Source organism: Aquarana catesbeiana, linkage group LG10 (assembly GCF_042186555.1).
Source record: "Aquarana catesbeiana isolate 2022-GZ linkage group LG10, ASM4218655v1, whole genome shotgun sequence".
Classification (NCBI taxonomy): Eukaryota; Metazoa; Chordata; class Amphibia; order Anura; family Ranidae; genus Aquarana; species Aquarana catesbeiana.
The window spans coordinates 234,983,086-235,117,024 of record NC_133333.1 but is presented as its reverse complement, the minus strand read 5'-3'; the positions used below and the strand labels follow the sequence as shown (position 1 = coordinate 235,117,024).

General features: G+C 43.4%; 2 protein-coding genes and 1 pseudogene across 2 annotated transcripts; 1 reads left to right on the top strand and 2 right to left on the bottom strand.

The window, feature by feature from the left end:
- Positions 1-13,706: 13,706 nt before the first annotated feature.
- Positions 13,707-57,018, bottom strand: LOC141111283 (exosome complex component 10-like). The gene is made up of 23 exons (XM_073603440.1): positions 56,850-57,018; positions 51,260-51,396; positions 46,779-46,902; positions 44,135-44,239; positions 43,874-44,039; positions 39,708-39,810; positions 38,696-38,771; positions 35,603-35,713; positions 34,992-35,135; positions 32,410-32,600; positions 32,178-32,334; positions 27,984-28,132; positions 27,843-27,893; positions 26,114-26,225; positions 23,797-23,844; positions 23,643-23,718; positions 23,422-23,528; positions 19,860-19,952; positions 18,692-18,766; positions 18,191-18,284; positions 17,999-18,072; positions 14,009-14,183; positions 13,707-13,903 (listed from the first exon to the last, which is right to left on the bottom strand). Exons 1-23 carry the CDS (start codon positions 56,937-56,939, stop codon positions 13,743-13,745), a joined length of 2,619 nt encoding a protein of 872 aa, XP_073459541.1. The 5' UTR covers positions 56,940-57,018; the 3' UTR covers positions 13,707-13,742.
- A 368-nt stretch (positions 57,019-57,386) lies between these two features.
- On the top strand, positions 57,387-67,649 carry LOC141111284 (uncharacterized). Its single transcript, XM_073603441.1, has 3 exons — positions 57,387-57,518; positions 64,956-65,126; positions 66,196-67,649. The coding sequence occupies exons 2-3, from the start codon at positions 65,115-65,117 to the stop codon at positions 67,624-67,626; spliced, it is 1,443 nt and encodes a 480-aa protein (XP_073459542.1). The 5' UTR covers positions 57,387-57,518; positions 64,956-65,114; the 3' UTR covers positions 67,627-67,649.
- Positions 67,650-106,285: 38,636 nt separating this feature from the next.
- Positions 106,286-133,939, bottom strand: part of LOC141109901 (exosome complex component 10-like) — a 38,948-nt pseudogene continuing 11,294 nt past the window's right edge.

Genomic DNA, 133,939 nt, shown 5'->3' with positions numbered 1-133,939 from the left:
ATCTATTTTGGGGTGTCATTTTTGGTACGTACATGCTATGTGTTAGAAATATTGTATAAATGGACAACTTTGTGTTAAAAAAAAAAAAAATACGTTTTAACCACTTCCCGCCCGCCGACTGTCATACAACGTCCTTGACTTTGTGCGGGGATATCTGAATAAAGCCTGCAGCCACAGGCATCATTCAGATATCAGCTTTTTCAGCCGGCGATTCCCTACACCATAAGAACGATCATAGCGGCTGTTCCACTGCTTGATCGTTCTTACGGGAGGCGAGAGGGGATGTCCCCCCTCCCGCCGCACTCCGCTGCTTCTACCGACTCACCGCTACGATCGAAGCCAGGATCGTTTTTTTTTTTTTTTTTTTTTTTTATTTCAGGCTTCCCAGCCTAGAGGTGAGATGTGGGGTCTTATTGACCCCATATCTCATTGTAAAGAGGACCTGTCATGCCATATTCCAATTACAAGGGATATTTACATTCCTTGTAATAGGAATAAAAGTGGTCAAAATTTTTTTTTTTGTAAAAAAGCATCAAACAAAAATAAATAAAGTAAAATGAACAATAAAAAAAAAAAAAAAAAAATTTAAAGCACCCCTGTCCCTGTGTGCTTGCATGCAGAAGCGAACGCATATATAAGTCCCGCCCACATATGAAAACGGTGTTCAAACCACACATGTGAGGTATCACTGCGATCGGTAGAGCGAGCGCAAAAATTTTGGCCCTAGACCTCCTCTGTAACTCAAAACATGTAACCAGTAAAAAAATTTTAAAGCGTCGCCTATGGGGATTTTTGAGTAGCAAAGTTTGGCGCCATTCCACAAGCGCGTGCAATTTTGAAAGGTGACATGTTGGGTATCTATTTACTCAGCGTAACTTCATCTTTCACATTATGCAAAAACATTGGGCTAAATTTACTGTTTTGGTTTTTGTAAAGCGCAAAAGTTTTTTTTTCCAAAAAAAAGCGTTAAAAAAATTGCTGCGCAAATACCGTGTGAGATAAAAAGTTGCAACGACCGCCATTGTATTCTCTAGGGTCTTTGCTAAAAAAAAACATATATAATGTTTTGGGGTTCTATGTAATTTTCTAGCTAATAAATGATGATTTTTACATGTAGGAGAGAAATGTCAGAATTGGCCTGGGCACTCCAGAACGCCTGAAGGTGCTCCCCTGCATGTTGGGCCTCTGTATGTGGCCATGCTGTGTAAAAGTCTCACACATGTGGTATCGTCGTACTCGGGAGTAATAGCAGAATGTGTTTTGGGGTGTAATTTGTGGTATGCATATGTGGAGTGTAAGAAATAACCTGCTAATATGACAATTTTGTGAAAAAAAAAAAAAGTAAAAAAAAAAAAAAACTTGATTTGCAAAGAATTGTGGGAAAAAATGACAACTTCAAAAAAACTCACCATGCATCTTTCTAAATACCTTGAAATGTCTTCTTTCCAAAAAGGGGTCATTTGGGGGGTATTTGTACTTTTCTGGAATGTTAGGGTCTCAAGAAATTAGATAGACCGTCAGTACTTCAGGTGTGATCAATTTTCAGATATTGGCACCATAGCTTGTGGACGCTATAACTTTCACAAAGACCAAATAATATCCACCGATTTGGGTTATTTTTACCAAAGATATGTAGCGGTATAAATTTTGGCCAAAATATATGAAGAAAAATTACTAATTTGCAAAATTTTATAACAGAAATGAAGAAAAATTTATTTTTTTACAGAATTTTCGGTCTTTTTTCTTTTATAGCGCAAAAAATAAAGAACCCAGTGGTGATTAAATACCACCAAAATAAAGCTCTATTTGTGTGAAAAAAAGGACAAAAATTTCATATGGGTACAGTGTTGCATGACTGAGTTATTGTCATTCAAAATGTGAGAGCACCAAAAGCTGAAAATTGGTCTGGTTAGGAAGGGGGTTTAAAGGAGTTGTAAAGGTAAAAATTTTTTCACCTTAATGCATTCTATGCATTAAGGTGAAAAAACTTTTGACAGTACCGCCGCCCCAGCCCCCCCCGTTTTACTTACCTGACGCCTCGAATCTTCGCTCCTCGTCCTCGTCAGCTTCATTGCAGCTCAGCCTGGTCGCTGATTGGCTGCAGTGGATGGATTGAAAGCAGCGCAGCCATTGGCTCGCGCTGCTGTCAATCACATCCGATGACGCGGCGCGCCGGGGGGCGGGGCCGAGTGATACAGCGAGCGGCTATAGCCGCCGGCTGTATCACGGGAGCGCGCCCGCAAGCACTCACCACCGTGCGAGGGAGCTCGCATGAAGGTGGTAAATGCTTGCGGGGAGGAGCTGAAACAGCCGCCGAGGGACCCCAGAAGACCAGGTTCGGGGCCACTCTGTGCAGAACGAGCTGCACAGTGAAGGTAAGTATAACATGTTTGTTATTTTAAAAAAAAAAAAAAAACATCTTTACAACCCCTTTAAGTGCCCAGTGGTCAAGTGGTTAAACACCACGGCCTACCTGAGCATTGTTGCTGATCATGTCTATTCCTTTATGACTACAGTGTACCCATCTTCTGATGGCTCCTTCCAGCAGGGATAATGCACCATGTCACAAAGCTCAGATCAACTCACCACTAGTTTCTTGAACATGACAATGAGGTCACTGTACTCCAATGGCCTCCACAGTCACCAGATCCCAATCCAATAGAGCACCTTTGGGATGTGGTGGGAGAGGAGATTTGCATCATATATGTACAGCTGACAAATCTGCAGCAACTGTGTGATGCCATCATGTCACTATGGACCAAAATCTCTGAGGAATGTTTCCAACACCTTGTTGAATCTATGCTACGAAGCGTTAAGGCAGTTTTGAAGGTAAAAGGAGGTCCAACCCAGTACTAGCAAGGTGTATCTAAGTGGCCAGGGAGTGTATGTCCACGCTGTGTGTTAAAAATAGGTTATTAAATTGACGGCAACCGTGATAACATTACAGGTCAGACCCCTTTCCAACATGTTTTTGCGTAAATAATCATCAGCAGGGGAATAGAAGCATCATACTTCTGTTCCCCTGATGACGTGCAACACATCAGGAGGGGCTTGACTTGTAACACCATCAGGCCCGCCGAAGCAGCATTTGTATTGTGTGTTGACTTGATATTAAAAATTGTAAGTATCTGTCTCTATTTTAAAGAAATGCTGTAGTACCAGTTTTACACTGAGCGACCTCTATTCCTTTCCCCAATATGTTTTTTTAATGATCTCTGGTCTGGCATAACTATGTGAGATTCACGGTTTCATAATGTTTAATTTGTGTTCTTCTACATTTGTTTTTGGACACATTTAGACCCGGTTCACACTACCGCGACTAGGGCTCAGACTTGTCAGACCTCAAGCCGCTTGACATCAGAAATTCCATTATAGTTAATGAGAGCTGTCTTAATGTACACTACTGAAGTCGCTCCGACTTCAGAAAAGGTTCCTGCACTACTTCAAAGTGACTTGTACCCATAGATTTCAATGGAAGTCGCCTCCAAGTCGGATCTCCCACCTATATTGAAGCGACTTTACAGGAAAAGAAAATAGTTTAGCCAGGCAAACCCTGCCCTCCCAGAGAGCTGATTATTCTGTGATTGGCCAAAGTCGCTTGTCCTGGAGGCAACTTTAAGTCACGTTGTAAGTTGTTCAAAGTCGCCTTGCAAAGTTGCGCTGTAAGTCATGTTGCCCCTGTGTGAACCAAGCCTTATACATTTGTTTGGATGTGCACTTATTTTGTGTATACAATTTGTATATCATCATTTATTCAGGGGAGTGCAGCTCTTGACACAATCTTTACAAGAAAACACACATTTTTATTTTTATTTTATTACATAATTTTCCCAAAAATTGTGACAAATTACAACTTAAAAAAAACTCACCCTGCCTCCTATTAAATACCGTGGACTGTCTACTTAGCTTTCACAGACTAAATATACACTGATTTGGGTTATTTTTAACCAAAGAAATGGAGCAGATCAAATTTTGGCCTAAATTTAAAAGAAAGATTACTTATTTGCAAAATCTTATAACAAAGAAAAAAAATTTTTAACCAAATTTTATTTTTTTTCATTCATATAGCAAAAAAACACAAACAAAAAAACCCCATTGGTCATAAAATGACACCAAAAGAAAGCTGTTAAAAGAAAAAAGTTTAATTTGGGTACAGCATTGCATTACTGAGTAATTGTCATGCAAGGTGTGACAGCAGTGAAATCTTAAAATTGGCCTTGGCAGGAAGCGGGTGAATGTGTCCAGTATTCAAGTGGTTACACACACGAGCATCATCCACCAATAAGGTGACCACTTTCTTAAAGCGTAGCTCCACCCAATTGGTGATGGTCCACTTTAAGGTCTCCTTCCCCCTCCTCTTTACATAATGGAACTTTTATTTAGCGGGGCAGGTACCTGGTTTTGACAGGGACCCCCCTCCCACCGCCTAGGTGTTCCAAGCAGAAGCTCTCCTACCCCCTCCCTCCTCGCTGTCTCCTTGGGACAAGTCACAAGTTCCAGAGGACTGCAGGACCATTCACAAAGTGCAGCACAGCAGGCACCTGGCTGTGAAGGCACAAGCGGTCACAGCCAGGTGCCCAGTTTAGGCCCCGGTACCAGAACACTGATGGAAAGAACAGCTCAGGTAAGCACATTACTGGGAGAGGTGAGTGTGTTTATTAAAAGTCAGCAGCTACAAGTTTTGTAGCTGCTGACTTTTAATAAACACAAATTTGACTGGAGCTCCTCTTTAAAGTGTAAGTTCACCTTACAGTTTTCTGTAAAAGGTGAATTTACCCTTTAAACTGGGGCACTGCCAGATCCACAGTGGAATCAAACCACTTTATAACAAAGTCCTCTTCAGATACAATGCTAATAACCTATCAGGGTGTTCATTTCTGTAAAGGAAGACTTTGAACAACAGGTACACCAGAAAGGGCCATCATGCCTCAACTTTTGCTTGTAACCGTCAGCCTTGCAATGTCTCATGGGACTTTTAGTTCTGCAACAGCTGGAGGGCCACAGGTTGAGAACCTATGGTCTAAATGAAACAAACAATCTGGCAACAGCATTGGTAGAAGCAACAGGCTGATCATCTCGTTCCAGAGTGGTGATCAATAAAAGCCAAAATGGTCTCCTTTTGTTCGGGAGGAATGGCAGAAGATGGAGACTCCTAAAAGGCAAGGTCAGCCAATGACTGGAGCGTCTCACCAGCTGCCAAGGCCACAGCCAGATCAGATATAAAAATCTACGAAGGTATGGGAGTGAGCTTGTGACCTCTGGTCAAGTTCAGCAAATACCTGATTGTGCCATAAAGTCTTGTAGTAAAAAAGCCTCAGCTGAGTGGGCAGAAGCTCTGGCCACACCCAACAGAGCAAATGAAGACTCCAAAGATGGGATAGATGGGCAACATGATTCCAGGCTGCACTGGTAGGCATGCTGCATACAGCATGAGAACTGTTAGGAATTATAGGCAAGATGGTCTGGGTTCAGTCTACTATGTCTAAAATCAGACATACAGAGGTTGATTTACTAAAAATGGAGTACAAAATCTGGTGCAGCTGTGCATGGTAGCCAATCCACTTCTAACTTCAGCTTTTGCAATTAAGCTTTGTCCAAAAAAACAACAACATTTGTTTCACAGCTGCACAAGATTTTGCACTCTCCAGTTTTAGTAAAACAACCCGTAGCGGTAAAGGAATCTAAGGCACATGGTACGAGGCAAGACTCCAGATATTGTTAAGACCCAGATAGCTGGTAGCAGCAGGTGAGGGCCAGATATCTGGAGGTGACAAGTCACTGCAGGTGGGCAGTAAAGGTTTTCTTGACAACATATGACAGAAAAGAGTTTGAGCGACACGCCATCCAGAGCATGACATCAGCGCTCAGCCCCAGAGTGTTAATTCCTTCCACAGCGTAAGCCATTGGGAATGCTGGAATTGAAAGGCACCCAGCATGACCAGCCCACCAGCAAAATGAGTGTTTTCAGACATGTCAAGGCTAGCGGTTCGGGACCTGGAGAACTAACTTTTACCAGAGTGGTGTATGGAAAACGCCGTACTTGGAGCTCGGTGCCTGAAGGTCACTTCCAGGTTAGTCCTGCAAAGTTCAGTCCAGCATGACCTAAATGTAGGACTACAAAACCAAAAAGACAGGAGGAGGACATCTGTGCCAGACAGCTGCTTTTAAGCGACCAGCTCTAGCAGGATGTAAAGCAGAGTCTTGATTAAAGAAGAAAAAAAAAAAAAAAAAAAAAAAAAAAAAAGCGTGCTAGCAAAAATAGATTGGTCTTTTAGAAAGCAAAGCTAAAGAAATATCCTTTCTCCATGGACAGTAGCAAAAAACTGAGCCATGTTGGTAGGAGGAGGGGGATACTGGGCTGGCTTACAGTTTTTGTTTGCCAGTAATTCAAGCCTTATGCAGACGGCAGTATAACCCGTAGTTAAATTCCTGTGCCCCTCAATGACAAAAAATAAATGAATGTTTTTCACCCTTTTGGATTCTGTTCCTAAAAAAAAAAAAAAAAAAAAAAAAAAAAAAAACCCAGAACAGCATGACGGATTATCGCAGTACCACAGAGGAACACAAACATATATTATTAGAAATTTATTACAAAAATTCATAAATATATGCACTATAAAAACATTAGAATGCGGTCTAAAGGTTCAACGGCATAGGATACAGTATATATAACAACAAGATGGCTGTAACCTATGCCGCTGAACCTTTAGACCGCATTCTAATGTTTTTATAGTGCATATATTTATGAATTTTTGTAATAAATTTCTAATATATGTTTGTGTTCCTCTGTGGTACTGCGATAATCCGTCATGCTGTTCTGGTTTTTTTTTATACTTTATCTAGGATTTAGCTTTTGGTTACAATTTTACTTTGAATTCTTTGTTCCATATTGGTGCTGCTGATTTCCTGCAGCATCTTTCAATCACTTCCCGACTACATTTACTCCAGCGGTGACTGCATGGCATTTTTCAGTAGTGCATTTCTGATGGTGATAACAGTGGATCATGCAGACAGGGTTAAGATGATGGGGTACAAAGAGTTCTGTAATTGGACAAGGTGAAGACTGATGTCACCGCCCCTAGACCTTGTCTAATCAGAGAATGCTTTGTATTCATTAGGATGATAAAACATGCTCTCTGAATGGCGCCTGTGGTGGGAGGACTCCTGCATTTCCTAAGCAGCTGCTCGGCACAGGATCCGGGAAGCTAGCGGCAGTCAGTGAAGTCGCAATGTCTACTGCAGCGATTTCCACCTTACCATAGGAATTGGCCAGGTATGAAACATATATTTACATTGATACAAGCAGGTCCAATGTAACTGAAAAAATAAAGATACCTGAAACTCCGCTTTAATAAGGAGCTGCATTAATTTGTGTCTTATGTCTGCCTGGAGTTCAGACTTAAAGGATAAGGTCACCTTCTGGAACATGCAACATGTTCCCAACCTGCAGCCGCATAGCAATCCCAGCACTATGTGATAGCTAGTACAGGGAACTCCTCCCCGTACTGCTGTCACTTTTTGAAATGAGAGAGAAAGTGAGGGGCTCCGCCCACAGCATTCATTCACAGAGATTTGTGAATGGATGAACTACCAACAGCCATAAGTGCTGTGGTAGTTCATTGCGTCTGTCAGTGTGAAAAGCTGCTTGTCCCTACGATGTACAGTCAGAAAGCTCACACTGACAGTCTGCAGGAGACCTGCATGGCTCCAGCAATCTGCTGATCGCTTGTGCAATGCTTTGCAGGCTCAAAAAAAAAAAAAAAAAAAAAAAAAAAAAAAAAAAAAGAATAGTAAAAAAATAAAATTAGTAAAAAAAGAATGCATTTCTTTTTTTTTTTTAAATTGAACGTAAGCCTTTGACTCTGCTCTCTCACATCAGTCCCTGTGCGCTCTCTACCTGTATGCCTAGTTTGTTACAGGTAGAGTGGATAAAACACAGCACCAGCTCTCACAAAATACGTGCCCAAATACTTAGAATGCAGATGATTTACAGGGCAGCTAATGTAGGAGGAGGGCAGGGAAAAGCTTCATGTTTTGAGCCATAACTTCCTTGCTGCACGCAGGGGAAGAGCGGCCACAGGACAATATCTTCAAATGAATGCACACCTGCCAGGTACTTTGGTGAACATACTACTACACAGAGCAAAACAGGGAAAAGGTTTCAACAATTGTATAGAACATAAAAGGCAAGGGGTAAAATCAACTGCTAATGACTGGTTAGGGACACCATTCTAAAATGTTTTGGACCTTGTCCAGAAAAATAATCACATGGCTCCTGAGAAATGTTATTGCAACAAACTGTTAAAGCAGAACTAAAGCTTCTTATCCTTTACAGACAAGGAAGCTGCCCTCAGTCTCAGTTTATTCTGCAGTTGTCATGCTCCTGCACATATGATCAGTTGTGACACCAGCCGTTTGATGGTTTGACAGTTCGGCTGAGTGCATATGCTACTGTGACCATTCTCGTTTCTGGTATGCCTTGAAGGTACAGTGCCTTGAAAAAGTATTCATACCCGTTGAAAGTTTCCACATTTTGTCATGTTACAACCAAAAGTGTACAGTGCCTTGCAAAAGTGTTCACCCCCCTTGGCATTTTACCTATTTTGTTACATTACAGCCTTTAGTTCAATGTTTTAATCTGAATTATATGTGATGATCAGAACACAATAGTCTAAGTTGAAGTAAAATTAGAAAAATATATACATAAAAGATTGTAAGCACTAACGAGCAGGGCCCTCTGATTCCTCCTGTATTGATTTGTATTGTAAGTGTACTGTCTGCCCTAATGTTGTAAAGTGCTGTGCAAACTGTTGGCGCTATATAAATCCTGTTTAATAAAACAATTTTTCAGAAATAAAAAACTGATCATTGTCATGTGCGTATGTATTCACCCCCTTTGTTATGAAACCCATAAAAAGCTCTGGTGCAACCAATTACCTTCAGAAGTCACATAATTGGTGAAATGATGTCCACCTGTGTGCAATCTAAGTGTCACATGATCTGTCATTACATATACACACCTTTTTGAAAGGCCCCAGAGGCTGCAACACCTAAGCAAGAGGCACCACTAACCAAACACTGCCATGAAGACCAAGGAACTCTTCAAACAAGGGACAATGTTGTTGAGAAGTACATGTCAGGGTTAGGTTATAAAAAGAATATCCAAATCTTTGATGATCCCTAGGAGCACCATCAAATCTATCATAACCAAATGGAAAGAACATGGCACAACAGCCAACCTGCCAAGAGACAGCCGCACACCAAAACTCATGGACCGGGCAAGGAGGGCATTAATCAGAGAGGCGGCACAGAGACCTAAGGTAACCTTGGAGGAGCTGCAGAGTTCCACAGCAGAGACTGGAGTATCTGTACATAGGATGACAATAAGCCGTACGCTCCATAGAGTTGGGCTTTATGGCAGAGTGGCCAGAAGAAAGCAATTACTTTCAGCAAAAAACAAAATGGCACGCAAAAAGGCATGTGGGAGACTCCCAAAATGTATGGAGGAAGGTGCTCTGGTCTGATGAGACTAAAAATTGACAGTTACTTACCGATAACTGTTTTTCTAGGATATCTTCCAGGACGGCACACCTGAGAGATGAGAGGCTCCTCCCTACAGGAAACACAATCAATCGACAGCTGTTTTAAGTCCCCACCCTTCCCCTTGATCCTCAGTTTGTAGAGAAGTAACTCCTGAACCTGGTTCACAAGGGAAATCATTCCTCATAGGTACTCACCTTCTAGTGTTCTACCATTTTTCCCTCCTCCAACGGGCGGGAAGTAGGCCTGCCGTCCTGGAAGATATCCTAGAAAAACAGTTATCGGTAAGTAACTGTCAATTTTCTCTAGTCATCTTCCAGGACGGCACACCTGAGAGGATAATCAAGTACCTCAGGCCTACCTTAGGGTGGGACCACTGCAAGACCCTCTTGGCGAACCTTGGTTCTGCAGTGAGTTTTACCTCCACTCCATATGTTTGATGAAGGTATTATAGCTGGATCATGCAGCTGGTCTGCATGTCTACTCCACCGATGTCCCTGCCTTCTCTGCTTCGGATGCAGGACCTAGGTGGAGTGGGCTCTTAAAGATGGAATCAGAAAACATGTTAAACTTGTAGGTTATCAATGTTGCCTGTCTCACACATCTAACAACCCTTGCCTATTGTGCCTGTAGGTGCTACTTAAAACCCTTAAAGGTTAATCAGAGACCTGTGTTGTAAGACAAGGACACTAATTGATCACTAAGAGGGCCTGTCTAACACTACCCTGATCAGGGAATTAAAACTGCAAAAAAAGGTGGGCCCCTAACAGACAACCTTTTTTGTTCATTTTTATCTTTACATCAGCCAAGACTAAAGGGAAGCCTACTTAAGGGTAATAGATTAACCGAGGCTTGATCCCTGGGTTTAAAGGCATGCCCACTCTGTGGCTTTACTTACGCCAAAGTGCCTACTTCAGGAGAATAAAGTTCATAGCAGGAGTATAACACTTATACTGCTACATCTAGTTCTGCTAGAAGGGCGAGATGAAGGCCATGCACCGAGCCGTAACCTATTCGGTCGGGTGGACATCTTTATACTTCATCTTCAGGTCATAATACTCCTCTGAACAGAACTTCCCAAGTTCTTACTAAGCAGGGTGATTCTTTATCGCCTTCCTCCAGTGTCCTATAACCCTACTGGGCTTCAACCCTAGGAAATGGTTCCAGCATTCCTGAATGTATGGGGCTGAGGCTTTCTGACATGTGACGTCTGCCGCCAGAACTCCAGGCCCCTCCACGGAAAAGAGGGCTGAAATACAAAAGGTGATACATGCATTATTAATATCACAAATTAAAAAAGATCATAGATTGTGGACCCAGCACAATAGATTTAGACAAAAAGGACACAAGCATAGACAATAATGTGTATCTGAGTGTGGCTAGCTAAACCAACATATCAAATATGGGAGAGACCCAAATCTGAACTTCAATGTAGACAAACAGTCCTCACAGTCTGGTTTTCTGATGTGCAGCCAATCTGTAAAAACATTAAGACACACGCAAACCCTCAGTCTTGGTTCACACTGGGACGACTTGTCAGGCGACCTAGTCACCTGACAAGTAGCGTCCTGTTCTGTGCAATGGAGCCGTTCTAAATCGGCGCGATGCAAGTCGCTCCGGCTTAGAAAAAAGGTTCCTGTACGACTTTGGGGGCAACTTGCATTGACTTCCATACAGAAGTAGTTTCGCAAGTCGCCGCTGAGTCGTGTCCTGGGTCGCCTGAGGCAGTCGCGCTGTAAGTCGTGCTGCCTTAGTGTGAACCGACCCTAAATAATGCTGCGTGTTTCTGAAGTGCAGCTAGCTAGGTCATAACTGATAGAGATATATATATATATATATATATATATATATATATATATATATATATATATATATATATATATATATATATATATATATACACACACATATACATATATATATATATATATATATATATATATATATATATATATATATATATATATATATATATATATATATATATATATATATATATACACACACACACACATATATATATATATATATATATATATACACACACACACACACACACACACACACACACACACACACAGTGGTGGTATTTTTTTTTGGGGGGGGGGGTAAACAATCCACCCACCGCCATTAGTGTCAATGGTCACATATCTAAAGAGGCAGAAAATGCTCATTTGTCAAGGAACCCCTAGCAACGTCTGGAAGAACCCTAGGGGGTTCCATGGAGCCGTGGTAGGGAAGGGCTGGTCTACACCAGAGGTGTTTCTGCCCCAGTACATCTTGATCCATTTGAGTGGTTTTAAAGTTTCATTCCCAAAGTATACAGAGCAGGAGTTCTGACTTCACTTGCTACACACTTGTAGTGGTACAGTGACTGGAAAGCCAGAAGCAGCCAGTAAATTAGCATTTTCAGCAGCAGCTCAGGCATGGAAGACCCTCTATAGTCTCAGTAGACGATTACCTGGTTTATGAAACAAGGGATGGCTGTGTGCCAGGGGCTACAATGTCTCCTTTAGTCATTGCATCGCTTTAACTTTTCTAATCAGACATGATTCACTAAATATGAGTAAAAATCACCCCATACACTCCAAGGACCCCCATCGAGCCCCCAGATAAGAAGGAAATACAACTACGCCCCAGCAATTTATTGCCATAGTGTATACAGCAGAAGATAAGACATCATAGAGAGATCTCTGCATACATCTGCATCAGCAAAACATCGGACTGCACAACACCAAGCTTATCGATCACATCACACAGACAGCGATCACACACTGCGAGGACAGACCCCTCGAACAGCCAGGGGATGTGCTGCTCCAATAGGTAATTCTTCACGTGCAATGTGTTCATCCTGCAGCTCCTCTATGATCTTCAAACCTGGATCACCATGATCTCTGTATGCCTCCCCCCTCACTGCTGCCCAGTGTCTCCTCCTGCCTGAGCCGCAATCTCTGGAGCAATCCCGATCCTCGGCTACACCTCCAACCCCACCAATGAGCGACCTCCTCCTCCTCTGCGGCCAATAGGATTGCTTCTCCTCTCAGCCAATCGGGCGACGGGTCTCAGGGCCCACTTCCTGACTGGCTGGGAGGAGAATCAGGAAGAAAATATTGAATATTAATTTGCTATTGTCACACAACTGGGTGGGCTCGGGGCGCACCCTTTATTGAAGACAATTAGAGCCTTAGGCTCAAATCAAGTGCAAAAAACCCCCCCAAAAAAACCCACCCCATTGGAATCTATGCGCCCGACACCCTGCATGTAGATTAGGGGCCGGACCCCCTGCGCCCCATATGGACGGGCCGCCACTGTATACACATATTATAGATATTCAGTGTCTGGATGTTTATCAGCATCCAGTAGTGTATTTAGGTTTTGTGCTGCCCTAGGCCTGACTAAACTCGTGCACCCTCTAATTTAAATATGACCCACCCCTTGCTGTTAAAGACCCGACCTGAAATTTTTGAGTTGGGACACTAGTTCTGAGGGCAATGGATTCCCTTAATTTGCATAGATTTCCTCTCACTTCCTGTTTGGCTATGGGGCAGGAAGTGAAGGGAAATCTCTGCAATAGGACAGGGATGGTTTAAAAAAAAAAAAAAAAAAAAAAAAAAAAAAAAAAACACTGACAGAGGCTATAACCCTCCCTTATTCTTTCCAAAATGAAGGAGGAGGGAGGAGGAGGAGAGTTGCCTATAGTTCTACTTTAAGCACAAATTTCTGATAATTTTATGGAGAGGACTAAGAAGATAGAACCATGCCAATGGTGCAGCAGAAAACATATAGCACAGTGAGGAAGGTTTGTGGTCCAGGATGATAGGACAGTCAAAATTAGAAGCAGCAACCCCCCCTCCCCCCAGTTGTTGAATGCTGGCCGCCTGCATATCGGAAGCAGTGCGGCCGCTTTATGGGGGCGCTAGACTAATTTGCCTCTCAGCCCAGTCCACCCCATAAGACTGCCGCTAAACAGTAAGCCAGACTTTCCGTGCTGCCCCCCTGCAAAGTGCTGCCCTAGGCCTGGGCTTTGTCGGCCTAGGCCAGAATACAGCATTGTCAGCATCAGCAGGCCCGTCCTCCAAATACTTCTTTCTGGGCCCCCAAATCTTAGGAAAACAGCACCAACTCAGAATAGTGAAGCCCCAAAATATAAGAAAATCCCCCACACGAAGGGTAAAGTGGCACCTTGACCTGTCTGTCACCTCTTAATATGGCCCTGTCACTTTAACATGTATACAAAACATAAAGCAAAGCCCAATGCTGGCATACAGAAAACATTTAAGATCATCATTTATAGTTCTTACTTTTCCTGACTGTGCTTGTTTATTTGGGTCAAACTCAGACCGACCTTCCACACGGCTGCTACCTGTATGGGAAATAAAAGATTTCAAGGGCGAAGCTTGGAAAAGAAGAGAGATGTATCACAGGAGTAATGCCTGCCCATAAATGACCCAAACAGAGTGCCACTCACCTGCAAACACCTTGAAATCCGACTTGCTGTAGTCGAAGGGAATGAAGGGAACCTTGTCCACAGCCGCTTCCTCCCCTGTCTTCTCCACGTGTTTTAACCTCTTCTTGTCTGATTTCTTGGTTTCAGCTCCTGGCTCGCTGGCTATTCTCTCACGCTTCCTGCTTGCATCCTCCTGCTGTGGAAAAGAGGCATGTAAATCCAAGAACAAAAAAAAAAACATATTACATCTTACCAGGCTGTATAAGTGGTGGGTGCTCTAGTTTATTTTTCAAGCTGTGAAATTAATTTGCCCCTGGCTAAAAACACACATCTAGCCTAGACCGACAATGTTGTGATCATCTGCACTGCACATTGCTCATAACATGATTCTGTGCTTGTATATATATATCTATATATATCTCTACACACACACACACACACACACATTAAAATTTATATACCGGGATGATGCCTGCAGCTGCAGGCATCATCCCGGTACCGTTGTTTACAGCGGGCGATCGGCTACCCCAGTATAACAACCGATGCGGCTAAAGGCCGCTCGGTTGTTATACCGGAGGAGCGGGAGGGGACATCTCCCCCCCTCCCGCCGCCGTTACCGGGCCTCCCGTGCGATCAGGAGGCCCGGTGTCTAATCGTGTGCCTTCGGCGGCTGGGGGCGGGCTGGAACGAAGCTGTGGGCGGCTTCGTTCCAGCCTTCTCATTGTAAATGCGGAAGCGACGTCATGACGTCACTTCCCGTTTACTCGGCTGCCAATGGCGCCGAATTTAAAAAAGTACACAGTATTCAGAATCGCCGTTTTCGGCGATCTGAATACTTTGAGGTGCAGAGGAGGGATCGAGGGTCTTTTAGACCCCCGATCCCTCCATAAAGAGTACCTGTCACCACCTATTACTGTCACAAGGGATGTATACATTCCTTGTGACAGCAATAAAAATTTTTTTTTTTTTTTTTTAAAAACACAAATTTATAAAGTTAAAAAATAAATAAAATAAATAAAAAAAAAAATTTTTTTAAAGTGCCCCTGTCCCCGCGAAGCGAAGAAAACTCATATGGAAGTCGCGCCCGCATATGTAAACGGTGTTCAAATCACACATGTGAGGTATCGCCGCGATCGTCAGAGCGAGAGCAATAATTCTAGCCCTAGACCTCCTCTGTAACTCAAACCTGGTAACCGTAAAAATTTTTTTAAAGTGTTCCCTATGGAAATTCATAGGTACCGTAGTTTGTCGCCATTCCATGAGTGCGTGCAATTATAAAGGGTGACATGTTTGGTATCTATTTACTCGGCGTAACATCATCTTTCACATTATACAAAAAAATTGGGGTAACTTTACTGTTTGGATTTTTTAAAATTCATGAAAGTGTCCCTTTTCCAAAAATTTGCGTTTAAAACACCGCTGCACAAATACCGTGTGATAAAAAATATTGCAACAATCGCCATTTTATTCTCTAGATTCTCTGCTAAAAAAAAAAAAAATATATATAATATATATATATATATATATATATATATATATATATATATATATATATATATATATATATATATATATATATATATATATATATATATATATATATATAATGTTTGGGAACTCTACGTAATTTTCTAGCAAAAAATACGGATTTTAACTTGTAAACACCAAATTTCAAAAATAGGCTTAGTCATGAAAGGGTTATTAAAAATAAAAAAAAACCCATGTACATAAGTGTATGATGCTACAAGCTTGGCACACCTATTTTTGGGCAGTTTCTCCCATTCTACTTTGCAGGACCTCTCGAGCTCCAACAGGTTGGATCGGGAGCGTCGGTCCACAGCCATTTTCAGACCTTTTCAGAGATGTTCAATCAGGTTCAAGTCTGGGCCACAAAAGGAAATTCATAGAGTTGTCCCGTAGCCACTCCTATGTTATCTTGGCTGTGTGCTTAGGGTCAGACCTTTGCCCCAGTCTGGAGCAGGTTTTCATCAAGGATGTCACTGTACATAGCTGCATTCATCTTTCCCTCGATTCTGACTAGTCTCCCATTTCCTACCACTGAAAAATATCCCCACAGCATGATGCTACCACCATGCTTCACTGTAGGGATGGTATTGGCCACGTGATGAGTGGTGCCTGGTTTCCTCCAGACATGACGCTTGCCATTCAGGCCAAAGAATTAAATCTTTGTTTCATCAGACCAGAGAATTTTGTTTCTCATGGTCTGAGAGTCCTTCAGGTGCCATTTGGCAAATGCCAGGTGGGGTCATGTAAGCCAATCCTCAGTAAAAGGCACATCTGGCCACTCTACCATACAGGCCCAATTGGTGGAGTGCTGCAGAGATGGTTGTTCTTCTTTAAGGTTCTCCTCTCTCCACAGAAAAAAGCTGGAGCTGTTAGAGTGACCATCGGGTTCTTGGTCACCTCCCTGACTAAGGCCCTTCTCCCTCCGATCACTCAGTTTGGTCAGGTGGCCCACTCTAGGAAGAGTCCTGATGGTTCCAAACTTCTTCCATTTATGAATGAGTGAATGGAGTCCACTGTGCTAATTGGGACCTTCAATGTTGCAGAAAGTTTTCTGTACCCTTCCCCAGATCGGTGCCTCCATGCAATCCTGTGAGGTCTACAGACAACTCCTTGTACTTCATGACTTGGTTTATGCTCTGACATGCACTGGTAACTGTGGGACCTTATATAGACAGGTGTGTGTCCTTCCAAATCATATCCAATCAACTTAATTTACCACAGGTGGACTCCAATCAATTTGTAGAAACATCTCAAAGATGATTAGTGAAAACAGGATGAACCTGAGCTCAATTTTGAGTATCATGGCAAAGGCTGTGAATACTTATGTACATGGGAATTTTTGTTTTTTTTTGTTTTTTTTTTTTTTAATAAATTTGCAAAGATTTCATACAAATTTCTTCCACGTTGTCCTTATGGGGTATTGTTTGTAGAATTGTGAGGAAATTATGAATTTAATCCATTTTGGAATAAGGCTGAAACACAGAAGAGTGGCAACCACTGTAGACCAGTCATCTAGAGCTGTATAAGATTTCTTGTGTATTATAAACCGGTGTACTCCTTTTAACCACTTCAGCTCCTGAAGGTTTTACCACCTTAATGACCAGGCCATTTTTTGCCATTTAGTGCTGCACTACTTTAACTGGTAACTGTGAGGTCACACAATGCTGTACTCAAACTAAAAACTCATATAATTTTTTTCACACAAATAGAGCTTTCTTTTGGTGGTATCTGATCATCACCACAGGTTTTTTTTTTTTTTTATTTATATCATAAAAAATAAAAAGTTTTATTTTCTGCTATAAAACATATCCAAAAATAAATACATTTTGCCCAAAATGTATTCTGCTACATGTCTTTGGTAAACAAAAAAGTTATAGCATCTACAAACTATGGTATACACTGGAATTTGTTTTTTTTAAATATATACTACCTACGGCAGTTATCAGAGACTTAAAGTGGACTGTGATAGTGCCGTGGGCAATCTGACACTCTCATGGGGGGGAACTGACTAACTGCCATTACCAGTGACATCGCGAGAATACTATACACTGTCACTGTACTGACACTGGCTGGGAAGGCGTCAACATCTAGGGGTTAAACGTGTGGCCAACAATGTGTAATGTGTGTACTATGTATTGCTTTTTACTAAATATCTTCTATGCAGGGAAAAGAAACAGCAATCGTTCCGCTCTGTACAGAGCCCTGTGTTGATTGTCAACACAGGGCTCTGGGCTGTGATTGGACACAGCAGGTCAGTAAGTCCCGACTATGAATCATTGGCTGGGACTTACTGACAGACTCCCATGGTGTGCAATCACAGCAGGTGTCAGTACTTCGCTTTGCCTGCATGGACCATCTGTCCATAGTACATTGCAGGCGGAGGGGGTCCGAAAGTGGTTAATCACTCACAAAGTACCAATATTTATATAGGAGGTATCCATTATTAGGTAAATAATTTGTAAATGTACCTTTATATTCACTTACCAATGTCTGCTCACGCACAGATGTCTGATTGGCAGCACTGCTCTTAAACTCTCGTTCAGCTTGCTTCCTGGCAGCTGTAAACAGATATCACCAAGATAAAGGAAACTGCAAATCCTTCATTAATAATGATCCCCCTGAATACTGCAAACCATTGCACCCGCTTCAACCCCCCCCCCCCCCCAGAGGTCCTACCTTTTTCTGCAATCCTCTTCTGTTTGGCCTCTTCCTTGGCCTTTGCTTCCCGTTCTTGTTGCGCTATACTCACAAGCTTCCAGCGGTTGCTGATCTAAGGTAGGAAGGGGAATTAAAGTCAGATCTGGACCATTCGGCAGTGTTGGGAAATATGTTGTCACAATGTACTGAGTGGTCCCATGCTCACTTTAGAATACCTGTACATATGTTTTTATAGATTATTTCAAGTTGTACCCCAAATGTATGTTACGACATGCATAATACACTGCATGCCATTTTCTAGTTTAATTCTATGCTAGCCATACACCTCACATATCTTTGTATTAGCCCTCTTACACCCCCCCCCCCCCTACAGTACTTTAGTACTTTAACTTTATGACAGATGAATGGACACAACATATCAGAACCATGACCCAAGTTACATATTTATTTTGGGCCTTAATTTGTTCCACAGATATTTGGGGGTTTTCTGAGCAAACATAACTTGTTAAACGTGTTCACCTCAAACATTTTTGTGTTAGGATCCAGCTTAGCGGCCTGAGAAGCATGGGCACCTCGGATGTCAGATGGCAGGAACTGAAAAATAAAAGAATTGCTTTGAAATACATTTCAGTCAAGATAAAAAAACATTTACCTAAAAGTAGGGCTTATTTTAATATTTAAAAAAAAAAACAAAACAAACAGGTTGATACTTGCCTACTCTCTGCAATGGTATTGCACAGAGTGGCCCCTTACCTCCTCCTCTCCTGGGGGCCCCTGCCCCGATGCTCTCTGCTCCTCCGCTTTTCTGTGTGCCCCCATAGCAAGTCACTTGCTATGGGGGCACAGGCGTTTGCTCGCTCTAGAGCTGAGCTGTGTGTCCATTGACACACACAGTGTGGTTTGGCCCCACCCACCCTCACTGGATTTGATTGCTAGCAGCAGAAGCCAATGACTCCCACTGCTATCAGCAAAGCCTGTGAGACCAGGAAGAGGGGGAGAGAAGACTTGCAACCGGGCACAGCACTGGATTGATAAAAGGACAGGTCAGCATAGGCGGGGAGGGCAAACATGCAGTGCAAAGATTTTTACCCTAATGCAGAGAATGCAAAGGATAAGTTCACCTGTCATAATATGTTAGAGGTTACACCCATATTCAGGGTGTAACATAACATGTTACGAACAGACCAGCCCCTTCACCTCCCCGATCCACACTGTGACAGCTAGTGGGGTTCTTCTCCCTCCCCGCTGTCACAATTTAAAAAAAAAAAAAAAAAAAACCAACATGGCAGACCAGGGCTCCGCCCATGTCACTGATTGACAGGGCTCTGGGCATGGAAATAAGGTCATAGTTTTCATTGAACTACCACGGCGCTGTGGTTGTTCATTCATGCTTCTGGTCAAATGTCAGACAGGATGTACGGGCAAGCAGATACACTGGCAGATCTGCTGGAGACCTGCATGGCATCGCTGGTGCAATGCTTTACAGGCTCCAAAAAAAAAAAAAAAAATTAAATAAATGTACATTACTTTTTACCTGCAAAAAAATATGTGCATTTATTATTTTTTCCAAAAAGTGAACTTATCCTAGGTTAAAAAACAAAAAAACAAAAAGAAAAAAACTTTAGTGTTTAGAAACACTTTAAAAGGCGACTGGTCTTCTTTAGATGTTCATGCACAGATAACTTACCATACGGAACGGGTTGTCAAAAGACTCCATTATACTTCTGGCCTTTTGCTTTGCTACCGAGATGTTGTTTACATCCTCCGTTTCATCAGAATCCTAATTAAGAGAACAGAAGGAATTAGTGTATTTCTGAAGTAAAGAAACACATTTAGTTACAATCACAACCAGACTGGCTTCAGAAAAAGAAAACATGCTTTATGGAGTGGCCCAGTCAGAGCCCAGACCTGAACCCCATAGAGATGCTGTGGATTGACCTCAAGAGAGCCGTTCACACGAGACATCTTACAAATGCTTCTGAACTGAAGCAATTTTGTAAAAAGGAATGGTCGAAAAATTCCTCCTGAACAATGTGCAGGTCTGATTCAAAGCTACTGAATGTGCTTGCTGCCAAAGGAGGTTCGACCAACTACAAGGGTTCATTTACTTTTTCCTCCAGCACTGTGAATGTTTTATAAAAGACACGTGTTATCAGCTTAAGCACATGGTGTTTGTTTATCGTTGCAATTAAGATGAGGATTAGATCACGTTTTTTGGCAAATTACTGCAGAAAAACAGTTATTTCCTAGGGATCATATGCTTTTTTTTCTCATTGTATCTGTATTATTAGGCTGTATCCCAATTAATAAAATAGCCACTTGAAGACCGCAAATCGGTATATTTACGTTGCAGCTTTCAAGTGATATACCAGAATGATGCCTGCAGCTACAGGCATAATCCTGGTACCGTTTGTTTCTTCCAGTGGTTGGCTTTTTTTTTTTTCCCCCAAAGACAAGCAGCCGATGCTTCTCCGGGTTCTCCATCCCTCTTGCCCTCTTACCAGAGAGCTTTTTGAGGACTTGAAGGTCTCCGATCAGCTCTATGGTAGAGGAAAACGGAAGCGATCTGTACTGTGTCACTTCCAGTTTTCCCATATGTAAACAGCACCATTTTTGAAATGAGAAAGCATCTGATCACACTGATCTTGGTGTGATCAGATGCTTTTAAAGCGGAGCTCCGCTAAAAAAAAAAAAAAAGAAAAGAAAAGTCAGCAGCTACTCGTCTCCCCCTCCGTTCGGTGGCACCGGCATTCTAACTGTGGGCGCCCACTGCGCATGCGCGAGCCGCGCCTGGCAATCATCTGGGACCTGTGACGTGTCCCAGATGATTGGAGGGGGCAGAGCTGATCTCCCTTTCAACGCCGAGGGAAGTGATGCAAGAAGCCGAGGCGAGCAAGGAGGCAGATTATAAAGGACCCCCTAGCAACAGGCATTAAGAGGTGAGAAAAATAAAAATTTTCTCCAAATGTTTTTTTTTTTTTTTTAATTTCATGCATATTAATTTTTTTTTGGGGTGGAACTCCACTTTAAGAGCAGAGGAGACATCTAGGGTCTAAATAACCCAAATATTTTTTTTTTTTTTTTAATTGGAAAGATTACCTGTCACTGTCTATTGTCATTAACATTCTTTGTGACAGCAATAAAAGTTTTTAAAAAAAAATTTAACCACTTCAATACCAGGCACTTAGACACCTTCCCGCCCAGGCCAATTTTCAGCTTTCAGCGCTGTCGCAATTAGAATGACAATTGCGCAGTCATACAACACTGTACCCAAACCAATTTTTTATCATTTTGTTCCCAAAAATAGAACTTTCTTTTGGTGGTATTTAATCACCTCTGCGGTTTTTATTTTTTGTGCAACAAATTAAAAAAGACCGAAAATTTCGAAAAAAAAACAAGTTTTTCTTTGTTTCTGTTAAAATTTTTTGTAAACAAGTACGTTTTCTCCTTCAATGACGGGCACTGACATGGCGGCACTGACGGGCACTGACATGGCGGCACTGACGGGCACTGACGGGCACTGACATGGCGGCACTGACGGGCACTGACATGGCGGCACTGACGGGCACTGACATGGCGGCACTGACGGGCACTGACATGGCGGCACTGACGGGCACTGACATGGCGGCACTGACGGGCACTGACATGGCGGCACTGACGGGCACTGACATGGCGGCACTGACGGGCACTGACATGGCGGCACTGACGGGCACTGACATGGCGGCACTGACAAGGCGGCACTGACACGGCGGCACTGGTATGCGGCACCGATGGGCACTCATAGGTGGCATTGATTGGTACATATGGGTGGCACTGATGTGTGGCACTGATAAAACATATTGGGGGCATTGCTGGGCAGATCTGGAACATAATGGTGCCAATCAGTGCCCATTTGTGGGCACTGATTGGCACAGATTGGGCACATGTGGAAGGCCATGGGGTACATACCTGGCCATCCACATGTTGCCCCTTCCCTGGTGGTCCAGTGTGGTGATCTGAGGGGGGGCTGCGCTGATAAACAATCAGCACAGACCCCCCCGTCAGGAGAACCGCCGATCGGCTCTCCTCTACTCGTGTCTGTCAGACACGAGTGAGGAAAAGCCGATCAATGGCTCTTTCCATTGACAGTGTGATCAGCAGTGATTGGTCCAATCACGGCTGATCACGTGGTAAAGAGCCTCCGCTGGAGGCTCTTTAACAAGATCGGTGTAGCGGTGTGTCAGGCTCACACACTGCTCCATAGATCGCCGCGATGCACGCCCCCGGCAGCATGTTGTCCTGCTGGACGTCATATGACGCCCAGTCAGGATAACTGAACCACTGCCCGGCCGTCATCTATGGGCTGGGCGGGAAGTGGTTAAAAGAGGGTGTAAAAAAAAAAAAAAAAAAAAAAAAAAAAAAAAAAATGTGAAAAAGCACCCCGTCCCCATTCGTTGGTCTTGCACACATAAGTAAATGGCGATCGCACTACACATGTGCGGTATCGCCACGAACATCAGAGCGGAAGCAATAATTCAAGTACCAGGTCACTTCAGTGCCTCTCTATTAGTAACCTGTAAGGCTTTTAAAGCATTGCCTATGGAGATTTTTTAAATACCGTAGTTTGGTGCCATTCTGCAAGCACACACAAATTTTAAAGTGTGGCATATTAGGTATCCATTTACTTGGCATAACAACAGCTTTTACATTTTCCCAAACACTTTGTATTATATTGCGTTTTTAAAACTGCCAATACCGTGTGACATAAAAATAAAAAAATAAAAAATTTGCAAAACCCACCATCTATTCTCTAAGACCTCTCTCACATACATATTTTTATATTATGTTTGGGGTTCCAAGTAAATTTTCTAGCAAAAAAAAAAAAAAAAAAAGTGTCAGAAAAGGCCAGGTCTTAAATAGGATTAACCTATTAGTGTCCTGAATCTAAAGCTGGCCACACACTTTACACTGACAGATCCCTGCATCAACACAAGCGGTGTGTGATGTAGGGATCTCTCTCCTGCTGACACTGTATTCTGACCTCCCCCTTACTCCCCACCAAAGTACACTAATCAGAGCTCACAGCCATTGACTGCGAGCACTGACAATGCTTGTTTTCCAGTATGCCCATTTGACAGAAGTCGGTTCTGTTGAACACATGGACCGAAAGTCGGTCGGTTCCTGCTGAACTGACTGATTTTCGGTGCAAGAGTGCCGGGTCTTGATCTGGTCATTGGCCTCACCTCCCCCCCCCCGTCAGCAATACTTACATTGAATATATAGAGAGTGGCGCATGGCAGTACTTTGACAGGGCTGAGCGGTCTTACAGGGACTGGCTCCTCATCATTAAACAGGCTGCCGGCTGCTAATGGTACCGCTAGGGAAACAAATGATACAGTTTTAAGGTTTTAAAATTGATGAAGAACATGTTAGAGAACAAACAATTTTACAGTTGAAGGTAGTGGGCAGCAGATGTGGTCAGATGTCTCACCTGCCCCAGTGTACGGGTCATGTAGATATGGAGAATAGGTCGTGTCATGTGGCCCGAACAGCTGGTTCTCCATTTTCTGAGTAAGAAAAGGAAAATGAGCTTACAGAGAGTAGCTCCCTAAATTGTACAAATTGCAGACGGATATGTAACTTACCTCGAAATTTGGCATGGGACCTTTCTTCTTTGCTGAGCTAACGTCTGACTAACAAAAAAAAAAAAAAAAAAAACACACCACAGTATTAATCTATCCATACCAATCTGCACAACGCAAAAGGTTACAATGGGCCAATATTGGTCATGTAAACCAAGCATGGTGGGACAAACTAGTATTACACTATACTCTTGTGCTATGTGGTCTCAGTGCTCTGATTGGCTACAGAGTTGTCGAACTGCAAAAGTTAGGATACTCCTATTCGCTGCAAATTTGTTTAGCATGTTAAGGATGACCTTCTCTGATTGCTTAAAATTTGAAGTACAGCCAAAGCTCTTTTGGCTGTACTGCTCCTGTGGATAACAGGAGTGTGGTTCATTCTGCACTCCTGTGACCCAAGCTTGGAAAAATTCACAACCATATGGTTAGGATCTGCCCACATGCCTGGACCGGCACCCAGCTCAGTATCTCAGCGTGCCACTAGGGAAACGCTGAGAGGCCCCCTCCAGTGCCCACCGCTCTGGCGAGCATGGAGGGGCAGAGCAGAAAGCTACTGACTGACAGTCACCAGCTCTCTGCTCAGGGAGCTCTGAGAACAAAGTGATCAGCGACGTTTGATTGCTCGGTTATCCGGGTTACAGCCAGCGGGGAACAAATGCTGCATCAGACCGATGCGGCATCCACCTAGGCAGGTAGGAAAAACACAAACCCCAGACTTCTCTTTTAACCCCTTCCCGGCAGGTTGGCTCCCCTGGGCGAAATTACATTACTTTGCCTTTTGACCACTAGGGGGCGTGCGCCGGAGGCACACGCACGTGGCTTGCCACCGGAGCCGATGCGAGTGCCTGGCTGGCGCGATGACCGCCGGGCACCCGCGATCGCTTGTGACAGAGCGAAAACCGGAATACAGTAATCAGTGCATTTTTTTGCAACGATCGCTGTATAATTGTCACTGGTCCCAAAAATGTGTCAAAAGTGTACGATCTGTCGCAATATCGCAGTCCTGATAAAAATCGCTGATCACCACCATTACTAGTAAAAAAAAATAAAATAATAAAAAAAAAAAAAAAAAAAAAAAAAAAAAAAAGCCATAAATCTATCCCCTTTTTTGTAGACGCTATAACTTTTGCGCAAAACCAATCAATATATACGCTTATTGTGATTTCTTTTTACCAAAAATATGTAGAAGAATACATATCAGCCTAAACTGAGGGAATTTTTTTTTTTTTTTAATTTGGGATATTTATTATTATAGCAAAAAGTAAAAAGATGGTGTTTTTTCAAACTTGTCGCTCTTTTGTTTATAGCGCAAAAAATAAAAAAAAATTAAAAAAAAAAAAAAAACGCAGAGGTGATCAAATATCACCAAAAGAAAGCTTTATTCGTGGGAAAAAAGGACATCAATTTTGTTTGGGTACAACGTCGCATGACCGCGCAATTGTCAGTTAAAGCGACGAAGTGCCGTATCGCAAAAAATGGCCTGGTCATTAAGCAACCAAATCTTCCAGGGCTGAGGTGGTTAAAGGCTAAGACCACCTTTTAGCAAAAAAAAAAAAAAAATACATTCATATTTGAAGGAAGAAAAAAAAAAGAAAAAAATTATATTTAGTATTTTTTTCCCACCTAGAAACCTGCAAAGTGTTGCAAATGTGATGAGATGAGTGGAGTGCAGGTGCAATGCAAGGCTCCTGCACACTCCTCCTCCAGCTCTTGTAAGGGAGGTACAGGCTTTCAGTCACAGAGCTGGAGATAGCGTCAATGGACTACGAGTGCGGTGATTACTGCACTTGTGCTTGATTTGGAATGACATGTCTGTCTTCCGTGGCTTCTTGTAGTTTAGTTTATTCACAGATTTCTGTGACTGAGTGACACAGCTATGCAGTTTGGAGGTGAGTGTCACATTTGCACAATATTACACCCTAAAAAAATTTAAAAGCACTAAAAAAAAAAAAAAAAGAGTTAGTTTTCTTCAACAAATACTCCCAATGCTCTAATTCAGGAGTCTCGAACTGATGGCCCTCCAGCTGTTGCGAAACTACAAGTCCCATCATACCTCTGCCTGTGCTTGTAACGGTCAGCCTTGCAATGCCTCATGGGACATGTAGTTTCACAACAGCTGGAGGGCCCCCAGTTCGAGAGCCCTGCTCTAATAGGATACAGGCGGGCCTTGACCTACAAATGCGGTGACGCTGAGATCGTTTTATTTGGACCAGCCTGCAGCCAATGTCCTAGACATCTCCAGGTCTGCTCATGATCAAGGCTGTGGCCTCATCCTATAACAATTCATTATATTAAAAAACATTCAAGTAACGCTCCTTACCTTCAGTAGCGGGACCTCTCTGGCTTCTTGAATAAGCAATATTAATTCATTTATTTGTTGTCTCACAAGAGGTGGCACTGGATTACAGCAAGCCATGATGCCCTGTGGCTCCCTACACAAAAAAAAAAAAAGAAAAGAAAAATCATTTCAAAAACAGATTTCACAGAGAAACAGTCCAAATAAACAGCACTTGAGTCAATTGACAAATCTCTCGAAGGGTTATTAAACCCTCAAAGATGAAATATATACTGTATGTAACAGCAGAATTCACACATTTCTCATAATGCTGGTACATTTTTCTAAGCATCCCTGCTTTTCAGAACAATTTTGCATCCACACGGATACCTATAGTACTTTCTCCTACAGGGTGACTGTGCTGCTAAATGGGGTCTTTCTGGAGCCCCAGTCACCATAATGTGAACTCCCCTGGCCAGGCCCATGCACAAAACAGTACTGAAGCCCTTAACACTAAGACACTGCCCTGGATCTCCCACCAGTACAGCAATTGACAGCAGCTTCCCTTGAGCACTTCAATACCGGACACTTAACCCCTTCTTGCCCAGGCCAATTTTCAACTTTCAGTGCTGTCACACTTTAACGGCTTCAGATCTGTGCTATTACCAAATGACGGCAACAGCGCGGATCTACATTGCCGGGACGAGGTCTATTGACGTCGTCCCATGCACGAGCGGCCTGCGCGCCCCCTGCAGGGCACGCTCGGTGATCAGTGAGTCTATGAGACTCGCCTGATCACAGATCAGAGTAAGGGGTCGGTCCCGACCCCTTACCACATGATCAGCTGTCAGCAAATGACAGCTGACCATGTGATGTAAACAGAGCCAGTAATCCGCTATTTTTTCTCCTCGCGTTGACAGCGTGAGCAGGAAAAAAAAAAAGCCGATCACCGGCGGCCGTGAGAGGGACATCAGTCCCGATCACGGCGATCATCTGCCCCCTGCCAGTGACACCTAGCAAAAGGGAGCAGTGCCACCCTATCAGTGCCGCCTTAACTGTGCCCACCAGTGCCGCCTTAACTGTGCCGCCTATCAGTGCCCACCAGTGCCGCCTATCAGTGCCCACCAGTGCCGCCTCATCAGCGCATATCAATGAAGGAGAAAAATTACCTGTTTGCAAAATTTTATAACAAGCTATGAAACATGATTTTTTTTTTTTTTTTCAAAATTTTCCATCTCTTTTTGTTTGTTTTGCAAAAAATAAAAATCCCAGCTGTGATAAAATACCACTAAAAGAAAGCTCTATTTGTGGGAAAAAAATGATATATAAATTGTTGTATGACCGCGCAATTGTCATTCAAATTGCGTCAGCGCTGAAAACTGAAAATTGGTCTGGGCAGGAGGGGGGTTTAAGTGCCCAGTAAGCAAGTGGTTAAAGGACAATCAGTCATGCAACACTGTACCCAAATGAAATGTTGATTGGTAAGTAACCACACTGATTACTTAGATGATCACTGTATAAGCAATCATTTCTCTGTGTGCTGGCATCCAATATTAAAGTGTTTACTACTATAATTGCTGCGATAAGCCATAGCAATCACATGGTACAGGGACGCTGTGATTGGTCACAGTGATCACATGGTACAGGGCCAATCACAATAGAAAACAATAGCATCACGAATGACAGCCATTGTTTACCACTGGACATGCAATCACAGCCTAGTACAGACAAGAGGTCCATTTGGCCTCATTACTATTAGTGGGGAAAAACTTACCTGGAAAGCTCCTCAGAGATCTTGAACATCATGTGATTGGGCAGGACATACCTGAAACACACAAAATTGGTGGTGAGAAACCCTAAACATAGAGATTAGAGAGCTTGCTCTTGCGTAGTTTACTCTGCTGGTTGTCTGTACCCTGTACTTTCGTCCTCCTGGCGCGCCATCTTGTCCCTCCAGGCATACAGGAGACGGAAGGCTGATAGCTGCTGGGTGTTGAGGTGCCTCTTCTGCTTCTGATACAGCTCCAGATAGGATTCATCCGTGAAGATGGGTTTCACAAATTTCTATAAAAGAAAAAAGGAAAAACAATAAAAGGAGGGATCTAAAGATAAAGTGCAAGTAAACCCAAACAACAAAATGATCTTATTTGGTCCCTTTTGGGGGGGGCTGATATCCTCATCAACCCTAAATCTACCAGTAGCTGTTAACAGCAACGAAAAAAATAAGACATAAAAAATATAGCACAAGAAAAACATTTATTCTTCTAAGGACACTAAGCTCCACATTAATATTTTTCAGTAATATTTTCCCAGAGCTCCGATAACGCCACCTGTTCTTACAATGGACTATTACTGCAGACCAGATGGCCTCTACTGATCAGGACAGGTGCTCTTTAATCTGAGGGACATGTAGTCACCTACAGGAAAAGTACTGGAGCTGAGGGGGGAAAAGAGCATAAAGCTGGGATTATGAAATGATTGAAAAAATTCAAATGAAAGTGTCAATTGACTGTGCAGCCAAAATAATCTCTAAAATGTCTTTTTTTTATTATTATTATTTTCATTTTTTTTTTACTTTCATAGCCAAGAGTAGTTGGACTATCCTGCTTTAATCCCTAAACACAGTGAACATTTCCAGTTTTGCATTAAATATTACATAGTTTTGGAAAATCTAAATGAAATTATACAATTTGTAACGTGTATTGCCAGCTGTAAACCTTTTGCTACTGACATACAGTAGAGGTCATACATTGACAGCAGCAGGTTTTATACACTCTCCCTGTGGGACGGAAGCGATCAGTCACCTGTACAGCTTCCCAATTGCTACCACACACCCCTGTAACAGCTCATCTTCCAACATGAACCCCTGGTATATTTCCCAGGCTCCCATCAGCAGAACAGGGAATTTGCATGACAGTGCCCCTGGGTAGAGGGGAGGAAGGCGGCCAGAGAACATCCGTTCATTGCATTGCACCCCCCCCAACCTGAAAGGGACATCTAAAACATTACTTCTGGGTTCTGTCGTCACTTTCCCCAACCTCTATGGTCAGGGAAGAAGCTAATGGAGAGATCTGAGATCTAATAGCTTCAGTAATTGCAGATGATTGCAAAATGAGCAAACAATGTGACCAGGAAGTGGGAAAAGCAAATAGAATTAAAGGATGCATGACTAGAGGGATCACCAGCAGGAGGAAGGAGGTCCTGATTCTTCTATATAGATCTTTATATCACCAGAGGGGACACCAGCAGGGGGAAGGAGGTCCTGATTCTTCTATATAGATCTTTATATCACCAGAGGGGACACCAGCAGGAGGAAGAAGGGTTCGATTTCCCTATATAGATCTTTATATCACCAGAGGGATCACCAGCAGGAAGGAAGGGGGTCCCGATTCCTCTATATAGATCTTAGTGAGACCTCATAGAATACTGGGGTTGATTTACTAAAATTGGTGAATGTAAAGTCTGGTGTAGCTCTGCATAGAAATCAGCTTCCAGGTTTTTTTGTCAAAGCTTTATTGAACAAGCTTTAGTTAGAAGCCCACTGGCTACTATGCAGAGCTGCACAAGACTTTGCATTCTCCAGTTTTAGTAAATTAACACCACTGTGTAGAGTTCTGGAGACATCACTTACAAAAAGATGTTGATAAGATAGGAGTAGACCGGTAGCAAAAATGGTGAATGGTCTGGGAGATAAAACATATGGAGGAGCGACTTCAGGAACTTAATCACTTGACCTTCGGAACATTTACCCCCTTCTTGACCAGGCCATTTTTGCAATACTGTGTTATTTTAACGAACAAATTGCATGGTCATGCGACACTGTACCCAAATAAAAATTTGTCATGTTTTATTCCCACAAATAGAGCTTTTTGGTGGTATTTGATAACCTTTTTTTTTTTTTTTTTTTTTTTTTTTTTTTTTTATGAGCTCTAAACAAAGAGCGACAATTAAAAAAAAAAAAATATATAATAATAAATATATATATATATATATATATATAAATAAAACTTCTTACTATAAAACATATCAAATAAAAAAAAAAACACAAAAAATCTAATTTCTTCATAAATTTAGACCAATATGAATTCTGCTACATATTTTTGATAAAAAAATCCTAATAAGTGTATATGGATTGGTTTATGTGAACGTTATAACGTATACAAAATATGGGAAATATTTATGGAATTTTTTATTTTGTTTTTTTTTAAAATATATACTAGTAATGGCGGCGATCAGCGACTTATAGCAGGCCTGTGATATTGCGACAGACTTTCAGACACTGACATTTTGCAGGAACCAGTGACACTAGTACAGTGATCAGTGCTAAAAATATGCACCGTCACTGTACTAATGACACTGGCTGGGAAGGGGTTAAACATCTAGGGCGATCAAAGCATTAACTGTTTCTAGCCAGTGTTTGTGTGTACACAGTGTGGTGCTTTCACTAGGGGAAGAAACTGGTTCTAGTCTGCTTTGCAGAGACACAGGATCACCCCTTTCCCTGTCAGAAGTGAGTTTTGCCTTGTTTACAAAGTAAAACACAGAGGACCGAGATATGCCTAATGATCAACGTGTGCCGAAGGACAGAGTCCCCGGGACCCACAGATCAGCTTCTGCTATCACAGCAGAAGCGGCATGCCCTACGCAGGCAGAAATGCAAAAATCACACACACTCGCCGACGAAGTCCTGTGGACATAACGCCTCGTACAGGGGCGGAGTCTTACGCTCTGACGTCACCCGCTGCCATCTCACAGTTGTTCGGACGTGAACAGTCTGTTTTACTCTGCTTCACAACGTGTTATTTTATTATCCGATCAGCGCTATACGAGCGCACTTTTTAAAGTGTATCACACTCAATTTTTTATAATAAATTGCTTTACGGCTGCATCATACGGACCACTCTTAGGTGTCCCCCCCCCCCCCCCCCCGTCTTCCCTTCTTGCTACATTGCACGGGGAGTCCATTTGTCCATCTGCTGCATTGGAGAGACATCTGCTGGGAACTGTTGAGGACAACCAGAGGATCCGAGCCATGTTGATCCAGTGTTTATGGAATCTATGCCCTTATGACCTTCCATCTGGTAAGCATTCTATATGCATATAAGTGGAGAAGATCTTTGGTGTTTTTATATTAAGACAGGAGAATTGTGTTCCCTCATATATGGACTTTCATCTATATCATTTGCGCTGCACTTAATTTGTTTTTTATTATGTTATATGGGCTTGGTGTTAACCCTTAGTGTTACTACATTTATTTTGTTTGCGCTGATTGCTTCCATTTTTGAGAATATTGTGTGTGTGTGTGTGTGTGTGTGTGTGTGTGTGTGTGTGTATTATGTATTATATATATATATATATATATATATATATATATATATATATATATATATATATATATATATATATATATATATATATATATATATATATATATATACATACACTGCTGCCCTGTAGCGGTATGAGTGCTATAGGACAGTCAGCAAGTGGTTAAATGTGTACAGTCTGGAGGAAAGAAGGGAAGGCGTGATTGAAACCTTCAAATACATCAATAGGGTGAATAAGATTCAAGAGGGCAGGATTTTCAATATGAAACCAAAATCAAGAACACCTGAACATGACCTCAAACTAACTTGAGGAAAGTTCAAAACTAATCTTATAAAACATTAATTTTATTGAAAGGGTAGTTGATGCTTGGAATAGAGTTCTAGCAGAGGTAGCGAGTCAGTCAACAGTAAGGGGTTTCAAACATGCTTGGGACAAACATAGATCAAAACCAATGAAAATGAAATATATATACCAAAATTCACAGTAGCGAAACAATAACACCTAATTAGTTCAGTGTTCAATTGAACACTGAATTAGGTGTTATTGTTGCACTACTGTGTTATATATGCACTTTGGTATATATATTTCATTTTCACTGGTTTTGATATTTATGGTTGTAAGTTACAGCATTGGTTGGTAAAGAGAACCCGTCTCAAAAAAAAAAAGCATCGCATAGGGCTCTCTTTGCCTAAATGAAGAAAAATTACGTTTACTGCAAAAAAAAAAAAAAAAAAAAAATTAAAAGCAAAGCAATTAAAACCCTCCTCAAAACATTTCCTACCTTCAGACAGATCTCTTTGCTCTTTTGCCAGACCAGTTGTAGAAGGTTCTGTTTACCGTTGGCGGCATTCAGAAGATCTGTCCTCATGCGATCGTAGATGTACAGCAGAAAGTGAGTGTCCGCCCGGGCATACTCGATCATCTCCTGTGGTAATGGGCTGTTGGCCAGAAATAGCTGGTTAAGATTGACTGTATTCTCAAGTATTTGTTGCGTTTATTGGTTGGGGACTCACCGGATCCTCCAGTCAGCCAGTTGGTACTTCTTATCAGACACAACGCTGCAGTAGTGTTTGAGGAGGTGATCTAGAGAGTTCCTCGCAAGGTTCAGCAAGCGAGATCCTTGGTGGGTGTCAAACAAGTTTACAATATATAAGCCAAAATCTTTTTGTAGCCACTCAATATCAGAATCTGCACCATGCAGGACCTGGCAGTGGGGGGAAAAAAAAAAAAATAAATAAAAAAAAAGGGGGGATTAGTATCAGATAAGTACAATTACAAAAAAAAAAAAAAAATATATCGTACACACTGGTTAAAAAGGAGATATTTATTGAAGATTTACAGAAAAAAAAAAGAAAATACAGGAATAAATTGCTGATGGCAGGAACAGGTGCTTCATAAAACCCAAACGTTTAGGACACCGACTTCAGTCCCCCACAGCTACAACATTATACAAAGTCCCAAAAGGAATACTAACAAAAAGACATTTTGTCCCAGTGCATATACGTTGGAGACACTCTCGGTCTGTTCCCAGAGACCTCTGTCCATCCTCTTCTGCACCCTCTGTTCGGCTTTTTATCCATTTCTACTTCGATGAAACCTTCATGTGTATTTCATGTTTTTAATCACTTTGACCAGTGTTGGGTCATTAGTATCCTCAACACTAAGTACCGCATTTAAACTCCACCCATTGCCAGAAGAGCCACCAAAATATATATTTTGATGAATGGTTTTAACATTATTTTTATTTTGTAGACTGTACCTACAACATTAATTGCAAAAAACTATCCCTGAGGAATGAGCCAAGATTACTTCAAAACACGTAGGATATGTTGACACAACTCTTTATAAAAATTGGATAGGTGTACTGTAAAAATATGGTGCGGTAACATGTACCCCATTCTTTTATTGTACATTGTCATTTTTTGATATGTTTTTCGACTTTTTGTAAACCAGAACAAATTCAACTTTAAATTTTAATGCAAATATTTTTTACTCGGTCATGCCTTTAAAGCCCCATGTTAAGGGGCGAAACTGTGCTTTTCCATATATTCTCTCTCTGTTGGGGTCCCCCAGGGTTCTGTTCTTGGGCCTCTCCTATTTTCAATCTACACCTTCTCCCTGGGTCAGCCGATAGCCTCTCATGGCTTCAAATACCATCTCTACGCTGACGACACCCAAATCTATTTCTCTACCCCTCAGCTCACTCCCTCCTCACGTATCACTAACTTACTAACAGATATATCGGTCTGGATGTCCCACCACTTCCTCAAACTCAATCTATCCAAAACCGAACTTATAAAATTTTTCCTCCACCACTTGCCCCTTTCCCCTGATCAATGTCAAAATCGATGGCACATCTATCAGCCCATCCCCGCACGCCAAGGTCCTAGGTGTAGTCCTGGACTCTGAGCTATCGTTTAAGCCCCATATCCAATCACTGTCCAAATCTTGCCACTTCAACATCTCCAAAATACGCCCCTGCCTAACCAATGAAACCACAAAGCTCTTAATTCACCCCCTGGTCATCTCTCGCCTTGACTACTGCAACTCCCTCCTCATTGGCTTACTTTTATATAGGCTATCCCCCCCCCTTCAATCCATCATGAATGATGCTGCCAGACAAATCCACCTTACCAATTTGCTCTGTCTGCTACTCCTCTCCGTCATTCCCTTCACTGGCTTCCGCTCACCCAACTAAATAAATTCAAAATACTAACAACTTACAAAGCCATCCACAATTTAGCCCCCAGCTACATCACTAGCCTAGTCTCAAAATACCAACCTAATCGTTCCAAGACCTCCTGCTCTCTAGCTCCCTCGTCACCTCCTCCTTTGCTTACCTCAAGGACTTTTCCAGAGCCTCTCCAATCCTATGGAACTCCTTACCCCAATCTGTCCGATTATCTCCTACTCTCTTAGCTTTTAGACGATCGGTGAAAACCCTCGTCTTCAGAGAAGCCTACCCACACCTAACAACTGTATTTTCAATTTCTCCATCAGTTCATCCCCCCACAGCTATTACCTTTTGTTTCACTTGACCCTCCCTTCTAGACTGTAAAGCTCTAACGAGCAGGGCCCTCTGACCCCTCCTGTATCGAATTGTATCGTAACTGTACTTTTTCCCCTTATGTTGTAAAGCGCTACACAAACTCTTGGCGCTATATAAATCCTGAATAATAATAATAATAATAATAATAATAATATTCCAGGGATGTGGCTATATTTAAGCAGATAAGTGAAACCTCTATTTTTTTTTTTTTTGAGTACTAACAAAAGATGTTAACTAAACCATTGAGATGTAGGACTCTGTACAAGGGCTTACCAAACACAGGGACACCACAAGTCTGACATAGCAGCACTATAACTGGAACTCCAGGAGTTAAGCAGCTGAGAAACAATATACATTCTTAACACATCAAGACCCCCAAGCATAACCACTAAATTGGAGTCCAAACGATTGCTACAACCAAGAATCTGTTCAGTCCTACCACATCCTAACACCAGAGACAGAAAGCATTATATATGTATTTTACGATTTCGCCCATAGTTACAACTTTAAACGTTCAGGAGGTTTACAACAGTTTAATCTTCTGACCTTGACAATGGAAGGATCCGTAAAACTCTCATTCAGGATGTAAAGGTCACTGCGGAGCTCAAGAGGATCAATAATAAAATCCTCACTGCGGGTGGAGATCTGCAGGAGGCAGGTGAGGCCCAGGAAGCTGCGGTACGAATGGTGCTGCAAGAGGAAGAGGACAATTATTAACAAACAGGCAACAAACACTAAAGATTCTCCTTAACCTCTTGCTGCTCATGCAATGCTTGTGAGCGGCAGCAGGGAAGGTGGACTTTACCTACCACATGCTACACATATGCGTCCATGGGCGGCCCAGTTTTCTGTACTGAAAGCGCGCTCACAGCACAGTGATCAAGCTTTCAAAGACAGTTTCCAATCTTTAGTAATGTTCGGGAGCCGGCGTCAGTTCCTGATCATGTAACCACGGGGACAGCCAATCACAGAGGTCACGTGATTGGGGTTTAATAGTAAATGTTGATAAGAATCATGTTTGCATTGCCCATAGTAACAAGCATTTAGCTTCTCTATCTGAAAATCCTCAGACTAGAATCTAATTATTTTGGGTAGCGCAAATTTTTCTATTCCTATAGATAATATAAAAACAATTCTTGTATCGGATGACGTCTTACCTCCAGATCCACAGCAAACTCTGAGCATTTTAACAACTTCTCATTTAGCGCTACAAGATCATCCAGCGTGTTGATAAAATGGTAGGGGACGTCGTTCAAAGGTACAAATGGCTGGTAAAAACAAAGCAACATAATTAGTTTTGCTGCCATACTGTCTTTGCATTATAAAGTTGCAAACTGCATAGCTGTAAAAATAGCAGCTGTGGCAAACATTGAACCTTCACTATATTTTTATACTGATTGGTTCTCTTTAACAATCATGAATGTGGTCAAATTAACAAGTACTGAAGTATCAAACAATGGCACATAACGCCAGATCTGAAAATCGATTTTGAACAAGGTCAAGGAGACAGGACTATGGTTACATGAGTAATGGCAGGAGGTCCTTACATGTAACATGTAGTGATGGCCTGAAAATTATCAGCCGAAAATAGGGTTTTCAGCCTTGTGCCAAAGGGTAAAAAGTGGCAATAATGGCTGCCAAATATGCACCAAAAATGCAACAAGCAGGATTTTTAACACCGCTTCAAAAAAGGTGCTGATAATGGGCAAAAATAATTTCACAATATTAAATTTAAAAAGGTTGAATATAATACATTTATAAAAATATTTATATATATTTTTTAAACTGTCAATTTTGGTTTTGGCCAAGTGCATCCTGAACTTTCGGTGCACCACTAGCAACATGTAGAGAGGGCATTAAGGAAATGGGTCATATATAAAAATATTCCCATTGCAAACATTTCGGGAGATGGCAAAAAAAAAAAAGCAAGCATGTAGCAACTTCCAGATGGTAACATTATAAGCAACAGTATACAGTATATTGCCAATACACTATGGATCTTTAGGATAATGTCCAAATGTTTATTCTGGTGATCACATCACCAGAATAAAAGGTACAACATTGGAGAGTCACGCAGGACCCCTTTGTGGCTCCGAAACATTGTACGATACCGATGTGATCTCTTGAAAAAATAAATAAAAGTTTGGGATGTTATCTTAAAGCTCCATGATGTGCTGGCGATATGTATGTACTCTTGCTAAAAATTAGGGGTGCAACGGATCAAAAAACTCACGGTTCGGATCATTCCTCGGATTAGGAGTCACGGTTCGGATCAAAAAAAAAAAAAAAAAATCTCCCCCACTGTAATATCCACAATCTCCCTATTGGCAGGGTGTGGCAGAGTACTGCAGGGTATTGGTGGGTATATTGGCAGAGTATTGGCAGACTATTGGCAGGGTATGAAAGAGTATTGGCAGGGCATGGAAGAGTATTGGCAGGGCAGTGCAGGAGGGCATTGCAGAGTATTGGCAGGGCATTGCAGAGTATTGGCAGGGCATTGCAGAGTATTGGCAGGGCATTGCAGAGTATTGGCAGGGCATTGCAGAGTATTGGCAGGGCATTGCAGAGTATTGGCACTGCTGCCATCCGATCTCTCCCCTCCACTGTACAGATCAGTACACAGAGGGGAGAGAGGAACTGGCGTCATGACATGACGCCGGTTTGTTACAAGTGATCGCTCCGTCATTTGACGGAGCGATCACGTGCTAAACGGCTGCCGGGTGTACCAAGATGGCTGCCGCTCCGGAGCTAGGCAGAAGCCGCTGCCTTTCCTATGGCCGAGGCCACAGAGCGCTCCGTGGATCGCGGGTGTCCCCTGGAGGTTGATCCGTACGGATCGATGACGATCCGTTGCACCCCTACTAAAAATGGTAAGGTAAGGCCTGGAGGAGAAAAAAAAAAAAAAAAAAACCACAAAAAAAACCAAACTTACAAAATTGGGAAAAACAACATTTTTTTTCTTTTTTCCTCCCCAAAGCCCTTTATTTTTTGGTAAACATTGAATAAATAAAAAAAAAAAAAAAAAAAAAAAAAAAAAAAAAAAAGGGGGGGGACGGAATATGTTTTTTTACAATGATAAATAATATTTCCAAATGTTGCAAGGATGGCAAAACACATTCTTGCATGCCAGAGACGCCCTAAAGACATGTAAAAATACTTTATGGAATTAAATGATGAGGACCATAATTAAAGAGTTTTTCCCTCCAGAGTTCATTCCAGAAACATTTTTGCAGCTTCTGGATCATCACAAAGTATTTCACCAACAGCATCTTCAATAGGACTTTAAATTAGCAAAACTGCTCCACACCGATTTTTTTTTTTCCTTAACGCTACTTACCGTGTTTGGAGGAAGAAAAATGCTGACTATGACCCGAAGAACACCATCCCTACAGTCAAACATGGAGGTGGAAACATTATGCTTTGGGACTGTTTCTCTGCTAAAGGTACAGGCTGACTTTGCTGCATTCAGGGGCCAATGGACGGGGCCATGTATTGTAAAGTCTTGGATGAGAATCTTCTTCCCTCAGCCTCAACACTGAAGATGGGTCATTAATGGGTCTTCCAGCATGACAATGACCCAAAACATACCGCCAAGGCAACAAAGGAGTGTCTCAAGAAGAAGCACATTAAGGTCATGGAGTGGCCTAACCAGTCTTCAGACCTTAATCCTATACAAAATGTATGGAGGGAGCTGAAACTTTGAGTTGCCAAGCGACAGCCAAGAAACCTTAAGGATTTAGAGAAGATCTGTAAAGAAAAGTGGACCAAAACCCTCCTGAGATGTGTGCAAACCTGGCCACCAACTACAAGAAATGTATTACCTCTGTGCTTGCCAACAAAGGGTTTCTCCACCAAGTACTAAGTCATGTTTTGCTTTGGAATCAAATACTTATTTTACTCACTGAACTGCAACTCAATTTATAACATTTGTGATGTGTTTTTCGTCTGGATTTTTGGTTGATATTCTGTCTGTATCATTTAAAATACACCTGTGATAAAAATTATAGACCCTTCATTTTTTTGTAAGTGGGCAAACTTACAAATTCTGCAGGGGATCAAATAATTAATTTTCCCCACTGTGTGTGATGATTCAGGGATTAGTCAATTAAGACCACAAGCTACAAGGGAGACCCCGGACAATTTTTGGGATGCATGTTTCAATAGAGAACTTAGGCAGCACTGACATCATGTATTAAGGATAAAATGCAATTATGTAGTTCCTCAATGAGTAGTCAGGCTGCAAAACTCACTTGTATGTCTGGCATTTCCATATGTTTCTCCAGAGGATCAAAGTGATCCAATTCATACCGATAAGGGTGAGCCAGCCTGAAAAACACATCATTAAAGTTAGAGAAGACGCTATACATTATATGAGAAAAAATATTGCTAAAAAGGATGGTTGACCAGCCAATAAAACCATAATTACAGCAGTACCATTGGTACCCAGAAACACCTAATGGTGGATGTTAAGTGTGTGCATACTGAATCACTCTCAATGGTCTGCATAAGTAGTCACTCTAGTGCAGGGATCCTCAAACTACGGACCTCCAGCTGTTGCAGAACTACACATCCCACGAGGCATTGTAAAGCTCTGACATTCACAGACATGACTCGGCATGATGGGAATTGTAGTGTTTGAACAACTAGAGGGCCGTAGTTTAAAGACCCCTGCTCTAGTGTGCGTTTCATTTGAATAGGGAAGGAGTTAACTCCTTTCCTATGCAATGGGAAAGCAAGCAATCTGCATTCTATTTCTGATGCCTTAAATAAGGGGTGTCTGTTCCATTAAACTGGTTATCCCTTCTAGAACAGAAAAAAAAAAAATAAATAAATAAAAAACGCATCACGGAAAAAGCCTTTTTCTCCCCCGATTCAGGAAAAAGGGTTACAAATCAGTTGTATTTTTTTAAGATTTATTCACAAGTGTGTGACTGCTACAGTTCACATCCCTCTTTCTGCTTGTGCAGTGACCACACCACACAAGCAGAGCCTAAAAAGTTAACCCTCCTCCTTCCTCTCGTTTTGGGCTGAGTGGAGGACGGGGACGGGCAGAGACATCGGAGGATGCAGCTCCAGTTCTCCTGTTCCATCTGTCATAGAAAAACTGCTAGAACAGACAACTGATCCTAATTAAAAATGGTACTTCAGCGCCTTTTGTTTAGGGGCAGCATCTGCTGTATTTTCTCTGTTTATGCTTGTACCACTCTTCCCGTTTTTTTTTTTTTTTTTTTTAACAGACGATTTTGTTTTCATGCATCTTACATGTCACTTTCAGGCTGCTGTAATCGCTGTTGGTGGATAAAATCTGCTAGGGCTGCCGGGACATCCAGGTCTTCAGGGCGCTTCTCCCGTTTAGTCCTGAGAGCTGGGGAAAAACAGAGCACAGTCACCCCCCATTACACAGGCGAGTAGCCGACAGGCTGCAATCTCATGTATTGACAATTTGAGGAATTCTAAATGCATATTACAGCTCCAAGAAGGTTTGCAAGTCATGTTACACCGAGCCTCACAAATCAAACAGAGGTTGATTTATTAAAGGCAAATATACTGTGCACTGCAAGTGCAGTTGCTCTAGATCTGAGGTGGAAGCTCTGATTTCTATCATCCAATTTTGTTCAAGAAAAAATGCTTTTTTTTTTTTATTTCCCTTGCACGTGATTGGGTATTCTTTGAAGCTTTACCTCATTTACCAAGCTCTGGAGCAACTGCACTTGTAGTACACAATAGATTTGCCTTTAGTAAAATCGACCCCATATTTTATTTGTACCAACTATCAAGATGCAAGTATGGAAAAATCAAAGAAAGTTCCTGGAATTATTAAGTAATCTAATTTAAAGTGCATGTTTTCTTGGTTTTGAGTAGAGTGGGTAAGGGTTAGAAGGCCTGTCAAGTTTTTTTTTTTGTATTCTTTATTTAAGTGCTGTACAGAAGTCACACATGACATTAAACTTTCAACTGATTTTCATGGTTGCCAATGTGTACTAACATCATCTGTCACATTCATTAAAGTAGAATGATAGCATAACTATAGCATTAAAAAAAAAAAAAAAAAAAAAAAAAAAAAAATTATATATATATATTAATATTATAGAGTAAGGGAGGGTAATAACCCCTGAAAGGTTAATTTTTACCATCTTTGTCCCATTGGGGAGATTACCCTTCACTTCCTGTCCCATAGCCAAACAGAAAATCCCTGCAAATTAAGGGAATTCTTTGAGGACCCCCAGGTCACCAGAACAGTCCCCATTGGAAGATATCCCATCTATTACTTTTCTGGGGACAACCCCAAATTTGAGCTTTTCTTTTACTTTCAATGATAATGGTAAACAGGACAAATAGAGAGGGTGAATCTCCTTAATGGGGGCACAGACAGCAATAAAAACTAGCGGTGTTCCAATCCTCCTCCCCTCTATCCAAAGCTAAAAAAATAAATACAATTTTTTACCTTTGGTTATACCTTAAAGTAATAATAAAATCTCATTTGATTTGTTTACTTACCAGTTCTGTGCAGTGGTTTTGCCAAAATCAGCCCTGATCCTCCTCTTCTTGGGTCCCCCCGCTGGTGCTCCTGCCTCCTCCCCCTGTCAAGTGCCCCTCCCCCCCCATAGCAAGCTGCTTGCTTTTGGAGCACTCGTGCGTGCTCGCTCCCGAGCCCTGCTTTGTGTCTATAAAACGGAGCATGACTCGGCTCCGCCCCCTCCCCCCCCCTTCCTCCTCACTGGCTCCGATTGACAGCAGCTGGAGCCATTGGCTCCTGCTGTTGTATGTGATGCAGTGAAGAGTTAGAGGCCTCAGTTCTTGTGCACATGGCTGGATCGAGATAACGCTCAGGTACAGTCCCTTGCAAAAGCATTCACCCCCTTGGCTTTTACCTATTTTGTTACATTACAGCCTTTAGTTCAATGTTTTTTTAAATCTGAATTATATGTGATGATCAGAACACAATAGTCTAAGTTGGTGAAGTAAAATTAGAAAAATATATACATAAAACTATTTTTCAGAAATAAAAAACGGATAATTGGCATGTATTCACCCCCTTTGTTATCAAGCCCAAAAAAGCTCTGGTGCAACCAATTACCTTCAGAAATCATAATTAGTGAAATAATGTCCACCTGTGTGCAATCTAAGTGTCACATGATCTGTCATTACATTTACACACCTTTTTGAAAGGCCCCAGAGGCTGCAACACCCAAGCAAGAGGCTCCACTAACCAAACACTGCTATGAAGACCAAGGAACTCTCCAAACAAGTAAGTGACAATGTTGTTGAGAAGTACAAGTCAGGGTTAGGTTATAAAAAAAAATATTCAAATCTGATGATCCCCAGGAGCACCATCAAATCTATGATAACCAAATGGAAAGAACATGGCACAACAGCAAACCTTCCAAGTGATGGCTGCACACCAAAACTCACGGACCGGGCAAGGAGGACATTAAATAGAGAAGCAGCACAGAGACCTAAGGTAATCCTGGAGGAGCTGCAGAGTTCCACAGCAGAGACTGGAGTATCTGTACATAGGACGACAATAAGCCGTACGCTCCAAAGAGTTGTGCTTTATGGCAGAGTGGCCAGAAGAAAGCCATTACTTTCAGCAAAAAAACTAAATGGCACGATTTGAGTTTGCGAAAAGGCATGTGAGAGACTCCCAAAATGTGTGGAGGAAGGTGCTCTGGTCTGATGAGACTAAAATTGAACTTTTTGGCCATCAAAGAAAATGCTATGTCTGGCGCAAACCCAACACATCACATCACATCACCCAAAGAACACCATCCCCACAGTGAATCATGGTGGTGGCAGCATCATGCTGTGGGGATGTTTTTCAGCAGTCAGAATTGGGAAACTGGTCAGAGTTGAGGGAACGATGGATGGAGCTAAATACAGAGATATTCTTGTGCAAAACCTGTACCACTCTGTGTTTGATTTGAGGCTAGGACGGCGGTTCACCTTCCAGCAGGACAATGACCCCAAACACACTGCTAAAGCAACACTTGAGTGATTTAAGGGGAAACATGTTAAATGTGTTTCAAATGGCCTAGTCAAAGCCCAGACCTTAATCCAATAGAAAATCTGTGGTTAGACTTAAAGATTGCTATTCACAAGTGCAGACCATCCAACTTGAAGGTGCTGGAGCAGTTTTGCAAGGAGGAATGGGCAAGAATCCCAGTGGTAAGATGTGGCAAGCTCATAGAGACTTATCCAAAGCAACTTGGAGCTGTGATAGCCGCAAAAGGTGGCTCTACAAAGTATTGACTTTAGGGGGGTGAATAGTTATGCACATTGACTTTTTCTGTTATTTTGTCCTATTTGTTGTTCGCTTCACAGTAAAAAAAAAAAAAAGAAAAAAAATATTCAAGAGTTGTGTGCATGTTAAATGAAATGATGCAAATTCTCAAACAATCCATGTTAATTCCAGGTTGTGAGGCAACAAAACACAAAAAATGCCAAGGGGGTGAATACTTTTGCAAGGCACTGTATATATTTAGGGAGGCTGCGAGGGAAGCTGCAAGCAGAAGGTTGTTTTACCTTATGCACAGAATGCAGCAAGGTAAAAAAAAAAAAAAAAAAAAAAAATGTTTTCCCCTTTCTTTTTAAAACCACTTTAAAAGAGAAGTATGGGGTTTGGGGTTTTTGCAGATTTATACTTGCCTAGGTAGATGCAGCATCGGTCCCCCGATGTCTCTAAGACTGAAAACCGAGCGATCCAACAGCGCAGATCACTCGGTTCTCACAGTTCCCCCGAGCAGAGAGCTGCTGTCAGTCACTGCTCTCCCCCCTCCTTGCTCATTGGAGTGCTGGGCTGTGGGCTGTGGGGGGGGGGGGGAGGTGAGAGTGGCCGACTCAGGCTCTCAGCGGCTTGTTGAGAGGCTCAGCCGGTGCTGGTCCAGGCATGTGGGCAGATCCAGACTCCATGACCTTACCTGAGCCTGGACCGGCTCTGTGATGTCAGCCCGCTCTCTGCTCAAAATGGGTCAAAGGAGTGCTAAATGAACTGCACTCCTGTGATCCATAAGAGAAGTACAGCCAAACGAGCTTTGCCTGTACACCTTAACAGGTAATCAGCTCCTGTCAAATTTTTACTGCTATTCAGGGCTTTGTTAGAGATTTCAACTCACTTCCTTTCCTGCTGACATGCTGCTGTAGAGGAAATGAGTGCAACTTTCCAACAGCAACATAGACAAAAACATTTCTTTAGCAGAGTAAGGGGGAGGCCAATACCTCTGTCACTTTATTTCTGTGTCCCTGGTGCTGATTTCCCCTCACTTCCTGTCTAGTAAAGCGGTTGTCAGGACAGGAAGCGAAGGCAAATTTCTCTAACAGAGCCCCAGATAGCAGTAGGTAGGTGGGATCACTTCCCAAGTTGCGAGTGCCATCAAGGAACATGAACTGGTAGCAGCGATAGGTTTCCCAGTGCTATGGCAAGTCCTTACTCTCTGGAAGCGGTTTCTGCGCGTTTGGCTTTATAAATATTTTTGGAACAAAAGGAGTGTTCGTGTTGTCTATCTTTTCTTTGAACTTCAGCTGTGGTCGCACAATGTTCTTGGCCTGTAGCAGACGAAATGTTTGTGTCTTGTGTTTCTTGCTTGTGTCATTGCTCTGCAAATGCAAAAGAAACAGGCACATTAAGAGCATCGCCACCAGAATAACAATGATAATCTGAAAGAAGTCCGGGGTTTGTGGGTTCTGCTTACCCGGCGATTCCAGCTGGAGATAATGGTCTTTGGTGCCTGAAGACCTGCAGGCAGAATGGGCTCCTGGCTACGGTGCACCCCTGAAGCTTCATCCAGCATCATGCCCTGCAAAATAAGAGTACCTGTCACTGCTTCTGAATGACTGCCCAGCACTCAGCCCAACTTAAAGCAGTAGCAAACTCAGTACAAAAAAAAACAAAAAAAAAAAAAACCCACACACAGTAGCCCAATATCACTATGTAATGCATTTATGAACACAAAGATATACTCTTTAGCATCCTATCAGCAGCCTTACTATTGATGCAGCTTGTTTCGTTAGTTGTCTGTTCCGCCTGAAGCCGGCGCCATCTTTGCTGCAACCTCCCTATTCCTTCCATATGTGTACTTCCGCCCTTTCTCCTGCATCATTGCAAGAACCTCATATGCTCAGTACAAGTAAACCAAGCCTCGTTTTCATCTGTTACCATGGTGCCTTAGCCCCGCATAACCAATCAAAATACACATGTAAATATCTTACTCCTGATTTGCTGGCTGTGCAATAACCATCGAATCAGTGCCTTTCCTTGCTCAGTGTTGATGCTTTGTAAACACCCCATGACATAAATAGTCACATGGGGTTTTTCGGAAAATGATGAATGATGAGAACGCTCGCAAGATTACAAAGACACAGCACATAGCTGTACAGTAACCGCATACTCAATGTGCCGTCAATCTGGATACCACTGCGCATGCACCAGAGACGTAATTGAAAGAAGGAAGGGATACCATCTTGTAAACCCCGCACCTGGACTAGATTTCTTTTAAATTAGAAGAGAAGTATCAGGTTTTTTTTTTTTTCCCTAATCATACTTACCTAGGTGGATGCTGCATCTGTCCTGCGCCAGCTCTAAGACTGAGAACCGAGCGATTAAACGCTGCTGATCGTTTGGCTTTGGCTGTACTTCTCCTTTAAAGCGGTGAATAAGAAATAGAAAAATAAATTCAGAAACTACAAAATACTGTAGCTGCTGACATTTAAAGGAGAAGTCCAGCCTAAGCTTGTTAGGCCGGGCTTCTCCTATGGATCACAGGAGTGCAATTTGTTTTGCACTCCTGTGACCCGTTTTGAGCAGAGAACTGAAGTCCGCTCTCTGCTGACGTCACAGAAATCAGTCCAGGCACCGCGTAATCCCGACAATGGAAGTCTGGCTCTGCCAGGTACCTGGACTAACACCCGTCTCCCCTCCCCCCGACTCCCCCCACAAGCTCAGCACTCCAGTGAGCGCGGAGAGGGCATTTAATAGAGTTGCACTGATAACGAGTACCGATATTTTCGGTCAAGTACTCACTGATACTGAGTACCACAACTTTGCGGTGCGATTTGCGTCAATACAAAATAAATGGGCACCCTAGCATTTAATTTATTAGGAGAATGCAGAGCATTGCACCTACAATCACCAAATAGCGTGTGCAATCCCAGGCTCCTGCAGACTCTCAGCATAGGGGTCTGCTCATACCTCATACAGGCAGGCAGTTACCTGAGAACAAGAAGATCAATGGACTACGAGAGAACTCACCAGCTCAGCTCATTGAGAACTACAAGCCGTCAGCTGCAATGGCTGACGGTACTTGTAGGCATTCATTCACAGGACACAGTGAATACAATGACGCGACCATGTGGCTGCAGATGCCGGATACTGGAACATGTTACACGTTCCACCCTAAACAAACAGGTGAACTTAACCTTTAAAAAAACAGATACATAACAGTCCCTGGAGTCCAGCGTTGTCTTTTATGCAGATGATTCTCATCAGGGCATCTGCTCCTCTGCACAGCCATTTTGGTTTTAGGAGCCATCTGCAACCTCCTGATGTCCCTCAGCTGGCTCCCCTGCTGCGCATGCACAAGCAGCAGCCTGCAGTGAGACTGTTCCTACATCCTCCTGAAATATGATCCCAGGAGGCTGCTGGCAGGCAACATCGTACTGAGAAAAATGTACCGATTCCAAAAAAGTTTTTTTCTTTTTTTAATTAACATTTCTGCAGAGGCTGAGATTCAGGAAATGAAAGCAGAAAAGTCATTTTTGGATGAAGATCTAGATGCTTTTATGTGTGTTATTTTTGTGCAGTTTATTAATGTAGGAGTATATGCACTGATCATTTGTATTGTCAATTAACACTATACATTGTTTGTAATAATTATTTATACTTCTACAGTGGTAACTTGGATTACGAGCATAATTTGTTCCAGAAGAATGCTTCCAAAGCACTCGTATATCAAAGCGAGTTTCCCCATAGAAGTCAATGGAAACTCAGGTAATTAGTTCCACAGTGACTTCTATTGTTTGCAGTACCACATGTGGCCAGAGGTGGGGGAGTGCCAGAGACACTCGGAAACCCCCCGTTCCCGAGTGGCTCCAAATGTGACACCGGTGCCCCTGCACCTCTGGCCAAATGCAGTACTGCACACCGCAAAAGCTTGAATCCTGCTTGTTTTGCGAGACAACGCAAACTGAGTCAGGATTTTTCATTGCATTGCGAAACGCTCATTAACCGAGTTACTCGCAATCCGAGTTATTACTTTATAGGTTTATTTTTTTTACTTCATAGTGCTATATAGTTGTTGTATTCTTATATATTATTTAGCTACAAAAGTAAGCACCCACCACTCTCTCCAGAATGGCGTCATTAGCATCCACCAGCAAATCCATCTTGTCTTCCAGGGCACTGTCCTTATTGTGATTCCCGGTGTAACTGCGGCAGCCATGATACTGCATAATCCGACTCATGCTGTGTGTGAAGAAGACCGGATCCCAAAGAAAGTAAAAACAGAACCCAAGACATTAATGAAGTAGATATGGAGGAAGTTATTGGTTATGCTGTACATTGTTCTATTTAGATGTAAAACAAAGCAAAATTTAAAAGAGACCATCTCCATCAAGGCCAGCGTTTCTCATACAAACAGGATATCATAGAACCCTGGGGTGCCTCCTGAAGCTGCTAGGGGTTCCTAAGGCAGTGGCAACTTTATCTCCCATCTACAACGACACCAAATGCAGAGTGGCAATTTGCCATGGACCACCACAGTGAGGTGTTACTTCTACATGGATCATTATTCTTAAAGTGATACTAAAGTCTTGGTTTTTCTCCTTTAAAAATAACATACATGTTATACTTACCTGCTTTGTGTAGTGGTTTTGCACAGAGCAGATCCTCCTCTTCTCAGGTCCCTCTTCGGTGCTCCTGGCCCCTCGTTCCTGTTAAGTGCCCCCACAGCAAGCTGAGCCGAGTCGCAGCTCCGTGTGCTAATTCAGACACAGAGCCTCGGCCCAGCCCCACCCCTCTCTCTCTCTACTGATTGGCTCAACGACTTTGACAGCAGCGGGAGCCAATGGCACATCTCTGCTGTTTCAGGCAATGAGGAGGGAGAGTCCCGGACAGCCAAGTCTCTCCTGCAACAATTGCTGGATAGAGATGGGGCTCAGGTAAGTATTAGGGGGCTTCTGCACACAGAAGGCTTTTTATCTTAAAGCGGGATTCCGGCCAGCGAAATTTTTTTTTTTAAAGTCAGCAGCTACAAACACTGTAGCTGCTGACTTTAAATACGTAGACTTACCTGTCCTGGGTTCCCGCGATGTCGGCCGCTCGAGGCCGACCCGTCCCTCGGCTCCCGACACCGCCATCCTAAGTAAGGGAAACAGGCAGTGGAGCCTTGCGGCTTCACTGCCAGTTTCCTACTGCGCACACGCGAGCGGCGCTCTGCGAATGGCCCCGTGGTTTTCTGGGAACACACACACACACACACACACACACACACACAGTTCCCAGAAGGCAACAGGGCCGCTCACCGAGGAGCAGGACACACAGCGGAATAGGAAGAGGCAGATTACGAAGACTGCCTAGCAACAAGGGTTTAGGTAAGTTTAAAAAATGTTTTTTTTTTTTTTTTCAAATTTAAAAAAAAAATTTTTTTTGGATTTTTCATGCAATTTTTTTTTTTAGGATGGCCCTCCACTTTAAAAAGGCATAGAATGCCAAAGATAAAAAAAAAAAAAAAAAACCTACTGCCTTTACAAACAATTTAAACTACACTAGTAGAATTTCATTCAACATTTTTTCGTTGCAAGATAGTTTGATTGTTTTTCTATTAGTGGGATCAAATCAAGGTTCGTTTTTAATTGCAGTGAAGAGAACATTTGAAGGGGTAGGATGTAAAATCTTTTGCAAATGTATGAATTTATCAGTGAACGTGCGTTTCTTTTTATAGTCTATTTATTCCAAATGTTAATGGCAAACAAAACCTTGAACTACAGCTTTTCTGTATAATATAATTTTTATAATACATATAAATAATAAAAAAGTATTGAATTTTTTTTTTTTTTTTAGAATCATACTTACCTAGGTGGATGCAGCATCGATCCTACGCTGCATTTGTACCCTGCTGGCTCTAACACTGAAAACCGATCAAACACCGCCGACCATTCGGTTCTCAAAGCTCTGTCAGCAGAGAGTCGGTAACTGTTAGGCTCGGTTCACACTAGGGGCGGCACGACTTGCAGGTCACCTCACCGAGGCGACCTGCACACAACTGCCAGGGCGACTTGCAAAACGACTTCTGTATAGAAGTCTATGCAAGCCGCCCCCAAAGTAGTACAGGAACCTTTTTCTAAGTCGGAGCGACTTGCGTTGCCCTGACTAGAACAGTTCCATTGTACAGAACGGGACGCTACTTGTCAGGCGACTAGGTCACTTGACAAGTCGTCCTAGTGTGAACCGGCACTTAGTCACCGGCTCTCTGCTCTAAAGCTCCCCCCCTTCCCCCACACTCACTGGAGCGCTGGGCTGTGGAGGGGGGAGAAATGGCCGGCTTAGGCTCTCAACGCCTCACTGAGATGCTGAGCTGGGCGACAGTCCAGGCATGTGGGCAGATCCCGAGCCTGGAGCGGCTCTGTGAGATCAACCGACAGCGGGCTTCAGCATGCTGAAAACGGGTCACAGGTGTGCAGAATGAACGGCACTCTTGTGATCCACAGCCAAAACAAGTTTTAGCTGTACTTCTCCTTTAACCACTTCAATACCAGGCACTTAACCCTTTCCTGCCCAGGACAATTTTCAGCTTTCAGCTTTGTGGCACTTTGAATGACAATTGCGCGGTCATGCTACACTGTACCCAAACTAAATTTGTATCATTTTCTTCCCACAAATAGAGCTTTCTTTTGGTGATATGTGATCACCTCTGGGGTTATTTTTTGCTAAACAAACTAAAAAATACCAACATTTAAAAAAAAAAAAAAAGTTCTCAGTTTCTGTCATAAAATTTAGTTTTACCCCTTCACTGACGGGCACTAATAAGGCGGCACTGATATGTAGAATCGATGGGCACCAATAGGCTGCACTGATATGCAGCACTGATAGATGGCACTGATGGGCAGCACCAATGATGAGGTACTGATGTGTTACTGACAGGTGTTACTGCTGGACACTGATTGGCATTGTAATGGGCACTGGCAGTCTTTTATTATGGGGACACTGCTGGGCACTTATTGGCATGTGATTGGCACAACTGAGGGGGCTGTGCTGATAATCAATGTGCTGATTATCAGCACAGACACCCCACCCCCCCTTCTGACAGGGAGACTTGCCCCGATCGGCGCTCCCTTTCAGTGCAAACCGAGGAATGCAGTTTACCGCCAATTCCTGGTTCACACAATGATCAGCTGTGATTGGTCACAGCTGATCATGTGGTAAGAAGCCTCTGACAAAGGCTTCTTATCACGATCGGAGATGCGGCATGTGAGACTGACACACCGCACTCGTGATCGCCGTGGTGCGCGCCCCCACGGCATGCTATCCTGCTGGATGTCATATGACGCCCAGTCAGGAGAATAGAACCACTTCCTGGATGTCATTGACCGGGCGGGAAGTGGTTAAAAAATATAACACATACATATACACACACCCCTAAATATTAAAATTACCGTATTTATCGGCGTATAAAACGCACTTTTTTCCCCTTAAAATCAGGGGAAAATCGCGGGTGCGTGTTATACGCCGATCCCCTGCGATCCTGACCTGTCAGAATGAAAAAAAAAAAAAATCGCTGACCGCGATTTGAAAATGGCGCCGCCGGCGCCGAAATACACAGTGCCGGTCCTCGGCTCTTCTTGTCCGCTTTCGGTTTCACTCGAGCGCCGCCCGAACCTAGCCGAGTATACTCGGCTAGTTTCGGATAGCTCCGCTCACCGTCCGAGTGGAGCCGAAAGTGAACGAGAGCCGCCGAGAAGAGCCGAGGACCGGCTCTGTGTATTTCGGCGCCGGCGGCGCCATTTTCAAATCGCGGTCGGCGATTTTGAAGTTCAGAGGCTTCAGCAAGACTGCACTGGGGCAAGGCTGGACTGGGGCAAGGCTGCACTGGACACTGGGGAAGGCTGCACTGGCATGGCTGCACTGGCATGGCTGCACTGGCAAGGCTGCACTGGCAAGGCTGCACTGGCATGGCTGCACTGGCATGGCTGCACTGGCAAGGCTGCACTGGCATGGCTGCACTGGCAAGGCTGCACTGGGGCAAGGCTGCACTGGGGCAAGGCTGCACTGGCAAGGCTGCAATGATGGGCATTTAAATGTAAGTTTTTTTCCCTTCAAGTTCCCTCCTAAAAGTTTTTTTTCCTTAAAATTCCCTCCTAAATTGGGGTGCGTGTTATACGCCGATAAATACGGTAAATGTATAATTAGTCATTTCAAGATCTTTACCAAAAATAATTCTGTTATACACAGCAGGTGGGTGTTAATCTGTTGTGGAGGTCATACAGCAATGTAAGCCACATTCTTTTTTTCTTCTTGTATTGAAAACTTTCTACAACATATAAAGCTAATGTACCACAAGCTGTATGTATAATTAGATTTATCTGGAGTTTCCTTGAACCTCTGGGGTAAAACACAAAAAAATAAAAAAATAAAAAAAGTGAAGAAGGATGAGAAAGGCTGAGCTTGGCTGGCCAAACTAAAGAAGGAACAACCAATCAGAACTCAGTCCAGTATTTTCTGCTGTGCCCCAGAGTCCAAAAAATAAAACTTTTAGAGTCAGTCTGAGCAAAGAACACATCCTCATTAAACCTCTCTGTGTCTCTAACAGACGGTAATGACGTACCAGTGAAGCAGGCGGTCACCCTGTGTTTCACAGAAGGAGCGGAAGCCGGGAAAGCTGCGATAGAAGTCATACTCATCTCCAGACTGTGGAAGACCGGTCGATGACTTTGTGGTGGCGACGACCTTCCCCAGAGCATACTGCAAGAAACAAACCAATGAGAAAATGGCATGCTATGTCGTGAACAGTGCGAGAATAGTCCAGCACAGTACATAGGCTAAGCCCAGCACTGACAGAGTACAGTACACAGTTCTTTGCCCTGCAGTGATAACAGTACCGTACAGTACGATCACAGCCCAGTAGGGCAGAAATAACTAATTGAAAATCGATTATAATTTATATGCTAAATAATTGTCAAGTTTTGTTTACATATCAGTATACACAGTGCAGCACACGTACAGCTCAGTACACCATCCATATACACTGACCGGCCACTTTATTATTAGGTACACCTCGCTAGTACCGGGTTGGACCCCCTTTTTCCTTCATTGTTCGTGGAATAGATTCAACAAGGTGTTGGAATTGTTCCTCAGAGATTTTCCTCCATAGTGACATGATAACATCACACAGTCGCTGCAGATTTGTCGGCTGCACATCCATGATGTTCCACCAAATCCCAAAGGTGCTCTATTGGATGAGATCTGGTGAGTGTGGTGAGATCTGGTGAGTGTGGAGGCCATTGGAGTACAGGGACCTCATTGTCCAGTGGTGAGATGATTGGAGCTTTGTGACATGGAGCATTATCCTGCTGGAAGGAGCCATCAGAAGATGGGGACACTGTAGTAATAAAGGGATGGACATGGTCAGCAACAATACTCAGGTAGGCCGTGGTGTTTAAACAAAGAGTTGTTACTGAGGGAGCCCAAAGTGTGCCAAGAAAATATCCCCCCCACCATTACACCCCCACCACCAGCCTGAACCGGTGATACAAGGCAGGATGGATCCATGCTTTCATGTTGTTTACACCAAATTCTCACCCCACCATCTGAATGTTGCAGCTAAAAAAATCGAGACTCCTCAGACCAGGCAACGTTTTTCCAATCTTGGTGAGCCTGTGTGAATTGTAGCCTCAGTTTCCTGTTCTTAGCCGACAGGAGTGTCACCCGGTGTGTTCTTCTGCTGCTGTAGCCCATCTGCTTCAAGGTTGGATGTGTTGTGTGTTCAGAGATGGTATTCTGCATACCTTGGTTGTAACGAGAGGTTATTTGAGTTACTGTTGCCTTTCTATCATCTCGAACCAGTCTGCCGATTCTCTTCTGACATCAACAAGGAATTTTCATCCACACAACTTCCGCTCACTGGATATTTTCTCTTTTTCGGACCATTCTCTGTAAATCCTAGAGATGGTTGTGTGTGAAAATCCCAGTAGATCAGCAGTTTTTGAATCAGACCAGCCCCCCTGGCACCAACAGCCATGCCACGTTCAAAGTCACTTAAATCCCCTTTCTTCCCCATTCTGATGCTCAGTTTAATCTTCTGCAAGTCGTCTTCACCACATCTAGATGCCTAAAAGCACTGAGTTGCTGCCATGTGATTGGCTGATTAGAAATGTATGTTACCAAGCAATTGAACATGTGTACCTAATAAAGTGGCCGGTGAGTGTATATTACTTCTTTCTAAGCATAAATTAACCCCTGATAGTAGGGATAATCTGCAGCCGAGCAGCAGATTATTTGTTTTTGTGCTATGAAGGGGTAATTTTTGTTTTTTTAACCCCTTCATGACAGGTGATACAAAAAAGCATACTGCTGCTACTAAATGTCTTAGTGACAGAAGATGCTGACAGCGGATATCAAGCTACCTGCCTATGACAAGGGAGTCCGACATACATATTATATTACAGTCCTGCCTGAAAAACAGCGTTTTAAGTCTTTTTTTCTTTAAACAAAAATTATGATTGCTTTGTCTGATATGTACCAGATTCAACCTCTATAAAGTATATACTGTATCTCTTCTGTTATTCTGAGAGTGGATAAGATTTTTTGTTCCTAATCATATAGCTGGTCATTTTTTACCACTGCATATATAGTATCTCACAAAAGTAAGTACACCCCTCACATGTTTGTAAATATTTTATTATATATCTTTTCATGTGACAACACTGAAGAAATGACACTTTGCTACAATGTAAAGAAGTGAGTGTACAGCTTGTATAACAGTGTAAATTTGTTGTCCCCTCAAAATAACTCAACACACAGCCATTAATGTCTAAACCGCTGGCAACAAAAGTGAGTACACCCCTAAGTGAAAATGTCCAAATTGGGCCCAAAGTGTCAATATTTTGTGTGGTCACCATTATTTTCCAGCACTGCCTTAACCCTACTGGGCATGGAGTTCACCAGAGCTTCACAGGTTACCACTGGGGTCCTCTTCTACTCCTCCATGATGACATCACAGAGCTGGTGGATGTTAGAGTCCTTGCGCTCCTCCACCTTCCACTTGAGGATGCCCCACAGATGCTCAATAGGGTTTAGGTCTGGAGACATGCTTGGCCAGTCCATCACCTTTACCCTCAGCTTCTTTAGCAAGGCAGTGGTCATCTTGGAGGTGTGTTTGGGGTCGTTATGTTGGAATACTGCCCTGCGGCCCAGTCTTCAAAGGGAGGGGATCATGCTCTGCTTCAGAATGTCACAGTACATGTTGGGATTCATGGTTCCGTCAATGAACTGTAGCTCCCCAGTGCCGGCAACACTCATGCAGCCCCAGACCATGACACTCCCACCACCATGCTGGACTGTAGACAAGACACACTTGTCTTTGTACTCCTGACCTGGTTGCCCCCACACACGCTTGACACCATCTGAACCAAATAAGTTTATCTTGGTCTCATCAGACCACAGGACATGGTTCAGTAATCCATGTCCTTAGTCTGCTTGTCTTCAGCAAACTGTTTGCACTCTTTCTTGTACATCATCTTTAGAAGAGGCTTCCTTCTGGGATGACAGCCATGCAGACCAATTTGATGCAGTGTGCGGCGTATGGTCTGAGCACCGACAGGCTAACCCCCCCACCCCTTCAACCTCTGCAGCAATACTGGCAGCACTCATATGTCTATTTCCCAAAGACAACCTCTGGACATGACGCTGAGCACATGACCTCAACTTCTTTGGTCGACCATGGCGAGGCCTGTTCTGAGTGGAACCTGTCCTGTTAAATTACTGTATGGTCTTGGCCACCGTGCTGCAGCTCAGTTTCAGGGTCTTTTCAATCTTCTTATAGCCTAGGCCATCTTTATGTAGAGCAAAATTCTTTTTTTCAGATCCTCAGAGAGTTCCTTGCCATGAGGTGTCATGTTGAACTTCTAGTGACCAGTATGAGAGAGTGAGAGCGATAACACCAAATTTAACACACCTGAGACCTTATAACACTAACAAGTCACATGACACCGGGGAGGGAAAATGGCTAATTGGGACCAATTTGGACATTTTCACTTACAGGTGTACTCACTTTTGTTGCCAGCGGTTTAGACATTAATGGCTGTGTGTTGAGTTATTTTGAGGGGACAGCAAATTTACACTGTTATACAAGCTGTACACTCACTACTTTACATTGTAGCAAAGTGTCATTTCTTCAGTGTTGTCATATGAAAAGATAGAAGAAAATATTCACAAAAATGTGAGGGGTGTACTGACTTTTGTGAGATACTGTATATATTCAAGAATAATTTGTGTACATTTCATCTAAACTGCACTCCACACTTTTTTTTTTTTAAGGGTTTTATCCAATCAAAACAATAAAGAATGGTTAGTTGGATCCTCACAGTCCAGTACAGTGTGACCACGGGCGAGTACCAGGGCTGATAATAGGGAGGTAGAGGTGGCCCCCATCAGTTCAGCGGGTGACCGGAGGGGCAGAGAGGGGTTTAAATAAACACATTTAGGTACAGTAACCCCACAGGCCGTGGCTCCCTACAGTGAGATGAAATGTCCCTTGGGTCTCTCAGTTCTGCAGCACAGGCCGGGGACAACGAGGGGACTATTTACTTATTTTCAGGAACAGGCGGAGCAATCCTCCATGCCCGGCTTCCGATAATCAAAGTTCTGACCTCTTTTTCTCTTTTTATCAATTCGCCAACGCAGGCTGGAACATTCATCTGTCAGAAGTGGCAGGACAGAGGACTACTCCACCTGTTCCTGTACATAGTCCCCGGCCTCTAGGCAGGCTGTATGGCTGGGGGGGTAAGGGTTCTAGGCAGGCTGTATGGCTGGGGGGGGGGTAAGGGTTCTAGGCAGGCTGTATGGCTGGGGGGGGGGTAAGGGTTCTAGGCAGGCTGTATGGCTGGGGGGGGGGGGTGGTGGGTAGGGTTCTAGGCAGGCTTTATGGCTGGGGGGGGGGGGGGAATCAGGGTTCTAGGCAGGCTGTATGGCTGGGGGGGTAGGGTTCTAGGCAGGCTGTATGGTGGGTGGGGGCTAGGGTTCTAGGCAGGCTGTATGGCTGGGGGGGGGGGATCAGGGTTCTAGGAGGCAGGCTGTATGGCTGGGGGGGGGGGGGGTAGGGTTCTAGGCAGGCTGTACGGCTGGGGGGGGGGGGTAGGGTTCTAGGCAGGCTGTACGGCGGGGGGTAGGGTTCTGGGCAGGCTGTACGGCGGGGGGGTAGGGTTCTGGGCAGGCTGTACGGCGCGGGGGGGGGTAGGGTTCTAGGCAGGCTGTATGGCGGGGGGGGGGGTAGGGTTCTGGGCAGGCTGTACGGCTGGGGGGGGGGGGTAGGGTTCTAGGCAGGCTGTACGGTGGGGGGGGGGGGGGTAGGGTTCTAGGCAGGCTGTACGGCGGGGGGGGGGTAGGGTTCTAGGCAGGCTGTACGGCGGGGGGGGGGGGGGTTCTAGGCAGGCTGTACGGCGGGGGGGGGGGTAGGGTTCTAGGCAGGCTGTACGGCGGGGGGGGGGTAGGGTTCTAGGCAGGCTGTACAGCGGGGGGGGGGGGTAGGGTTCTAGGCAGGCTGTACGGCTGGGGGGGGGGGGGTAGGGTTCTAGGCAGGCTGTATGGCGGGGGGGGGATCAGGGTTCTGGGCAGGCTGTACGGCGGGGGGGGTAGGGTTCTAGGCAGGCTGTACGGCTGGGGGGGTAGGGTTCTAGGCAGGCTGTATGGCTGGGGGGGTAGGGTTCTAGGCAGGCTGTATGGCTGGGGGGGAGGGGGGTAGGGTTCTAGGCAGGCTGTACGGCGGGGGGGGGGAGGGTTCTAGGCAGGCTGTATGGTTGGGGGGGGGATCAGGGTTCTAGGAGGCAGGCAGGCTGTATGGCTGGGGGGGGGGGATCAGGGTTCTAGGAGGCAGGCTGTACGTCGGGGGGGGGGGGGGGGGGTAGGGTTCTAGGCAAGCTGTATGGCGGGGGGGGGGGGTTCTAGGCAGGCTGTATGGCTGGGGGGGGGATCAGGGTTCTAGGAGGCAGGCTGTACGTCGGGGGGGGGGGGGGGGGGGTTCTAGGCAAGCTGTATGGCGGGGGGGGGGGTTCTAGGCAGGCCGTGGGGGGGGGTGGGCACCCTATCAGGCTGTATGGGGGGGGGGAGTGCGGTGACCTCACACACAGGCTGTATTGGGGGGATTTCCCCTCATGAATCTCTATAAATACCCCCCGGAAGTGATCTCAGTACTGAGGCACCTTCACAAAGCTCTCGGTGTCGGGATATCCCGGGAACGGTCCCGCTTCCTCCTCCATCTTGCTCGTCACACCACCTACGGGAGCCGCCATGATGCCACCGAGTACCGAGCGTGGTCATAAAAGCGTGACCGGGCAACGGACTTTGACGTCACGCCCCTGCCCTCCTTTAGGCGGCCATGTTTATTGAGGGCAGTGCTGGGATTCTCCCTCTGTGATGTGTCGGAAATTCCTTGTCTTTGGAGGTATTACGACTTTTACCGCTCCCGATCGGCCGATTTCTAGGCATACCCCCCCCCCATGCTCCATCTTAGTAGAATTGTTCCTGGAAATCTGCCCACAATTACCTCCTATTATGATGCCCATTCTGCTGGTTTTAGTTATTTGGTGAAAAGCTTTAAAAAGTACCAAATAAAGTTTGATGAAGACGCTGATGATGATGACGATGAAGACGCTGATGATGATGATGGTGAAGACGCTGATGAAGATGATGATGAAGACGCTGATGAAGACGCTGATGAAGATGATGATGAAGACGCTGATGATGATGATGATGAAGACGCTGATGATGATGATGATGAAGACGCTGATGAAGATGATGATGAAGACGCTGATGATGATGACGATGGTGACGACGATGATGACATTGATGAAGATGATTATGACAATGAGGTATGGTGACGCTGACAGCGCAATGACAACTAATGACTCTTCCGTGGCCCCATTCAGGGTGATCCCTGTCATTGTTCAGATATGGCCATTTGTTTACATTCAGCTGTCTGCTGGGGAATCTCCTGGCCAGCAGCTGAATGGGGCCAGGAATATACAGTATCATTAGTTGATAGGAAACCAGTGGTTGCCAGCATCCTAGCAACAAGCCCCTGTGGTTGTGGGCTTGTATTCCCCATAGACCATGGGTTGTGTCTCTACCCTCAGGTGATCCGAGCCTCACGGAGTGGGTTTGTGTATATGAGGGTGCACTGGGGGCATTCCCTGCAAAGATTTTGCTAGAGTCCTTTTGATGGACAGCTTGATCTGTTGAAAAATAACATACGTACTGGCTGGATCGGGTGTAAAACCTAAAAAAAAAAAAAATGAATGCAATCACCACGTTGCCTATGGATGGATAGTAAAAAAAATGGAGTTATGTATCATTTTCTTTTGCATTAAAATTTTAAAAAGTTAAAAAAAAAGTGTATTTTAAAAAAATATTTTTTCAAAAACTTCGTTTGAAAAACCGCTATGCAAATACCGTGTGGCATAAAAAAATTGCAAAACCCAACAGTTTATACCCTAGTCTAGGGCCTCTGCTTTAAAAAAAATTATAAATATATATATATATATCTATATATATATATATATATAGATATATATAATGAATATGGGTTCTAACAAAGTTTTTAGCAAAAAAAAAACAAAAATGATTTTCACATGTAAACAAAAAGTGCCAGAAAATGCCTGGTCTTCAACTGGCTAAAAATCAATGGAGCAAAAATTTCTATAGTAAAGTGCATAAAATTTCACAACGTGCATATGTCCTATAAAGTGCAAAGTGCAATAATCAAAAACATATGACTTAAAATAAAGTGACATGAGCGAACACATTTTTCTTAATTGAATTGTGACCGTATAACTCAGGGAATAGCACCAGAGCAAGTTTTTCTTTGCACTAAGTTGGACATTCATTGGACTGTCCTTTTTTTTTTTTTTAGAAAATTTGTCTTTTTTTTTTTAATTATTTCTCATTTACCATACAGTTGTAAATTAATTTGGGTACATGAGTTATATGGTCACGATTGAATTAACTAAAATGAGTTTGCTTATGTCACTATATTTTAGGTCATATATGTTTTTGTTTATTGCATGTTGCACTTTATGGGAATAATGCACTTTGTGAAAATGTTATGCACTTTACTATAGAAATGTTTGCACCATTGATTATTAAGGCTTTTGTGTATGCCTGTTTTGGTATTTATGATTATAAGGGTTTTTTTTTTTTTATCCCAGTGCACATTGGTTGAGAGCGCACAAGATTATTATTTCTATGAAATACGAACAAAGCATATCCCTCTATAGTGTGTTCATGTCTCAATTAAGAGCACTAAGTGTAATTTCTGTCTGTGGCTTCCTTCTTCTGCTATCAGCAAAAATCACTTCTGACAAGTTTCCCTGACACCAAGAGAAAAATGGTGACAAATTTTCCAACTCTCACACGAAGACAAAGACCCAGTCCATAGGCTTGTTTTTGTTGTTTTATTGGGGAAAACAACTTGAATGGGTAATAGGGATTATGGGATGCCCAACTTACCCAATTAGAACACCACAAGGACAACTTCCTTCTCTCTGTACTCTGAAAAATGGCAAACCCTGGGCTGTATTCCATACAGAACAATGACAGTCTATTTTAATTTGGCAAAGTAGAAATCCTCTTATAGGGGCTCTGTGTTCCCTTAGTGGAATTATAGCAAAGTCCCAAACTTGTAGGAGCTCTATGCCCCCTCTCTCTTGAAAATACTATTCCATCTGGCCACTTGGTAAAGTATCCCAAAACAAAGGATTGGGTTTAGCTTGTCAGCACAGTCCCAAAAAAGCCTGCTGGATATTAAATCTGGCAGCTTTAACCTTTTTTGGCCCTGGGGGTGTAGAGGTACTCACATTGTCCCTAAAATCCTGCTTCTTTTGAGAAGACTGCTGTTTAGGCCTCCTGCTTGCCAGGTCCTCCCATGCTACCCAGGGTGTCTCCTAGAAGAAACTGTAGGGTAGTAGAGATCCCTCTGTCATTCTTCCTTCTTTTCTCCAGCTCCCAGCCTGGAAAAAAGTTAATATTAAAATTTTTGGAAGATTGGGTGTAGGGAAGAAGGAACAGAGATGTGGAGAAAAAGGCCTTCCGGGTGATCCAAAAGTAGATGGAGTGTTCCAAACGTCTACTAAAGGGCTGCATGTGAACCTTGGGCTACAGTTTGGGCACCAGAGAATTACATTCATTGCATTCTATAAAAATTGTGCCTACTAAGAGCTAAGAATGTGAAATTGGTAGAAAAATGTGTAGTTTTAATTAGTAAAGTCCTACTTCTGAGAATATGACAATTTATTTTTAGTGGAAGGTTAATTGAGTGAGGCCTCAATGACAGGTCCTCTTTAATCACGGACTGTCTAAACTGACAGGTGCCCATTACTGGTAGATCCAAAGATCAATAGGCCTTCAGATGTCACGACAGGTCCATTGCTCAGAGATTGGGTGTAGGGAAGAAGGAACTGAGAAGTCGAGAGAAGTGGCAGGCAAGGGTCCAAAAGGTAGGTGGAGCAGTGCCGGAATTACCAGGGTCGCAACAGTCGCAGTTGCAACTGGGCCCGGCATTCCGCCACTGTGTGTGGGGGGGGAGGGGCAGCGGGGTTGATCCTCACACACGACTCTGAGCGGAGATCGTGTGTCATAGATTAATAGCACAGAGAGACACTGGCGGCGGCATTAATGTTCTATTTGTCGGTCCTCTCTGGCACGGATGAGAGAGGACACACAGCTGATCTCACGGCTCCCCCTTCTCCCCCCTCCCCTCTCCTGTGTATTCTATGGGCAGTCAAGTGTGAAGCTAAAGAGCTCATATTTCCCACGGAGCACACAGGAGAGGGGAGGAGGGAGAAGGGGGAGCCGTGAGATCAGCTGTGTGTCCTCTCTCATCCGTGCCAGAGAGGACCGACAAATAGAACATTAATGTCGCCGCCAGTGTCTCTCTGTGCTATTAATCTATGACACACGATCTCCGCTCAGAGCCGTGCCGTCCTGAGAAGGCAGACAGCACTGATAGAAATTAATAGCAGGGACTGATGAGCACTGATAGAAGGCACTGATGGGCACTGATGAGCACTGATAGAAGGCACTGATGAGCACTGATGGGAACTGATGAGCACTGATAGAAGGCACTGATGAGCACTGATAGAAGGCACTGATGGGCACTGATGAGCACTAATAGAAGGCACTGCTGAGCACTGATAGACGGCACTGATGAGCACTGATAGAAGGCACTGATGGGCACTGATGAGCACTAATAGAAGGCACTGCTGAGCACTGATAGACGGCACTGATGAGCACTGATAGAAGGCACTGATGAGCACTGATAGACGGCACTGATGAGCACTGATAGAAGGCACTGATGAGCACTGATAGAAGGCACTGATGAGCACTAATAGAAGGCACTGATGGACACTGATGAGCACTAATAGACGGCACTGATGAGCACTGACGGCACTGATGAGCACTGATGGACGGCACTGATGAGCACTGATGAGCACTAATAGAAGGCACTGATGGGCACTGATGAGCACTAATAGAAGGCACTGCTGAGCACTGATAGACGGCACTGATGAGCACTGATAGAAGGCACTGATGAGCACTGATAGACTGCACTGATAAACGACACTGATGAGCACTGATAGAAGGCACTGATGGGCACTGATGAGCACTGATGGGCACTGATAGACGGCACTGATAGAAGGCACTGATAGACGGCACTGGTAGAAGGCACTGATGAGCACTGATAGAAGGCACTGATGAGCACTGATGGGCACTGATAGGAGGCATTTATGGGCACTGATAAGAGGCACTGATGAGCACTTATAGGAGGCACTGATGAGCACTGATAGGCCACATTGATGAGCATTGATAGGCAGCACTGATAGGAGGCACTAATGTGCACTGATAGGCTGCACTGATAGGTGGCATTGATGGGCACTGATAGATGGTACTGATGGGCACTGAGGAACACCAATAGGCAGAACTCAGGCAGTATTGATGGGCTTTGATGGACAGAATTGAAGAGTACTGATAGGTGGCACTGATGGAGGCAGTTAGGTGGCATTAATGAGCACTGATAGGTGGTGCTGATAGGCAGAATTAATGGGCACTAATAGGCAGCATTAATGAGCACTGATAGGTAACACTTGTAGGTGGAAGTGATGGGCACTGATGGGCACTGATGATTGGGGCACTGATTATCAGTGTAAACAATTTACTGACATTCTTGACAGTTAATGGCAGTCCTTTCCTAACACAAACACAGCGTGTGAGAAAAGGGCTGTGGATAACCAGTCTGTTTACATGTGATCAGCTGATCACATGGTAAAGGGCCAATGTGATTGCGCTGGATGCATGTCCCAGGGGTCATGTGGGAAGCACGGTTTTGGGAGGATGTCCATGGACACCCTCCCAAAATTGGAAGCCGGGGCTCGGATGGAAGGGGGGCCCATCATGGTTTCTTGCACCGGGGCCCTGAAGGTTCTAGTTACGCCTCTGAGGTGGAGCGTTCCAGCCATGTACCAAGGGGTTGCATGTGGACCTTGAGCCGCAGGTTGGGCACCAGAGAATTGTCATTGCATTATGTGCCCACTAAGAGCTAAAAATGTGAAATTGGTATAAAATTAAAATTACACATTAAGTATTTTTTTTTTAATAATGAACACACAGCATGTCGCAGTTTGTTGTGTATGGGGCTGCGTAGCTGCAGACCGGTCAGGGTGCCCATGCTGACCTGTGTCCACACCCAAAAGCACCTACAATGGGCACGTGAGCATCAGAACTGGACCACAGAGCAATGGAAGAAGGTGGCCTTGTCTGATGGATCACATTTTGTTTACATGATGTGGATGGTTGGGTGTGTGTGCATCTGGGGAAGAAATGGCACCAGGATGCAGTATGGAAAAAATACATGCTAGCGAAGGCAGTGAACTGCTACTGATGGCTTTGCACCAGATACCACAGCATACCTACATAGGTCTAGTGGAGTCCACGTCTCGATGGGTCAGGGCTGTTTTGGTGGCAAAAAGTGGACCTACTCAATAGTAGGTGGGTGGTCATAATGTTATGGTTGATCGGTGTTTAAGGCTCAACTCACAGAGCTAACACATCAAAATCAAAAAAAGCATCCTACTTAAAAAAAGTGACAGTTACTTTTTAGACGAGTCCAATGACACTTGGAAATTACAGTTAACAGGATTGACGGTTGGGCTGGTGTTGAAGGGTAAGTTCACCTTTACAGAAAAATTATTATTTCTGTGTAAAGATTTTATAAAGATCCTGTGTAAGTTCACCTTACAGAATTTTTTCTGTAAAAGTGAACTTACCCCTTAAAGATTCACCTTTACAGAGTCACCGATTTAAAACATTGTAAAAAAAAAAAAAAAAAAAAGGTGTTTTTTTAAAAGTTGCCTGCAGTATATTTCCAGTATATTTCTCAATTTACAAATCTTTACACAAAATGTAGGATCTTTATTTTCAGGCATGTGCTTGTTATTTTTAAATCTCATTGGATAGGTTCTTATTACTGCCAGTGTCCCCAATGGGGCGATTCACATTAATTTCCTGTTTAAACAATGGGCATCAGAAAGAATTGAAAGGGGAAATGTCAACAGGGTGCATTTAGAGCCTCAGTGAGATTTATAAATGGTCACCAGTCTATACAAATCTAAAAAAAAAAAAAAAAAAAAAAAATGCATAATATATTTGTCTGGAGTCGGGTTTTACATTTAGATTTCAGGTCCAATGTAAGCAAACTTGTCACCTGGCAGGTTCCTCGGACAATAATGACTTTTTGTATTACATTTATATTTCCATCATGTATCCCCATCACACTGCTGCACAGGTGTCATGTCATGTCTTGGACAGTTAACTCCTTTGACCATATAAGGTCATTGATTATGACATCATAGTGTAGGGCAGTATATAGGAGAGGTCAGTGGCAGACACACCATATAAGGTAATTGATTATGACATCATAGTGTAAGGCAGTGTATAAGAGAGGTCAGTGGCAGACACAGCCAGTTTTTGCTGAGAGTGTGAAGAGGTAGGTCATGCTTTGTTATGCTCTGTGTAGATTGTAGAATATGTGTGTGTGTTTTCATGGAGAAGAATAGAATTTGCACTATTTTTAGAGCCTCAGTGAGATTAACTGTCACCAGTTTACCCCAAAAAAATAAAAAAAAAATAATATATATATATATATATATATATATATATATATATATATATATATATATATATTTGGCTGGAGTCAGGTTTTACATTTAGATTTCAGGTCCAATGTAATTAAACTTCCTCAGACAAAAATTGCTTTTATATTACATTTATATTTCCATCATGTATCCATCACACTGCACAGGTGTCATGTCATGTCTTGGACACTTTACTCCCCAGTGAGATTTTTAAATTGTCACCAGTTTATACTAAAAAAAAAATAAAATAGTGTAAGGCAGGGTATAGGAGAGGTGTGTGGCAGACATGGCCAGTTGTTGCTGCGAGTGTGAAGAGGGAGGTCATGCTTTGCTATGCTCTGTGTAGACTGTGTGTTTCCATGGAGACGGGGCAAGGCAGCCAGTAACAGAATGTGCGCTATTTTTAGCACCCAACTGACCTTTCAGTTTAAATCCCTTGCGGCAGTTATTTGAAACGCAAACCCGGGCAAACTCCTATAATCTGTCCTCTGTAGAATATTGTAGATTTAGAATATTCTGCATTAATTGTAAATAGTGAAAAGTCCATGTTAAAGAATAATTCCAGACTTTTCCCTCATATTCTGAGCCCTGCAGTCATATCTCTGGTTCTATCCAGTAAATCATTGATGATTACAATAACCAGTTGAGTGTCAGCCTGTATACATCCCTTCATTTCCAGCCATTTATCAATTTTCAGTGCTGTGATAGTTTGACTGACGAATACTAGTAATTAATTAATGTACCCAAATAGATTCTAAATCATTTTTTTTACAATAGAGATTTGGTGATATTTAATGACCACTGGGGTTCTCATTTTGTTATTATATAAAAAGGGGAAAATGAGTGAACGTTTGGATTTTCTTAAATTTAAATTTTTTTCTTTAACTTTAAAAAATTTAAAAAAAAATCATTGATGGTCACTGGAGCTTAACCCCAAACCCCCCCCCCCTTCCCCCACTGTTAAAAATTCTGTTCAAATCATAAGACGTTATTGCCTTGGCCTGTGGATCGGCTCCTGGTCAGTCGTTGTCTAATGATTGCTGTTAGTCGTAGTTCTGGCCAATGATTGTGTGATATCTAGTTATAGGAAATGATCGCTAAATCTTGTCTTTTTTTTCTTTACAGTTTGTTATTATACTTTGAGCATCAAGAGGAATTTACAGTTTGTTGTTATACTTTGAGCGTCAAGAGGAATTTACAGTTCGTTGTTATACTTTGAGTATAAAGAGGAATTTACAGTTGGTTGTTATACTTTGACTATCAAGAGGATATCACTGAGCAAAGATGTCCAGCAGAGTAAGTATCTATATTTCATTTCACTATTCTGACACTTGTAAATACACATACACAAAGGAGGGGCACATGACATCATTGACAGGATATGGACACATGGCCACATTCATTTTCACTTACCCTTTATTCCCACCTACATATCCTGTGAAGAACACATTTCCTGTCCCTGGGTGGCCATGCTCACTCCTTCACTGTATCTATGGAAGGGTTTATCACCACCACCCAGGCTGGACTACAAACCTGTTCATCTCGATTACATATAGGGAATGGGGAGATTAGTAGTGTACAGAAGGAGAACATCAGTAATACTGTCTATTCACAGCAGTTTTGGCAAGATCACTGGGCATTTTCTGTAATTGCTGAAAATGGTCTTAGCCTGAAAAACTGCAATATATTACATTTTATTCTTGGTTTAAATATTCTTTAAAAGTGTATGTAAAGGATAGAGATAGACTGGATAGAGTGGTGAGAGGTTAGACACTGGGGGGAGGAGGGGTTTATTATAACTGGCGCACTCAGAATCTGGAAGCGGATTGTTTTTTTTAAGCAGAGGCACACCAGATTTTGCACGCTCCAGCTTTAGTAAACTACCCCTCACTGTGTAGAGTTTTTATTGCTGCCTTTGTTGCCACTGATGAGTGGTAATCCAAAAAGTATGAGCAATTGGTGCGGGAAAAGCCTCCACTGGGGACACCCGAATGGTAGGAATTCCATTCACTTTAAAGAGATTTACTTGAATTTCCTGTTGCGTCTCTAGTACAGGAAGTGATGGGAAATCTCCTGGACACAGAATAAAAAGAACTTTATATGGGTAGTAACGATTCCCAATACTATCTAAAACTATAACAGAAGGTTTTGGATCTACATACACTTTAAGAAAACTGTGTGCAGGGAGGGGCGATGACAAACATGGAGATCTAGAATATGGGTCACACTTTATGTAATGCAGATCAAATTTTACAGTAACTTCTAAATCATGTCACTAACTGTACAAAACTAAATCCAAATTAATGCCAATGAAAGTCTAATTTTATATCAGAACTTCCACTGACTTTCTTCTTTTCATTTATAGGTTAGAGTTAATGTGAAAGGGCAGAGGAGCCCACAGACGACAGATGAAAGAATGAGGAAGGTGCAAGCGAGGCAACAGAAGGCAAGGCTGGAATTAATTGATAGATGTAGAGGCACTGCAGAAAAAGTATGGGAGGATAAAAGAAGGGTAGAGGAGAAGAGGATAGAGGGGGATAAGAAAAGACAGGATGATAGATGTAGAACAGCAGAGAGGGATAGGAAAGTAGGGCAGGTTAAGGTAAAACGGGACCAAGAAAAGAGGGAAAAGATTCTATCCCGCAATGCCAGAATATTGCAGAAGAGAATGAAAGAGGAGAAACAGCAGGAGGAGGAGGACAAGAAGATAGCGAAGGAAGCACAGAGAAGGGATGAGGGGCGGAGGGAAAAAGAGAAGAGAGAGCAAGAAAAGTCACAAAAAATGAGGGAAAACATTCTATCCCGCCATGCGAGAATACGGCAGGACAGAATAAAAGAGGAGAAACAGCAGGAGGAGGAGGACAAGAAGATAGCGAAGGAAGCACAGAGAAGGGATGAGGGGCGAAGGGAAAAAGAGAAGAGAGAGCAAGAAAAATCACAAAAAATGAGGGAAAACATTCTATCCCGCCATGTGAGAATACGGCAGGACAGAATGAAAGAGGAGAAACAGCAGGAGGAGGAGGACAAGAAGATAGCGAAGGAAGCACAGAGAAGGGATGAGGGGCGGAGGGAAAAAGAGAAGAGAGAGCAAGAAAAGTCACAAAAAATGAGGGAAAACATTCTATCCCGCCATGCGAGAATACGGCAGGACAGAATAAAAGAGGAGAAACAGCAGGAGGAGGAGGACAAGAAGATAGCGAAGGAAGCACAGAGAAGGGATGAGGGGCGGAGGGAAAAAGAGAAGAGAGAGCAAGAAAAGTCACAAAAAATGAGGGAAAACATTCTATCCCGCAATGTGAGAATACGGCAGGACAGAATGAAAGAGGAGAAACAGCAGGAGGAGAAATATATGAAGACAGTGGAGGACACACGGAGAAGGGATGAGGGGCGGAGGGAAATAGAGAAGGGAGAGCGAGAGGAACAAAAATTGATGGAAATCATTCCATCCCGAAAGTGGCAGAGAAGTGTGGAGGGGCAGAGGGCACAGCAGGTAATGGAAAGGAGGAAAGTGAGGGAAGAGCAGAAAAGGGACGAGGAGCAGAGGGAAAAAGAGAGGAAAGAGCGAGAAGAGGAACAAAAAAGACTGGAAAACGCGAAAGTCTACAATACAAGAATGCAGCAGAGGAAAGAGGAAAAGGAGAAGCAGCAGCAGAAGGTAGACATGAAGAGAGGGGAGGAAACATGGATAAGAGAGGAGAATCGGAAGGAAGAAGAGCGGAAAAAAATAGAAAACACTCGAGCCAGAAAAGAAGCTGAAGTGTTGAGAAAATACTGCTTACGACATCGCCCATACTAGACAGGAGGCAGAGAGAGTGGATAATAGGGGGAAGGGTAGTGAGAGAGGAGGGGGAACAGTAGAGGGGGAAGGGAGGTGAGAGAGGAGGGGGAACAGGGGAGGGGGAAGGGTAGTGAGAGAGGAGGGGGAACAGGAGAGGGGGAAGGGAGGTGAGAGAGGAGGGGGAACAGGGGAGGGGGAAGGGAGGTGAGAGAGGAGGGGATAGGAGAGGGGGAAGGGTAGTGAGAGAGGAGGGGATAGGAGAGGGGGAAGGGTAGTGAGAGAGGAGGGGGGGTAGGAGAGGGGAAAGGGTAGTGAGAGAGAAGGGGATAGGAGAGGGGGAAGGGTAGTGAGAGAGAAGGGGATAGGAGAGGGGGAAGGGTAGTGAGAGAGGAGGGGGATTGGAGAGAGGGAAGGGTAGTGAGAGAGGAGGGGATAGGAGAGGGGGAAGGGTAGTGAGAGAGAAGGGGATAGGAGAGGGGGAAGGGTAGTGAGAGAGGAGGGGGATTGGAGAGGGGGAAGGGTAGTGAGAGTGGAGGGGGATTGGAGAGGGGGAAGGGTAGTGAGAGTGGAGGGGAGAGGAGAGGGGGGAGTGGAGGGGATAGGAGAGGGGGGAGTGGGTGGGATAGGGAACAGGCTAGCGAGAGAAGATAGGAGAGGGGTAAGGGTAGTGAAAAAGGGGGAAGGTTAGGGATTGTGGGACCAGCTGGACCAGGGGGAGGTTGGAGGCTGGTTCCTTTTTTTAAATTATTATTTAGGTGTGTGTTGGACCAGCTATAGGGGGAAGTTAGAGGCTGGTACTTTTTTTCTTTTTTATTATTATTATTATTTAGGTGTGTGTTGAACCAGTTATAGGAGGAGTTTGGAGGCTGGTTCCGTCTTTTTTTTCTTTTGGTGTGTGTTGGACCAGCTATAGGGGGGGGTTAGAGGCTGGTTCCTTTTTTATTATTATTTACATGTGTTGATGAAGCAGCTATAGGGGGAGGTTGGTACTTTTTTTTTCTTTTTTTTTAGGCCACTTTCACACTGGAGAGGTGGATCTGTTAGTGTCTAGTTTTAGCAGTGCTTTGCTGCTGGCGGGGTGCTTTTAACCCCCCAGAAGGGGTTAAAAGAGCTTGTTTAGCGCTGCTATCAAATCGCTTATAAAGCGTTGCCCATTCATTTCAATGGACAGGGGCGGTGGAGGTGCATTGTATACACCGCTCCCTCACCATCCCAAAGATGCTGCCCTGCAGGAAATGTTTTCCTGTCCTGCAAGCGCACCACTGGAGTGTGAAAGCACTCAGGATTTCACACTGGGGCTGCAAAAGAGGCATATTACAGTGGTCCAAAGTCCTCTTTTCTGATGAGAGCAAATTTTGCATCTCATTTGTAAACCAAGGACCTAGAGTATGGAGGAAGAATGAAGAGGCACACACTGCAAGATGCTTGCATCAGCCCACCATTTTCATTTTTGGAGCTTCGGAATCACCAACTATCAATGTAGTTGGTCAAACAAGACAATTGGCTGTTCCTAGAAGAACACTCAACAAAAAGTCTGAGGAACCTTCCCAGCGACCAGGTAGGGCTATAACAACACAGGTTCCTACATTGGTGGGGGCTGCCACCTCAGTAATCGGCGGGTCCTCCCATCAGCACTCAATTTCCATTTCTGCAGCTTCTGCAGAAGCTTTAAGGTTAAGCTTTAAGGTTAATGAAAAATATCACATTCTAAAGGGAAAGGTAGAACAAGGGGGGGGGGAGTATGGAAAAGGGAGAGATGGAGGAAAAGAAAGAGGGGGGCATTGGGGAGAAATAAAGGGGTGTGAGGGTTCCCCCCAACCCTCACCACCCTTCTTTCCTTCAACCTCCCTTATCTCCCTCTCTCCCTCTTCCATACTCCCCCTACCCCTTGTACTATCTTTCCCTTTAGAATGTGATATTTTTGATTAACCTTAAAGCTTAATGTCTACGTTTGGCAACTCTTGGATATGAGGCAGCTTTTGGAAGACTTGGTTCGGTTCCCCACGGGCCTAGCTGGCTGTTTACCACCAACATCTCAGGCACATTTTTACAGGTGATTATGTTTGATTGATGTATTGTCGATCTACATTAAGTAATTGATTATGTTTTTAAGTTTAGAGGCCGGTAGGCTTTTGAGGCATGTGCTGGACCGGCTATAAGAGGAGGTTGGAGGCCTGTATGTTTTTGAGGCGTGTGTTGGACCGGCTATGAGGGGAGGTTGGAACTCTTTTTGTCTTCAGAGGCGGGAGGAGTCTTTCCAGCTTTCTTTAGGCTTTCTCTGCTGGAGAAATCAGAACTCTTCCCACCAGTGAGGTCCTTCATGGAGAAGTCCAAGGCCTTACTCAGACGGGGTATATGAATCTGTAACCTGTGTGGGGGCTGAGTTAATCCCAAAAAGAACATGCATGCGGGTGCAGTTGCGCAGACGCACCCTGGGTGCGTTCGGGGCTGTGCATCGGCACCCACGCAGATGTCACATTGGGTACAGCAGCTGCAACCCAGTTGACAGCAATGGGACTGCCTACACGGGATGCTGGAAACAGCTGTGCATCCCCATTCCGGTAAACACTGCCCTCCCATGGGGTACGGATTCATACCCCCATGTGAATGAGGCCTAAGGGTGAATGGAATATTTAGCTCCATATATATAGAATGTAGTTTAGGGTAAGTTTGGATTTCTTCTGGAGGCGCTTTAAGTGGACAGAACTGATTCACTCCGCTCAGCGGGGGTGGGCTTTAGAGAACAGAGGCCGCATATGGGCAGCACAGAGGCTTAGGGGTTAGCCTTGCAGCACTGGGGTCCTTGTTTCAGATTTTGACCAGGACACTATCTGCATGGAGTTTGCATGTTCTCCCTGTGATTGCGTGGGTTTCCTCCGGGTACTCCGGTTTCCTCCCACACTACAAAGACATGCTACCTTGCGTTGGTGGTGCAGTGGTGAGCATAGCTGCCTTCCCAGCAGCTGACCCGGGTTTGATTCCCGGCCAACGCCATCTCCAGTACTTGGGGTCCTCAGAGAGAAAAGCGCTATACAAGGTCAATGCTGAGTATATATTAGCAGTGAAATAAAGAATGAAGTGAATGTGTGGTATGTTTGAGGAAGAAAATGTTCCCCCAGAATCTATAGAAGGTGAACTCAGCAACTTGTAGAAGACGCTTAGGCTGTGCTCACACCTAGGCCTTCCGGATCGCGGTGGAATTAATGCAATTCCTGTATTACCGGAAAACATGGGATACGCTTGTGATCCGTTACTTTCAATGGCACCCTAATCATGGACAATATTGTCACCTGACAAGTCGCACAAACAAAACCGTGGGACGCCTGTTTCCCAAAAGCAGTCCTGCAATTTTGTCACGAGATTTGTCAGGCAACAATCACAGCAAAATCACGCCTCGATTGGGGTGATGTTGAAAGCAAACGGATCGCAAGCACGTCCCGCGTTTTGCAGCGATTCGGGTGTCAGGAACACCTAGGTGTGAACAAAGCCTCGCCGTGTCCATCGTATGACAAGAACTTCCTGCACAGACGTCCCCCCAGCAGGAATATTACCACCCCTACTCACCCAGCAGGAATATTACACCAATACTCCCCCCAGCAGGAATATTACACCCATACTCCCCCAGCAGGAATATTACACCAATACTCCCCCCAGCAGGAATATTACACCCATACTCCCCCAGCAGGAATATTACACCAATACTCCCCCCAGCAGGAATATTACACCCCTACTCCCCCAGCAGGAATATTACACCAATACTCCCCCAGCAGGAATATTACACCAATACTCCCCCAGCAGGAATATTACACCAATACTCCCCCCAGCAGGAATATTACACCCCTACTCCCCCAGCAGGAATATTACACCAATACTCCCCCCAACAGGAATATTACACCCATACTCCCCCAGCAGGAATATTACACCAATACCCCCCCAGCAGGAATATTAAATCCATACTCCCCCCAGCAGGAATATTACACCGATACGCCCCCCCAGCAGGAATATTACTCCCATACTCCCCCCAGCAGGAATATTGCACCGACACCCCACCATCCTGACACTGATGGGGATCTCTACTGACCTATTGTGTGCCTATAACAGGAATCCTGCTGCAGGTATCTGGGAACATTTCATAGCCAGCATCACTATACTTTCTCCTTCTATCAGCATGTTCCCTGTCATCATATTGGCACACAATTCCTCTGGGCTCCTGCAAATAAAAAAAATAATAATAATAATATTTAACCACTTAAGCCCCGGACCATTTGGCTGGCCAAAGACCAGAGCACTTTTTGCGATTCGGCACTGCAACTTTTTAACTGACAATTGCACGGTCGGGCGACGTGGCTCCCAAACAAAATTGACGTCCTTTTTTTCCCCCACAAATAGAGCTTTCTTTTGGTGGTATTTGATCACCTCTGTGTTTTTTTTTTTTTTGCGCTATAAACAAAAAAGAGAGACAATTTTGAAAAAAAGCAATATTTTTTACTTTTTGCTATAATAAATATCCCCAAAAAATATATGAAAAATTTTTTTTTTTTCCTCAGTTTAGGCAGATATGTATTCTTCTACATATTCTTGGTAAAAAAATCGCAATAAGCGTTTATTGATTGGTTTGCGCAAAAGTTATAGCTTCTACAAAATGGCATTTTCATTAATAATTTTTTTTTACTAGTAATGGCGGCAATCAGCGATTTTTATCATGACTGCAACATTATGGCGGACAGATCGGAGACTTTTGGGACCATTCACATTCTTACAGCGATCAGTGCGATAAAAAATGCATTGATTACTGTGTAAATGTGACTGGCAGTGAAGGGGTTAACCAGGAGGGGGCGCTGTAGGGGTTAAGTGTGTCCTAGGGATGTGTTCTAACTGTAGTGGGGATGGGCTACGTGTGGCACGACACTGATCACCGCTCCCGATCACAGGGAGCTGTGATCAGTGTCCTGTCACTATGAAGAATGGGGAAATGCTTGTTTACATCAGCATTTCCCCATTCTTCCTCTCCGTGAGACGATCGCGGGTATCCCTGCGGACATCGAGTCCGCGTGTCCCAAAGCGTGCCGTTGGGTGCAATGAGTGCCGTTGTGGTGTGCTGGTCTGGGGGTAAAGCAGGCGGTGAAGAGGTAAGTAAATATCAAGCTGGTCCAAACTAAATATTTAACCACTTGCGGACCGCCCACCATACATAAAGTGCTCTGTGCCAGATTTCATACCTAGTACATGATCTGACGCTACCGGGTCTGGGGATTGCGTGCGCCGCCGGCAACCCAGCAGGTAGCGCAGACTCGATGTCTGCCGGCCCCTGCAGAATATGCAGTACACAGGCAGAATGGCGATCTCCCTATGTAAACAAAGCAGATCGCTGTTCTGTTAGAAGGGAAGGTATTGATCCTGTGTGTCTACAAAGCAAGAAAATAGATCAATGCCTTCCCCTAGTCAAAGCACCTCCCCCACAGTGAGAAAGCACAGGCTAGGAACAATTTAATCAATGTACATTTTAGGGGATTTTTTTTTTTTTACCAAAGACATGAAGCAGAAAACATATTGGAATAAATTGATGAAGAAATTTGATGTGTTACTTTTTTTTATTGGCTGATTTATAGCAGAAAGTAAAAAATATTGTTTTTTTTTCTTCAATTTTTTTTTTTTATAGTGCAAAAAAATAAAAACTGCAGAGGTGGTAAAATACCACCAAAAGAAATCTCTATTTGTGGGAAAGAAAAAGGACATCAATTTTATTTGGGAACAGTGTCGCACGACCATGCAATTGTCAGTTAAAGTAATCCATTGCCATATAGCAAAAAATGGCCTGGTCATGAAGGGGGGTAAATTTTCCGGAGGTCAAGTGGTTAAACTTCACTAAAACCCGGAGTTAGGCTTTAACAGAGCAAAAAAGGGATACATAGGAGAACTAGGTTGTTAATGGTTTGTATGCCCTTTTAGAATGGCGGATTTATGAAATGTTAATGAATTTCTCCTGCGGTAATGGGAGCCGGGTATGTGCCAACAGATGGAGCCCGGGATAATAATATAGACAGCGCTATTACAGGCTCCACCTTCCATCCTGCAGGGGGGACGTCCCCCTCCCCCACCATGCCAGCACTTGGCATACAGCAGGATTATCTATATTTATCTTGTACTCCATTCTTGTATATATTAAACTACATTACTGAAGCCCCGGCCCTAAAACGATGGGGGGGGCCACATTTCCCTTTTTATCTAATAAAGGGTTTCTCAGGGGGAGGAGCCGCTCTGGGTGGTCAATGTGGATGGTGAAGCAGCTTGAGATAAGTCACCCTGACCTTACCAAACATGAACAGATCGGTGAAATGGGCCATTTATTGATACCCAGGGGACATCAAAGAAGTTTAGTTACATTATTTAAAAAAAATAAATAAACTAAATCAGCACAAGGGATGATATTTACATTCCACAAGCAGTGTCCCTTGTACTGGTTGCTGCTGTATATGTTGAAGTCTTCCATCTTCTGCCCTCACCTCCCCCCTCGTGTCAGTAAATGTCCAGCAGCGTTGCAGGGGTTAATACAGTCACTGGACCGGTCATAAGCCCTCATCAAGAGTGCCGACTATGCTTGCCCTTCCCCACCTCCCCTCCTCCAATCATAGTTGCTGTACTATAGCTTCCATGAATGAAAAGCGCTCTATGAATGGAAGGAAAGGATGAAGGAATGAAAGATCTACCTCCTCCATTCATAGAGCATTTTCATTGATGAAAGCTATGGTAGCACTTTTATGAATGGAGAAGGAGAGAAGGGTGGGCAGTCCTGAGGAGAGATTATGGCGGGTCCAGTGGCTGGAGAGCAGAGGATGGAAGATTTCCATAAAGACAGCAGACACCAGCACCAGGGACACTTCTCACTAAATGGAAGTACCGTCCCTTGTGCTGATTAAAAGAGACGTAAAGGTTTTGGGTTCTTTCCATATTTATACTTATGTAGGTGGATGAAGCATCGGTCCCCCGGTGCCTCTACACTGAGAACGGAGCGATCGAACACCACTGTAATGCACCTTGTGTGTGCATTGCTTACCTAAAGAGAGATGGCGCCAGGATGCCGTATGGGAAGAAAGCAAGCCGGCGGAGGCAGTGCGATGCTTTGCGCAATGTACTACTGGGAAACCTTGGGTCCTGCCATTCATGTGGCTGTTCCTTGACACGTACCACCTACCCAAACATTGTGGGCGACCAGCTACATCCCTTCATGAAAACAGTATTTCCTGGTGGCACTGACCTCTTTCAGCAGGATAATGCACCCTGCCACACTGCACAAATGTGTTTTGAGATGTTCATTTGACCTCTGAATTCTCCAGATCTCAATCCAATTGAGCATCTGCGGAATGTGCTGGAAAAACAAGTCCGCTCCATGGAGGCCCCACCTCACATCTACAAAAATAAAGGGATTTGCTACTGACAGTGCCCGATACCACAACCTTCAGAGGTCTGGTGGTCTAGTTCTATATATACAGTGGGGACGGAAAGTATTCAGACCCCCTTACATTTTTCACTCTTTGTTATATTGCAGCCATTTGCTAAAATCATTTAAGTTCATTTTTTCCTCATTAATGTACACACAGCACCCCATATTGACAGAAAAACACAGAATTGTTGACATTTTTGCAGATTTATTAAAAAAAGAAAAAGTGAAATATCACATGTGAAAAATTGAGTGAAAAATTTAAGGGGGTCTGAATACTTTCCTATATATAGGAAGCAATATACATTGGCGCGGAAGTGAATCTGTACACAGGAAGTAGGTGTGTTTTGAGGCCAAATCATTTAGACATACACACATGACCCACACAAACACCACCTCATGTAAAAATAAATAAAAAATTATCTTAATTTGCAAACAAGGATCATCTCTTCCTCAGAGAACAGTGAGCGGGGCATGGTGGTGGGAAGAAATTAGCAGCAGTACAAGCAACTTCCTGTAGGGGCGTGATGTCATTCCTGTGTGCTGGCCACGGCTTCCGGGAACCAGATATGTGCCACGGGTACATATAGGGTTGCCACCTTTTCTTCAAGTCAAACCTGAACACTTTTGCCGCGCACAACATTTTTTTTATAGTATAAACTATACATATATTTTGCTATTAATGTGGAGTTCCACCCACTTTTTACAACTCTTCAGCATCCCTCACTAAACTGTGCACTGTAAACGAATTGGATATTTGAAAAAAAAAATTCTCAGCACTTACTGTATATCTGCTGTATTCATTTTTCCCTTCCTCCTCCCTGGCCGTGGCCCATCGCATCGTTTCCTGTTTGCAATGCCTTCTGGGAAGGGGTGGCAACTTCTTCTGACACTGCCGTTGCTATGGAAACCTGACCTGAAACCTATTACACTGCTTGTGCTGCACTGAGCATGTGCGAGATCTGCAAGGATGAGATCCAGGAAGAAATACAGTCTGGCTTCAGATGCCCACACTTAAGACGGCCACGCCCTGCTGCAAGTTTATAAAATAACAAACTACTGCTATAAACTAACAAAACAGACCTTAGTTTACCGACGAACTTTACTAGAATACATTAAGCTTGTGTATTATAGGGGTATTTTTATTTAAAAAGTATAATTTCGGCTGGAACACCACTTTAACCAGTTACCAACCGGCCCATAGCCAAATGACGGCTGCAAGGCGGTTGGATAACTCTGGGAGCACGTACTATGACGTGATCCCGTAAAACCGCTCCCGCGTGCCCCCCCGGGGAACGCACACGGGAACATCTGATCTGATCGCGGCCGTTTACCATGTGATCGCTCCGTCAAATGACAGAGTGATCACTTGTAAACAAACCGGCGTCATGTCATGACGTTGGTTCCTCCCTCCCCTCTCTGTACCGATCGGTACAGAGGGGGAGGGATCGGATGGCAGCAGCACTGTGGGCTGGATGTATAGTACCCACAGCGCTGCTCTGTGACATGTGCAATCAACAGCCATGGATCCATCCATCCATGCTCAGCCATCCCTCCATGCTCAGCATTACCCTGCACTACTCTGCAATACTCTGAAATTCCCTGTGCAATACCCTGCAATTCCCTGTGCAATTCCCTGTGCAATACTCTGCAATTCCCTGTGCAATACTCTGCAATTCCCTGTGCAATACTCTGCAATTCCCTGTGCAATACTCTGCAATTCCCTGTGCAATACCCTGTGCAATACTCTGCAATTCCCTGTGCAATACTCTGCAATTCCCTGTGCAATACTCTGCAATACCCCGCAATACTCTGCAATACTCTGCAATACTCTGCAATACCCCGCATAACTCTGCAATACCCTGCAATACTCTGCAATACCCCGCAATGCCCTGCAATACCCCGCAATGCCCTGCAATACCCTGCAATGCCCTGCAATACCCTGCAATACCCTGCATTACTCTGCAATACCCCGCAATAATCTGCCATACCCAGCCATACTCTGCAATACCCAGCCATACTCTGCAAAACCCAGCCATACTCTGCAATACCCAGCCATACTCTGCAAAACCCAGCCATACTCTGCAAAACCCAGCCATACTCTGCCATACCCAGCCATACTCTGCAATACTCGGTGATACCCAGCCATATTTTGCCATACTCAGCCATGCTCAGCCATGCTCAGCCATACTCGGCTGTACTCGGCCTCTGTATGTGGACAGGCTGTGGAAGTCTCACATATGTGGTATCGCCGTACTCAGGAGGAGTAGGAGAATCTATTTTGGGGTGTCATTTTTGGTATGTACATGCTATGTGTTAGAAATATTGTATAAATGGACAACTTTGTGTTAAAAAAAAATGCGTTATAACCACTTCCCGCCCGGCTGCTGTCATACAACGTCCTTGACTTTGTGCGGGGATATCTGAATGATGGGTGCAGCTACAGGCATCATTCAGATATCAGCTTTTTCTGCCGGCGATTCCCTACACCATAAGAATGATCATAGCGGCTGTTCCACTGCTTGATAGTTCTTACGGGAGGTGAGAGGGGACCCCCCACCACCCTCAGGTGCTTCTACAGACTCACCGCTATGATCGAAGCCAGGATTGTTTTTTTTTTATTTTGATTTCAGGCTTCCCAGCCTAGAGGTGAGATGTGGGGTCTTATTGACCCCATATCTCACTGTAAAGAGGACCTGTCATGCCACATTCCTATTACAAGGATGTTTAGAAGGTTTTTTATCTTAATGCATTCTATGTATTAAGATGAAAAGCTTTCTGTGTGCAGCAGCACCCCTCATACTTACCTGAGCCCCATTTAGTTCCAGCGATGTTGCACGAGACACTAGGCTGGCCAGGACTCCCCTTCTCATTGGCTGAGACACCATTGGCTCCGGCTGCTGTCAATCAAAGTCAGTCAGCCAATCAGGAGAGAAAGGGGGCAGGGACAGGTAGCAGCTCTGTGTCTGAATGGACCCACGGAGCTGCGACTTAGCTCGGGTCCCCCCCCCCTGTAGCAAGCTTCTTGCTTGGGGGCACTCAACAGAAGGGAGGGGCTAGGAGCACAGAAGAGAGACCCGAGAAGAGGAGGATCGGGGCTGCTCTGTGCAAAACCATCACACAGAGCAGGTAAGTACAACAGGTTTGCTATTTTAAAGGAAAAAAAAAAGAGACTTTACTATTACTTTAAGTGCATGCATCCCATATACTTGTGGCATGACCCCCTTTATTTGAATAGGTCACACCAGCTGCTGCATACATAATGCTGTTAAACCACTTGCTGACCATATAACTTACATATACAGCGGCAAAGTACGGGATCGTGCACTTGCAGGTCTGGGGTGCGCATGCATGCCACTGGCGGCCCTCTACCACTGTGATTATACACACCGGGAGCTGATCTGCTGGTACTGCAGGATCTCAATGTCCACCGGCACCCACCGATCCTTCGGTACTGAGGGAGAACGATGGTCTGTAAACAAGGCAGATCGCCGTTCTGTCAGTACAGAAGGGATGGATCCTGTGTTCCTGCAAAGCAGGGAGAAGGATTTATGTCTCCCCTAGTGAAAGTACCTCCCATAGTACACAGAAACACAGGCTAGGCACACCATTAACCCTTTGATCGCCCCTGTTAAATCCTCCCAGCCAGTGTCATTAGTACAGTGACAGTGCATATTTTTAGCACTGATCACTGTATTAGTGTAACTGGTCCCCAAAAAGTATCAGTGTCCCGATTGTCCGCCAAAATATTGCAGTCCCACTATTAGTCGCTGATCGCCGCCATTACTAGTAGAAAACATTAATTAATAAAAATATCCCATAGTATTTAGACGCTATAACTTTTGCACAAACCAATCAATATACGCTTATTGGGATTTTTTTTACCAAAAATATGTAGCAGAATACATATTGGCCTAAATTGATGAAGAAATTCGATTTTTTACATTTTTTCTATTGGATATGTTTCATAGCAGGAAGTAAAAAAAAATATTGTTTTTTTCTGTTTATAGCGCAAAAAATAAAAATCGCAGAGATGATCAAATAGCACCAAAAGAAAACTCTGTTTGTGGGAAAGAAAGGACATCAATTTTAATTTGGGTACAGCGTCGCAACGATCGCACAATTGTCAGTTGAATTAACGCAGTCCCGTATTGCAAAAAACGGCCTGGTTATGAAGCCGGGTAAATCTTTTGGAGGGCAAGTTGTTAAATTTGTGTACAGCCCGGAGTGGCTGCATTTCTGTGTTCACATGGGCAGTAAAACCACGGCTTAATGGCCTGCCTTTACAACCCCCTGGCTGTTTGTGTGAACGAGCCCAAAAAGTGTCAGACAGTCTCTAGATTCCTGTGGTGTGACAAATGAATGTGCTGGTCATAGACATGTATAGGACTTTGTGCCATGGAGGTATGGTGACGCTGACAGCGCAATGACAACTAATGACTCTTCCGTGGCCCCATTCAGGGTGATCCCTGTCATTGTTCAAATATGGCCATTTGTTTACATTCAGCTGTCTGCTGGGGAATCTCCTGGCCAGCAGCTGAATGGGGCCAGGAATATACAGTATCATTAGTTGATAGGAAACCAGTGGCTGCCAGCATCCTAGCAACCACAAGCCCCTGTGGTTGTGGGCTTGTATTCCCCATAGACCATGGGTTGTGTCTCTACCTTCAGGTGATCCGAGTCTCACGGAGTGGGTTTGTGTATATGAGGGTGCACTGGGGGCATTCCCCACAAATATTTTGCTAGAGTCCTTATCGCTTTTTTTGGAGTGCATTGACGGCCACTTGAAGTCATTCACCTTCAGGTTATACAGCCGCCTACAGGATTGGACACTGGCAGACATCCCAACCTGCAAAAACTCATTTCAGGGAGGTGGCGCTCCGCACCCGCATACTACTCTGCTTCAGTTATCACAGGACACAGGAGCGATCTCGCTCACTGTGTCCAATTTAGAAAAGGAAGGGGTCGGTAAATTACATATTTACCCAGCCCCTTCCTCCTCTCTCCATCCTGACAGGTCGCCCTCAGCCGGTGGGAGAGGAGAGGAGGGAAGCCAGCTGCGGGGGACGAGGAGAATGGGGGGGGGCAGAGAAGGACAGGGGACCAGAATAGCAGCACACAGGGAACAGCGGGGAACAGCTGTGAACACCGATCTCCCTGCGTAGCTTTTTAGCTGACAGCCGCAGCAGGGAGAGAAGGAGAAGCAGCTGTCAGCTAAAAATCTATACAGGGAGATTGGTGTTCACAGCTGTTCCCCACCGCACCGATCATTCCCGGGAGGCGCTTGCGGGTGCCGCTGCAGAAATGCGGGAGACTCGCAAATGCGGGAGACTTGGGATGTCTACACTGGCAAACAAAAAACTGTGTCAGTCCAAGATGTCTCCCTTCCTTCTATCAGAATGGCTGTTTTATAGCAAAGCAGTACAAAGAGCAGGATTATGAATACATAGAAGTGGGATCTGTGTCCCTCCATGAATGCCAAGAAAAGGATTTCACAGTGAGCACAAAATTCTTTTTGCCTTTCTCATCCATTGAGGGACATAGGATGTCATCAGTATGCCCAAAAGCAGTCAAACAGTGGGGAGGAAACACAGCGAACAATGCTAACAGGCCCAGGAAAACTAAGGATTGTTGGTAGATCAAAAAGGCTATAGTTCAACCAGGCCCTAATATTAAGGCCTGGTTGAACTATAGCCTGTAAAATGAAAATTGATGGACTTCCTCTTATAAGATTACGTGAATGATGTGTTTATTTCTATGTAAAATTTAATAAAAATTATGATTTGAAAATTATAAATTAATAATTATAAATTATAATTTGAAAAAAGGCACCTGAAGGTCCTTATACACAGAGCTGGCAACAGACGAGGCCTCAACATCCAGTCATGAATCTAGTGGAGCAGGGTTTTCCCAACCTCTTACTACAAACCAGGACAAGGGGTGGGCAGGAGGGGAAGTTGCCCTGGGCACAATGGTTTATTGCAGGGATGAGTGCCCCCCCTGTGAAGAGTTCCTTCTATTACAAGGCTTACAGGAGTAGTGACAGCAGCATCACTACTATTGTAAGCCAAGCACTGGGAGTAATGAGGAGAGAAGCCAGGAGCAGATCCCCTAAGCATGCATATCATAAACTGGAAGGGGGGACACAACTTTGACCTGGGTGCTGAATGATCTAGTCCCGGCACTACTGTCAAAAGTTCACGTTTTGGTAATTTCTCTTAGAAAAAACAGCTGTGATAAATACCAAACCCTGAACGTTGATTTGAAGCACTTGTTCTAGGTGAAGAAAATCTTGAAAACACAAGCTTTTGGGGCTACTTGAGGACTTAGGTTGGGAACATTTGTAGTAGCTTATGTCTTGACAGGAAAAGGTGGAACTCAGTCCTTGTGTCCTAATTGTGGTGAAAGGCCAGAAAGAAATCCTAGGCCTCAATACCACCCTGTTCCTACGCAAAACCAGAAAGGGTTCCTCGCAGGATAAAGCAGTCTAGACGCTTGCCTCACAGAGGTACTGACTAAAAGAAATACCAATTTGTGGGTGAAAACACAGAGGGGTGTCTGATATGGGTTAAATGGCAATTTCTGAAGCGCATAGTGAACCAGATTACATCACAGGTCCTTGGACACCTCTGAATGTCCAGACATTGCCAGCTGAGGAAGTCTGCCTGACAATCATCTGGGCCTGGGATGTAAATGGAGGACAAGGCTGAAATGTTGTGCCCATGACAGGAGTTAATCTACCTCTCTTTCCATGTCGAGACTTCTAGTTCCTTACTGATGTAGGCCACTGCTGTGGTGTTTTCCAACTGAATCTAAATTTGGATGGCCCTCCTGCAGGATTGTCCAGCACTGCACAGACATCAACAATGCCTGCAACTACAGTAGGTTGATTGAAAAATTAGGCTGGGTTCACATATGTGCGAATTGGATGCGTCTAATGTGCATTTCACACAAGTGTCTGAAAAGGTTAACGGACATCCCCCTCACTTTGGAAATCAGGAACACCTTCATGCAGAGAAAGGCTTGTGTGAGGTTTGTCTGACTTTGAGCCCAAGGCCTTGTGGGTGGAACGGGAGCCAAGCTGGGGGTTGTGGATAGTGCAGGAGTGGACTTTTTCCTGACTGACATGGAGGGAGCAGACTTTACAGTTTGAGGAAGATGGGTGATCTTACCAGCAGTAGCATCCTTGATAATGGTATCCAGAAGACACGTTGCTTCTTCCTCAAAAATGTACAACAGCAAGATTCCACATTCTGACAATGACTGATGAGAGCAGAGGGGAGTTCTTTCTGCGTTGCCAGTATTCCAAAAGGGATATTACCTCTACGTGGACAACTTTTACACAAGCCTGCCCCTTTTCCGCCACCTTTTACCTCCATAAAACTTTAGCCTGCGGTACAACACGAACAAACAGGAAAGGCTTCCCACAAAGGCTGGGGCCCACGGGGCTACAAGGGGAAGTCAGTGAGTTTGGGTAATGAAGTTTTGGCCCTGAAATGGAAGGATAAGCAAGATGTGTATGTCCTATCCTCCATCCACGACGACACCTCAGTAGAAATCCAGTTTCAAAAGCCTGTGTGCATGCACGATTATAATCAATTCATGAGAGGATGTGTATTATATTGACCAAATGTTACAGCCCTATCTTGCAATCAGAAGGTCCCACCACTGGTACAAAAAAGTTGCCATTTACCTCCCCCCAATTAGCAATTTATAATTCCTATGTCATCTATCATAAGTCTATCATCAGAAAGACTTGCCTCCTTTTTCAGATTTGAAGAGGATATTGTCACAGCCTTTATCTACCAGGAAGGCACTCCATTCGCTCTGATGCAGTGAACAGGGTACATGAGAGACAATTCTCAGATAATATCCTATCACAAAAACAGGCCAAAGATGCCAAAATTGTCCAGTATGCAGCAGAGATGGAGTAAGGTTGATACCAGAATTCATTGTCCCCAATGTCCCTCCAAACCGGGCCTATGCATAGAGGACTGCTTCCAACACTACCACACTTCACCAAGATATTAGTGATGATATGGTGAACGTTTCTCTGTATGTAATGTCCTCTTTGTTAACAAGTTCTTGCTGCCTGGACTGACCATTTGCCTTCATACAGACCCTGGCTAGTTTATTGACCATGTTTCTGCTTTTAGCCTGAACTGACCTCAACCTAGTAATGACCAAGTTTTTACCTGCTGCCTGGACTTATCTTTTGCCTGCTGTCACAGTGCGAAGTCCTGCCACTGTGGTAGTGGGACTGAAGAGAATACAGGGGTCTCACGTAAGCAAAGTGAGGGGCTTTAGAGTAGTGTTTTCAAGTGGAGAAAATTAAGCTTTTTGTTTTCTCGAGTTTTGTAATTCAGTTCAGGGTCTGGAGTCTTCAAAGAGCTTTGGGTAAGTAGACGCCTCTAACCGTGGCCATAAGCCTGATGTTTCTGCTTGCTGCCTGGGCCAATCCTTTGGCTATTAGCTGATGTCATCGCCTGCTGCCTGGACCAATGCTTTGACTGTTTGCTCACCACATCTCTATGTCTCACTAACTACGTTTTTGCGAGACACCAGTCCCACCCTTGGACAACTGCACTACTAGAACCACAGTTAATCATTTGTTTGCCCTTTGCTCAGCCTCCTGTACTTTCCAGCCAGTGATTATAACATTGTCCTATGCAGTCATATACCAGTAGGTTAGGGCTGCTTTTCTTTTAGGAAAAGGGACTGCTGTAGGTGAAGCTACACTATGCTATATTCACTAACCACTCCTACAGAGACGACCATTATAGTACATTGTGTTTTTTTTTTTTTTTTTAAATACAGTGTTGGTTGATTTTTGTGATACACAAGTTGCAATGCCAGGTACATAAATGAGTCCAGACATTGAAAAGGACTTACAAATGTGGCATCCCCATACTTGGGAGGAGTAGCAGAATGTATTTTGGGGTGTAATTCTATGAAGACTCATCAGCCACTTTATTAGGTACACCTGTTCAATTGCTTGGTAACGCAAATTGCTAATCAGCCAGTCATATAGCAGCAACTCAATGCATTTAGGCATCTAGACGTGGTGAAGAGCACTTGCTGATGTTCAAACCGTGCATAAGATTGGGGGGGGGGGGGGGGGGGGAGCTGATTTCAGTGACTATGAACTTGGCATGGTTGTACGTGCCAGACAGCCTGGTCTGAGTATTTTAAAAACTGCTGATCTACTGGGATTTTCACACACAACCATCTGTAGGGTTTATAGAGAATGGTCCGAAAAAGAGAAAATATCCAGTGAGCGGCAGTTGTGAGGCCTTATTGATGTCAGGTGAGAATGGGCAAACTGGTTTGAGATGATAGAAAGGCAACAGTAACGCAAATAACCACTCATTAAAACCAAGGTATGCAGAATACCATCTCTGAACACATCGGACCTTAAGCAGATGGGCTACACTGGGTGCCACTCCTGTCACCCAAGCACAGGATCAAAAGAAGAAATGGCCGCACTCTGTACAGGGTACAAAATTCTTTTATTCAGAACATCCCAAAGTGTTGACAGAAAGCTTGTAGATGCATTTCACACACTCCAAGTGTGCTGTCATTAGGTTAGGTAATGACTAAGCACACTTGGAGTGTATGAAATGCATCTACCAGCTTTCTGTCAACACTTTGGGATGCTCTGAATAAAAGAATTTTGATCAAGTACAGCGTGCGGCCATTTCTTCTTTTGACTATATGCAGTGGAGAGCAGAGACGGGCACCTGTCCAGATCAGGCTTCTAAAACCTCACCTGGAGCGAGTCTTCTTGTTTGGATACCTAAGCAAAAGAAACTGAGGCTATATTTCATAGAGGCTCACCAAAATTGGACAATAGAAGATTGGAAAAAATGTTGCCTGGTCTGATGAGTCTCGATTTCAGCTGCGACATTTGGGTGGAAGGGTCAGAATTTGGCATAAACAACATGAAAGCATGGATCCATCCTGCCTTGTATCAAACGGTTCAGGCTGGTGGTGTAACGTTGTGAGGGATATATTCTTGGCCCCTTATTACTAATTGAGCATTGTTTAACCACTTAACAACCGGCCCATAGCCGAATGACGGCTGCAGGGCGGTTGCTTAACTCTGGGAGGACGTCATATGACGTCCTCTCAGAATTCCCCTCTCGCGCGCCCCCTGGGGCGCGCACCCGAACACATCCGTGACCGCCAGGTCCTCAGGACCCGGCGCATCACGGATCCCGGTAAATGGCCGCTGATCGCGGCCATTTACCATGTGATCGCGCCGTCAAATGACGGCGCGATCACATGTAAACAGACCGGCGGCGTCTGATGACGCCGGTTCCTCTCCTCCCCTCCTGTGTACCGATCGGTACACTGTGGAGGAGAGGGAGATGGATGGATGGCTGCAGCGCTGTGGGCTGGTTGTGTAGTGCCCACAGCGCTGCACAGAGACATCCATCCATCCATCCATGCTCAGCCATCCCCACTACTCTGCAATACTCTGCTATGCCCCACCTTACTCTGCAATACCCCAATATTACTCTGCAATACTCTGCAATACCCCGCAGTACTCTGCAATACCCCGCAATACCCCGCAGTACTCTGCAATACCCCGCAATACCCCGCAATACTCTGCAATACCCCGCAATACTCTGCAATACCCCGCAATACTCTGCAATACCCCGCAGTACTCTGCAATACCCCGCAATACTCTGCAATACCCCGCAATACTCTGCAATACCCCGCAGTACTCTGCAATACCCCGCAGTACTCTGCAATACCCCGCAGTACTCTGCAATACCCCGCAGTACTCTGCAATACCCCGCCATACTCCGCAATACCCCGCCATACTCTGCAATACCCCGCCATACTCTGCAATACCCCGCCATGCTGAGCCACGCTCGGCTGTACTCGGCCTCTGTATGTGGCCAGGCTGTGGAAGTCTCACACATGTGGTATCGCCGTACTCAGGAGGAGCAGGAGAATCTATTTTGGGGTGTCATTTTTGGTACGTACATGCTATGTGTTAGAAATATTGTATAAATGGACAACTTTGTGTTAAAAAAAAAAAATACGTTTTAACCACTTCCCGCCCGCCGACTGTCATACAACGTCCTTGACTTTGTGCGGGGATATCTGAATAAACCCTGCAGCCACAGGCATCATTCAGATATCAGCTTTTTCAGCCGGCGATTCCCTACACCATAAGAACGATCATAGCGGCTGTTCCACTGCTTGATCGTTCTTACGGGAGATGTCCCCCCTCCCGCCGCACTCCGCTGCTTCTACCGACTCACCGCTACGATCGAAGCCAGGATCGTTTTTTTTTTTTTTTTTTTTTTTATTTCAGGCTTCCCAGCCTAGAGGTGAGATGTGGGGTCTTATTGACCCCATATCTCATTGTAAAGAGGACCTGTCATGCCATATTCCAATTACAAGGGATATTTACATTCCTTGTAATAGGAATAAAAGTGGTCAAAATTTTTTTTTTTGTAAAAAAGCATCAAACAAAAATAAATAAAGTAAAATGAACAATAGAAAAAAAAAAAAAAATTTTAAAGCACCCCTGTCCCTGTGTGCTTGCATGCAGAAGCGAACGCATATATAAGTCCCGCCCACATATGAAAACGGTGTTCAAACCACACATGTGAGGTATCACTGCGATCGGTAGAGCGAGCGCAAAAATTTTGGCCCTAGACCTCCTCTGTAACTCAAAACATGTAACCAGTAAAAAAATTTTAAAGCGTCGCCTATGGGGATTTTTGAGTAGCAAAGTTTGGCGCCATTCCACAAGCGCGTGCAATTTTGAAAGGTGACATGTTGGGTATCTATTTACTCGGCGTAACTTCATCTTTCACATTATGCAAAAACATTGGGCTAAATTTACTGTTTTGGTTTTTGTAAAGCGCAAAAGTTTTTTTTTCCAAAAAAAAGCGTTAAAAAAATTGCTGCGCAAATACCGTGTGAGATAAAAAGTTGCAACGACCGCCATTGTATTCTCTAGGGTCTTTGCTAAAAAAAAACATATATAATGTTTTGGGGTTCTATGTAATTTTCTAGCTAATAAATGATGATTTTTACATGTAGGAGAGAAATGTCAGAATTGGCCTGGGCACTCCAGAACGCCTGAAGGTGCTCCCCTGCATGTTGGGCCTCTGTATGTGGCCACGCTGTGTAAAAGTCTCACACATGTGGTATCGTCGTACTCGGGAGTAATAGCAGAATGTGTTTTGGGGTGTAATTTGTGGTATGCATATGTGGAGTGTAAGAAATAACCTGCTAATATGACAATTTTGTGAAAAAAAAAAAAAGTAAAAAAAAAAAAAAAGTAAAAAAAAAAAAAACTTGATTTGCAAAGAATTGTGGGAAAAAATTACAACTTCAAAAAAACTCACCATGCATCTTTCTAAATACCTTGGAATGTCTTCTTTCCAAAAAGGGGTCATTTGGGGGGTATTTGTACTTTTCTGGCATGTTAGGGTCTCAAGAAATTAGATAGGCTGTCAGTACTTCAGGTGTGATCAATTTTCAGATATTCGCACCATAGCTTGTGGACGCTATAACTTTCACAAAGACCAAATAATATCCACCGATTTGGGTTATTTTTACCAAAGATATGTAGCGGTATAAATTTTGGCCAAAATATATGAAGAAAAATTACTAATTTGCAAAATTTTATAACAGAAATAAAGAAAAATTTATTTTTTTACAGAATTTTCGGTCTTTTTTCTTTTATAGCGCAAAAAATAAAGAACGCAGTGGTGATTAAATACCACCAAAATAAAGCTCTATTTGTGTGAAAAAAAGGACAAAAATTTCATATGGGTACAGTGTTGCATGACTGAGTTATTGTCATTCAAAATGTGAGAGCACCAAAAGCTGAAAATTGGTCTGGTTAGGAAGGGGGTTTAAGTGCCCAGTGGTCAAGTGGTTAAACACCACGGCCTACCTGAGCATTGTTGCTGATCATGTCTATTCCTTTATGACTACAGTGTACCCATCTTCTGATGGTTCCTTCCAGCAGGGATAATGCACCATGTCACAAAGCTCAGATCAACTCACCACTAGTTTCTTGAACATGACAATGAGGTCACTGTACTCCAATGGCCTCCACAGTCACCAGATCCCAATCCAATAGAACACCTTTGGGATGTGGTGGGAGGGGAGATTTGCATCATATATGTACAGCTGACAAATCTGCAGCAACTGTGTGAGGCTATCATGTCACTATGGACCAAAATCTCTGAGGAATGTTTCCAACACCTTGTTGAATCTATGCTACGAAGCGTTAAGGCAGTTTTGAAGGTAAAAGGAGGTCCAACCCAGTACTAGCAAGGTGTATCTAAGTGGCCAGGGAGTGTATGTCCACGCTGTGTGTTAAAAATAGGTTATTAAATTGACGGCAACCGTGATAACGTTACAAGTCAGACCCCTTTCCAACATGTTTTTGCGTCAATAATCATCAGCAGGGGAATAGAAGCATCATACTTCTGTTCCCCTGATGACGTGCAACACATCAGGAGGGGCTTGACTTGTAACACCATTAGGCCCGCCGAAGCAGAATTTGTATTGTGTGTTGACTTGATATTAAATTGTAAGTATCTGTCTCTATTTTAAAGAAATGCTGTAGTACCAGTTTTACACTGAGCGACCTCTATTCCTTTCCCCAATATGTTTTTTTTAATGATCTCTGGTCTGGCATAACTATGTGAGATTCACGGTTTCATAATGTTTAATTTGTGTTCTTCTACATTTGTTTTTGGACACATTTAGACCCGGTTCACACTACCGCGACTGGGGCTCAGACTTGTCAGACCTCAAGCCGCTTGACATCAGAAGTTCCTTTATAGTTAATGAGAGCCGTCTTAATGTACACTACTGAAGTCGCTCCGACTTCAGAAAAGGTTCCTGCACTACTTCAAAGTGACTTGTACCCATAGATTTCAATGGAAGTCGCCTCCAAGTCGGATCTCCCACCTATATTGAAGCGACTTTACAGGAAAAGAAAATAGTTTAGCCAGGCAAACCCCGCCCTCCCAGAGAGCTGATTATTCTGTGATTGGCCAAAGTCGCTTGTCCTGGAGGCAACTTTAAGTCACGTTGTAAGTTGTTCAAAGTCGCCTTGCAAAGTTGCGCTGTAAGTCATGTTGCCCCTGTGTGAACCAAGCCTTATACATTTGTTTGGATGTGCACTTATTTTGTGTATACAATTTGTATATCATCATTTATTCAGGGGAGTGCAGCTCTTGACACAATCTTTACAAGAAAACACACATTTTTATTTTTATTTTATTACATAATTTTCCCAAAAATTGTGACAAATTACAACTTAAAAAAAACTCACCCTGCCTCCTATTAAATACCGTGGACTGTCTACTTAGCTTTCACAGACTAAATATACACTGATTTGGGTTATTTTTAACCAAAGAAATGGAGCAGATCAAATTTTGGCCTAAATTTAAAAGAAAGATTACTTATTTGCAAAATCTTATAACAAAGAAAAAACATTTTTAACCAAATTTTATTTTTTTTCATTCATATAGCAAAAAAACACAAACAAAAAAACCCCATTGGTCATAAAATGACACCAAAAGAAAGCTGTTAAAAGAAAAAAGTTTAATTTGGGTACAGCATTGCATTACTGAGTAATTGTCATGCAAGGTGTGACAGCAGTGAAATCTTAAAATTGGCCTTGGCAGGAAGCGGGTGAATGTATCCAGTATTCAAGTGGTTACACACACGAGCATCATCCACCAATAAGGTGACCACTTTCTTAAAGCGTAGCTCCACCCAATTGGTGAAGGTCCACTTTAAGGTCTCCTTCCCCCTCCTCTTTACATAATGGAACTTTTATTTAGCGGGGCAGGTACCTGGTTTTGACAGGGACCCCCCTCCCACCGCCTAGGTGTTCCAAGCAGAAGCTCTCCTACCCCCCTCCCTCCTCGCTGTCTCCTGGGACACGTCACAAGTTCCAGAGGACTGCAGGACCATTCACAAAGTGCAGCACAGCAGGCACCTGGCTGTGAAGGCACAAGCGGTCACAGCCAGGTGCCCAGTTTAGGCCCCGGTACCAGAACACTGATGGAAAGAACAGCTCAGGTAAGCACATTACTGGGAGAGGTGAGTGTGTTTATTGAAAGTCAGCAGCTACAAGTTTTGTAGCTGCTGACTTTTAATAAACACAAATTAGACTGGAGCTCCTCTTTAAAGTGTAAGTTCACCTTATAGTTTTCTGTAAAAGGTGAATTTACCCTTTAAACTGGGGCACTGCCAGATCCACAGTGGAATCAAACCACTTTATAAAAAAGTCCTCTTCAGATACAATGCTAATAACCTATCAGGGTGTTCATTTCTGTAAAGGAAGACTTTGAACAACAGGTACACCAGAAAGGGCCATCATGCCTCAACTTTTGCTTGTAACCGTCAGCCTTGCAATGTCTCATGGGACTTTTAGTTCTGCAACAGCTGGAGGGCCACAGGTTGAGAACCTATGGTCTAAATGATACAATCTGGCAACAGCATTGGTAGAAGCAACAGGCTGATCATCTCGTTCCAGAGTGGTGATCAATAAAAGCCAAAATGGTCTCCTTTTGTTCGGGAGGAATAGCAGAAGACGGAGACTCCTAAAAGGCAAGGTCAGTCAATGACTGGAGCGTCTCACCAGCTGCCAAGGCCACAGCCAGATCAGATATAAAAATCTACGAAGGTATGGGAGTGAGCTTGTGACCTCTGGTCAAGATCAGCAAATACCTGATTGTGCCATAAAGTCTTGTAGTAAAAAAGCCTCAGCTGAGCGGGCAGAAGCTCTGGCCACACCCAACAGAGCAAATGAAGACTCCAAAGATGGGATAGATGGGCAACATGATTCCAGGCTGCACTGGTAGGCTTGCTGCATACAGCATGAGAACTGTTAAGAATTATAGGTAAGATTGGTCTGGGTTCAGTCTACTATGTCTAAAATCAGACATACAGAGGTTGATTTACTAAAAATGGAGTACAAAATCTGGTGCAGCTGTGCATGGTAGCCAATCCACTTCTAACTTCAGCTTTTGCAATTAAGCTTTGTCCAAAAAAACAACAACATTTGTTTCACAGCTGCACAAGATTTTGCACTCTCCAGTTTTAGTAAAACAACCCGTAGCGGTAAAGGAATCTAAGGCACATGGTACGAGGCAAGACTCCAGATATTGTTAAGACCCAGATAGCTGGTAGCAGCAGGTGAGGGCCAGATATCTGGAGGTGACAAGTCACTGCCGGTGGGCAGTAAAGGTTTTCTTGACATCATATGACAGAAAAGAGTTTGAGCGACACGCCATCCAGAGCATGACATCAGCGCTCAGCCCCAGAGTGTTAATTCCTTCCACAGCATAAGCCATTGGGAATGCTGGAATTGAAAGGCACCCAGCATGACCAGCCCACCAGCAAAATGAGTGTTTTCAGACATGTCAAGGCTAGCGGTTCGGGACCTGGAAAACTAACTTTTACCAGAGTGGTGTATGGAAAACGCCGTACTTGGAGCTCGGTGCCTGAAGGTCACTTCCAGGTTAGTCCTGCAAAGTTCAGTCCAGCATGACCTAAATGTAGGACTACAAAACCAAAAAGACAGGAGGAGGACATCTGTGCCAGACAGCTGCTTTTAAGCGACCAGCTCTAGCAGGATGTAAAGCAGAGTCTTGATTAAAGGTAAAAAAAAAAAAAAAAAAAAAGCGTGCTAGCAAAAATAGATTGGTCTTTTAGAAAGCAAAGCTAAAGAAATATCCTTTCTCCATGGACAGTAGCAAAAAACTGAGCCATGTTGGTAGGAGGAGGGGGATACTGGGCTGGCTTACAGTTTTTGTTTGCCAGTAATTCAAGCCTTATGCAGACGGCAGTATAACCCGTAGTTAAATTCCTGTGCCCCTCAATGACAAGAAATAAATGAATGTTTTTCACCCTTTGGGATTCTGTTCCTAAAAAAAAACAAACAAAAAAAACCCAGAACAGCATGACGGATTATCGCAGTACCACAGAGGAACACAAACATATATTATTAGAAATTTATTACAAAAATTCATAAATATATGCACTATAAAAACATTAGAATGCGGTCTAAAGGTTCAACGGCATAGGTTACAGTATATATATATCTATATCAAGATGGTTGTTTTTTATAATATATAAATATATATATATTTATATATTATAAAAAACAACCATCTTGTTGTTATATATACTGTAACCTATGCCGTTGAACCTTTAGACCGCATCCTAATGTTTTTATAGTGCATATATTTATGAATTTTTGTAATAAATTTCTAATATATGTTTGTGTTCCTCTGTGGTACTGCGATAATCCGTCATGCTGTTCTGGTTTTTTTATATACTTTATCTAGGATTTAGCTTTTGGTTACAATTTTACTTTGAATTCTTTGTTCCATATTGGTGCTGTTGATTTCCTGCAGCATCTTTCAATCACTTCCCGACTACATTTACTCCAGCGATGACTGCATGGCATTTTTCAGTAGTGCATTTCTGATGGTGATAACAGTGGATCATGCAGACAGGGTTAAGATGATGGGGTACAAAGAGTTCTGTAATTGGACAAGGTGAAGACTGATGTCACCGCCCCTAGACCTTGTCTAATCAGAGAACGATTTGTATTCATTAGGATGATAAAACATGCTCTCTGAATGGCGCCTGTGGTGGGAGGACTCCTGCATTTCCTAAGCAGCTGCTCGGCACAGGATCCGGGAAGCTAGCGGCAGTCAGTGAAGTCGCAATGTCTACTGCAGCGATTTCCACCTTACCATAGGAATTGGCCAGGTATGAAACATATATTTACATTGATACAAGCAGGACCAATGTAACTGAAAAAATAAAGATACCTGAAACTCCGCTTTAATAAGGAGCTGCATTAATTTGTGTCTTATGTCTGCCTGGAGTTCAGACTTAAAGGATAAGGTCACCTTCTGGAACATGCAACATGTTCCCAACCTGCAGCCGCATAGCAATCCCAGCACTATGTGATAGCTAGTACAGGGAACTCCTCCCCGTACTGCTGTCACTTTTTGAAATGAGAGAGAAAGTGAGGGGCTCCGCCCACAGCATTCATTCACAGAGATTTGTGAATGGATGAACTACCAACAGCCATAAGTGCTGTGGTAGTTCATTGCGTCTGTCAGTGTGAAAAGCTGCTTGTCCCTACGATGTACAGTCAGAAAGCTCACACTGACAGTCTGCAGGAGACCTGCATGGCTCCAGCAATCTGCTGATCGCTTGTGCAATGCTTTGCAGGCTCAAAAAAAAAAAAAAAAAATGAATAGTAAAAAAATAAAATTAGTAAAAAAAGAATGCATTTCTTTTTTTTTTTTAATTGAACGTAAGCCTTTGACTCTGCTCTCTCACATCAGTCCCTGTGCGCTCTCTACCTGTATGCCTAGTTTGTTACAGGTAGAGTGGATAAAACACAGCACCAGCTCTCACAAAATACGTGCCCAAATACTTAGAATCCAGATGATTTACAGGGCAGCTAATGTAGGAGGAAGGCAGGGAAAAGCTTCATGTTTTGAGCCATAACTTCCTTGCTGCACGCAGGGGAAGAGCGGCCACAGGACAATATCTTCAAATGAATGCACAACATACTACTACACAGAGCAAAACAGGGAAAAGGTTTCAACAATTGTATAGAACATAAAAGGCAAGGGGTAAAATCAACTGCTAATGACTGGTTAGGGACACCATTCTAAAATGTTTTGGACCTTGTCCAGAAAAATAATCACATGGCTCCTGAGAAATGTTATTGCAACAAACTGTTAAAGCAGAACTAAAGCTTCTTATCCTTTACAGACAAGGAAGCTGCCCTCAGTCTCAGTTTATTCTGCAGTTGTCATGCTCCTGCACATATGATCAGTTGTGACACCAGCCGTTTGATGGTTTGACAGTTCGGCTGAGTGCATATGCTACTGTGACCATTCTCGTTTCTGGTATGCCTTGAAGGTACAGTGCCTTGAAAAAGTATTCATACCCGTTGAAAGTTTCCACATTTTGTCATGTTACAACCAAAAACGTACAGTGCCTTGCAAAAGTGTTCACCCCCCTTGGCATTTTACCTATTTTGTTACATTACAGCCTTTAGTTCAATGTTTTAATCTGAATTATATGTGATGATCAGAACACAATAGTCTAAGTTGAAGTAAAATTAGAAAAATATATACATAAAAGATTGTAAGCACTAACGAGCAGGGCCCTCTGATTCCTCCTGTATTGATTTGTATTGTAAGTGTACTGTCTGCCCTAATGTTGTAAAGTGCTGTGCAAACTGTTGGCGCTATATAAATCCTGTTTAATAAAACAATTTTTCAGAAATAAAAAACTGATCATTGTCATGTGCGTATGTATTCACCCCCTTTGTTATGAAACCCATAAAAAGCTCTGGTGCAACCAATTACCTTCAGAAGTCACATAATTGGTGAAATGATGTCCACCTGTGTGCAATCTAAGTGTCACATGATCTGTCATTACATATACACACCTTTTTGAAAGGCCCCAGAGGCTGCAACACCTAAGCAAGAGGCACCACTAACCAAACACTGCCATGAAGACCAAGGAACTCTCCAAACAAGGGACAATGTTGTTGAGAAGTACATGTCAGGGTTAGGTTATAAAAAGAATATCCAAATCTTTGATGATCCCTAGGAGCACCATCAAATCTATCATAACCAAATGGAAAGAACATGGCACAACAGCCAACCTGCCAAGAGACAGCCGCACACCAAAACTCATGGACCGGGCAAGGAGGGCATTAATCAGAGAGGCGGCACAGAGACCTAAGGTAACCTTGGAGGAGCTGCAGAGTTCCACAGCAGAGACTGGAGTATCTGTACATAGGATGACAATAAGCCGTACGCTCCATAGAGTTGGGCTTTATGGCAGAGTGGCCAGAAGAAAGCAATTACTTTCAGCAAAAAACAAAATGGCACGCAAAAAGGCATGTGGGAGACTCCCAAAACGTATGGAGGAAGGTGCTCTGGTCTGATGAGACTAAAAATTGACAGTTACTTACCGATAACTGTTTTTCTAGGATATCTTCCAGGACGGCACACCTGAGAGATGAGAGGCTCCTCCCTACAGGAAACACAATCAATCGACAGCTGTTTTAAGTCCCCACCCTTCCCCTTGATCCTCAGTTTGTAGAGAAGTAACTCCTGAACCTGGTTCACAAGGGAAATCATTCCTCATAGGTACTCACCTTCTAGTGTTCTACCATTTTTCCCTCCTCCAACGGGCGGGAAGTAGGCCTGCCGTCCTGGAAGATATCCTAGAAAAACAGTTATCGGTAAGTAACTGTCAATTTTCTCTAGTCATCTTCCAGGACGGCACACCTGAGAGGATAATCAAGTACCTCAGGCCTACCTTAGGGTGGGACCACTGCAAGACCCTCTTGGCGAACCTTGGTTCTGCAGTGAGTTTTACCTCCACTCCATATGTTTGATGAAGGTATTATAGCTGGATCATGCAGCTGGTCTGCATGTCTACTCCACCGATGTCCCTGCCTTCTCTGCTTCGGATGCAGGACCTAGGTGGAGTGGGCTCTTAAAGATGGAATCAGAAAACATGTTAAACTTGTAGGTTATCAATGTTGCCTGTCTCACACATCTAACAACCCTGGCCTATTGTGCCTGTAGGTGCTACTTAAAACCCTTAAAGGTTAATCAGAGACCTGTGTTGTAAGACAAGGACACTAATTGATCACTAAGAGGGCCTGTCTAACACTACCCTGATCAGGGAATTAAAACTGCAAAAAAAGGTGGGCCCCTAACAGACAACCTTTTTTGTTCATTTTTATCTTTACATCAGCCAAGACTAAAGGGAAGCCTACTTAAGGGTAATAGATTAACCGAGGCTTGATCCCTGGGTTTAAGGCATGCCCACTCTGTGGCTTTACTTACGCCAAAGTGCCTACTTCAGGAGAATAAAGTTCATAGCAGGAGTATAACACTTATACTGCTACATCTAGTTCTGCTAGAAGGGTGAGATGAAGGCCATGCACCGAGCCGTAACCTATTCGGTCGGGTGGACATCTTTATACTTCATCTTCAGGTCATAATACTCCTCTGAACAGAACTTCCCAAGTTCTTACTAAGCAGGGTGATTCTTTATCGCCTTCCTCCAGTGTCCTATAACCCTACTGGGCTTCAACCCTAGGAAATGGTTCCAGCATTCCTGAATGTATGGGGCTGAGGCTTTCTGACATGTGACGTCTGCCGCCAGAACTCCAGGCCCCTCCACGGAAAAGAGGGCTGAAATACAAAAGGTGATACATGCATTATTAATATCACAAATTAAAAAAGATCATAGATTGTGGACCCAGCACAATAGATTTAGACAAAAAGGACACAAGCATAGACAATAATGTGTATCTGAGTGTGGCTAGCTAAACCAACATATCAAATATGGGAGAGACCCAAATCTGAACTTCAATGTAGACAAACAGTCCTCACAGTCTGGTTTTCTGATGTGCAGCCAATCTGTAAAAACATTAAGACACACGCAAACCCTCAGTCTTGGTTCACACTGGGACGACTTGTCAGGCGACCTAGTCACCTGACAAGTAGCGTCCTGTTCTGTGCAATGGAGCCGTTCTAAATCGGCGCGATGCAAGTCGCTCCGGCTTAGAAAAAAGGTTCCTGTACGACTTTGGGGGCAACTTGCATTGACTTCCATACAGAAGTAGTTTCGCAAGTCGCCGCTGAGTCGTGTCCTGGGTCGCCTGAGGCAGTCGCGCTGTAAGTCGTGCTGCCTTAGTGTGAACCGACCCTAAATGCTGCGTGTTTCTGAAGTGCAGCTAGCTAGGTCATAACTGATAGAGAGAAATATATATATATACATACATACACACACATACATACATACATCCACATAAAGGACGGGAGTCCTGTTTACGGTGGAGTTTTACTGATGTACAGCAAAACAGGGCAATAAATATAAGACAGAAAGACCCAAACTTCTATGTTGCGTATTTCTGATGAACCACCAAATACAGTTATAAGATCAATATGGTACTGGCTAGCTAAACCAACATAACAAGACAATATCTTTTCTGTTATGCAGTTCTGTAGTGCAGTCACATAGAACCAACATGGAAAGAACCCAAGCAACCTGCAGCATTGTGTTTTTCCGAAGTGCAGTAAGGTAAGGGAATCTGAAACAGAAAGCACCAACAAGCTTCAATGTTGAGTATTTCTGCTGTGCAGCCACATAAAAACAGACAGCCTTCCTAGCTGCGATCTTTCTGGTGTATTGCAAAGTAAGGCAATAAACTCCATGATGTCTATTCTTGTGTGTAGCAAAACCTCAACCAGAAGGGAAACTTAGGGCTCCCACACCTGTGCGACCCAACCTGCAACCGCAAAAACGCAAGAGAAAAGTCATACACTATGGCTTCCAATGGGAACCAATTGTGTCTGTGCAACTCCAGGTCGCGGCGCCACCAAGCAGACCCTGCTTTCTGGATCCACAGACCTCAAGATTACACAGGTCGCAGGTAACTTGCAATTTTCAGGTTGAACAAGCGAGGGGTCCCCAATGCTGTATCTCCCTGGAGGCGTGCAGCCAACAACCCCCTGCTGTGTATCCTTAAGAAGCAGCAAGGTAGAACAATGAGAAACAGAAAAGACACCCCTCACTGCTGTGCCTTTCTGATATGCAGCCGATAAGGCAGTAAATATAGAACATACAGGACACAAACAATCTTCAATCTTTGTGTATGTCTGATGTGTAGTAATATACCAATACTGAGCAGATACGCCACCATCCTCAATGTGTCTCCCTGCTGAGGCAGTAAAAACAAATCAGAAAAGGACAAGCAACCCCACTGCTGTGTCCCCTCTGATATGCAGCCAATAAGGCAGTAAATGTAAGACATAAAGGGACAGACAACCTTCAATCTTGTATATATCTGATGTGCAACAATATAACAATCTGAATAGAGATAGCACATCCATATTGAAGGGATTTGGCATGCGACTCAACATGTAAAATCGCATGCCTAAAATCGGCAACCTTTGCCGTTAATAGCACTGTCAGCCTGACGCCACTTTGCGGGGCTGCACCTATTACCAAAAGGCAGTACCAGTACTACCCCTGGCACAGGTTCAATTTGTATTTCCCCACAATTCAGGACCATCAATCTTCACTACTGCCTTTCTAATAAGCAACCAATAAGGCAGTAATACAGGACACAAAAAACCCCAGACAGAACTCAATTTTGAGTATGTCTGATGTGCAGCAATATAACAAATATGAGCAGAGATGTCATAAAACTCAATGATGTGCATTTCCGCCATGCGTCACAAGACCAGAAAGTACAGACCACCTTCCCTGTTGTATTTTTCTGATCTGTAGCCAAATAAGGCAGTACCTTTAGGATATAACAGACAACAACAAAGCTTCAGTGCAGTGCATTTCTGATGTACAGCACTATACCCCTTATGAGCAGAGATGTCACAAATCTCAATGTGTATTTCTGCTGTGCCACAAAATATCCCAGCAAGGACAAACCTTCACTACTGAGGTCTACTGGTGAATCCCTTTATGCAATAACCAAACAGAGCAATTTGATCCCTAGGCATAGCCTGGGCTGTAGATACTAACACTTCACCCCCCAGTGAAGGAGCAAATTCTAAAAATGGTTATACACCTTACCATAGTAGCTGTTGTCCTACCTTACCTCCGTAGACTGAGCAAATGCTGGTCAGCTCACACACAGGTGGGGCTGATCAGAAACTAAAGTCTCAATGAGCCCCGCCCTAGAGACCAATTTAGGATAGCCTCTAGAAAAGGTGATCACCAATTTAGCCTGGAGGAAAATAGCCACCTGCAGGCCTTAAACAAGCAATCATGTATCTATCTAGCTCTTGCATATGTTTGCACAGAAAATCCTTAATTAAAGGATATAGGAAGCGATTTATGGTAAATCGCCTTTAGATCTGTCACTGAGTTGACTGCAGCCCAAACCCACAAAAAGGTTTTTCTTACCTCCTGCACTTCAATATAACCACAATGTAAAGGTGGAGTGGGAGGTTGGGGCTTATGACTTCAGATTCCTAGCAGCTGGGCTAATAGGGCCATATAACCTAGTGCACCTGCTGACCAGGAGAACTTACTCCTGAATCCTTCAACCATTGCACAATCCATAAATTGTTCAGTGGTATACCTGGCCTGTAAGGAACTCTTTGTATCTACCAGGTCCTCCCCCCCCCTTCGCTCTATTCATCCCTACTAATGTCCCACAACCGGACATGTAGGGAGAGTGTTGGAAACCTACTGTTGTGATAACCACAGTGTCTCTGCTGTAAGAGGGAGCTGTGGCTGGTGGTATTAGCAGTAGCTTCTGGGCTATTTTGTTATGCAGACCCCAGGTCCTGCACTGCACCACTTAGTAAATACAGGGGGAAGGGGAAGAAATGCCTTACCTACCTCTTTCCCATCTGAGGTGGTTTAGGCACACTCGCTCCTCTGCACCACTTGTCCACCATACAGCATCTCTGATGTAAGAGGGAGCTGTAGCTGGTGTTTTTAGCAGAAGCTTCTGGGCTATTTGAATCTAGACCCCAGGGGAGATTATCTCAAATGCCCAGAAACCATCAGGCTGGGATTGGGGATTTTGCAGCTAAATTCCCAAGGTAAAGGAAAGTACTCACCGTTGTAGTCTTCCAATTTTTCCACAGCCACCGGGCTTGCTTTTCCATCCTTATGGTCCACACGCAAGGAGGATAGCCGCCAAAGTGCCCCCCCCAACTACTGTCCCCATAGGGAGCTGCAAGGTTAGGCTGTGTCCTGCCAGTCAGTATATACACCTGGGGGGGGGGGGGGGGGGGCAATGCCGTACGTTCCTCATTCCATTCTGGAGGTGGTTTAGGCAGACATCCACCGTAGTGAACTGGTGCCTCCTCGAAAGGAGGATGTGGGCGCCTGCTCCTGCTGACTCTCAGCCTTCCCTCCTGGGTAAGAACGCGGGTCGTTCAAGCGGCGCCCTCCCCAGCAGCCCACGCGGGCTACCAGGGGCCCAGGAGTCGGGGGCCCTGGAAAGAACTGACAGCCAGCACCCCTGTCTGAACGGACGCCCAGACAGGTAAGGGGGGGAGACAGGAAAAAGGCCCCTGAAGTTCTGGGGACACCACTGTACCCAGGGGCCTTCAGCTCTCAGGGGGGCTCTTCCAGTTTCTGCTGCCCCCCCTGAGGAAAGGATAGGGGAACCCCCCAGGAAGGATAAATATATCCGGCCAGACCCAGAGGCCCATCAGGTACTAACCAGGCCCGACCCTGCTTTGCCTCCGAGATCCTACGAGATCGGGCAGGCGGCGCCCTCTTTCACTTTCAGGGTGATGTGGCCGTAGGCCTTCCCCAGGCATTTGGTCCGGCTCCCAGGGGGGGACCACCAGCGCCAGGCTTCGGGTCATTTGAAAAAAACAAACGGTTTCGCTGTGTAGGGAGAAACACAATCAAAAACTGAGGATCAAGGGGAAGGGTGGGGACTTAAAACAGCTGTCGATTGATTGTGTTTCCTGTAGGGAGGAGCCTCTCATCTCAGGTGTGCCGTCCTGGAAGATGACTAGAGAAATTGCCGATATGCATGGCACATGCTTTTCTGCCCAGATTAAGATCTGGTTCACTTCACTTTGAGCTGCACGACTCCTGGTGCCTCCTTGGTGATTGATAGAAGCCACTGCTGTGGCATTGTCAGACTGGATCCCGACAGGGCAACCCTGTAGCCTGAGTGTCCAGGCCTTTAGGGCTAGATACGCTGCACGGATCTCCAGAATGTTGATGGGTAAGGTCCTCTCGGTTTTGGATCATCTCCCTTGGACAGTCGACTGTTCCAGAACTGCTCCCCAACCTGAAAGACTGGCATCCATTGTTATCACTTTCCAGGTAACCGGTAAAAAAGGATTTTCCTTTTTGCAGATTTTTGGGTATTAACCACCAACTGAGGCTCTGACGTACTGTAGGAGACAGATGCATTGGAAAATCTAACGCCTGAACCCTCTTGTTCCAGGCATACAGGATACTGTGTTGCAGCAGTCTTGAAGGAAACTGAGCATAGGGAACTGCTTTGAATGAAGCCACTATCTTTCCCAGCAGCCTCATACAAAGGCGAATAGAGGGACCCTTCTTTGCCCTGACTACCTGAATCAGTTCTTTTATGGCACTGATCTTTGCCTGGGGTAAAAATACCTTCTTCTGGCTTGTATCCATGATCAGGCCCAAATACTCTAGTCTTCTTACTGATTTTAAAGAAGACTTCTCTAAGTTGAGAACCCAACCTAGGTATTCCAGGTAGTTGACTGTGGTGACCAAGTTCTGGGCCAGGTGGGCTACAGACCGGTCTATCAAGAGCAGGTCGTCTAGGTATGCTATTACTGTTATACCTTGGGCCCTTAATCTGGCCAGAGGAACAGCCAAGTTCTTTGTAAACACCCGAGGTGCAGTAGCTAACCCGAAAGGCAAAGCTATAAACTGAAAGTGGCGTTTTTCTACTTCAAAACGCAAGTACTTTTGATGAGCAGGGATAACAGGTACATGCAGGTACGCATCCTTGATGTCTATAGACACCAGAAGTTGTCCTCCTTGTAGGATGGAGACTACTGATCGGATTGATTCCATGCGAAAGGACCGAATCTTTAGGAATCGGTTTAGATCCTTTAGATCTAGGATCTAGAATAGGTCTGACATCTCCATTTGGTTTTGGAACCGTGAAAAGGTTTGAATAAAACCCCAATCCCTGCTCTTCCGTGGGAACAACCACGATAACTTTTTGCGACAATAAATAAATAGAATGATGCGCTTGTATTATCTATTAATTCATGTGCTACCTCTTGTGCCTATTTATTGCTTCTAAAATAAGTGAAACATTGTGTCAAACTTTTGTTAAATAGTATCTTGTGTTTAGATAAACCAAAACAACTCCATTGCATAGACACATATAGAGATATGTTCAGGAGACAATGTGTTCTGAGCCTATTTCTATTTAACACACCCAGAAGCTATCAGCCAGTGAGTAATAATAAAGATTTCCAATATAATTATAACATCAAAGTCAAAACATAGTTGTTAATCCACCTAAATAAGTTAGAACGATACCTCCTCCTCTGATAAACCCAGATTCAATGAGATTGTTAGCTGTGGAGCGGCTTGTCTATGGTAGCCGCCGGCATAGAAGAGAAATGTTCTCAGCTCCTTCTCCTCCTGTTAACACTCCCAGACACTTTCAGCCAGTGAATGATAATGAGAATTACCACTAGATAAAGCTTATAGTTATAGCATCAGAGACAAAGCATAATTGTCAATCCACCAAAATATGTTAGAACAATGCCTCCTCCTCTGATATGCCCAGGTTCAGTAAGACAGTCAGCTGTGGAGCATGCTTGTCTGTAGTTAGCCGCCGGCATAGAAGAGTAGATTGCTCAGCTACTTCTCCTCCTATTATAAGCCCAGGCTCAGTGAGACTCAGTCAGCAGTGGATCAGCTTGTCTGTGATCATCCACCCGAATACAGGAATAGTTTGCTCACCTTCTACTTTTCTTCCCCCATATGCAGGATAAGATTAAAAAGAGAAAAGAAAATACCATTGCGCAGATATCAGCAAAATTTTAAATACCATAAGAAGCCACTTAATTCCACTCACATGCTCCCTATGACATAGATCGCATTTAAGAGGATAATGGTCAGTCACATCCAGCTCCGTGCTGCTGCTCACACACTACCAGGCAGATCGCACTCCAAACAGAGCGTCACAGGCTAATTCTCCCCATGCGTATCATCACTGACACGTGACTTTTTCAAGCAAAAAAAGTCACGTGTCAGCGATGATACGCGTGGGGAGAATTAGCAGTGGAGTTGTTTTGGTTTATCTAAACACAAGATACTATGTAACAAAAGTTTGACACGTTTCACTTATTTTAGAAGCAATAGATAGGCACAAGAGGTAGCACATGAATTAATAGATAATACAAGTGCATCATTTTATTTATCTATTTATCTTAATTAACTGTGGGGTGTCACTAATTGACTGCAGCTGTATTACCTTTTATTTATTTATTTTTCACTATTGGATTTTTATTATTTCCACATAAATCTTTTTAGTCCACTTCAGCGCTTTAGGAATTTTATAATTGATTTTTGCGACAATAGTCGCTCCAACGCTAGAAAGAGAGAGACTTCTTTTTCTCTGGGTCTCTGGGAACATTTGATCTGAGGAAATGAGGAGAGGGGAATTCTCGGAACTCTAGTTTGTAACCTAGAGTTAATGTGGAGAACACCCATCTGTCCTGGAAATCCTCAAGCCAGAGCCTTGAGAACTGTAGCAGTCTTCCCCCCGCCCGAGCGAGCGGGGGCGCTCCTTCATACAGAGGCTTTAGCGTCTTGTCTAGTAGGCTTCCTCCCCCAGGACTTCTTTTGTCCCTGGGTCGACTCTGAGATTTATTTCTTGAGCCTGGCGGAGGAGGCTGTCGCCTGCCTGGAGGCTGTCGCCTGCCTGGAGGCTGATGCTCCTGGCACTGGGGACAGAGCCCATTTAAAAGGCACGTTTACTCCTTTTCTTAACTGGTAAGAGTGTGCTTTTCCCACTAGAGATCTTTTGGATATAATTGTCCAAATCCTCTCCGAACAGCCTTGCACCACGAAAGGGAAATCCAGCCAGAAGCTTCTTACATGGCGATTCGGTTGACCAATTTTTCAACCATAATATTCTACGCATATGCACCAACCCAAGCGTAAGGCGAGAGGTTTGGATGATAGAATTAAAAAATTCTTGGAGTCTCCCTTACCTTATCCAGCTGCAGGGTTCTGTATAACAGACCCAATCTTCACCTCCCACAGTGGGCTCCGTTTGAAAAACCTTCAGAGACTGGGGCCCCCTTGAATAGGGGGTTTCGCAGTTCTGAGCCTGTAAAGCACCCCGCCAGGGATATGGCTGAAAAAAAACAAATACTGGATCCCGGGGTCCAGCTCTCTAAAAATAGAAGCGTTACAGGTAAAACCTCGTTTCTTTGGACACGAGGCCTGGGTACCATCCAATTTGGCTTGGAAAAGACACTTTGAATGGATCCGGTTGCATGACTTGCCCCAGTATAGGATATTCCTTTGGAGCTCAGCACAGCACATCTTTACTCGTGACCAACACCTAAGACACTGGCGAAAAAACGGAGGTATTCCCAGTCAGGGGAGGGATTATATAGGGGGTTGAACTTCCTGTCTAGGGTGTGCCAGTGTCCAATCACCTAGTGATACCCTATATAACCCATCAGTAATTACTGAGGCTCTGTGTCCCATGATGTACAAAAAAAAAATATATATATATATATATATATATATATATATATATATATATATATATATATATATATATATATATATACATATATACATATACACACACACACACACACACACACACACACACATATATATATATATATATACACACACATACACACACACACACACACACACACACACACACACAGTGGTGGTATTTTTTTTGGGGGGGGGGGGGGGGGGGTAAACAATCCACCCACCGCCATTAGTGTCAATGGTCACATATCTAAAAGAGGCAGAAAATGCTCATTTGTCAAGGAACCCCTAGCAACGTCTGGAAGAACCCTAGGGGGTTCCATGGAGCCGTGGTAGGGAAGGGCTGGTCTACACCAGAGGTGTTTCTGCCCCAGTACATCTTGATCCATTTGAGTGGTTTTAAAGTTTCATTCCCAAAGTATACAGAGCAGGAGTTCTGACTTCACTTGCTACACACTTGTAGTGGTACAGTGACTGGAAAGCCAGAAGCAGCCAGTAAATTAGCATTTTCAGCAGCAGCTCAGGCATGGAAGACCCTCTATAGTCTCAGTAGACGATTACCTGGTTTATGAAACAAGGGATGGCTGTGTGCCAGGGGCTACAATGTCTCCTTTAGTCATTGCATCGCTTTAACTTTTCTAATCAGACATGATTCACTAAATATGAGTAAAAATCACCCCATACACTCCAAGGACCCCCATCGAGCCCCCAGATAAGAAGGAAATACAACTACGCCCCAGCAATTTATTGCCATAGTGTATACAGCAGAAGATAAGACATCATAGAGAGATCTCTGCATACATCTGCATCAGCAAAACATCGGACTGCACAACACCAAGCTTATCGATCACATCACACAGACAGCGATCACACACTGCAAGGACAGACCCCTCGAACAGCCAGGGGATGTGCTGCTCCAATAGGTAATTCTTCACGTGCAATGTGTTCATCCTGCAGCTCCTCTATGATCTTCAAACCTGGATCACCATGATCTCTGTATGCCTCCCCCCTCACTGCTGCCCAGTGTCTCCTCCTGCCTGAGCCGCAATCTCTGGAGCAATCCCGATCCTCGGCTACACCTCCAACCCCACCAATGAGCGACCTCCTCCTCCTCTGCGGCCAATAGGATTGCTTCTCCTCTCAGCCAATCGGGCGACGGGTCTCAGGGCCCACTTCCTGACTGGCTGGGAGGAGAATCAGGAAGAAAATATCGAATATTAATTTGCTATTGTCACACAACTGGGTGGGCTCGGGGCGCACCCTTTATTGAAGACAATTAGAGCCTCAGGCTCAAATCAAGTGCAAAAAAAACCCCCAAAAAAACCCACCCCATTGGAATCTATGCGTCCGACACCCTGCATGTAGATTAGGGGCCGGACCCCCTGCGCCCCATATGGACGGGCCGCCACTGTATACACATATTATAGATATTCAGTGTCTGGATGTTTATCAGCATCCAGTAGTGTATTTAGGTTTTGTGCTGCCCTAGGCCTGACTAAACTCGTGCACCCTCTAATTTAAATATGACCCACCCCTTGCTGTTTAAGACCCGACCTGAAATTTTTGAGTTGGGACACTAGTTCTGAGGGCAATGGATTCCCTTAATTTGCATAGATTTCCTCTCACTTCCTGTTTGGCTATGGGGCAGGAAGTGAAGGGAAATCTCTGCAATAGGACAGGGATGGTTTTAAAAAAAAAAAAAAAAAAAAAAACCTGACAGGGGCTATAACCCTCCCTTATTCTTTCCAAAATGAAGGAGGAGGGAGGAGGAGGAGAGTTGCCTATAGTTCTACTTTAAGCACAAATTTCTGATAATTTTATGGAGAGGACTAAGAAGATAGAACCATGCCAATGGTGCAGCAGAAAACATATAGCACAGTGAAGAAGGTTTGTGGTCCAGGATGATAGGACAGTCAAAATTAGAAGCAGCAACCCCCCCTCCCCCAGTTGTTGAATGCTGGCCGCCTGCATATCGGAAGCAGTGCGGCCGCTTTATGGGGGCGCTAGACTAATTTGCCTCTCAGCCCAGTCCACCCCATAAGACTGCCGCTAAACAGTAAGCCAGACTTTCCGTGCTGCCCCCCTGCAAAGTGCTGCCCTAGGCCTGGGCCTTGTCGGCCTAGGCCAGAATACAGCGTTGTCAGCATCAGCAGGCCCTTCCTCCAAATACTTCTTTCTGGGCCCCCAAATCTTAGGAAAACAGCACCAACTCAGAATAGTGAAGCCCCAAAATATAAGAAAATCCCCCACACGAAGGGTAAAGTGGCACCTTGACCTGTCTGTCACCTCTTAATATGGCCCTGTCACTTTAACATGTATACAAAACATAAAGCAAAGCCCAATGCTGGCATACAGAAAACATTTAAGATCATCATTTATAGTTCTTACTTTTCCTGACTGTGCTTGTTTATTTGGGTCAAACTCAGACCGACCTTCCACACGGCTGCTACCTGTATGGGAAATAAAAGATTTCAAGGGTGAAGCTTGGAAAAGAAGAGAGATGTATCACAGGAGTAATGCCTGCCCATAAATGACCCAAACAGAGTGCCACTCACCTGCAAACACCTTGAAATCCGACTTGCTGTAGTCGAAGGGAATGAAGGGAACCTTGTCCACAGCCGCTTCCTCCCCTGTCTTCTCCACGTGTTTTAACCTCTTCTTGTCCGATTTCTTGGTTTCAGCTCCTGGCTCGCTGGCTATTCTCTCACGCTTCCTGCTTGCATCCTCCTGCTGTGGAAAAAAAGGCATGTAAATCCAAGAACAAAAAAAAACAAACATATTACATCTTACCAGGCTGTATAAGTGGTGGGTGCTCTAGTTTATTTTTCAAGCTGTGAAATTAACTTGCCCCTGGCTAAAAACACACATCTAGCCTAGACCGACAATGTTGTGATCATCTGCACTGCACATTGCTCATAACATGATCCTGTGCTTGTATATATCTATCTATATATATATATATATCTATCTCTACACACACACACACATTAAAATTTATTTATATATATATATATATATATATATATATATATATATATATATATATATATATATATATATATATATATATATATATATATACATATACATATATATACATATACATATATATATATACATATACATATATACATACATACACACATATATACATACACACACACACACGCAGCATCCAGAAAGTATTCACAGCGCTTCACTTTTTCAACATTTTATGTTACATCCTTACTCCAGAATGGATTAAATTCATTATTCTCCTCAAAATTCTACAAACAATACCCAATAATGACAACGTGAAAGAAGCTTGTTTGAAATCTTTGCAAATTTATCCCCTTCCCGCCGACCGTACGCAGATATGCGTACTCGGCTTTCCGGGGTTATACCGGGATGATGCCCGCAGCTGCAGGCATCATCCCGGTACCGTTGTTTACAGCGGGCGATCGGCTACCCGAGTATAACAACCGATGCGGCTAAAAGCCGCTCGGTTGTTATACCGGGGGAGCGGGAGGGGACATCCCCCCCCCCCCCTCCCGCCGCCGTTACCGGGCCTCCCGTGCGATCAGGAGGCCCGGTGTCTAATCGTGTGCCTTCGGCGGCTGGGGGCGGGCTGGAACGAAGCTGTGGGCGGCTTCGTTCCAGCCTTCTCATTGTAAATGCGGAAGCGACGTCATGACGTCACTTCCCGTTTACTCGGCTGCCAATGGCGCCGAATTTAAAAAAGTACACAGTATTCAGAATCGCCGTTTTCGGCGATCTGAATACTTTGAGGTGCAGAGGAGGGATCGGGGGTCTTTTAGACCCCCGATCCCTCCATAAAGAGTACCTGTCACCACCTATTACTGTCACAAGGGATGTATACATTCCTTGTGACAGCAATAAAAGTAAAAAAAAAAAATTTTTTTTTTTTTAAAAACACAATTTATAAAGTTAAAAAATAAATAAAAAAAAAATTTTTTTTTAAAGTGCCCCTGTCCCCGCGAGCTCGCGCAGCGAAGAAAACTCATACGGAAGTCGCGCCCGCATATGTAAACGGTGTTCAAATCACACATGTGAGGTATCGCCGCGATCGTCAGAGCGAGAGCAATAATTCTAGCCCTAGACCTCCTCTGTAGCTCAAACCTGGTAACCGTAAAAATTTTTTAAAGTGTTCCCTATGGAAATTCATAGGTACCGTAGTTTGTCGCCATTCCATGAGTGCGTGCAATTATAAAGGGTGACATGTTTGGTATCTATTTACTCGGCGTAACATCATCTTTCACATTATACAAAAAAATTGGGGTAACTTTACTGTTTGGATTTTTTAAAATTCATGAAAGTGTCCCTTTTCCAAAAATTTGCATTTAAAACACCGCTGCACAAATACCGTGTGATAAAAAATATTGCAACAATCGCCATTTTATTCTCTAGATTCTCTGCTAAAAATTATATATATATATATATATATATATATATATATATATATATATATATATATATATATATATAACGTTTGGGAACTCTACGTAATTTTCTAGCAAAAAATACGGATTTTAACTTGTAAACACCAAATTTCAAAAATAGGCTTAGCATTGAAAGGGTTATTAAAAATAAAAAAAAAACCCATGTACATAAGTGTATGATGCTACAAGCTTGGCACACCTATTTTTGGGCAGTTTCTCCCATTCTACTTTGCAGGACCTCTCGAGCTCCATCAGGTTGGATCGGGAGCGTCGGTCCACAGCCATTTTCAGACCTTTTCAGAGATGTTCAATCAGGTTCAAGTCTGGGCCACAAAAGGAAATTCATAGAGTTGTCCCGTAGCCACTCCTATGTTATCTTGGCTGTGTGCTTAGGGTCAGACCTTTGCCCCAGTCTGGAGCAGGTTTTCATCAAGGATGTCACTGTACATAGCTGCATTCATCTTTCCCTCGATTCTGACTAGTCTCCCAGTTCCTACCACTGAAAAATATCCCCACAGCATGATGCTACCACCATGCTTCACTGTAGGGATGGTATTGGCCACGTGATGAGTGGTGCCTGGTTTCCTCCAGACATGATGCTTGCCATTCAGGCCAAAGAATTAAATCTTTGTTTCATCAGACCAGAGAATTTTGTTTCTCATGGTCTGAGAGTCCTTCAGGTGCCATTTGGCAAATGCCAGGTGGGGTCATGTAAGCCAATCCTCAGTAAAAGGCACATGTGGCCACTCTACCATACAGGCCCAATTGGTGGAGTGCTGCAGAGATGGTTGTTCTTCTTTAAGGTTCTCCTCTCTCCACAGAAAAAAGCTGGAGCTGTTAGAGTGACCATCGGGTTCTTGGTCACCTCCCTGACTAAGGCCCTTCTCCCTCCGATCACTCAGTTTGGTCGGGTGGCCCACTCTAGGAAGAGTCCTGATGGTTCCAAACTTCTTCCATTTATGAATGAGTGAATGGAGTCCACTGTGCTAATTGGGGCCTTCAATGTTGCAGAAAGTTTTCTGTACCCTTCCCCAGATCGGTGCCTCCATGCAATCCTGTGAGGTCTACAGACAACTCCTTGTACTTCATGGCTTGGTTTATGCTCTGACATGCACTGGTAACTGTGGGACCTTATATAGACAGGTGTGTGCCCTTCCAAATCATATCCAATCAACTTAATTTACCACAGGTGGACTCCAATCAATTTGTAGAAACATCTCAAAGATGATTAGTGAAAACAGGATGAACCTGAGCTCAATTTTGAGTATCATGGCAAAGGCTGTGAATACTTATGTACATGGGAATTTTTGTTGTTTTTTTTTTTTTATTTTTAATAAATTTGCAAAGATTTCATACAAATTTCTTCCACGTTGTCCTTATGGGGTATTGTTTGTAGAATTGTGAGGAAATTATGAATTTAATCCATTTTGGAATAAGGCTGAAACACAGAAGAGTGGCAACCACTGTAGACCAGTCATCTAGAGCTGTATAAGATTTCTTGTGTATTATAAACCGGTGTACTCCTTTTAACCACTTCAGCTCCTGAAGGTTTTACCACCTTAATGACCAGGCCATTTTTTGCCATTTAGTGCTGCATTACTTTAACTGGTAACTGCGAGGTCATACAACGCTGTACTCAAACTAAAAACTCATAATTTTTTTCACACAAATAGAGCTTTCTTTTGGTGGTATCTGATCATCACCACAGGTTTTTTTTTTTTTTTTTAATTTATATCATAAAAAATAAAAAGTTTTATTTTCTGCTATAAAACATATCCAAAAATAAATACATTTTGCCCAAAATGTATTCTGCTACATGTCTTTGGTAAACAAAAAATGTTATAGCATCTACAAACTATGGTATACACTGGAATTTGTTTTTTTTAAATATATACCACCAAAAGAAAGCTCTATTTGTGTGCTGATTGTCAACACAGGGCTCTGGGCTGTGATTGGACACAGCAGGTCAGTAAGTCCCGACTATGAATCATTGGCTGGGACTTGCTGACAGACTCCCACGGTGTGCAATCACAGCAGGTGTCAGTGGGGGGGGTTGCGATGTATCAGTACTTCGCTTTGCCTGCATGGACCATCTGTCCGTAGTACATTGCAGGCGGAGGGGGTCCAGAAGTGGTTAATCACTCACAAAGTACCAATATTTATATATGAGGTATCCATTATTAGGTAAATAATTTGTAAATGTACCTTTATATTCACTTACCAATGTCTGCTCACGCACAGATGTCTGATTGGCAGCACTGCTCCTAAACTCTCGTTCAGCTTGCTTCCTGGCAGCTGTAAACAGATATCACCAAGATAAAGGAAACTGCAAATCCTTCATTAATAATGATCCCCCTGAATACTGCAAACCACTGCACCTGCTTCAACCCCCCCCCAGAGGTCCTACCTTTTTCTGCAATCCTCTTCTGTTTGGCCTCTTCCTTGGCCTTTGCTTCCCGTTCTTGTTGCGCTATACTCACAAGCTTCCAGCGGTTGCTGATCTAAGGTAGGAAGGGGAATTAAAGTCAGATCTGGACCATTCGGCAGTGATGGGAAATATGTTGTCACAATGTACTGAGTGGTCCCATGCTCACTTTAGAATACCTGTACATATGTTTTTATAGATTATTTCAAGTTGTAACCCAAATGTATGTTACGACATGCATAATACACTGCATGCCATTTTCTAGTTTAATTCTATGCTAGCCATACACCTCACATATCTTTGTATTAGCCCTCTTACACCCCCCCCCCCTACAGTACTTTAACTTTATGACAGATGAATGGACACAACATATCAGAACCATGACCCAAGTTACATATTTATTTTGGGCCTTAATTTGTTCCACAGATATTTGGGGGTTTTCTGAGCAAACATAACTTGTTAAACGTGTTCACCTCAAACATTTTTGTGTTAGGATCCAGCTTAGCGGCCTGAGAAGCATGGGCACCTCGGATGTCAGATGGAAGGAACTGAAAGATAAAAGAATTGCTTTGAAATACATTTCAGTCAAGATAAAAAAACATTTACCTAAAAGTAGGGCTTATTTTAATATTTAAAAAAACAAAACAAAACAGGTTGATACTTGCCTACTCTCTGCAATGGTATTGCACAGAGTGGCCCCTTACCTCCTCCTCTCCTGGGGGCCCCTGCCCCGATGCTCTCTGCTCCTCCGCTTTTCTGTGTGCCCCCATAGCAAGTCACTTGCTATGGGGGCACAGGCATTTGCTCGCTCTAGAGCTGAGCTGTGTGTCCATTGACACACACAGTGTGGTTTGGCCCCACCCACCCTCACTGGATTTGATTGCTAGCAGCAGAAGCCAATGACTCCCACTGCTATCAGCAAAGCCTGTGAGACCAGGAAGAGGGGGAGAGAAGACTTGCAACCGGGCACAGCACTGGATTGATAAAAGGACAGGTCAGCATAGGCGGGGAGGGCAAACATGCAGTGCAAAGATTTTTACCCTAATGCAGAGAATGCAAAGGATAAGTTCACCTGTCATAATATGTTAGAGGTTACACCCATATTCAGGGTGTAACATAACATGTTACGAACAGACCAGCCCCTTCACCTCCCCGATCCACACTGTGACAGCTAGTGGGGTTCTTCTCCCTCCCCGCTGTCACAATTTAAAAAAAAAAAAAAAAAAAAAAACCAACATGGCAGACCAGGGCTCCGCCCATGTCACTGATTGACAGGGCTCTGGGCATGGAAATAAGGTCATAGTTTTCATTGAACTACCACGGCGCTGTGGTTGTTCATTCATGCTTCTGGTCAAATGTCAGACAGGATGTACGGGCAAGCAGATACACTGGCAGATCTGCTGGAGACCTGCATGGCATCGCTGGTGCAATGCTTTACAGGCTCCAAAAAAAAAAAAAAAAAATTAAATAAATGTACATTACTTTTTACCTGCAAAAAAATATGTGCATTTATTATTTTTTTCCAAAAAGCGAACTTATCCTAGGTTAAAAAACAAAAAAACAAAAACAAAAACTTTAGTGTTTAGAAACACTTTAAAAGACGACTGGTCTTCTTTAGATGTTCATGCACAGATAACTTACCATACGGAACGGGTTGTCAAAAGACTCCATTATACTTCTGGCCTTTTGCTTTGCTACCGAGATGTTGCTTACATCCTCCATTGTTTCATCAGAATCCTAATGAGGAGAACAGAAGGAATTAGTGTATTTCTGAAGTAAAGAAACACATTTAGTTACAATCATAACCAGACTGGCTTCAGAAAAAGAAAACATGCTTTATGGAGTGGCCCAGTCAGAGCCCAGACCTGAACCCCATAGAGATGCTGTGGATTGACCTCAAGAGAGCCGTTCACACCAGACATCTTACAAATGCTTCTGAACTGAAGCAATTTTGTAAAAAGGAACGGTCAAAAAATTCCTCCTGAACAATGTGCAGGTCTGATTCAAAGCTACTGAATGTGCTTGCTGCCAAAAGGAGGTTCGACCAACTATTAACTACAAGGGTTCATTTACTTTTTCCTCCAGCACTGTGAATGTTTTATAAAAGACACGAGAAATTAAAGAATTGTGTTATCAGCTTAAGCACATGGTGTTTGTTTATCGTTGCAATTAAGATGAGGATTAGATCACGTTTTTTGGCAAATTACTGCAGAAAAACAGTTATTTCCTAGGGATCATATGCTTTTTTTTCTCATTGTATCTGTATTATTAGGCTGTATCCCAATTAATAAAATAGCCACTTGAAGACCGCAATCGGTATATTTACGTTGCAGCTTTCAAGTGATATACCAGAATGATGCCTGCAGCTACAGGCATAATCCTGGTACCGTTTGTTTCTTCCAGTGGTTGGCTTTTTTTTTTCCCCCCAAAGACAAGCAGCCGATGCTTCTCCGGGTTCTCCATCCCTCTTGCCCTCTTACCAGAGAGCTTTTTGAGGACTTGAAGGTCTCCGATCAGCTCTATGGTAGAGGAAAACGGAAGCGATCTGTACTGTGTCACTTCCAGTTTTCCCATATGTAAACAGCACCATTTTTGAAATGAGAAAGCATCTGATCACACTGATCTTGGTGTGATCAGATGCTTTTAAAGTGGAGCTCCGCTAAAAAAAAAAAAAGAAAAGAAAAGTCAGCAGCTACTCGTCTCCCCCTCCGCTCGGTGGCACCGGCATTCTAACTGTGGGCGCCCACTGCGCATGCGTGAGCCGCGCCTGGCAATCATCTGGGACCTGTGACGTGTCCCAGATGATTGGAGGGGGCAGAGCTGATCTCCCTTTCAACGCCGAGGGAAGTGATGCAAGAAGCCGAGGCGAGCAAGGAGGCAGATTATAAAGGACCCCCTAGCAACAGGCATTAAGAGGTGATAAAAATAAAAATTTTCTCCAAATGTTTTTTTTTTTTTTTAATTTCATGCATATTAATTTTTTTTTGGGGTGGAACTCCACTTTAAGAGCAGAGGAGACATCTAGGGTCTAAATAACCCAAATATTTTTTTTTTTTTTAATTGGAAAGATTACCTGTCACTGTCTATTGTCATTAACATTCTTTGTGACAGCAATAAAAGGTTTTTTTTAAAAAAAAATTTAACCACTTCAATACCAGGCACTTAGACACCTTCCCGCCCAGGCCAATTTTCAGCTTTCAGCGCTGTCGCAATTAGAATGACAATTGCGCAGTCATACAACACTGTACCCAAACCAATTTTTTATCATTTTGTTCCCAAAAATAGAACTTTCTTTTGGTGGTATTTAATCACCTCTGCGGTTTTTATTTTTTGCGCAACAAATTAAAAAAGACCGAAAATTTCGAAAAAAAAAACAAGTTTTTCTTTGTTTCTGTTAAAATTTTTTGTAAACAAGTACGTTTTCTCCTTCAATGACGGGCACTGACGGGCACTGACATGGCGGCACTGACGGGCACTGACGGGCACTGACATGGCGGCACTGACGGGCACTGACATGGCGGCACTGACGGGCACTGACATGGCGGCACTGACGGGCACTGACATGGCGGCACTGACGGGCACTGACGGGCACTGACATGGCGGCACTGACGGGCACTGACATGGCACTGACGGGCACTGACATTGCGGCACTGACATGGCGGCACTGACGGGCACTGACAAGGCGGCACTGACACGGCGGCACTGGTATGCGGCACCGATGGGCACTCATAGGTGGCATTGATTGGTACATATGGGTGGCACTGATAAAACATATTGGGGGCATTGCTGGGCAGATCTGGAACATAATGGTGCCAATCAGTGCCCATTTGTGGGCACTGATTGGCACAGATTGGGCACATGTGGAAGGCCATGGGGTACATACCTGGCCATCCACATGTTGCCCCTTCCCTGGTGGTCCAGTGTGGTGATCTGAGGGGGGGCTGCGCTGATAAACAATCAGCACAGACCCCCCCGTCAGGAGAACCGCCGATCGGCTCTCCTCTACTCGTGTCTGTCAGACACGAGTGAGGAAAAGCCGATCAATGGCTCTTCCCATTGACAGTGTGATCAGCCGTGATTGGTCCAATCACGGCTGATCACGTGGTAAAGAGCCTCCGCTGGAGGCTCTTTACCAAGATCGGTGTAGCGGTGTGTCAGGCTCACACACTGCTCCATAGATCGCCGCGATGCACGCCCCCGGCAGCATGTTGTCCTGCTGGACGTCATATGACGCCCAGTCAGGATAACTGAACCACTGCCGGCCGTCATCTATGGGCTGGGCGGGAAGTGGTTAAAAGAGGGTGTAAAAAAAAAAAAAAAAAAAAGTGAAAAAGCACCCCGTCCCCATTCGTTGGTCTTGCACACATAAGTAAATGGCGATCGCACTACACATGTGCGGTATCGCCACGAACATCAGAGCGGAAGCAATAATTCAAGTACCAGGTCACTTCAGTGCCTCACTATTAGTAACCTGTAAGGCTTTTAAAGCATTGCCTATGGAGATTTTTAAATACCGTAGTTTGGTGCCATTCTGCAAGCACACACAAATTTTAAAGTGTGGCATATTAGGTATCCATTTACTTGGCATAACAACAGCTTTTACATTTTCCCAAACACTTTGTATTATATTGCGTTTTTAAAACTGCCAATACCGTGTGACATAAAAATAAAAAAAAAAAAAAATTTGCAAAACCCACCATCTATTCTCTAAGACCTCTCTCACATACATATTTTTATATTATGTTTGGGGTTCCAAGTAAATTTTCTAGCAAAAAAAAAAAAAAAAAAAGTGTCAGAAAAGGCCAGGTCTTAAATAGGATTAACCTATTAGTGTCCTGAATCTAAAGCTGGCCACACACTTTACACTGACAGATCCCTGCATCAACACAAGCGGTGTGTGATGTAGGGATCTCTCTCCTGCTGACACTGTATTCTGACCTCCCCCTTACTCCCCACCAAAGTACACTAATCAGAGCTCACAGCCATTGACTGCGAGCACTGACAATGCTTGTTTTCCAGTATGCCCATTTGACAGAAGTCGGTTCTGTTGAACACATGGACCGAAAGTCGGTCGGTTCCTGCTGAACTGACTGATTTTCGGTGCAAGAGTGCCGGGTCTTGATCTGGTCATTGGCCTCACCTCCCCCCCCCCCCCCCCCGTCACTGTCAGCAATACTTACATTGAATATATAGAGAGAGTGGCGCATGGCAGTACTTTGACAGGGCTGAGCGGTCTTGCAGGGACTGGCTCCTCATCATTAAACAGGCTGCCGGCTGCTAATGGTACCGCTAGGGAAACAAATGATACCGTTTTAAGGTTTTAAAATAGAGAACAAACAATTTTACAGTTGAAGGTAGCGGGCAGCAGATGTGGTCAGATGTCTCACCTGCCCCAGTGTACGGGTCATGTAGATATGGAGAATAGGTTGTGTCATGTGGCCCGAACAGCTGGTTCTCCATTTTCTGAGTAAGAAAAGGAAAATGAGCTTACAGAGAGTAGCTCCCTAAATTGTACAAATTGCAGACGGATATGTAACTTACCTCGAAATTTGGCATGGGACCTTTCTTCTTTGCTGAGCTAACGTCTGACTGTAACAAAAAAAAAAAAAAAAAAACACACCACAGTATTAATCTATCCATACCAATCTGCACAACGCAAAAGGTTACAATGGGCCAATATTGGTCATGTAAACCAAGCATGGTGGGACAAACTAGTATTACACTATACTCTTGTGCTATGTGGTCTCAGTGCTCTGATTGGCTACAGAGTTGTCGAACTGCAAAAGTTAGGATACTCCTATTCGCTGCAAATTTGTTTAGCATGTTAAGGATGACCTTCTCTGATTGCTTAAAATTTGAAGTACAGCCAAAGCTCTTTTGGCTGTACTGCTCCTGTGGATAACAGGAGTGTGGTTCATTCTGCACTCCTGTGACCCAAGCTTGGAAAAATTCACAACCATATGGTTAGGATCTGCCCACATGCCTGGACCGGCACCCAGCTCAGTATCTCAGCGTGCCACTAGGGAAACGCTGAGAGGCCCCCTCCAGTGCCCACCGCTCTGGCGAGCATGGAGGGGCAGAGCAGAAAGCTACTGACTGACAGTCACCAGCTCTCTGCTCAGGGAGCTCTGAGAACCAAGTGATCAGCGACGTTTGATTGCTCGGTTATCCGGGTTACAGCCAGCGGGGAACAAATGCTGCATCAGACCGATGCGGCATCCACCTAGGCAGGTAAGAAAAACACAAACCCCAGACTTCTCTTTTAACCCCTTCCCGGCAGGTTGGCTCCCCTGGGCGAAATTACATTACTTTGCCTTTTGACCACTAGGGGGCGTGCGCCGGAGGCACACGCACGTGGCTTGCCACCGGAGCCGATGCGAGTGCCTGGCTGGCGTGATGACTGCCGGGCACCCGCGATCGCTTGTGACAGAGCGAAAACCGGAATACAGTAATCAGTGCATTTTTTTGCACCGATCGCTGTATAATTGTCACTGGTCCCAAAAATGTGTCAAAAGTGTACGATCTGTCGCAATATCGCAGTCCTGATAAAAATCGCTGATCACCACCATTACTAGTAAAAAAAAATAAAATAATAAAAAAAAAAAAAAAAAAAAAAAAAGCCATAAATCTATCCCCTTTTTTGTAGACGCTATAACTTTTGCGCAAAACCAATCAATATATACGCTTATTGTGATTTCTTTTTACCAAAAATATGTAGAATACATATCAGCCTAAACTGAGGGAATTTTTTTTTTTTTTAATTTGGGATATTTATTATTATAGCAAAAAGTAAAAAGATGGTGTTTTTTCAAACTTGTCGCTCTTTTGTTTATAGCGCAAAAAAAAAAAAAAATAAAAAAAAAAAAAAAAAAAAAAAAACCGCAGAGGTGATCAAATATCACCAAAAGAAAGCTTTATTCGTGGGAAAAAAGGACATCAATTTTGTTTGGGTACAACGTCGCATGACCGCGCAATTGTCAGTTAAAGCGACGAAGTGCCGTATCGCAAAAAATGGCCTGGTCATTAAGCAACCAAATCTTCCAGGGCTGAGGTGGTTAAAGGCTAAGACCACCTTTTAGCAAAAAAAAAAAAAAAAAAAAAAAATACATATTTGAAGGAAGAAAAAAAAAAACAAGAAAAAAATTATATTTAGTATTTTTTTGCCACCTAGAAACCTGCAAAGTGTTGCAAATGTGATGAGATGAGTGGAGTGCAGGTGCAATGCAAGGCTCCTGCACACTCCTCCTCCAGCTCTTGTAAGGGAGGTACAGGCTTTCAGTCACAGAGCTGGAGATAGCGTCAATGGACTACGAGTGCGGTGATTACTGCACTTGTGCTTGATTTGGAATGACATGTCTGTCTTCCGTGGCTTCTTGTAGTTTAGTTTATTTACAGATTTCTGTGACTGAGTGACACAGCTATGCAGTTTGGAGGTGAGTGTCACATTTGCACAATATTACACCCTAAAAAAGTTTAAAAGCACTTAAAAAAAAAAAAAAAAAAAGTTAGTTTTCTTCAACAAATACTCCCAATGCTCTAATTCAGGAGTCTCGAACTGATGGCCCTCCAGCTGTTGCGAAACTACAAGTCCCATCATACCTCTGCCTGTGCTTGTAACGGTCAGCCTTGCAATGCCTCATGGGACATGTAGTTTCACAACAGCTGGGAGGGCCCCCAGTTCGAGAGCCCTGCTCTAATAGGATACAGGCGGGCCTTGACCTACAAATGCGGTGACGTTGAGATCGTTTTATTTGGACCAGCCTGCAGCCAATGTCCTAGACATCTCCAGGTCTGCTCATGATCAAGGCTGTGGCCTCATCCTATAACAATTCATTATATTAAAAAACATTCAAGTAACGCTCCTTACCTTCAGTAGCGGGACCTCTCTGGCTTCTTGAATAAGCAATATTAATTCATTTATTTGTTGTCTCACAAGAGGTGGCACTGGATTACAGCAAGCCATGATGCCCTGTGGCTCCCTACACAAAAAAAAAAAAGAAAAAGAAAAATCATTTCAAAAACAGATTTCACAGAGAAACAGTCAAAATAAACAGCACTTGAGTCAATTGACAAATCTCTAAGGGTTATTAAACCCTCAAAGATGAAATATATACTGTATGTAACAGCAGAATTCACACATTTCTCATAATGCTGGTACATTTTTCTAAGCATCCCTGCTTTTCAGAACAATTTTGCATCCACACGGATACCTATAGTACTTTCTCCTATAGGGTGACTGTGCTGCTAAATGGGGTCTTTCTGGAGCCCCAGTCACCATAATGTGAACTCCCCTGGCCAGGCCCATGCACAAAACAGTACTGAAGCCCTTAACACTAAGACACTGCCCTGGATCTCCCACCAGTACAGCAATTGACAGCAGCTTCCCTTGAGCACTTCAATACCGGACACTTAACCCCTTCTTGCCCAGGCCAATTTTCAACTTTCAGTGCTGTCACACTTTAACGGCTTCAGATCCGTGCTATTACCAAATGACGGCAACAGCGCGGATCTACATTGCCGGGACGACGTCTATTGACGTCGTCCCATGCACGAGCGGCCTGCGCGCCCCCTGCAGGGCACGCTCGGTGATCAGTGAGTCTATGAGACTCGCCTGATCACAGATCAGAGTAAGGGGTCGGTCCCGACCCCTTACCACATGATCAGCTGTCAGCAAATGACAGCTGACCATGTGATGTAAACAGAGCCAGTAATCGGCTATTTTTTCTCCTCGCGCTGACAGCGTGAGCAGGAAAAAAAAAAAGCCGATCACCGGCGGCCGTGAGAGGGACATCAGTCCCGATCACGGCGATCATCTGCCCCCTGCCAGTGACACCTAGCAAAAGGGAGCAGTGCCACCCTATCAGTGCCGCCTTAACTGTGCCCACCAGTGCCGCCTTAACTGTGCCGCCTATCAGTGCCCACCAGTGCCGCCTCATCAGCGCATATCAATGAAGGAGAAAAATTACCTGTTTGCAAAATTTTATAACAAACTATGAAACATGATTTTTTTTTTTTTTTTTCAAAATTTTCCATCTTTTTTTGTTTGTTTTGCAAAAAATAAAAATCCCAGCTGTGATAAAATACCACTAAAAGAAAGCTCTATTTGTGGGAAAAAAAATGATATATAAATTGTTGTATGACCGCGCAATTGTCATTCAAATTGCGTCAGCGCTGAAAACTGAAAATTGGTCTGGGCAGGAGGGGGGTTTAAGTGCCCAGTAAGCAAGTGGTTAAAGGACAATCAGTCATGCAACACTGTACCCAAATGAAATGTTGATTGGTAAGTAACCACACTGATTAGTTATTACAGCGATGATCACTGTATAAGCAATCATTTCTCTGTGTGCTGGCATCCAATATTAAAGTGTTTACTACTATAATTGCTGCGATAAGCCATAGCAATCACATGGTACAGGGACGCTGTGATTGGTCACAGTGATCACATGGTACAGGGCCAATCACAATAGAAAACAATAGCATCACGAATGACAGCCATTGTTTACCACTGGACATGCAATCACAGCCTAGTACAGACAAGAGGTCCATTTGGCCTCATTACTATTAGTGGGGAAAAACTTACCTGGGAAGCTCCTCAGAGATCTTGAACATCATGTGATTGGGCAGGACATACCTGAAACACACAAAATTGGTGGTGAGAAACCCTAAACATAGAGATTAGAGAGCTTCCTCTTGCGTAGTTTACTCTGCTGGTTGTCTGTACCCTGTACTTTCGTCCTCCTGGCGCGCCATCTTGTCCCTCCAGGCATACAGGAGACGGAAGGCTGATAGCTGCTGGGTGTTGAGGTGCCTCTTCTGCTTCTGATACAGCTCCAGATAGGATTCATCCGTGAAGATGGGTTTCACAAATTTCTATAAAAGAAAAAAGGAAAAACAATAAAAGAGGGATCTAAAGATAAAGTGCAAGTAAACCCAAACAACAAAATGATCTTATTTGGTCCCTTTTGGGGGGGCTGATATCCTCATCAACCCTAAATCTACCAGTAGCTGTTAACAGCAACGAAAAAAATAAGACATAAAAAATATAGCACAAGAAAAACATTTATTCTTCTAAGGACACTAAGCTCCACATTAATATTTTTCAGTAATCTTTTCCCAGAGCTCCGATAACGCCACCTGTTCTTACAATGGACTATTACTGCAGACCAGATGGCCTCTACTGATCAGGACAGGTGCTCTTTAATCTGAGGGACATGTAGTCACCTACAGGAAAAGTACTGGAGCTGAGGGGGGAAAAGAGCATAAAGCTGGGATTATGAAATGATTGAAAAAATTCAAATGAAAGTGTCAATTGACTGTGCAGCCAAAATAATCTCTAAAATGTCTTTTTTTTATTATTATTATTTTCATTTTTTTTTTACTTTCATAGCCAAGAGTAGTTGGACTATCCTGCTTTAATCCCTAAACACAGTGAACATTTCCAGTTTTGCATTAAATATTACATAGTTTTGGAAAATCTAAATGAAATTATACAATTTGTAACGTGTATTGCCAGCTGTAAACCTTTTGCTACTGACATACAGTAGAGGTCATACATTGACAGCAGCAGGTTTTATACACACTCCCTGTGGGACGGAAGCGATCAGTCACCTGTACAGCTTCCCAATTGCTACCACACACCCCTGTAACAGCTCATCTTCCAACATGAACCCCTGGTATATTTCCCAGGCTCCCATCAGCAGAACAGGGAATTTGCATGACAGTGCCCCTGGGTAGAGGGGAGGAAGGCGGCCAGAGAACATCCGTTCATTGCATTGCACCCCCCCCAACCTGAAAGGGACATCTAAAACATTACTTCTGGGTTCTGTCGTCACTTTCCCCAACCTCTATGGTCAGGGAAGAAGCTAATGGAGAGATCTGAGATCTAATAGCTTCAGTAATTGCAGATGATTGCAAAATGAGCAAACAATGTGACCAGGAAGTGGGAAAAGCAAATAGAATTCAAGGATGCATGACTAGAGGGATCACCAGCAGGAGGAAGGAGGTCCTGATTCTTCTATATAGATCTTTATATCACCAGAGGGGACACCAGCAGGAGGAAGGAGGTCCTGATTCTTCTATATAGATCTTTATATCACCAGAGGGGACACCAGCAGGAGGAAGGAGGTCCTGATTCTTCTATATAGATCTTTATATCACCAGAGGGGACACCAGCAGGGGGAAGAAGGGTTCGATTTCCCTATATAGATCTTTATATCACCAGAGGGATCACCAGCAGGAAGGAAGGGGGTCCCGATTCCTCTATATAGATCTTTAGTGAGACCTCATAGAATACTGGGGTTGATTTACTAAAACTGGTGAATGTAAAGTCTGGTGTAGCTCTGCATAGAAATCAGCTTCCAGGTTTTTTTGTCAAAGCTTTATTGAACAAGCTTTAGTTAGAAGCCCACTGGCTACTATGCAGAGCTGCACAAGACTTTGCATTCTCCAGTTTTAGTAAATTAACACCACTGTGTAGAGTTCTGGAGACATCACTTACAAAAAGATGTTGATAAGATAGGAGTAGACCGGTAGCAAAAATGGTGAATGGTCTGGGAGATAAAACATATGGAGGAGCGACTTCAGGAACTTAATCACTTGACCTTCGGAACATTTACCCCCTTCTTGACCAGGCCATTTTTGCAATACTGTGTTATTTTAACGAACAAATTGCATGGTCATGCGACACTGTACCCAAATAAAAATTTGTCATGTTTTATTCCCACAAATAGAGCTTTTTGGTGGTATTTGATAACCTTTTTTTTTTTTTTTTTTTTTTTTTTTTTTTATGAGCTCTAAACAAAGAGCGACAATTTAAAAAAAAAAAAAAAAAAAAAAAAAAATATTATATATATATATATATATATATATATATATATATATATATATATATATATATATATATATATATATATATATATATATATATATATATATAAAAAACTTCTTACTATAAAACATATCAAATAAAAAAAAAACACAAAAAATCTAATTTCTTCATAAATTTAGACCAATATGAATTCTGCTACATATTTTTGATAAAAAAATCCTAATAAGTGTATATGGATTGGTTTATGTGAACGTTATAACGTATACAAAATATGGGAAATATTTATGGAATTTTTTATTTTGTTTTTTTTTTAAATATATACTAGTAATGGCGGCGATCAGCGACTTATAGCAGGCCTGTGATATTGCGACAGACTTTCAGACACTGACATTTTGCAGGAACCAGTGACACTAGTACAGTGATCAGTGCTAAAAATATGCACCGTCACTGTACTAATGACACTGGCTGGGAAGGGGTTAAACATCTAGGGCACTCAAAGCATTAACTGTTTCTAGCCAGTGTTTGTGTGTACACAGTGTGGTGCTTTCACTAGGGGAAGAAACTGGTTCTAGTCTGCTTTGCAGAGACACAGGATCACCCCTTTCCCTGTCAGAAGTGAGTTTTGCCTTGTTTACAAAGTAAAACACAGGAGGACCGAGATATGCCTAATGATCAACGTGTGCCGAAGGACAGAGTCCCCGGGACCCACAGATCAGCTTCTGCTATCACAGCAGAAGCGGCATGCCCTACGCAGGCGGAAATGCAAAATCACACACACTCGCTGACGAAGTCCTGTGGACGTAACGCCTCGTACAGGGGCGGAGTCTTACGCTCTGACGTCACCTGCTGCCATCTCACAGCTGTTCGGACGTGAACAGTCTGTTTTACTCTGCTTCACATCGTGTTATTTTATGGTCCGATCAGCGCTATACGAGTGCGCTTTTTAAAGTGTATCACACTCAATTTTTTATAATAAATTGCTTTACGGCTGCATCATACGGACCGCTCTTAGGTGTTCTTTTTTCAGTCTTCCCTTCTTGCTACATTGCACGGGGAGTCCTTTTGTCTATCTGCTGCATTGGAGAGACATCTGCTGGGAATTGTTGAGGACAACCAGAGGATCCGAGCCGTGTTGATCCAGTGTTTATGGAATCTATGCCCTTATGACCTTCCATCTGGTAAGCATTCTATATGCATATAAGTGGAGAAGATCTTTGGTGTTTTTATATTAAGAAGGAGTATCTTTTCTTTACTACAGGAGAATTGTGTTCCCTCATATATGGACTTTCATCTATATAATTTGCGCTGCACTTAATTTGTTTTTTATTATGTTATATGGGCTTGGTGTTAACCCTTAGTGTTCAGCTTGCATTAGTTTTACTACATTTATTTTGTTTGCGCTGATTGCTTCCATTTTTGATTAGAGAGATAGAGAAAATAATAATAATATATATATATATATATATATATATATATATATATATATATATATATATATATATATATATATACATACATACATACACACACATACACACTTCTGCCGACAGCTGCCACCCTGTAGCAGTAAGAGTGCTATAGGACAGTCAGCAAGTGGTTAAATGTGTACAGTCTGGAGGAGAGAAGGGAAGGCATGATTGAAACCTTCAAATACTTCAATGGGGTGAATGAGATTCAAGAGGGCAGGATTTTCAATATGAAACCAAAATCAAGGACACCGGAACATGACCTCAAACTAACTTGAGGAAAGTTCAAAACTAATCTTATAAAGCATTAATTTTATTGAAAGGGTAGTTGATGCTTGGAATAGAGTTCTAGCAGAGGTAGCGAGTCAGTCAACAGTAAGGGGTTTCAAACATGCTTGGGACAAACATAGATCAAAACCAATAAAAATGAAATATATATACCAAAATTCACAGTAGCGAAACAATAACACCTAATTAGTTCAGTGTTCAATTGAACACTGAATTAGGTGTTATTGTTGCACTACTGTGAATTTTGTTATATATGCACTTTGGTATATATATTTCATTTTCACTGGTTTTGATATTTATGGTTGTAAGTTACAGCATTGGTTGGTAAAGAGAACCCGTCTCAAAAAAAAAAAAAAAAAAAAAAGCATCACAAAGGGCTCTTTTTGCCTAAATGATGAAAAATTACGTTAACTGAAAAAAAAAAAAAAAAAAAAAAATTAAAAAGCAAAAATACATCCAAGCAATTAAAACCCTCCACAAAACATTTCCTACCTTCAGACAGATCTCTTTGCTCTTTTGCCAGACCAGTTGTAGAAGGTTCTGTTTACCGTTGGCGGCATTCAGAAGATCTGTCCTCATGCGATCGTAGATGTACAGCAGAAAGTGAGTGTCCGCCCGGGCATACTCGATTATCTCCTGTGGTAATGGGCTGTTGGCCAGAAATAGCTGGTTAAGATTGACTGTATTCTCAAGTATTTGTTGCGTTTATTGGTTGGGGACTCACCGGATCCTCCAGTCAGCCAGTTGGTACTTCTTATCAGACACAACGCTGCAGTAGTGTTTGAGGAGGTGATCTAGAGAGTTCCTCGCAAGGTTCAGCAAGCGAGATCCTTGGTGGGTGTCAAACAAGTTTACAATATATAAGCCAAAATCTTTTTGTAGCCACTCAATATCAGAATCTGCACCATGCAGGACCTGGCAGTGGGGAAAAAATAAATAAATAAAAAAAAGGGGATTAGTATCAGATAAGTACAATTACAAAAAAAAAAAAAATAATAATATCGTACACACTGGTTAAAAAGGAGATATTTATTGAAGATTTACAGAAAAAAAAAAAAAAAGAAAATACAGGAATAAATTGCTGTTCCTGATGGCAGGAACAGGTGCTTCATAAAACCCAAACGTTTAGGACACCGACATCAGTCCCCCACAGCTACAACATTATACAAAATCCCAAAAGGAATACTAACAAAAAGACATTTTGTCCCAGTGCATATACGTTGGAGACCCTCTCGGTCTGTTCCCAGAGACCTCTGTCCATCCTCTTCTGCACCCTCTGTTCGGCTTTTTATGCATTTCTACTTCGATGAAACCTTCATGTGTATTTCATGTTTTTTAATCACTTTGACCAGTGTTGGGTCATTAGTATCCTCAACACTAAGTACCGCATTTAAACTCCACCTATTTCCAGAAGAGCCACCAAAATATATATTTTGATAAATGGTTTTAACATTATTTTTATTTTGTAGACTGTACCTACAACATTAATTGCAAAAAACTATCCCTGAGGAACGAGCCAAGATTACTTCAAAACACGTAGGATATGTTGACACAACTCTTTATAAAAATTGGATAGGTGTACTGTAAAAATATGGTGCGGTAACATGTACCCCATTCTTTTATTGTATATTGTCATTTTTTGATATGTTTTTCGACTTTTTGTAAACCAGAACAAATTCAACTTTAATTTTAATGCAAATATTTTTTACTCGGTCATGCCTTTAAAGCCCCATGTTAAGGGGCGAAACTGTGCTTTTCCATATATTCTCTCTCTGTTGGGGTCCCCCAGGGTTCTGTTCTTGGGCCTCTCCTATTTTCAATCTACACCTTCTCCCTGGGTCAGCCGATAGCCTCTCATGGCTTCAAATACCATCTCTACGCTGACGACACCCAAATCTATTTCGCTACCCCTCAGCTCACTCCCTCCTCACGTATCACTAAATTACTAACAGACATATCAGTCTGGATGTCACACCACTTCCTCAAACTCAATCTATCCAAAACCGAACTTATAATTTTTCCTCCACCACTTGCCCCTTTCCCCTGATCAATGTCAAAATCGATGGCACATCTATCAGCCCATCCCCGCACGCCAAGGTCCTAGGTGTAGTCCTGGACTCTGAGCTATCGTTAAGCCCCATATCCAATCACTGTCCAAATCTTGCCACCTCAACATCTCCAAAATACGCCCCTGCCTAACCAATGAAACCACAAAGCTCTTAATTCACCCCCTGGTCATCTCTCGCCTTGACTACTGCAACTCCCTCCTCATTGGCTTACTTTTATATAGGCTATCCCCCCCCTTCAGTCCATCATGAATGATGCTGCCAGACAAATCCACCTTACCAATTTGCTCTGTCTGCTACTCCTCTCCGTCAATCCCTTCACTGGCTTCCGCTCACCCAACTAAATAAATTCAAAATACTAACAACTTACAAAGCCATCCACAATTTAGCCCCCAGCTACATCACTAGCCTAGTCTCAAAATACCAACCTAATCGTTCCAAGACCTCCTGCTCTCTAGCTCCCTCGTCACCTCCTCCTTTGCTTACCTCAAGGACTTTTCCAGAGCCTCTCCAATCCTATGGAACTCCTTACCCCAATCTGTCCGATTATCTCCTACTCTCTTAGCTTTTAGACGATCGGTGAAAACCCTCGTCTTCAGAGAAGCCTACCCACACCTAACAACTGTATTTTCAATTTCCCCATCAGTTCATCCCCCCACAGCTATTACCTTTTGTTTCACTTGACCCTCCCTTCTAGACTGTAAAGCTCTAACGAGCAGGGCCCTCTGACCCCTCCTGTATCGAATTGTATCGTAACTGTACTTTTTCCCCTTATGTTGTAAAGCGCTACACAAACTCTTGGCGCTATATAAATCCTGAATAATAATAATAATAATAATAATAATAATAATAATAATAATAATAATATTCCAGGGATGTGGCTATATTTAAGCAGATAAGTGAAACCTCTATTTTTTTTTTTTTTTGAGTACTAACAAAAGATGTTAACTAAACCATTGAGATGTAGGACTCTGTACAAGGGCTTACCAAACACAGGGACACCACAAGTCTGACATAGCAGCACTATAACTGGAACTCCAGGAGTTAAGCAGCTGAGAAACAATATACATTCTTAACACATCAAGACCCCCAAGCATAACCACTAAATTGGAGTCCAAACGATTGCTACAACCAAGAATCTGTTCAGTCCTACCACATCCTAACACCAGAGACAGAAAGCATTATATATGTATTTTACGATTTCGCCCATAGTTACAACTTTAAACGTTCAGGAGGTTTACAACAGTTTAATCTTCTGACCTTGACAATGGAAGGATCCGTAAAACTCTCATTCAGGATGTAAAGGTCACTGCGGAGCTCAAGAGGATCAATAATAAAATCCTCACTGCGGGTGGAGATCTGCAGGAGGCAGGTGAGGCCCAGGAAGCTGCGGTACGAATGGTGCTGCAAGAGGAAGAGGACAATTATTAACGAACAGGCAACAAACACTAAAGATTCTCCTTAACCTCTTGCTGCTCATGCAATGCTTGTGAGCGGCAGCAGGGAAGGTGGACTTTACCGACCACATGCTACACATATGCGTCCATGGGCGGCCCAGTTTTCTGTACTGAAAGCGCGCTCACAGCACAGTGATCAAGCTTTCAAAGACAGTTTCCAATCTTTAGTAATGTTCGGGAGCCGGCGTCAGTTCCTGATCATGTAACCAGGGGGACAGCCAATCACAGAGGTCACGCGATTGGGGTTTAATAGTAAATGTTGATAAGAAACATGTTTGCAGTGCCCATAGTAACAAGCATTTAGCTTCTCTATCTGAAAATCCTCAGACTAGAATCTAATTATTTTGGGTAGCGCAAATTTTTCTATTCCTATAGATAATATAAAAACAATTCTTGTATCGGATGACGTCTTACCTCCAGATCCACAGCAAACTCTGAGCATTTTAACAACTTCTCATTTAGCGCTACAAGATCATCCAGCGTGTTGATAAAATGGTAGGGGACGTCGTTCAAAGGTACAAATGGCTGGTAAAAACAAAGCAACATAATTAGTTTTGCTGCCATACTGTCTTTGCATTATAAAGTTGCAAACTGCATAGCTGTAAAAATAGCAGCTGTGGCAAACATTGAACCTTCACTATATTTTTATACTGATTGGTTCTCTTTAACAATCATGAATGTGGTCAAATTAACAAGTACTGAAGTATCAAACAATGGCACATAACGCCAGATCTGAAAATCGATTTTGAACAAGGTCAAGGAGACAGGACTATGGTTACATGAGTAATGGCAGGAGGTCCTTACATGTAACATGTAGTGATGGCCTGAAAATTATCAGCCGAAAATAGGGTTTTCAGCCTTGTGCCAAAAGGGTAAAAAGTGGCAATAATGGCTGCCAAATATGCACCAAAAATGCAACAAGCTGGATTTTTAACACCGCTTCAAAAAAGGTGCTGATAATGGCCAAAAATAAATTTCACAATATTAAATTTAAAAAGGTTGAATATAATACATTTATAAAAATATTTATATATATTTTTTAAACTGTCAATTTTGGTTTTGGCCAAGTGCATCCTGAACTTTCGATGCACCACTAGCAACATGTAGAGAGGGCATTAAGGAAATGGGTCATATATAAAAATATTCCCATTGCAAACATTTCGGGAGATGGCAAAAAAAAAAAAAGCAAGCATGTAGCAACTTCCAGATGGTAACATTATAAGCAACAGTATACAGTATATTGCCAATACACTATGGATCTTTAGGATAATGTCCAAATGTTTATTCTGGTGATCACATCACCAGAATAAAAGGTACAACATTGGAGAGTCATGCAGGACCCCTTTGTGGCTCCGAAACGTTGTACGATACCGATGTGATCTCTTGAAAAAATAAATAAAAGTTTGGGATGTTATCTTAAAGCTCCATGATGTGCTGGCGATATGTATGTACTCTTGCTAAAAATTAGGGGTGCAACGGATCAAAAAACTCACGGTTCGGATCATTCCTCGGATTAGGAGTCACGGTTCGGATCAAAAAAAAAAAAAAATCTCCCCCACTGTAATATCCACAATCTCCCTATTGGCAGGGTGTGGCAGAGTACTGCAGGGTATTGGTGGGTATATTGGCAGAGTATTGGCAGGGTATTGGCAGACTATTGGTAGGGTATGAAAGAGTATTGGCAGGGCATGGAAGAGTATTGGCAGGGCAGTGCAGGAGGGCATTGCAGAGTATTGGCAGGGCATTGCAGAGTATTGGCAGGGCATTGCAGAGTATTGGCAGGGCATTGCAGAGTATTGGCAGGGCATTGCAGAGTATTGGCACTGCTGCCATCCGATCTCTCCCCTCCACTGTACAGATCAGTACACAGAGGGGAGAGAGGAACTGGCGTCATGACATGACGCCGGTTTGTTACAAGTGATCGCTCCGTCATTTGACGGAGCGATCACGTGCTAAACGGCCGCCGGGTGTACCAAGATGGCCGCCGCTCCGGAGCTAGGCAGAAGCCGCTGCCTTTCCTATGGCCGAGGCCACAGAGCGCTCCGTGGATCGCGGGTGTCCCGTGGAGGTTGATCCGTACGGATCGATGACGATCCGTTGCACCCCTACTAAAAATGGTAAGGTAAGGCCTGGAGGAGAAAAAAAAAAAAAAAAAACCACAAAAAAAACCAAACTTACAAAATTGGGAAAAACAACATTTTTTTTCTTTTTTCCTCCCCAAAGCCCTTTATTTTTTGGTAAACATTGAATAAATAAAAAAAAAAAAAAAAAAAAAAGGGGGGGGGACGGAATATGTTTTTTTACAATGATAAATAATATTTCCAAATGTTGCAAGGATGGCAAAACACATTCTTGCATGCCAGAGACGCCCTAAAGACATGTAAAAATACTTTATGGAATTAAATGATGAGGACCATAATTAAAGAGTTTTTCCCTCCAGAGTTCATTCCAGAAACATTTTTGCAGCTTCTGGATCATCACAAAGTATTTCACCAACAGCATCTTCAATAGGACTTTAAATTAGCAAAACTGCTCCACACCGATTTTTTTTTTTTCCCTTAACGCTACTTACCGTGTTTGGAGGAAGAAAAATGCTGACTATGACCCGAAGAACACCATCCCTACAGTCAAACATGGAGGTGGAAACATTATGCTTTGGGACTGTTTCTCTGCTAAAGGTACAGGCTGACTTTGCTGCATTCAGGGGCCAATGGACGGGGCCATGTATTGTAAAGTCTTGGATGAGAATCTTCTTCCCTCAGCCTCAACACTGAAGATGGGTCATTAATGGGTCTTCCAGCATGACAATGACCCAAAACATACCGCCAAGGCAACAAAGGATTGTCTCAAGAAGAAGCACATTAAGGTCATGGAGTGGCCTAACCAGTCTTCAGACCTTAATCCTATACAAAATGTATGGAGGGAGCTGAAACTTTGAGTTGCCAAGCGACAGCCAAGAAACCTTAAGGATTTAGAGAAGATCTGTAAAGAAAAGTGGACCAAAACCCTCCTGAGATGTGTGCAAACCTGGCCACCAACTACAAGAAATGTATTACCTCTGTGCTTGCCAACAAAGGGTTTCTCCACCAAGTACTAAGTCATGTTTTGCTTTGGAATCAAATACTTATTTTACTCACTGAACTGCAACTCAATTTATAACATTTGTGATGTGTTTTTCGTCTGGATTTTTGGTTGATATTCTGTCTGTATCATTTAAAATACACCTGTGATAAAAATTATAGACCCTTCATTTTTTTGTAAGTGGGCAAACTTACAAATTCTGCAGGGGATCAAATAATTAATTTTCCCCACTGTGTGTGATGATTCAGGGATTAGTCAATTAAGACCACAAGCTACAAGGGAGACCCCGGACAATTTTTGGGATGCATGTTTCAATAGAGAACTTAGGCAGCACTGACATCATGTATTAAGGATAAAATGCAATTATGTAGTTCCTCAATGAGTAGTCAGGCTGCAAAACTCACCTGTATGTCTGGCATTTCCATATGTTTCTCCAGAGGATCAAAGTGATCCAATTCATACCGATAAGGGTGAGCCAGCCTGAAAAACACATCATTAAAGTTAGAGAAGACGCTATACATTATATGAGAAAAAATATTGCTAAAAAGGATGGTTGACCAGCCAATAAAACCATAATTACAGCAGTACCATTGGTACCCAGAAACACCTAATGGTGGATGTTAAGTGTGTGCATACTGAATCACTCTCAATGGTCTGCATAAGTAGTCACTCTAGTGCAGGGATCCTCAAACTACGGACCTCCAGCGGTTGCAGAACTACACATCCCACGAGGCATTGTAAAGCTCTGACATTCACAGACATGACTCGGCATGATGGGAATTGTAGTGTTTGAACAACTAGAGGGCCGTAGTTTAAAGACCCCTGCTCTAGTGTGCGTTTCATTTGAATAGGGAAGGAGTTAACTCCTTTCCTATGCAATGGGAAAGCAAGCAATCTGCATTCTATTTCTGATGCCTTAAATAAGGGGTGTCTGTTCCATTAAACTGGTTATCCCTTCTAGAACAGAAAAAAAAAAAAAAATAAATAAAAAACGCATCACGGAAAAAGCCTTTTTCTCCCCCGATTCAGGAAAAAGGGTTACAAATCAGTTGTATTTTTTTAAGATTTATTCACAAGTGTGTGACTGCTACAGTTCACATCCCTCTTTCTGCTTGTGCAGTGACCACACCACACAAGCAGAGCCTAAAAAGTTAACCCTCCTCCTTCCTCTCGTTTTGGGCTGAGTGGAGGACGGGGACGGGCAGAGACATCGGAGGATGCAGCTCCAGTTCTCCTGTTCCATCGGTCATAGAAAAACTGCTAGAACAGACAACTGATCCTAATTAAAAATGGTACTTCAGCGCCTTTTGTTTAGGGGCAGCATCTGCTGTATTTTCTCTGTTTATGCTTGTACCACTCTTCCCGTTTTTTTTTTTTTTTTTTTAAACAGATGATTTTGTTTTCATGCATCTTACATGTCACTTTCAGGCTGCTGTAATCGCTGTTGGTGGATAAAATCTGCTAGGGCTGCCGGGACATCCAGGTCTTCAGGGCGCTTCTCCCGTTTAGTCCTGAGAGCTGGGGAAAAACAGAGCACAGTCACCCCCCATTACACAGGCGAGTAGCCGACAGGCTGCAATCTCATGTATTGACAATTTGAGGAATTCTAAATGCATATTACAGCTCCAAGAAGGTTTGCAAGTCATGTTACACCGAGCCTCACAAATCAAACAGAGGTTGATTTATTAAAGGCAAATATACTGTGCACTGCAAGTGCAGTTGCTCTAGATCTGAGGTGGAAGCTCTGATTTCTATCATCCAATTTTGTTCAAGAAAAAATGCTTTTTTTTTTTATTTCCCTTGCACGTGATTGGGTATTCTTTGAAGCTTTACCTCATTTACCAAGCTCTGGAGCAACTGCACTTGTAGTACACAATAGATTTGCCTTTAGTAAAATCGACCCCATATTTTATTTGTACCAACTATCAAGATGCAAGTATGGAAAAATCAAAGAAAGTTCCTGGAATTATTAAGTAATCTAATTTAAAGTGCATGTTTTCTTGGTTTTGAGTAGAGTGGGTAAGGGTTAGAAGGCCTGTCAAGTTTTTTTTTTGTATTCTTTATTTAAGTGCTGTACAGAAGTCACACATGACATTAAACTTTCAACTGATTTTCATGGTTGCCAATGTGTACTAACATCATCTGTCACATTCATTAAAGTAGAATGATAGCATAACTATAGCATTAAAAAAAAAAAAAAAAATTATATATATATATATATATATATATATATATATATATATATATATATATATATATATATATATATATATATATATATATATATATATATATTAATTATAGAGTAAGGGAGGGTAATAACCCCTGAAAGGTTAATTTTTACCATCTTTGTCCCATTGGGGAGATTACCCTTCACTTCCTGTCCCATAGCCAAACAGAAAATCCCTGCAAATTAAGGGAATTCTTTGAGGACCCCCAGGTCACCAGAACAGTCCCCATTGGAAGATATCCCATCTATTACTTTTCTGGGGACAACCCCAAATTTGAGCTTTTCTTTTACTTTCAATGATAAT

Bases quoted from the DNA above. Each gene is read 5' to 3' on its own strand.
- LOC141111283 (XM_073603440.1), bottom strand. From the start codon at position 56,939: ATGGCGGCTCCCGTAGGTGGTGTGACGAGCAAGATGGAGGAGGAAGCG. The intron at 32,335-32,409 runs GTGAGTCCCCAA...TCTGGCCAACAG, and splicing joins CTGGCTGACTGGAGGATCCG to CCCATTACCACAGGAGATGA. The intron at 23,529-23,642 runs GTGAGACATCTG...TTGTTTCCCTAG, and splicing joins TGACCCGTACACTGGGGCAG to CGGTACCATTAGCAGCCGGC.